General features: G+C 40.9%; 2 protein-coding genes across 3 annotated transcripts; both read right to left on the reverse strand.

Annotated features, from left to right (window-relative positions):
* Window positions 1-5,603: 5,603 nt before the first annotated feature.
* On the reverse strand, window positions 5,604-16,859 carry si:dkey-1j5.4 (leucine-rich repeat-containing protein 15). Its single transcript, XM_055506400.1, has 7 exons — window positions 12,448-16,859; window positions 11,344-11,538; window positions 11,020-11,204; window positions 10,675-10,931; window positions 9,889-10,009; window positions 9,576-9,711; window positions 5,604-6,030 (listed from the first exon to the last, which is right to left on the reverse strand). Exons 2-7 carry the CDS (start codon window positions 11,531-11,533, stop codon window positions 5,849-5,851), a joined length of 1,071 nt encoding a protein of 356 aa, XP_055362375.1. The 5' UTR covers window positions 11,534-11,538; window positions 12,448-16,859; the 3' UTR covers window positions 5,604-5,848.
* An 88-nt stretch (window positions 16,860-16,947) lies between these two features.
* On the reverse strand, window positions 16,948-65,150 carry cnih3 (cornichon family AMPA receptor auxiliary protein 3). 2 transcript variants are annotated; one of them, XM_055506401.1, is made up of 6 exons: window positions 64,304-65,150; window positions 50,713-50,781; window positions 45,625-45,672; window positions 27,076-27,188; window positions 23,934-24,077; window positions 16,948-18,508 (listed from the first exon to the last, which is right to left on the reverse strand). In XM_055506401.1, exons 1-6 carry the CDS (start codon window positions 64,436-64,438, stop codon window positions 18,481-18,483), a joined length of 537 nt encoding a protein of 178 aa, XP_055362376.1. In that variant the 5' UTR covers window positions 64,439-65,150; the 3' UTR covers window positions 16,948-18,480. The 2 variants fall into 2 exon arrangements, with proteins under 2 accessions (XP_055362376.1, XP_028996919.1); XM_029141086.3 differs by having other exon boundaries at window positions 23,934-24,080; window positions 64,304-65,120.
* Between the last annotated feature and the right edge of the window lie 37,771 nt (window positions 65,151-102,921).

Consider the following 102,921-nt stretch of genomic DNA (forward strand, 5'->3'; position numbering starts at 1 on the left):
AGCTTGGAAAGTGGATGAGACCACCCGCGGAGGGTGAGAATAGAGTGTGTATATATACACACTGTACTGTATCTATATGTGATATATGATAATCTAGTGTATTTGCTTTACTTCTTTTTGTGCAAAGCTAAGTTGAGATGTTCCATTGGTCTGCTTTTACACATTTTCACTCTTGTAGATCAGTTACAGCTGGGTTCCACTGTCCCTGCTGGTTTCCCAACGCCTACCGATTACCGTGACCAGGTGTGTTCAGTCAATGACAAGCTGGAAAAAACAACTGACACACCTGATCAAGGTAATCAGCAGAGAGAGCTGGAAAACCAGCAAGGACAGCAGCCCTTGATGGAATTAGTTTGAGACCCCTGAGTTACAGTTTCTAACAAAACCCTTGAATTGAATTGAATTGAATTGAAAATGAATCGTGCAAGTCCAAGAAAAGAGACACAGTGTTAGACTTTATGTAGCATCTGTAATGCAATGTAGAGTACTGATGCAGTCAATGATAGACTGGTAAATATATTGTATGTATATAATAAAATAAAATGGACTTGTGTCAGCTTGAACCTAATTTCACTGTATTTTACAGTTCATGCTTTCAATAATAGTATTGAATATAGTATTATCATTAACTTTCTTCAAATTTAATAATTTCCTAGAGTCTGATGAATGAAAAAACCCATTGCTTTTTAATTGAGCAACATCACCACACGATAAGCAGTGCATTATTACAATATTTATCACATTGCATACTCAGATAAGAAAAGCACTTGGTCGATGGAAAGTAGATTGATGATACACAGGTTTTCAGGCTTATGTAGCAATTTAAGTTGAAGTCATGCTTCACTGTGGGTTTAAATTGCATCTCTTTAACAAGTGCCTGGCCAGAGAGGGGAATGGACTGTATTAGACCTCTGTTATGCCGCCATCAGCAGTGAATATTGTGCTAGCCCTTGCACAGGGAAAAGTCTGACCACATCATGGTGCATATGATTCATGCATATAAGCATATTTTAAAACTGCTGCTGTCCTGGTTCTTCCTGTAGGACATCAAAGTAATGGACCAGTGAGCCTTTAGAGGGACATCAGGGGCCTCTAAAGTAGTATTTACGCACAAAATCCTGGTGTAAGTACGAATCTACACCAGTGTTCAGATGTATTAATAACTCAAAAAGTAGAAATTAGTGTAAGTGTACGATAGCTTGCATCGAGAGCTGGTTTATCTGATATGACCGCCCCCATTGACTGGAATAAAGTGACATATGTCGACAGAAAATATTTGTATTTCATTAATGTACAACTAATCTGTGACATTTAAATGCAGATACAGTCAGCAACGCTATGGCGAGGTGCCTGGTTTAAGCATGCATTCATTTAACCAACAGCATGGTTGGGATCAGATTTGAAGCTGGTACCAGATTGGTGGTTTCTTGGTCAGTAAATAATTTAACGGTCTTAATATTAATTCTTGTTGCGCATAGAACCTGTGCACCCCCAAAGTACATCCTGTCTTTAGCATCAATACTGATCGCTGGTTTGATGTAAAAAACATACCCAAACCCAACACAAACCTATTAATTGCTGAACACAGTGTCAGTGTCTTGGTTTCACTTTGGTGATAAATGGATGCCTGTCGCTTCACCTTTATGTCAGACCACTTTTATTTCTATTATTTTCGCTACTGCGCGGAACCTGTAGCATTGAAACCTAGACACACGATCCGACACAGTCTAGGGTTAAATCTAGACACAAATTAAAACCGGAGGTGCAAACAGAAAGACAAGAAGTGACGATGCGAATCATAACACATAGTTTGGGTTAGGTTTTGCTTTATTTGGATTTAAGAATTTGATGATTTTGAGTTTTGGGTAATTCCCATTGTTATTTCACATTTAATACTTAGTAGGTCCACAGTACCAGAGTATTAGTAGAGGAACATCTCCGACAGCCTGGTGGGATTTTTTTTAAATTACTGGACCTTCGCTTACTCTTCCCAAATACACACCTTTTTGAAACAATGCAGACATCCTACAAAACAGTCAATACACTTTCCAATACATTTGGTGGATAACACATCTGAAACATGTTTTCTCAAGAGTAAATGTCACTGTTGAAGAATTAGCGTCTTGATATGAAATTACTAGTGCCAATTTATATCAGCAAGTAAAGTCAATATTTTAGTTGCTACTTTAGTACTCCGATACAGATGTAGCCACCACTAGCAATAGAAAGCTTTATTGAAATCTCACTGAAAAGGGTAGTATTAAAAGTCTTTGTTTTAATTTATATTTTATATATTTTAATATTCAAAAATTATAAAACCTCCAAAATTCTAAATGGGAAGCTGATTTGGACATCACCACCAATCATGTTTTGTGGAATAAATATATGTTCTTATTTATTCCGAATGACAAAAAATACAAATTTACAATTTAACCACTCGTTCACCAATTGTCAATTGGGGTTGACCATAAACAGATTGAGTAGTACAGTACAGTATTTAAGAATGAAGGGACACATAGATTGCTCCATAATTTCTATGCAGAGAAATTTATTGTTATCATTTATTCTTCATCATTGCATAAAGTCAGGAGGGCAGTTGAAGATGACATAAAACAATCATTCTCAAGTCATTCTCAACTGCCCTGGCAACTTTCCGTGGGCTCCCAGACTACAACTATTGCTTCCAGGTCTTCTCGGTACCTGCCTCAGCAACTGTCTGGTTGAGAGGGGGGCGGAGCCAGCCTGCCGAGGTGCTATTGCTCTCATCACCATTGTTTGTCCCCCGCATACACGTACAGCACTAATATTCAGTGGCCAAAGGTCCTGCTCTGAATTATTTCGAACACAGATCTATAGTATGAGCCAGAATACAGTGAAGGCAAGTAACGCCGAGGTGGACGTAGCTGTCACAGCTGAAATGCGCCCACAATGAGCTGACAGCGAGGCAGCCAACATCGGGGAGATCCCACAGTAAGGCAGACGACAGCAGATTCTACTTCTGATGACAAATCATTAGTTTTGGGCTACATGTGGACAGAAGAGCACTGGAAACTAGCTTCAGAATACTGAGAAGAAAACACAACCAGGAAAGAACACAGTAGACAGTACACAGTAGATGGACATGCATTCTGGCCATGTTCACTTGTGCATTAATTTTGGCAAGTAGTATGCCAACGCCTGTAAACCTGGGTAAGGTGTAAGGTAAGGTAAGGAATGGAAGGCCTCCCTGCCGGTGTGTGGGGGCGGAGCCAGGGTGAAAACCTGGATGGGGGTTGTTCACCCGCTTCGGATGTTATCAGCCATAATGAATGGGCTGATCAGAACTAATAAGCGCATTCGTACGGGCCAGTAGGTGCCTGCTCTGCCTCCTCGCAAACAGCCAGCTAGCTAAGTTACTACGTTCAGCGGCTTTGGACGTTATTGTGGTTAGGGTTAGGGCTGAATAATGGGTGGGGGGTTCAGGTTAGTCAGTTAGCTAACACAATACCGCTAGCTATTTGCTAAGTTATGCTCGCTAATAAATCAAAATCAAAAACTTCGATCCTCCCATCTGAACAACAACCGCTCAACAGCGCCCCTACTGACTCTGCTGGTTAAATCATCCGAGCCGTGATCAACCTTACGGATCAATGATGGCGACCTACTGCACCTATTCACCGCTGCCAGCAGGTAGATGGGCACCTACCGGCTCTTATGTATGGGCTGATAACCACTGATAATGACCATTGAATGGTGTGATAACGTCCGAAGCCGCTGGATTGTTCCTCTGGGAGTGCTTGCCCGTGCTTGGAGGGGCCCCTGCCTGGGTGATGTGTTGCCTGCCCTAGCGGTCCGGCGTCCTCTAGTCGCTGCTCAGGCCTGAAGCGGATGGTAGGAGCTACTCGGCTTGCGGCCTTCATTGGGCCCTGGGTTGGGTTTGGGCCTCCCTGCACAGCAGCACAGTATGTGTATTGGTTTGAGTGATGCTTGAGTGAGAGAATGTGTAAGTGTGACAGGAGGAAGGGTGGTTCTGGCTGTCATGCCAGTAGTACCGTGGCCCCTAGGTCTGGCTTGCCTGTTCCTGGGGGGGGGTGGCGAGGGGTTAGTGGGATAGGTAGCAGAGCTAGTCGGGAACCTTTATCTGTGGACCTCGGTGTCTCGGTAGCAGTGGATAGGGCCCTCTTTTTAATGGCTCTGTCTGCTGGACCCCTCCAGGAACTGGTAGGGCCAGGGGGTGGACTCTTTCACTGGGGCCTGTAAGTGAAGTCAGCTATGGCCTCACCCACTGGCCCTGGTGGAGAGGATCACCTCTCAATTTTAACTGCACAATAGAAATCTGGGGTCGTAGAACACTGTCCAGGAGGCACATTGTCAGCCAGCGGTCTTGCTCCTGGAAATCTCCCCCACTTTTAATGCACTCTAGATCCACACACTCACAGTCAAGCTGGGCCACATGGCCCTGGGGTGCCTCTCCTGCTGTTCCCTGCTTCTCCCTGATTAGAGAGGTGGGGGGGCACAGCTTAGGAGGTTCTGCAGGTCCCACCTGAGGCCCCCCGGGCAGCGGGCTAGAGTCTACCCAGGAATGAACATAAGTGAATGGTGTGGGTGTGAACATGTATGTGAGAGTACATGGGTTCACGTATGGTTGAGTAGTTGTATGTCAAAGTGTATATGGTAGTGTGTGTTCATGTACAGTATGTGTGTGTGTCGTCTGTTCTGTCTCTGTGGCTGCCGCGGCTCTGGCTGGGAGGTTCTGTGTGGGTGACTCAGGCCGCGACTCCTGCCCTCCTCAAACTGAAGGTATGTAGGTCCCTGGCTAGTTTTTTTCTTACCACTCGCTTGACTGGGTGTAGCGGCCGGGTTCCTCTCATCACCCTGGCCTTCACAAGTGGCATTGTTCATGCACCAATATCTGTCACACCCTTTTCATGATCAATGTTATTTTACAGCTTTACTAAGCTTGTAGTGGGACTCACAACACCAGAACAGGCTTCCTAAATTTAGCTGTAAGGACTGCTGTCGTTTATTATTATCACTATTAATAATGTTTGATTATGATAGTTGCGATATATTCTATGTTGCAGCTATTATTAAGTAATTATGTGTAACAACATGCCTATTATTATTTAAAATAAACAATTATTAATATTAACATTAATTTAACAGTTAACAACAGTTACAGTAACAGCCTAATACATGCTGCTTGTTGAACTGCCGGGCAGGATAAAAAAAGGATACTACTCACCTGTTTAATTCATGTTTGAATCTTCGAACCAATAGTTTATTCACTTTTGTCGACTGAGGTGATAACTGAGGTTTAACCCACAGATCATAGGGCCGTGGATTGCTTCCTGTTCTGCCATTGGTCTGTGATTGTGTGAGTGCTCGCATGCATGCGTAGTTGTGTTAAGGTAAGGTAGAAAAGCACTTTACTTGTATAAGTGCTTCAGTGTTATTCCTTGTCCTGAAACATCATCAAGTGCCTCCATTAGCAGCAGCTGCTTCCTGCAGCCATTACCACTGTTTTAATTATCACAAAGAAATGTATTGCCATTGAAATGTATTGTCGTTATGACAACACATACAATTTGATTTGTGCAGACACACTCTTACTACTTTTAAAGTTGTGCTTTGTAGTTTTTTATTGTGTTCATGGTAACATCAATATGCTGCTAGTATATAGTAGAGTATATTATCCTTTGCGGAAATCTATTGATTACATTGCAGTAGTAATGAAATGCTATTCAAGTAACTTTCGAATAAAAGCACTAATCTCTCTCAAACTCCCCCAAAGGAAAATAAAACATAGAAATATAGATCTCCATGTTCCTGAGCCAATGCCTTTGGACTTGGCTCTATATTTCTGGTGTTAGGCAGGGCAGGGCATTTTGGAGGCTTGGAGACTGCTGAGAATCTTGTTCCAGACTTCTGGAGGACCTGCACACCTCAGGGGTGAAAGAGACACCTTAGTGTGCCCCATCCAGCGAACAAAGGAGTCGATGTTACAGTCACACTGCCATGGGTTGTCATGGAAATACAGTCTCTTCAGTTCTGGGAGGGAGATCAGAAATGACACATTACATTACACATTAACCATACTGATCTAACCAAGGCTACAGACTAAATAATAAACTATATATACCAAAATAAAAATTTAATGTATAAAAACATGTTATACTATATATAATTTTATAAAATATAAAAACATTTCTAATCTCAATACGTTATACTTTACAAGTCTTTGGGGTTTCACACTGTCACATAATGTCACGGTCTGGACTTTTGTGTGCCATTCTTGATCTTCCATGAAACCATTGCCTGCCTGACGCCGTGTTCTAGCTGCTGTTGAGGAATTGTTCATCATTAAAATTGTCCCTCAATCTAGTACTGTGTCCAGCTGTGCTTGTGGGTCCTACATCACTTGCGCTCCCCAACCAATCTGGCCAAACCATGACCCAGCCAGCGCCCCGTTTTGTTTTTTTCAGGCTAGTGCTGTTCGAGCCTAGCTTGTCCCCCCACCCCCGGATTATTTTGTGCTTCAGACGTTTTTTCCATGGATTTCATTTGGCCCGACTTACCTGCGGAGCTCCACTTCTTAATATTGGAATATTGGTGGTTGGACTACCCCGGTGTGGGAAAACTGTTTGACTGGGCGTGCTCGAGGCTCGAGGAATTGGAGCCTCGAGTGTGCACCTACGCGAGAGCTCCTTGCTTACCTTCAGCTCCGGTCTCTCCACCAACGTCCCGCTGATCGGCTCTGGCTTCACCGCCCTAAAGGTCAGTTTACGCCTCGGGTTTCTGAGTGTGGTTCTATTCATGCTTATGCTCTTGTTTTGTCACGGTTCCATGTTAGAGGCACAGCTCCGGCGTCTCACCGGCCTCTGGGCCTCGCTCTGGCTCCACCTGCTGGAGAGGTGTCGCCATGGGACTCTGCCATTCCCCTGCTCAGCGGTGGGGTGTTCATGGACTTTGTTCCCCCGTGTGTCCTGACTCAACCTACATGCTGACTGAGGTGATGCTGACTCGACCTCCATGCTGGCGTCCGGCAGGAGCTCTGGTTTCAGAACAACAGCCAAGCACAACGTTTCAAGCCGGCTAAAGCTCACGTCGCCACCTCGCCGGCTCAAGCTCACGTCGCTACCTCACCGATCCCCGTCACAACCCCTGCCTTTTCCCGAAGTAGGCTCCCAGCGGTCAACGCCCCAGGCCTCATCAGAGAGGCACCAGAAAGCCCACCAAGCACTCTGAGCCTGCGCCCAGTCCTGCCGACCCGACGGAATCAGTGAGACAGTGGGACTCTCCCGTTATTCCCTGAGCTGAATGGTGTTGGACCTCTCCTCAAGGCCGTCGTGGTGATGGGCCTAGGAGTTCTGGCCATTGGTTTTAAGCCTGCATCAACCCTAATATCTCAGCTTGTACCAGTCCCTGTGTCGCAGCCCGCATCAGCCACAGTTCCCTTGCCGGCCCTGATGTCTACTGTTCCTGTAGACAGGCCACATCCAACTCCAGCACAGCAGTCATCGTGTCCCGCTCAAGCTCCAGCCACGCCACAGTCAACGCACATCATTGCACGCCATTCTAGTCCCTGTCGGCCTTGAAGAGGAAGCCGTTTTAGGTCATGTTGGCCCGGAGGAGGCCATTCTTGTCCCTCTTGTCCCTGTCAGCCCTGAAGAGGAAGCCGTTTTTTTCCCCCCTTGTCCCTGTCGGCCCTGAAGAGTGAGCCATTCTAGATCCTGTTGGCCCGGAGGAGGCCAGTCTTGTCCATCTTCTCCCTATCAGCCCTCAAGAGGAGGCCGTTCTAGTCCCTGTCAGCCCTTATGAGGTGGCTGTTCTAGTCCCTGTCGGCCCTGAAGAGGAGGCTGTTCTCGCTCTTGTTGGCCTGGAGGAGGCCATTCCTGTCCCTTTTGGCCCGGAGGAGGCCTTTCTGTCTCGTGTTGGCTCTGAAGAGTGGCCATTCCTGTCCCTGTTGGTCCAGAGGAGGCCAATCTGTCCCATGTTGGTTCTGAAGAAGCGGCCATTCTGTCACCTATTGGTTCTGAAGAAGCGTCCATTTTATTCCCTGTCGGCCCGGAAGCGGAGGACCCTTGCAGACCTCGTCGGCCCCGAAGTGGAAGCCGCTCCAGCCCCTTTCGACCTGGGAAAAGAGGCCGCTTCTGCCTCAGTTCCTGCTGGCCATGAAGAAGCCGTCCCAGTCCCCTTTCCTGGTGGTTCAGGCTGGTTCACCCCTGGTGGTCCCAGGGAGGCCACGCCAGCCTCCGTCTCCAGGGGTCCAAAGATGATCGCACCAGCCGGGGTCCCTGTGCCCTCTGCTTCTCTGTGTGCAGGCGCAGCTTCCAGAGTTCCTGGTGGTCTGGCACCAAACACATCTGCTTTGGTTCCTGGTGGTCTGGCACAGACCACATCTGCATCAGTTCCTGATGGCCTGGCACAGACCACGTCTGCCTCAGTTACTGGTGCTCTGGCACCGACCACTTCTGCCTCGGTCTCGGGTGGTCTGGCACCGACCACGTCAAGCTCCCAGTGGTCCGGCGTCGACCGTGACTGCCTCAGTTCCTGGTGGTTCGGCGTGGACTCCGTCTGCCTCTGTTCCTGGTGGTTTTCGCACTGACCATGTCTGTCCCGGCTTCAGATAAGCTAGCGACATCCACATCTGCTCTGGCTCCATGTCGGGATTTTTCTCTGGTGCTGGCTCTAGCGTCTCGTTGTCTCTGGTGTCTCGTCTGGTTCCAGTTCCTAGCCTCGGTTGTTAATGCCATGCCTTGGCATCGGTTGTTCGTGTGAATGCCTTGGCCTCGGTGGTTCATGCCATGCCTTGGCCTTGGTGGTTCATGTGAATACCTTGGCCTCGACTGTTTGTGCGAATGCCTTGGCCTCATTGGTTTTGTGCCATGCCTTAGCCTCGTTGGTTTGTGCCATGCCCTGGCCTCAATTGTTCATGCCATGCCCTGGCCTTTGGCTTTTCGTGCCATGCCTTAGCTTCTGTTTAGCTGTATTAGTTTGACTCTGTGTTACTCTGACTCAGTCCAAACCTTCCACCATAGAGCCATTTGGCAGATTGTAACATTTGTCTTGCAATGCTGTGCAGTTTTACATAGATTGTTGACAAAATATTCTATGAATTCTGACCCTGATATGACCTATGTATTATTTTAAGACAGATTTTGTTGATGTTTTATTAAATACTCACTTACTGTACTGTATATAAACATGTTTTTTCAGGTTTTGTTTGATTTTCCTGGAATAATAATTTTCTGTTCGTGTGAAATCAAGTTGTTGCCCACATTTAAATAATTAAAAGATAGTTGAATGGTTAAAATTTTTCTTTTTTCTTTTGATGCTGACGGTGTATTGTGATAATATATTTTTAGAACTACATAAATTTTTTTTCATGTTAATTTTACTACTTTTCTCATCTACTGTAAAAGGTCCTTTCATAGTTTGCGGTTGTCTTTTCTCTACTGACACACGTATTATGCTGGCATTAGTAAACCATGTCTAATAATGTGGAGTCATCTCCACATTAACAAATATGAGTCACTCCTTTGTTCCTGTGAAAATGGGACAGTGAAAAGACAGCCTGGGAGTGTTGATCTTACCAGGCATATGGGCAAACACGTTTCCATCTACTGTCTTGAAGCGATTTCCGCTGAGAGCTAGTTGAGAAAGCTTGGGCATGTCCCTGAATACATCAGGCGGCAGGTGCTCCAGTTTATTGTTCCTCAGGTAGAATTCCTGTTGGAATGTCCACCATATTGTGTTATTTAGGGTGCCCATGCATACTGACAATGTTTCTGCCATTGGTTTCTCTCAGCAAACGGATAGGAACAAATTAAAGCTAACATTATTTATATGACTTTCTCATGTGTTTGTGTGTAGCCCCAGTGTAAAGAGGGCAATGCAAACTATTACCTGCAAATTGCCAAGACCTTCCAGAGTTGACCGACTTAGGTTGGAAAGGAAATTGTTGTCCAAAACTAGCATTTCCAGAGATTGCAGTGGCCTGAATGCTCCAGCAGGAATGATCTTCAGCCTGGATTTGGGATTACAGTACAATAAACAATTGCTTCATTAATTACATTATAGTAATATTACTTATAGTGTGTAATTTTTAGTCTTAGCATTAAGGTTGAATATCAAAATCAGTATTCATGCCACTGGCCAAAATATGCAACAGAAAGAAAGAGTAAGACCATGACTTCACTTCATCTGAGTGTTGAAACACAACAATAAGAAGAGCCTTGGTCAACAGAATGCTGTTTGAAGAGTGGGTGTACTGTGCTACAAATCCTGTTCATTGCAAAGCTGTTAATGCTAATTACAAAATATGGCCATGGCATCACATGAAACCTTAATAAGATTCCAAAAACTATACTTTTGCGTAACCTCATATAATTACTTAGTTAATTAAATTGGTGGCATTTTAAACCAATATTTGATTAAATGTAGACCTTCATATTTAGGATAAGAGTATAATGCTTTGCTCTTATGCACAACTCGCAAAATTGATTATTTTGAATTAGACACCAAGGTTAGTGCAACACTTTTGGGACATTGGACCTCAGTATTTTCACTCACAGGGTGAGTATTGAGTACAAAACAGAATTACACAGTGCATTTCAGAAAACATGATTGCTAACACATAGATTGGTGAACAGGTGGCTCAGAAGTATTACATTATTACTATATTATTGTGACCTGTTATTGTCCAAGTTGAGGAACATGAGCTGTCTAAGTCCAGTAAAGGCCTTGGGACTGATGTTGTGTAAACGATTCAGGGATAAATCCAGAACTCTGAGGATGATAAGAGACTTGAAGACATTAGGCTGGAGTGTCGTTAGCCGGTTCTGCGGAAGATCCAGATCTGACAAGTTCTTCATGCCAAGAAATGTTTCAGGTCTGAGGTTTCTAATCTGGTTCTGTCCCAGCATAAGGAAGCGAAGATTCAGGAGGTGCTAAACAAAAGACAGAAGAATACCCATTGTTGTGTTCAGATTTTTCCAATAAAATTTTTGGACATATAATCTTTTCCAAACTCATTACCTGGAATCCTCTTGGGGGGAGGTTTGTTATGTGATTGTCATTAAGATTTAAAAGCATCAGCTGCTTTGCACCGAAAAAGGCTCGGGAGTGGATAACCTTAATGGCATTTCGTTCCAGATTGATACTCTCAATCCGTGGAACAGGTTTCAGAGCACCAGCCTTGAGGTTTACAATGCCATTCTCACCTGTGCAACACAACTGTGAAAGTTAGTTATTGAAGTACAGTAATTACATCCCAAAATGATATATGTTTGCACATGACATATATACTGTATTATGTCTAGAATGCTGAACACATTGAGATAGTTTGATCAACTAACATACCGAGGTGGAGGACCCAGGCATCTTTGGGCAGATTGGATGGAAAATTATCAAGGCCTCGCTTATGACAGTTGACCTCTGACTTTTCTGGACTTGACTTCCTAGTGCATTTACACATGTCAGGACAGCCCTGCACATCCTGCACCACCAACAGCACCACAGCCACCACAATCAACCACACTGAAAACTGCATATGCCCTGCAAAATAATGAATTTAGAGATGTCAGGACATAAAAATAGAGGATTTGTCGTGCGAAGACATTAGACTTCATATAAGATCCTGAAAGTTCAATCTATTTACTGTAGTTTAACGTAGTTTACATCAAGACAAAGAATAAAAATGAGAAACTTTTCCAAATATCCTGGTTGAACTTTTCCTTCACTTGCACAAAAGCAGACTTTTGTGGGGTCCTGGCTAAACTCACGTATTTGTAGCAATATTTATGTATTTTTACAATATGCAATAACCCAACCCATTACTCCATACACCCTCTGCCGATCTGTATACTGTTGTATTGTGCCAACTTGACTTTTAATTCTCTCTCCTGTATTTTTATTTTTCTTCTCTATCCTGCCATTTTTCCACTGTGGGACTACTAAAGCTTTTCTTATTCTTGCACAGAGCGCAATAATGCGCTCTGTGAATAACTTGAACAGCAGTAAACGGCAGTAAATATGTAATATACATACTGTAGGTCATACACATTTGTAGATGATTCCTCTAAAGCACAGTTATATAAAGAGTAGCTATCTAAATGATGATTATTATAAAGCAAAAATTTTATTATTTTTTAAGATAGAAATATTTATTAGGTGTAATACCAATTATAATAATTTCAGCTCTTTCTTTACCAACCATAATACAGTAAATAAAAATAATTTGTCATCATTCCAATTCCATTTTTATGACCATGTTCTGAGTCAGTCTTTTGAAACCTTACCTGTACATGAGATGCACCACAAGAGTCATCAACAGGAACATTATTACCTTTTACCAGTACGTTTGTTTGATTTCTCCCACTTGACTTAAAAGCTAATCCAAATGAGATAAATTGAAAAGTCAGGTTTATATAAAAGTAAATTCTGTCAGACTGTGGTGCAACTTACCTGAATAAGCTAAATAAGCTGTCACACGGCACGCAGGTCTCCAGATGCCTGTCCGCTTTATTTTCCCCTCTCAAACAGACTAAGTTCAATTTTCCCTTCAGAAGCATTCGTTACACAGTTATGTAAGTATGCACTGCCAGTCAGAGGGAATTAGCTCAGCTGTCTGTGATCTTGCCTCCACTGAGCTTTAAAAAGTCATTTTGTAGATACACAAATAATACTTCTAATTCCTTTTAAATGTCAGAAGAGAGACTAGAGCTTTCAGTACTAACTGAGAAGTATCCAGCATATGAGGCGCCCTCTCATACCTGACATGAAAGCAGCTATGTAACACTTACTGGTGCAGCCTCAGATTCACTCTCAGCAGACAGTGAAAACTGTGTGTGAAACTCCTGGAGCTGTGAGTTCTGCGGTATCACAGAGCTCAGAGAAATGTGGCATTCAGAGACTATGGCACTGCTGCTGGCATACATGAACAATATGGAAAATATTTTTAGTTGCTACAGTATTTTTAAAATTTATTTTAATTGTGTCTTACCATGTAGCTTAACATGCAACATTAATAGTTTTTCATAGAGTATGTGTTTCGTCTTGGTGTAATTAGGACGTACTATGCCATAAGTCTTCATAGTTTGGTTGTTTTATTTTTTTTCACATGTCTAGACAAGTTTTGTGGTGGGTCCTGTCATTGGAGGGAGTGTTTGCTCCTGTCATTGCAGTGCACCTGCTTTGGCCTTTGGTGTTCTCTCCAAGGCTACAAATAACGAGGTTATTTGTTACTTCTGGAATGAATGACCTCTGACCTCCTGGCCTTGCCTTTTGTTGTTTTTTTTTTTACCTTTTCCTTGGCTACTACTTTTTAATTTCTTCATATCTGTTCTGTCTCATTAGCAATCTATCATGTACATTAGTTTCCCATTACTATACACATCAGCCAGTCTGCCGGATGGTGTATTGTCACTTTCCAGCCTTCTGTCACCTGCCCAGTGTATTAACCCTTGGACCTCGGGCCTCCATTCTTCTCTGTCTACCTGGCTCATTGTGCTGCTGTATTTGATAACCTGCTGTAGAACATTCATGACCAATCTGATTAATCATAGCTGGATTGTGGTAGCCTCTGTTCTCGCCAGGTGTATGAAACTATATTTTACTTAACATAGGAGTCAGCTCCCCAGGACCTTGTGCCTCTCCTCACCTCTTTCCATCACCGGTGCAATTCAGCACACTTCTTACCTCTACAGTACTGCTGCTGTACGCAACCACATAATCCACTGACAATCGCTTACAGTCTGTTTAGTCTGTAAATGGCCTCTTTTAGTTAGTTCTACATCTAGTACTTTGCTCCCTGTAATATATATATAAAATATAAATATAAAATATTGTATACAATTATAATTGTATATGAATATAAACATAATTACAACTATAGGTAGTAGTTAGCATTTGTAAAATGTGTCTATTCAATTCAGGTAGTTTAGTTTATATTTACAGGCATCTTATTTAAGGGCCCAAACATTATATTTTGCTAAGGGTTTGTTAGGCCATGAATAGGTGCTAAATTTAACTTTAGTTATGTTGTATGTTGCATGTCAGTAGTGGTAAAATTATTTATATTTATTTGGTTTAAAAGCTTGTTTAGCCTGAAATACCAACCCACATCTATTTTCTTATTTGTAAGCCTATCTGCAATGCATAAATTGGGGCTAAATTTGAAGTGAAGGCTTTGCTCTTCCCAAGCAAAAACACAAAATGACAGTTATTAAAAGCTTTAGTAATATCTATACCAATCCTATTTCTGTAGCCAACTGAGAGTTTATAGGAAAGTCATTAGTAATGTGATTGAACACAAGAGCATGAAATTATTCTCATCAGCCCTATACAGTCACGTTTGTCTAAATCCCTATAAAAGAGGTACTGTATATCCAGGGGGGTAAGATTATCCTTAAGGAGTTTTAAATGGCTGTGTGGATGTGGGCCATTTAGCTACAAAATCAAAGACCAATGGGGTCACATCCATGACTACTTCAGTGGTGCTGCTCTGATAAAGCTTCTGGTTTAAGTAAATATTATGCATAAGTGCTGCCTTTGCTGTTTTTTTTGTTGATGTTAATGAGTGACAGCGGTGGAAAAACAATGCACAGCATCTGTGTTGCAAAAGAAAATAGGCTTAAGTATAAAGTAAATCTTCAAAGCAATCTTACATTAATACTCTGATTAACATTAATTAACTCTTTACTCTTTTGCAGCATGCAGACTTGCAGTGAACAGTGTTCAGGATTTAATTACAAATTGCAAGCATTGGTTTTCTGATCGTTATCTACAGTACAAAGCTTAACATTTACTGTAGTGCAGTCTGTCTTCCTCTACAAATTCTTACAGTATGTTTTGGTTGTAACTGACCTCATCTAGTCATAATTATAAAATATTTATGTAATGTGAAGTTGACTGAACTGGAATATCTGCTCCACGTCATTCTGCTATCAGGTAGTCAGGTCTCTTTAGCTGGTGTGGAGCCACCTACTGTAGCTTGCTTAGGTAGCCATCCCTAATGTTATCCTTACAGTATTTCTGCTAAGTGAATTAAACAAACAAAAATTAAATTGCATGTATGCCTGGAGTAATAGTCTCCTCACTTTTAGTCCACTATATCAGCTTAAACAAGTTTGTCCAATAAACTGCATTGTAGCTGTTTGATACAGTATCAGACACCAAGAAGAAATAAACAAAACAAACTATCATTGAAAACGTTTAGTAAGTAAACACATTATTTGCATTTGTTTTTGGTTGGCCGACCTCTGCTGTCAAGATCCAGCTTTTTGTCTTGAAACAACCTTCCTTCCAGTCACTGAGCATAAAAAAGCATAGCTGTTGATAGATAACAGATCTCGAGGTTTCCATCTCATAAGTGCGTATCCAATTACAGGACGAGTACATGCCATGTTCAGGGTAAGGCCTTCTCAAGTTCTATAGGGTGAAAGTAAAACTTTGTATCACACAAACCACAAATATGAACATAAAGAAAAAAACATACTGTATTAGAAAGAGCTTAAGTGTGTAACTATAGAAGGACATTGTCTAGAATTGTAGTAGTTTCTTCCTCTTTCTGCTGGGCCTTCACATACTGTAAAGTAACTGGCAATATGCATTAGAGCCAGATTAAAATGAGCTCTCTTGCTGCGATAAGTTGAAGAAACTGAGTTCCACAGACAAACCTCTGCTCTATACAGTTGAGCACAGTGTTTAAGAATCACAGGACAAGAGCTCACTGTCATTTCAGAGCTCTAAGAAGGGAATAAGATTCCAGCGAGGATTTGGGGAAAGAGAAGAGGAGGAGGTGGAAGATGAGGTACAGGAAGGAGGTTAATCCAAATACATCATTACCAGTTTGTGCATTTACACACACATGATGTGCCAAGAGGTTGGCTAAATGTGCTTATTTTGATTTTTATTTATTTAATTTTCTAATTATTGATGATCAAATGCAATCTAATCATCTAAATCCTAGATACACAATGTGGTTAAACCAACTGCTGATGAATGTTTATAATCTCCTGGCATTATGTAAATTACTCTTTAAACCCTGTATGGATTTGGTAAAAATAGTTTTGGACTAGTTTTGAACATTTCAAAATTCTGATTCTGTGTTTCTGTTGTCAATCTGATGTCAAAAGTTAAAGATATACCAAACTTAAATACTGCTACAAAAGATAAAAAAGCCTAAAAATGTAGAAGCTGATAACAGAGGAATTATGTCTACGGCATAATAAAGAAGTGCAGATCAGAAGAGAAGGTCATAGACTATACTTTGGACAGTTTCAGATGAGTTTACATTTTAAGATTATAATCATATTCCAGTCACATCCCACAGTGAGATTAGCTCCGTAGCACATCTGATCAGCTTGCTGTTAGAAAGAGATCTTGATGCTGTTTCCAAAATAGTATGGCATATAATGAGAGTCAGAGAGGGGGATAAAAAGAATATGTACAATAATAAATAAATCAGGTAAAGTAATGTAAGTGTTTAAAACAACAAATGCAAAAGTAGAACAGTGAACACATATATGTTTGGCAAAGTAACAAAGATAACAAAAAGACACACGATATCTAAAGTAGAAACAGAGCTCAGTGGAAATGCAACAAAGGAGCACATGGAAACTCTAAACATGACTGTCTGAAAATGGTATTAATTGATGATTCACTAACCATGGAATTTTAAACACAATAATCTGAGGGAAGAACTGAGGTGAGTAAAAGACAAGACAATTAGCAAATTTTAGGAGCAACACCAGAAAAAGGAAATCATATGACTTCTCTTCTCAAATATTGGATTCTAAAAGCAGGAGCTGTAACAACGTAGCACTGTCTCTGGTAAGTTGGACATGTGATCTGATGAAGTGGTTGTGATAGTTTTTTATATATTGAGCAGGAAAGGTTTGAACGATTGAACCAAGAACAGAAACTATAAAACATGAAGAGCACGATAAGATGGGACGTCGAGTGTTTCATTTTAAAATATTTTATTTATTATTTTCAGTATTTTTACTTGGTTAGATACATACACAGTAAAGATAGAAAAGGAACCATTGAAAGAAGAGAAAACAACAAGAACTGGGCATTCCTACAGTATCAGCTCTTGGAGTTTTGCCTTACAAAGTGAGCTCATTGAGTGAGGCTAAAGGTGGAGCTCTAGAAATGGCCAGTGCTACACATGGATTATGCAGGTGTTGTCTCCTGCAATGTAGAAATATCTTGATCAAGACTCTAATCACCCACCCAGTTGCAGGGATGATGAACTCTGATCTGCATATGGAGGAATCACCTTTCTTGTTGAAACTCTTAATGGAGTCATTACACAGTTAGACAGATTCTTACATATCTCCTTCATCTGCTACAGTTGCTTTTAGTTCAATTAGGGACAGAGATGTGTTAATACTACCCACCTTTTCTATCTTTTGCTTTATTCACTAGTCATTATGTGCTATTGTGGTTTGGCTACAACAAAAAGTAATATTTATTGAAAAGAGCATAGTGCCTTAGAAGTATCTCACAAATATACATAAACAAATAAACTGAAATACATAAAGACAACATTTGGTCCATAGTGTAAATACAGTTATAAAAGATTCACATTGTCCGCATCTTCAAACAAGGAGGGACGATTCTTTACTTGTTGGAAGACCTTCACCTGTCTGGCTAGACTATCTTAATGTATCCCTAAAATTTAGTTAAATATTGCAAATATTGTGCAAGTTCAAAGACACCATTTGTGCAAAGAATGTGTGCTCTTCTACTACAAAAACTTAAACAGGTTTTGTCTTTTTGTCTTTTTTCTAACATTACAGTCTTATAAAAATGTTTCCCACAATAGAACAACACTAGGACAACACTAAGAAGGCATTTGCTGTATAGAATACCTTTGCTGTAGATCAATAAGAAATGCATTTTGATATTGAATACACCAAAATGCACACATCACCAAACCATTAACATAATCTTAGAGAGAAAGAGAAGTCCACAGGCCATGGATTAAGTGTGCCGTCCGAAGGGGATGTAAGGAGGATTCTCTGCTCCGACGCTACCCCCACAGCCCCTTTCTCCTTTTTGTACAGTGTCATCCATTCATCCATCCATCCATCCACTCGTTCATTAATCCCTGGTTTGTGATTCACCTGTGACGCTACCGTTGACAAGATGTAGACAAGGAATGACTGCGGGTTGGTGAGCTGTTCTGTGTTGGACAGTGCTTCACCATGCTGTGCCTGAGACGAACTGTGCAAACACTACTATGTGCTTTGTCCTCTGAGCTACCAGCACTGTACAGTCACTACAGTTGGGCGCCAGAGGAAGCCATGTCTGCATGTGTGTGCGGTACAAACGTTGGCCAGGCAGTGATTAACTGGGGTCTCGCTTCGACCAGGCAAACTGTAAACAGCAGATTCAGCCTTTACTTCTCATATAAAGTTAAGTCTTCTTCATATTGTGAAGCAGAACATGCATCCAGAGTTCTATTTCTCTGCATTTGATAATCAATTCTTATGAGGTAACCAAGGAGTAGATCATACTGAAACACAAGAAGAAGAAACAGGAAAAAGAAAGTCAGTCACAGAAGACGTTACATATCTAAACTGACACCTAATGGTCAAACATTTAATTCATCTGTAGTGTGTTTCCGGCAGATTTATCTGAGCAGTGCTGTCTACACTGTGCACATGTATAGTAGCCTTGAGTCTCTTTGTTTGGTTACTCTGTGGTTCCTCTGAAGTAAGGGGACATACTGTACCTGGGCTTCTGACAGCAAACCTTTATGTGATGTCCTCCTTCAGCTTCTCTGTCATCACCTTTCAGTCTTTAGCTGTAGTGACAGGTTTTGTTTTTTCCTGAAGGTCAAACGTTTTTCCCAAAGAAGGGCGTTACTGTATCTACAATAAGCTTTCACGCACTGCTCCCTGTTCAACTGGAAGAGCCATCTGAATCATTATCCGTGTCAGTACCACCTAAATCTCTGGGTGTCTTTTTGTGCAGACCACACATTTGTACTGTGTAACTAACATATGTGTGGCAAATGTGGCATGTATTTGCAAATGGAGTACACCAAGTTAATTGTTTTCGTGTAAAGTGGCACTTAGGATTGAGCTGTACAATATATTGGCCAACTGAACTGTTTAATTAATGTTACTCGACCACTAGACTGCTGGCATTTGCTATTTTCCTCTATAACCTTAAACGAAATTGTCAAAGGTCAGAAGGTGGCAAAACCTCTTCTTGTACAAATGAAGCTGTGGAAACAGCAATGGGGACACTACTTTGTTTCTGATGATGACAGTCTCAAATGCTGGCAACACAATGAGAACTGATGGCATGTAAGAACAAATAAATTAATCTATATAATCTGTATGAACATGTATAAAACACATATCACACATATGTTGCATTTTGTACTTGCTTCAGGTAAAACACTGACCACTATGATCAAGAAAACCTTTTCATGGACAACAAAAATCACAGCCTAAGGATCCGACACCGATCTTAGCGAGCTGTGACTTGATAAGTACAGGTCAGCACCTCATTGAGAGCATGTAATGACCCTTAACATTTGTACTAATCCCAGGGGCTGTAGAGAGCTTTTACTTACCGTCTTAGTTTAATCTAATGCTGTTGAAGTAAGTTCAATGCATTGACCCATAGTCACAGAGAGAAACTAGTGAGGACATGATGGAGGGAAGCCAATGTTGTCTTCAGGGATGCTTTGACACCTCTGTCTTCATCATCACTACATGACTTGTGGCTGTTCGAGTTATGGGTCCATCAACTAAGCATAAAAATATGACTCTTCATTTGACATACAGTAGTGCAGCAAAGAGACACACCAGACTTGTGTATTATCTGGACTAAATAAAAATGACAATTTGATATAACTGCCAAATGTTTACAGCTACTGTATTATATAGTCTCCTCCAAATGTTTTGGAACAGCAAAAACAAATCATTTCTTTTTTAGTAAAATGTAAATATTTCTATTGGGAATATGAGACAAAATGTCCTTCCTTCATTTGATGCTGTAGCAACAGCATAAACATAATAGCCTTAGCATCATGTTAATTGAGAATTAGCAATTAGCAATTCCGATGAACCATTTAACCAAAACATTTTATTGGACCATGTTGAATCTAACGACTTTGATGACTTTTTCATGTTCCTAATTATAAATATTTCTATTGATATGGTGGTTAGGTTTTAATTATATAATTATTATGTATTTAATGTAACATATACAGTATGTTCATATATACATATATCTCATCTCACCCATCATACATCTCTCTCACCCTCTCCCTTTGCTTTGTTTTCAACTGCCCCCCATTCCAACTACGCCTGTTTGATCCTGAGGCTGAGATTACTGGTATATTCACAGTAGACCACATTAAAAATAAGGCAGATCATCAATCTAGAGGAGTATGTTACATGTCACTCACACATGACCCAGGGTGACTGCTTACCACTGACTGTGACTGGTGGGCAACTGCTCTACTGCACCAGTTTTCAAGTACCAGTTATGTAATGTGGTTTGAAAAAATAATAGAATGTACAGTTGTAATATATATATATGATATCTGGTATCAGCATTTAAAATAATCCAAAAGGTACAACCAGAAGGATGGCATCATTATTTGAACAAGGTAATATTAGAGGCAGAAGCTTGCATTCATTTGCATATTGAATCCTACACTGCATCCCTTTGACGAAGCAATAGCGTCAGGAGAAAAGAGAAAGCAGAAGTTGAAGTGTACAGTAGCGGTCAAGTTTCACATTCTGAGGGTAACATCCTCACTTAATGTAATGAAACAGTGCAGACCTTTTCAACTTTAAAATGACACCAAGCACATTATTTCAGGGGAAATAATTACTGATTTGTTTATAGTAATTTCAGAAGCAAACAGAAGTGTAGAGATTTTAACACTCTTATTCTTCCCTTTGCTGATGGACAAAAAAAGAGTTTTGGAGTAATTCCAAGGCAACATCTGCACCAAGTATGGTCTAGCGAGAAACCAGAATGGATTTAAAATCCCTAAAATGTGTCTGAGGTCATGCACAACTGTATTATGTGCATACATGGACATTTGTGCGCATGACTGTGCCCCTAGGATGTTTTGTGACCTTGTGAAGGGTCTTTAGATCACAATGGTGAGTGGTGCTGGTGTAATGGTTCATATGTTGAAAATGCATACAGAAAAACACAATACCCAAAGAAAGTTTTATAAGTATCACTGGTGTACATTGTGAAGGTTAATGCCGAGGTCTACAGTCCAAGTGCACAAATATATTCCTGTGTTATAATATTTGCTATCTTTGTCTTCTGAAAATTGCATTTCCAATTGAATTAAGTACAACACATAAACAAATAAAATCAAATAATTACTGTGCCCCTCCACTGCATTCACTGGACACGCCAGTTGATGTGAAGTTTGTAACTGGTCTCAACAATTTTGATTATTTAAAATTTTAATTTTAGAAAGCATTGATATCCTCCACTTCATAAACTGAATGCGAACAGCCTTGCACCATGTGGATCACACTGCTGTGTTGTTGTTTTTGTTGTTATTAGCGGTAACATCAAAGCCGTTTGCCTTCAAATTACTGTATAAGAGAACAATCTCAACAGGTTGTTCCCTGTCAGCATCAAATAAATTAGTTTAATGCATCATTCAGATTTACAGCTGACAGCATTCTAGCTGTACAGATTTAATGTTGTTTTAAAAGTTGCTGGACATTTTGGAACTCTGTCATTGTGGTGCATAAAGCGTTACATAATATGAATCACGATAAATGAATGACCCCGCACATATCCCATTTATGTTTTCACTGCATGATTTGACTGATTGGATTCTCAGAAGATATAAAACAGCTGATCAGGAGGAGTTACAGCTCCATAGCAGTAGCTGCGATCCCAGCAGGACTCCTGAGGATCATCACAGCCTCTATTGAGGAGGGGGAGGTTCAGAATAAATGAATAAATACTGTTTGATGAGTGTGTGACGCATGGGCCCATCTAATATTGACATGGTGAAATGCAGCATGGTGAAATGCTGCAAAGCACAATTTTTTTACCACTTTACAAAACGTTCTCTAACACAAGTGTGTGTAAGAAAAGGTTGGGAGGAAAAGGTTGACGACAATGAAAACACTTACACTGTGCTGCCAGTTTCACCCAGAGACGCGTTTGCCAACTTAAGAACATTTGGATGCACAGTACTGTATGTCATCAATCTTCATACTGCACATACAGTAGCTACATACTGCGTTTCATTACTTATGCTATATGACGTCTTTCATTGAGCCACTACAATATAATTTTTGTAGTGAACAGACTAATTATTAGCTACCACACAACGTAGGTTATTTTAATAATTATAGTCTTCCAATCTAATTGATGTCAAAAACTATACATATTTTGTCCATCGAAATATTTACTATTCCATATCCAGTTCTCCTCATTTATTTTTTGTCTTACATCCAAATTAAGTAGACCAAACAAAATATATGCAGACTATTTAATGCACAGCACTGAGCCCAACCATTTCCTTAGAGCTAACTTTCTTTTAAAACTGATTGTTTAAAATAAATATTGCATCACATATTCATTCAACATATTCATTGTTTGATTAGGTGTGTTACAAAATATGTAACCATGTTTGACACTTTGTAGTAAAGTAATGCACTTTTTCAGAAGACAAAGATAAAGAAGGAATAAAACATTACAATCAGAGCTCATGATGTTGCTTTTCTACCTGTGCGATATTGCTGTGATAAACATACTATGTAAACAGCAGCAATTCACAGGGACCCTATAGTATGTGTTTTATGTTTATTCACAGCATTATTACACACATTTAAGAACAACTCCATGTTAAAGTTGCAATCCTTTTTGGGTTATCAAAAGCCTTGACCTAATGTTAGGGCCCAAATTACAGTTTGGGTTTCTACATGGCAAAATAATAAATGAAGACAAATTGTATGTAGAGCTATCATGAATTTCTGTGGTGGCCATATGCTCGACCATTGAGGTGCTTCGGACGTTATCACGCCATTCAATGCTCATTATCAGTGGTTATCAGCCCATACGTACTGTATGAGCCGGTAGGTGCCCATCTACCTGCTGGCAGCGGAATAGGTGCAGTAGGTCGCCGTCATTGATCGGTAAGGTTGATCACGGCTCGGATGATTTAACCAGCAGAGTCAGTAGGGGCGCGGTTGAGCGGTTGTTGTTCAGACGGGAGGATCGGTTTTGGATTTTGATTTATTAGCGAGCATAACTTAGCAAGTAGCTAGCGGTATTGTGTTAGCTAACTGTAATCTGAACCCCCCACCCGTTATCCAGCCCTAACCCTAACCACAATAACCTCTAAAGCTGCTTAACTTAGCAACTTAGCTAGCTGTTAGCTGTAGCGAGTAGGCAGAGCAGGCACTTACTGGCCCATACGAATGTGCTGATAAGTTCTAATCAGCCCATTCGTTATGGCTGATAACATCCGAAGTGGGTGGACCATTAGGGTCTAATTGCTATAAATACTCAAAGCGTTAACATTGAATGAAATGTAAAAAAATATAAGGATTGTACCTTTAAGTGTTTCCATTGATAAGACCTATTAGAGGGATATTTCCAGGTTCCACACACTGCCGCACCCACATGATACATGGAACAAGAATCCAAAATAATTAATAACAGCAATATTACGCATCGACATGTTTGAATTAGCTAAAACATTCTCAGATTACACATAAAATGAATGAATGTTTTCATTACACTTATTACAAGCTTAAAGACACCTTTATAAGCACCTCTATAAACATAAACACGGAATTTGATTTATCAAAGCATTGACTTGTATCATATTCTTGATAGTTTTAATCTACATTTTGTATTCACTTCAATGTGAGCTCTTCACACAAAATCAGATTATCTTCCCACACTATCTAATGTGTACTTACCAGTAAAGATAGTAGAAGAAGGAGAGGACAAAGAAGGACAGCTTACACCAGGCCTCTTTCAGGCAGAACTTTAGTGTGTCGCCGTTCATCACGGAAGCAGGGTCGTAGAGTTGCTCCTTAGTGTCTGTTGGGGAATGGAAGTACCTACCACAAAAAGCAAAGACCACACAGCGGGTAGTTGACCTGTTCCAGACACCAGGGAGAGGGTGGAGGAAGGAAGGATGAAGGCAATGGAGAGGATGGGGAAGGAGATGGCGTGGAAAGAGATGATGTGATTATGTTTTGTGGGGAGGCGGTATTATGCAGCAGGGGACCTGGGTGAAATAGCAGCTGATAATGTTGATATTTGAGTATTTGATAACCCCTATTCAATAGCAGGGCAAGTTTAAGATTTGTGTTAGGTTGTGTAGTGTTTTAAAATTTTGCTTTTTTAAAACAGTAGTTATATTAAAACACAACTTAAGAGTAAGTCAAATAGTATGTGGTAAACCATTGCTGCAAACTCAGTGTGACAACCACTTGAAGATCATAGTATAACTATAACTGATCACAAATTAGCAAATTAGTTGAGTTAGTGCGCACTGTAGCTATCTAACTAGCTAACTAACATTACTACTATCAGATCAACAATAATGCTTTCATGTAAGATTTGTACGTTTTATTAAATCTCTCTCTGTAAACTACTGTTTGTGTACAGTAATAAAATCTACAATGGGAGGGTTGTCAGTATATGTATTATTATTTCATTATTGACATATTTCACCAAGGTGTGTTTCTAAATCCACTCAGTTCTTATTAATACATTGTGGGAAAACTAAAGTCATACAGATTAAATTTTTTTTCATCAGAGTTTTGTCAGTGCATGCTTTTAATGGGTTGCATGTTCAAACTGTGTATTTAGTAACGTACATTGGCTGTTCTTGTCAGAAATGAACTAAAATATAAATCCAGCTTTAAATCTTGATTTAAACCAAATGCATGCATGTCCAGAATGTTAGGATGGGGACTATATATTCCATTTATCTCCAAAAATTGCATATGGACAGATGACTAGTGATAGGGTAAAGGTGGTTCACAAATGGTTAGCTCCATTAGTTTGCTTAACAGTTATAATAAATAGTAAATGAAATTATTTGTGCAGACTAGACAAGGTAAGAGGAAAACCACCAGGTGTGCGTGTCAGCAACGCTTGGCCGGATCTTCCTGAGTATGTAGAACAAAACACAGACACATCCACACACATGAAAATGATTTAGATACTGTAGCGACCAAAGCATTTGAAAAACACAGCCACACCGCACAGTCAGCCCTTTTACACGTTCACAAACATGTTACAAGGGCTTAGTCTGGCAAACATATTTCACTAAACAAGGAAATATCAGGCATGAATGTCTTCTACACTAATATTGTTGAACTGTACAACAACAGCATTATCGTGATAACTGTTGCGTCTCACACAATGTGCCCTTCTCCCCCACATGTCTTACAAAACTCATTTTACAGCTGACGGTATTCTAGCTGTGCACTGTGTTTCTAAGAGAAACATATTTGTGTTGTCTGTGCGGTTTTACATTCTATTTACATCTAGTCTAAAGTGGACAGTATTCCACCTGACGAGGTGCAATGAAAAAGACAAACCTTTCAAAGGAAGCGAAACATTATTTCCTAAACAACATTAAACGTAACTTTTCAGTTCTCTGAGTAAAATGTCATTTGCTGCACTCATACCCACCTACACACCGAGTCATATACAGCATGTTGCAGTGGGTCACTTTGAATCACCTTGCCAATATCTCTCATCTGTTTTTCACTTGGAAAGAAAAGTGTGTCTCCACAGCCAGCCTGCCTCCTGCTACTCCACCCTCCTTCATCCTGTTTTGTTCTTCTTCTCTTCCTATCTCTCATCTGTGCAGAAAGCAGTAGCCAGTAGGCATTTGGCTCAGTCTCAAATTAATGAGACGCAGACATGTTTTTCTGTCTTACTTGGTCGACACACTGCAACCAGCTGAACACATAACCAGTGTCTATGTCCAAGTCTCAACCGGGGAAAGGAGTTGGTGACTATAAGAACAGACAAATAGATGCAGAACAATCCTAATGCCACACATTTTGAAAATGCATTAGATCGATGGTGATGTTGGTGCGTCACGAAGTGTAGTTTAAAAAGCACAAAACTTTAAATAGTAACAAAGGGGACTCGTCGTCTCTGCAGTTTCTAATGTTCCGAAGTAACATTTACACAAATTCAAATTCAGGCCTTCTAGGCACCAGCGAACCCATTGCACCACCATGCCCCCCTCTAAATGTGGGAATGAAGAAAGTAAGGCTGTGTCTAACGTAACCCGTTAACTTAAATGTTGGGAGACTGTTGTCCAGCTATATTAAACATGTAAGTGGGACACACTAAGATGGCTATTTTCAACCTGGGCCTGTTGTTTCTATTTGAGTTTGAGTCAGACACACACCAGCCTTCCTGTGTGTGTGGCATTTCCTAAAATATGTTATACATAGCATAATGACTCCATTCAATGAGAGGGTATTGCCTACAATGTTTACCCTAAACCAGTAATGTACCTGATTCTGCCAACCCGCACACAAACCACACACACTCAAAACACAACTTATGCAATGCATTGGATTACCCTCAATGAAAAACTATCATGACCCAAAAAAAATCTTTCTCCTCTTCTACTGAACTAATGACTGGATAACTTCCACCCACTCCTCTCTGCATACAGACTGTTGTCACCCAGCCACCAGACAAATCAAACAATTGTTTGCCTATCTACAGCAACATCAAGCCAAGTCTACCAAGCTGTAGAGCCTGAAGCTCTCCTCTTGTCAAGTTACTATTCATGGTGCCTAGTTACCATGCACAGTTACCACAATCATGTCAATTACCCAATACCTATGGATAACCCAAACCCATTAGACCTTGGTTGTTCAGTGTAGAAGTTGGTGCAGGCACCATTCATCTTCCCATGCTTTGGCCAGAGCCTGAACCCTTGTCCTCGCTGTAGGAGCTACAGGCCCAGTGGGGCTTCATTCCCTTTTGCCTTCTTCCAGAAGCTCCCGAGTTTGAGTGTCTCTCACACACAGCGACTGGCAAATGCACAGTTTATGCATTGGATTGTATAGTTACCTCCATGTGTTGTAGAAGAGCAGGGGGATGTTGAGGCCCACAGTCAGCCACTCCTGGGCACAAAGGAACATGATACAGAAGAGCCCATGAATGGAGTACTCTGGTAGCACCAACTGCAGGGCACACAAGCAGGCAGAAGACATGGATTAGGACTGAAGGAATAGAAGGCAGGTTAGACTGTAAGTCGTCTACTCTGCAGTAAAAGACGAAGAGAATCGCAAGCTCCAAAAGGTCTTTTTCTCGAAGACCCAAGTCTCAACTTTGCTGATCTGGCGTCAACACAGTGTTTTTTTGTTTGTTTGTTGTGCAATTTTTTTATGCCTAAACAGCTAAAGTTCATGTTGGGACATGTTAAATTTGCTACAACTCTCAACACTGATTGACACTAGAAGATACTCCAAGGGCCAACAAACACACAAACATCAGGACAATGTGAAAAAAAAAATACTTCTATAAAAACACATAAAAATGGGTTCATTTCATAAGCAAGTTTTTAGGAAACCGTCTCTGGCAACGTCTTCTCACCACACTGCATGTCTTTAACCTGAATGGAGTCACTTTCTTTCCCTGCAGAGAGGACGTTGCCACGTGGTAGCCTCGAGGAGCAGGAAAACTTAGTTGACCCAAATGGATTTTGCTGAGAGTCTTTTATACCTTCATACTTTCATACTACATCAACTGGAGACAGTTTGATATTTGTATTTACTCTACCTAACAGAAGCAGAACTATTTTACATTGTCTACTACCTAGACAATGTAAAATACTAAATGGTAAGACACATGCTTCATTGATCTCCTTGGAAAAATTTAACATCCATTTAACCCATCCCCTGGGGGAGCAGAGGGCTACCACACATACAGTAGAAGCACCCGGGAGCTAGTATGAAGTTTCTTGCACAAGGACACACCTGGTGCCAAAGGCGGGATTAAAATGGGGCCTGGGGCCCACGCTTTCAAGGACGATGAGTTCCCTATTGAGCTACCAGGCCACAATGAATGAATATGATGAATACTTTATTATGATTGATCATAATAAACTAATCTCCACAATTTCGACTAATTCTTTTCAGTTAACTTTTTTGCTACTGTAACTCCTCATCATTATAGGCGTACAACCCTTTTTTAAAAAGTGCATAAAAACACATGCATGCACTAAAGTACATACGCGTGGAATATTTGGATTTTTTGCAGTGTAACTGATGAACCTGTGTAAAAGTGCTCACAATTTGCAATTCACACATTTTCTTATCTTTGCTAAAGGAACTAAACAGGAACATAAACTGTTTAAAAAATGTAGATATCCTGTCCAGAAACTGTTGATATATTAGTAATTATGTTCAGTACAATAGTCAACTTAGCTGTGAATTCTATTTTTCCAAGGTTGTATTGTAATCTCTCAGCTTTTAAAATGAAGCAAATATGAAGGTGACAGTGATGATGGCATTAAAACTTTAACAAATGCAACAAGTTTCTGTACAACAATATCTTTCTTATCTTCCTGTTGTTTAAGATTGAATAAACATAAAATGTTCTAAAGTGAGGGGTTTCTACAGTACAGTGTTCCTAAGTGTACTCCGCAGGTCATGTGTTGTATTATTAGTGTTGCAAAACATTTTGGCATCTTATTTTTACACATTCACTTATTTATTAGTAGTTTGTTTGCATTTTATTTCAGCACACCCGACAAATATCAATTGAGTATTCACTTTTATAATACCTCTGCTTTTCTTGCTCCTGTTGCTAAATGCTTCACCAGATGGTTGCTAATTTTGTTTCCCTGCTGTCTTTTGCTCAAAGTTTCTTATGAATCTTGCAAGCAAAAGCAAAGTTGATGACAGCTGTGAGCGTGATCCACAGTATAGCTGCAGGCCACAAAACGGAAACGGATTTGTCACAAAAGCTTCACTAAACTGTAGTGAAATTAAGACTGAACTGACAATTCAGCTCTGCGCACCTTACATAATTCACACTTAGTTTTTATGTGCAGTTTAAAATTACAGCAACACATAAGTAAAATACTGTACAAGTTTCCAATCATGTCATTTCATATAATGCATAATACTGTTTCATTATTTTACTATACTCACCCATGTACTGCTTAATAAAATGGGCAGTTAGCAAGAAATGTATGATATTTTCAATATTTTGTGACAGAGTCTTTGCATTTTGCATGAGTGTTTGCCTTTGATGTGTGTGTGTGTGTGTGTGTGTGTGTGTGTGTGTGTGTGTGTGTGTGTGTGTGTGTGTGTGTGTGTGTGCGTGTGCATTAGACCTCACCATAATACTACTCTACTCAAATCTTTATAGGGACAAAAAATGCTGTCCAAGTTGAAAGAAATGGAGACAAAAAATCTAGATAAAAGATTTCATATTTCAGTCAGTTGAATGTCTCAGTTTTTCTTCTAATGTGAGACAGCTTCTCCTAGTCATCATATAAAATGCTTACAGTATATTTTGTAAGACACTGCATTTCAGAAAATGTGCCATATAATACTATTTATTTACTATTATACAGAAAGGATGGGCTGGAATATTGGCAGGGTTGCTTTTCCAGGAGTATAGAAATAATATACTTCTCTTGATTGACTGATGGTCTGTGGTTGCTTTTGTTGTGGACTGTTATTATATTTGATAATAATAATCAGTAATAACAATAATAATGTTATTGATGTTAATAATAGTAATACATGTACGAGTATATACACAGACCGATACATATATAATTACACAGTTACTTACTTACATACGATACAATACGATACAAAACTTACATATAATAAGTTGTCAAAATCTCCATAACAGCACATAGAACTAATAGTAATAATAAAAAGGGCAAGTAGGTATTTCAAACTTAGATGTACAATAAGTACTATTGGTTCTAATGTAATATATCTCATTATCAAGTTAGTAAAACAACTGCCACCGCTGCGGCATTAGGGGTAGTCAGAGTAGACACCATTGAGGCATGTGCCCAGAGCTGAGGATGGACCACCCAGGAAAGATAAGACAACATAAACTGTGCCACAATGTATAATTTAGAGTATAAATGTGTTAAATTTAATAGATTTATAGAATGCGTATGTTGAGATATACCAAAAATCAACCTCTGTATGTATATTGTATTACATTGAAGCACATTGTAGTTGGGCTTACAGTAAGACTGGATATATATTCCAATTAAACTACCAGGGGAGTGTGTGCGACAAATGAAAGCTGCTTGGGTCAAATTCAGACTGCATGACTAAAACTGCTTAGCATGCAAACTTCATTGAACACCTGAGTAACAAAAATGTCTTAGTCCACTAAAATCTGTAGCAGCTTTTTAACCACTTCAGTTAATGCTATTCAGCAAGAAAGCCACTTTGCTGCTCATATATATTTAACAGGATACAAGGCGATGCATTATGGTTCCACTTTTGGCTGCATGGCCTTGCATGTTACTGGTGAGCTGCCATAACAAGAAAGTCTTAGGAATACATTATTCAGATGTCCACATCTCCCCTAATAACAGAAAAAAACCCACTTCATCGAAAAGCTGTTCATTAAGAAATCAGGAATCTGCTGCAAAGACAAAACCTAAATATATTTATTACACTTTCACACTGGGCATAGGCCACATACACACTGCATTCACGCACATTCAACCAAGGTGAACAAAGGTTCATTGAATCGGTACTCGGGCCTATACTGTACCCTGAGGATATAAAGCTTATAGTATACTGTAGGCTTTACATCCTCTTTTTTTTCCAACTGTGTAATGCATTCTGGTTGAGCACACTAAGATACTGCAGCGACACAGAACTACAAAGCACATAAAACCTTTGTGATGAGTCTACTTTCTCAAGCAAGAAAACTTGAGAACATAGTTAGTTTTACTCAACTGTTCTGCTTCGTAAGTAACAAATGTTGCAAGAAGAAGAAAAACAAACTGTTTTGTACTATGAATTGTGCATAGACAACAATAAAAAAAACCTCATGAAAATATATTTGTAGTTTTAAGGAAGTAGTTGAACATTAGGACAGTCCTGTTGACATAATTTAATGCTGTTTTCAGTTTTAATAAATAATTGTGCATATTGTCAGTGTCCTCCCACTGTGGTATCACACAGTTGGCGCTGTCACATGTTTTTCCTACAGTTACTCTAATATAGTGTTGTTCAAACATTGTTTCACTGTGAACATACAACATGTAGGTTTGACTGTAACATCCCTTAACATCCCACACAGCAGGAGACTGCCCGCGTCTTCAACGTTAAAATATGGTTGAAATAATGTCGGTTATTGTTGTAACACTGATGTAACGTAGAAACATTTGATGCTAATGGCTGTGAAAAGGCTTAAAAAATACTTATAAATTAATGTTGATATATGGTTGAAATAATGTCAGGGCTTTTTGTGAAGGTGAAACAACAATTAATGCTTAATAATAATAACCAAGTTGCCTCATCAACGTTGATTCACCTTTCAAAATCAAAACATAATCCAATGGTCATTCAATTAAAATCATGACGTGATTCAACTGTGGTTTAATGATGAAATGCCTGCTGGGTGTTATGGCAAACAAAGTTGACCAAGGCTGAACCCAAGCACGGACATTTGTTGAGACAACAACAAGTTGTCTTGACAACAGTATTGAACAAATGTATTGATTAATCGTGAATAAGGGTGAAAATTGAGAAGCTTTACAGTAGACACAAAATAACTGAACTAAAGGTCATGGACCAGGTCAAGAAAATACTAAAATTTTAAAACGATCAACACAAAACCACCGTGAAACACATGAAACAATAAATTACACTAAACAGAAAATAACCTCACAAACTAAGGAACAAAAAAAATCACTGCTGATCAGGAAAACGGACAGGGTGTCAGGTTCTGGCTCTGTTATCAGGTTTATTTTGAAGGCACCTTGTTTTTCTGTCATATCATCATGTTTTGGGTTCCAGTTTCCACTTCCTGTCTTTATTTTGGTAGTCTCCCGGTTTCTGTTTTCGGTTCCAGCTTTACTTCCGGTCCCCATTAGTCACACCTGCTCCGTATCAAGTAATCACTTCTTGTATTTAACCACCACCTGTTTCCTCAGTTCCCCACCAGATCGTCGTATGTATGCCAGACTACCCTTTCCAGCGTTTAGTTATCCTGTTCATGTGTTTTGATCCTGCTCCGTTTTCTGACTCCTGATTCTCGCCTGCTCCCTGATCGGTACTTTTGCTTGGACAGCTCTGGAAATACGAACCTGACCGCCCAACTACGAGACGCCCTGCTTCCTCACGGTACTGTAAAACTGCTATCTTCGGTTACTGAATCTCTGCCTGCCCCTGGATCCGAACCCGCCTGCCCCACCGATACCGAAGCCCCTTGATTGACTGTGCATGACCTGGACTGTCTGTGATTCTGAATAAACCGTTTAACCCTACGTTCTGCCTGTGGTCTCCGTGCTGTGCATGTGGGTCCTTTCATCTGCCGTTCCGTGACAGAACGATCTGGCCAGACTTGGACCCAGCCAGCACTCAGCCGTCGCCCAGGTCAGTGACTGTTTTGTTCCTTGGTTTTTTTTTGGCGGCGAGTCTCCTTCACCTGCGAGGAAGTATGGAGTTCACCTGCGCCGAGCTACCCAGCGACCTACGCGTTTATTTTCAAATCCTCGCGGAGGATTACCGACGGGCGATTAACCCGGAGAACCAGTGCAGCGCCGTGGAGGTGGCGATATTGACGCTGGAGGACGATGACAGCGCGTTAGAGCGCCCCGGTGTTCGTCGCCTCTATGAGCGGCTGTGCGCGAGGTTCGATGAGCTAAGCGACGCGCTCCGCACCACGCCAGCGCCGGTCGCACCGCCGATGGTTTCGGTTTCCTCCCCCCAGCCCCGTCGGACCGTCACGATTGCACCAGCCTGCCCAGCCCCACGTTTGCTCCGCTGGGAGGATTTCCTGCACTCGTGCGGTCCCCTGTCTCCGTGGTCTCCAGCTCAGCCGTGTTCCGTTCAGTCTCCAGTCCAGCCGCGAGCTGTTCAGTCTCCAGTCCAGCCGCGAGCTGTTCAGTCTCCAGTCCAGCCGAGCCCTGTTCAGTCTCCAGTCCAGCCGCGAGCTGTTCAGTCTCCAGTCCAGCCGAGCCCTGTTCAGTCTCCAGTCCAGCCGAGCCCTGTTCAGTCTCCAGTCCAGCCGAGCCCTGTTCAGTCTCCAGTCCAGCCGAGCCCTGTTCAGTCTCCAGTCCAGTCGAGCCCAGTCCAGTCGAGCCCAGTCCAGGTTCCCGTCCAGTCGAGCCCAGTCCAGTCGGGCCCAGTCCAGGTTCCAGCCCAGTCGAGCCCAGTCCAGGTTCCAGCCCAGTCGAGCCCAGTCCAGTCGAGCCCAGTCCAGGTTCCCGTCCAGTCGAGCCCAGTCCAGGTTCCCGTCCAGTCGAGCCCAGTCCAGTCGAGCCCAGTCCAGGTTCCAGCCCAGTCGAGCCCAGTCCAGTCGAGCCCAGTCCAGGTTCCAGCCCAGTCGAGCCCAGTCCAGGTTCCAGCCCAGTTCAGGTTCCAGTCCAGTCGAGCCCAGTCCAGGTTCCAGTCCAGTCGAGCCCAGTCCAGTCGAGCCCAGTCCAGGTTCCCGTCCAGTCGAGCCCAGTCCAGTCGAGCCCAGTCCAGGTTCCAGCCCAGTCGAGCCCAGTCCAGGTTCCAGCCCAGTCGAGCCCAGTCCAGTCGAGCCCAGTCGAGCCCAGTCGAGCCCAGTGCAGTCGAGCCCAGTGCAGTCGAGCCCAGTGCAGTCGAGCCCAGTGCAGTCGAGCCCAGTGCAGTCGAGCCCAGTTCAGTCGAGCTCTGTCCCAGTTCAGTCGAGCTCTGTCCCAGTTCAGTCCAGTCACGCGCAGGTCTTATCCCAGCCAGAGGACTCCACCTGTCGAACGGGTGCTGTGCACACCCGATCAGGCCCGACGTCTCCTCCGTCGAGCTCGGCAGCTGTAAGCAGTCATGCCGGCTCCGGAGGGGACGCCGTCCCAGTTCCTGTCGGCCATGTTGCGGCCGTTCCTGTCGGCCATGTTGCGGCCGTTCCTGTCGGCCATGTTGCGGCCGTTCCAGTCCCCGTTCCTGTCCCTGTCGGCCATGTTGAGGCCGTTCCAGATCCAGTTCCTGTCCCTGTCGGCCATGTTGAGGCCGTTCCAGATCCAGTTCCTGTCCCTGTCGGCCATGTTGAGGCCGTTCCAGTTCCTGTTCTTGTCGGCCAAGTAGAGGTCGTTCCTGTCCCGGTCGGCCAAGTAGATGCCGTTCCTGTCCCTGTCGGCCAAGTAGATGCCGTTCCTGTCCCTGTCAGTCTCGGGGTGGCAGTCCCGGCGGACCTCCAGGAGGAGGTCGCGCCAGCTGCAGTCCCCGCGCACCTCCAGGAGGAGGTCGCGCCAGCTGCAGTCCCCGCGCACCTCCAGGAGGAGGTCGCGCCAGCTGCAGTCCCCGCGCACCTCCAGGAGGGTCGCGCCAGCTGCAGTCCCCGCGCACCTCCAGGAGGAGGTCGCGCCAGCTGCAGTCCCCGCGCACCTCCAGGAGGAGGTCGCGCCAGCTGCAGTCCCCGCACCTCCAGGAGGAGGTCGCGCCAGCTGCAGTCCCCGCGCACCTCCAGGAGGAGGTCGCGCCAGCTGCAGTCCCCGCGCACCTCCAGGAGGAGGTCGCGCCAGCTGCAGTCCCCGCGCACCTCCAGGAGGGGGTCGCGCCAGCTGCAGTCCCCGCGCACCTCCAGGAGGGGGTCGCGCCAGCTGCAGTCCCCGCGCACCTCCAGGAGGGGGTCGCGCCCGCCGCAGTCCCCCGCCCTCACCTCCATCGCGCCCCGCCCTCCCCGACCTCCAGGATCGCGCCCGCCGCAGTCCCGCGGACCTCCAGGAGGGGGTCGCGCCCGCCGCAGTCCCGGCGGACCTCCAGGAGGGGGTCGCGCCAGCCGCAGTCCCGGCGGACCTCCAGGAGGGGGTCGCGCCAGCCGCAGTCCCCGCTGCACCTGCATCTGTTCCTGGCGGCCCGGCTCCGGCCGCACCTGCATCGGTTCCTGGCGGCCCGGCTCCGGCCGCACCTGCATCGGTTCCTGGCGGCCCGGCTCCGGCCGCACCTGCATCGGTTCCTGGCGGCCCGGCCAGACTGCCACGTCTGTTCTCCTCTTCGGCAGCTGGACTGGTGGCCTCGCCCTCGGCGCTTCCTGCCGTTTGGGTGGCGCTGCCTCCTGCGGCGCCGTCCGCCTCGGCTCCGCCGTCGTCATGGCCGCTCGCCTGGGGAACGCCCCCTCCTGCCACGACAATGGCGAGGCCTCTGCCGCCGTCGCCCACCACGATCCTGGGACTCCCCTGCTGCCACCCTCCAAAAGAGGGGGGGGTTTTCTGGGCCCCATGGGACCGTTGGGGATGAACTCTGAGCTTCCTGCTTCCGGTTTTATGAACTCCTGATTTGACCCTCCTCCAGTCCTCCCTCCGCCCACCCTGCTTGTCTGCCTTGAGGGGGGGGGATTCGGTCCCTCCTCCTGTGACCACCCTCCGCCCGCCCTGGTTTGGAGGGGGGGGGGCTTCCGTGGGCGCCGTGGAAGACGCCCTAGAGGGAGGGGTACTGTCAGGTTCTGGCTCTGTTATCAGGTTTATTTTGAAGGCACCTTGTTTTTCTGTCATATCATCATGTTTTGGGTTCCAGTTTCCACTTCCTGTCTTTATTTTGGTAGTCTCCCGGTTTCTGTTTTCGGTTCCAGCTTTACTTCCGGTCCCCATTAGTCACACCTGCTCCGTATCAAGTAATCACTTCTTGTATTTAACCACCACCTGTTTCCTCAGTTCCCCGCCAGATCGTCGTATGTATGCCAGACTACCCTTTCCAGCGTTTAGTTATCCTGTTCATGTGTTTTGATCCTGCTCCGTTTTCTGACTCCTGATTCTCGCCTGCTCCCTGATCGGTACTTTTGCTTGGACAGCTCTGGAAATACGAACCTGACCGCCCGACTACGAGACGCCCTGCTTCCTCACGGTACTGTAAAACTGCTATCTTCGGTTACTGAATCTCTGCCTGCCCCTGGATCCGAACCCGCCTGCCCCACCGATACCGAAGCCCCTTGATTGACTGTGCATGACCTGGACTGTCTGTGATTCTGAATAAACCGTTTAACCCTACGTTCTGCCTGTGGTCTCCGTGCTGTGCATGTGGGTCCTTTCATCTGCCGTTCTGTGACACAGGGGCTAGAAAACAAAACACTAAACAATAAAAAAATAAAAACTGAGAAAACAAACTTATTAGGGAACTAACTAACTAGAAAAAGGGTTATTAATTGAACTGACAAGGTTTCACAAAACAAGTGGAGTTAGAGAGAGAGCCTCCATGGTCAGAGACAACAAGGACAGGCACTATGTAATATTAAACATGACACAGAGGTTCACTGAACAGTTTTACTGCTGTCTGTCGGGATATGGATTAACCTACATTGTCTGTGTCTACTGGTTCATCTACACAATGACTCATGTGATGCTACAGTAGCAATGTCAGCATCAGCCCCGTTTTCTTTATTAGACCTCGAAACTGTCAATCAGCAGCAAGCAGCTGTTAAAGAAACGGCCGACACATCAACATTTTCAGATATGTCTGTAACAAATAAGACGTTCTTTTTGAGGAGACTAACTCTAACTGACTAAAAGCATGGAATCTGTCCTGAGGAAAACGTGGTCAGGGACAGAAGAGCTGCCTGTGAGACGCAGGTGATATATTCTCTCCATACTCCCAGTGGACAGAACCACATAACTAAGACAAAAAAACCCTAAAAGGCAGGTAAAAAAATTAAGCCTACAAAATGCACAGACAACCTCTGGTACTGTATAGTATGTTGAACATCATGCTCTAGCCAGCATTGCTGTCTAATTGTGTCCATTACGACAGAAGTCCATTAATACTCATATTCACACAGCATCTTTGTAGAAAATCCTATCTTAGGAAATCATGGGACAGCAGGCAGGAGGCCCAGTCTTTGTGGCAATGCAGAAATTCAAGTCATTCACATGTGACACTTAAAGCATATGCAGAATATAGATCAACCACCACTATGGTTCATATGGTTCAAGCCCAAAGCAGGCGAAAGCCACAGAGGCACAGACGCTTTCAGCCTGCATCTATTTTATTCTGGATGAAACATGAACGTTCATACACACTGTTGCAGCGTTTCCTCCCTTGTTCACGATAAAAGAGACCCAGTTGTGAATTGCTATTTCAAGTCCCAACAGAACAGTCAACTGTAATTAAGCTTGGCAAAAAATAAGCGTACATATTTAACGACGGTTAAATGATTCATATTCCACTGAGAACCTGTGGCGCAGGTACCCACAGTTTGTTGTTCAAACAGAATTTAGGAACAAAGCTGAAAAAGGAAGACTTGAGAAAATAAAATAATAGAGGCTTTTTAAAAGAATACAAATTCTGAACTGTGACCGAATGGTCCATTAATACAATAGACAATTCTACACAACACAACAACTGTACAACAGTTTATACCCCTTAAGAAAGTCATGTCTGATCAGCCTTTTCCATTTGTAATGCAGCTTTCTATTGTCTGCCTTTTACTACAGCAATTGTTAAGTCTTTCACCTTTCATAACTGATTGTTCAGCCTTGTTTTGGTACCACTCATAGGTAATAACAACACAAGCCTAAATTAGTTCTACAAATATTACATCCAGCTAATTAAATGATCCGTCTGGGCCCATGTGGGTTGGGAGTTGTCAGGAAAATCAATTTGGTTAGGTTTAAAAAACTGTAGTTTTGTGCTTTATTTTGCTTTAATGCAAGAACAGAGCAATTGTAACCCCATGTATCGAATGAACAATGAAAGCAACATTCTTTAATTATACAAAGAATATTGACACTTAGTGATGTATTTCTTTCTCAGGGGCCGCTTTCATCGATTGCTGTGCTGGTAAAAGGTCCCTTTCCTTTGAGCTGAAACATCAAAGGCTTCTCTTATTTAGCGTAAATAAAGCAATCCGCTGATGTCCTTTCACCCTGAAGGCAGCAATGAGAAGCATGAAATTGAAAGAGTCTTGTTTTTGCAACTCAATTGATTATTATTTTAATGGTTTGGTGTGAACAGCTGCCAAGGGATTTGGTGTATCGGTAACACTCAGCATATGCAGTTTGACCTTCATCTGGGGTAACATGATGTCTACAGGGGGACGCTGCATATGGATTGACATTATACTTCCTAGTACAGCAGCCATTTTGTTAGAGCAAGAACAGTTAATCAGTTTATAATAAGCAACTACTAAGATACATACTTCAACACAAACACAGCATTTCATCTTGGTGAAAGATTGTGGCAGGTCATAGTCTCACTGAGGGGCAAAGGAATTTTAAGACTGTAAGTCTCTATTAAATCACAATCATGTGTTGCATCTGTGTGTATGAGGTCTTTTTGTGTAGGTACAAGAGCAAGTCATTGTGTTAAAAAATGAAGTCAATGGATCTTGCTACACAACCATAAGACAACATTAACTGTAATATATAGTAAATGCACTACATACATACAGTATACATGTAGCCTTGATGTTGCAGCTCAGTGGAAAGTGATCTTTCAGCAGATCTGCTACAAAATACTTTACTACAATACTAATACTTTAACTACATAAATGGTATACTGTAAAACTTCATCCTACTTTTTTACAGTAAATTTTTCCCTGCTTGTAGTTAAAAAGGCTTTTCAGTTTGACATATGAAGGAGCTCAGCAGGAACAGGTTGTTCCTTGCATTACCAGGCTTCTTTTAAATAAACAAAGCCCAATAATAAAAGTTCTTGGTGGTTCCTGATTGCAAGGCTCTCGCTCTCTGCAATAACTTGCTACCACACAGTCTAACTCTGTTATTGTCTTTATAAAAGTGACAATGATTATAGGGCCATTCTGCTGAAGACAGTCGCTAAAGGTTCAATTGGGATGTACAGTACTATGCAAATGACAGTAATTAGGAAGGGGCCAGAGCAGCATTGTTCCTCAGAGCCTAGATATACCAGTGAATGAAGAACAGCAGTAGCATGCCTCTATAATGGAACAGCTTTTTATTATGTCATTCTAACCGAATAGTGAACAAATAGACAACACTACAGCCACATATCATTCATATTCACACAGTCATACCACAATGTGGTAATGTTGTGATACAGTCAGCACTGATACACCCCATATGCAAGATTCTGTGACACACTGTGTATTCTTACACCTGTCATGGCCAGCGTTACAGTACGAGTTCAGCATCCTGACCGCTGGTAAACAGAACATGAAAACCAAAATGAATCACTGTGCTTACAGTACATTTCACTCTAATACAGATATCAGCTGTGTATGCAGGAAGTTGTGTAGGTCAGCATTCAGTCAGCCTGCCCATTTACACACATACAGTCGACCAATAAATGCATTGCCTCTATTGTTTCCAGACCAAACACAGCCACAGCTGTGTCCCTGGGGTCAGCAGCAGCAGCAGCAGCGGCAAGGAGACAGGGCACAGCTGTTGCTGCTGTGCGTGTGCATTGCCAGGTCGGCTGAGGGTAGGTGACGTTTTTATTTTTTAGCCTGAATTTGAAAGCAGCAAATAGAATTAGTTTATTTACACAAGTAGATGTTACTCACTCTGCTCGTCCCAGTCATGGTTTAGTTTTCTTTATTTGTTTTGATTGTGAGCCTTGTAGTTTTTACGTTTTGTAAGTCAGGAAACTACAATATCTGCATATTAATGCATTTATATTATATAATGTTTATAATACACCTCATATCGTCAGGTTAAATGTGTCTTTACTAAAAGGGATTTAGTTTGGCTTTGGCTTAATGACGTTCTGGGCATGCACCACTTTTTTGGCTGACACAGCCCCTTCAGGACCTGCTCTGCTTCCACTTTCTGCTGATGCTCAGATTCTAGTTCCAGTCCTGCTAAAGCCAAGTCATTCTAGTTCCAGGGTCTCTTCATGCTACAGTAAGTCACATATGGTTCTAGCCTCACCGTTTTGCATTTTTGACTGTTGATTTTTCTCTCATGCCCCGCATGCATCAATGTTACACCAGGAGCAAACACAAACTCGAGAACCGCTCACTGCAAGCAGGAGAACTGGGCTGCTTAGACCAACAAACAAAACTATAGAGAGTATTATTTTTATAATTATTTAATAAGGAACAAGTAGAGAAACACAATACAAAATCAAAATCACTGCTTAGCTGTCACAGATCCTACATCTCAGTCTAGTTTCCTGTTTTACAGTCTACTTCCTGTTTAGTTCCTGCCTGTGTTGTTCTAGCATTACCTTCAGTCATGTGACCGGTTCGGCTGTTTCCACTTAATCATTTAGTCTTGTATTTAAGCCTCAGTTCATGTGATGTTCTTTGCCAGATTGTTTGTCCATGCACGCCATTGTTCAGTCCTCCACCAATTTGAGTAAGTCTATGGTTCTGACTCGTGCCCCCTTCTCTGACGGTGTTTTTGATTGTCCCTGCCTGTACCTTTGAGGGATCTCACGGTTACGAGTTTGACCACTGCCTGATCGTGACCTCCTTTTGCCTGAGCTTTGTCTGTAACTTTACCTGCACCAGCTGTGTACTGACCTTTGCCTGCCTGACTACGATTCTCATTAAACCTTCTAAACCCCAAGCCTTGTTCGTGCTGTGCTTGTGGGCCCGTCACCTTGCTGCCTGTGACACCAGCAGGTATACAAATGAACATAAAGGCTAAAACTAAAAATCGCTGCAACGCAGGAGTAAATCTATTTAATAAATAATCAAATGCTAAACACACATCGGATAACAACCGCGGAACAAACGCACACGGACAAATGAACCCTGAGACAGAAAAATGGGAATTATGATGAACAGCATATGGTGCAAATAATAAACCAAACACAAACTGAACACAATCTGGTGCTTAAATACTAAACACAGGTGAAGCTAATGATATTACAGCGAGACAGGACTGAAAACAAAAGCGCCTCCAGCAGGCCGGAGGGCTGAATATTAACAATCAACACGTCTCTTCCTTTCTAATCATCAATTTTCATCATCACAAGTTCATGCTCCTGCAGTCCATCATCCTACACACACTCAGCCAGCTGATGCAACACAACTTAGTTAAAGTTTATTATTACAGGAAATTCCCCTATTAGTTCATTCTGCAACTCCTGAGTTGTCATGATGAGCAACGTCCTGTTTTAACACTAACTTCACTCATTGACTCAAGTTGACGCAAGACTTTAGATTTAGCATATACACACGCACACGCACACACATTCTCTGCCATGCACAGATTGCCAAATCATCTGCTCTCAAACCTGACATCCAGCCATCTTTTCACGTGTTGACTGCCAATAATATACAGTACTGTCTGTCTCTCTTCATGTGGGATCATGTAAATTTATGAAGCCATGTTTCAATTATTGACATGCCAAGTTTTGCTCAAGCATGGAGCTTGGTTCCACATAATTACTCATTAAAAATAAGATGTGATAGATACATATTAACACACAATAAATGTTATATACATTCCAGAACATTTATTTTAAAAACCAACAAGGGTAAAACAATATTTGAACATTTACAACAATTTCTTATAAATACATATATGGTATACTGTTAAGATCCCCAAAATAGAGGAAAGTGTTTACTGTACTTGTGTGTTTGGAACCCATCAAAGTGTGCAGGACACCAGAATAACTAAATCCTATTTCTCAGTGTTTAGGGTTTAAACTAGGACCAGTCACAAAGGTGTGCAGCAAAAGTTCTAAGCTACCTTTCAGGTGACAGGACTTAACAAAGTTAAATATTCCCACAGTGAAAGCAACAGAGACAACAACCTGCAGGGTCTCGGGAGAGATAGAGTGATGAGCCAGAAAGAGACAAGAGCAGAGCCTGAGAAACAGGTCAGGGTTGTTTGTCCCCCTCATTTGTTTGAATTTAATTCAGGTTCAGAGACACTCTGCGACTTTTGTGTAGCCAACACTGTCGTGTCTGTACAGACTGTGGACCCTACTTCTGCTTCTCAAGCAGCAGTGGGTGGAGTGAGTGGTTGTCTGTGTTTGTATGTGGCCCTGTGATGGATTGGTGACCTGTCCAGAGTCCACCTCACCGCTTGTCCAATGGACTGAGCTATCAGCTGGGATGGGCCCTAGCATGGACGCGACCCTAATCAGGACTGATCGGCTGAGATAAATTGGATGCATGAACAATAGCTGCAAACGTGACTTGGGTCACTGTGTTTAAATGGAGTTTTTTTTCTATTTTAACTGGTGTCTGTCATAGTTGCCGTAACAGGAAATTTGATCTGGAGGGATGTGAAAAGAGTACTGATGTACTGTTCTAGATTTGTATGAGAGATTGCTCTTTTAGATTTAAAATTCTGGATGGCAGCCACTGGAAACAACAACAACAACAACAACAACAAAAGAAAACATGGCTTCCTACAAATAAACAGTCGTGTGCTTATTCCCCATCAGCCACTGTGAAATTGGCAGAACTACAGGAGATGGAGACGGAATGAAAAAAAGAAACAGACGGCTGCCAATCTAGTATGTCCCCTCAAGCTATTGCCATGCATGAATTTGCAGCTGTCCAAAATACATGATAACACAACATGCTCCACCGAGACTAAAAGTGTCCTATGTCCTCTATTAGCCTTGCAGGGAAAATATCCTACAGGTACTGTATGCCACCATGGAAAAATGCAGGTAGGTTTCAATTCAGAACGTGTAAAGTGTCTTGCTCAAGGACACTTGCACTTTAATACTTAGTATGGTACTGTATCTGTATCAGTTGAGCTTGGTAATGGTCACTTGCATATTGCAACCTGATGGATGTGCAAGTGACTTATCTACTCACTAGCCTTTCAATGCTACATATTAGCATATTTAAGGTACTGTTATAAAACACATTGAACCCATGGTTTTGATTTGTAATGTGTCTGGGGTCTAATTCCAAAGATTGATTTTAATATGTATCCTCTTGATAAACAAGTTGTTAAAAATCATCGTTGTGTTTGGAGTCCTTCTATAGTACAACTACAGTATATGTGATTTTAGTCTTATACTTGTGTTTTGTGTGTGACTGTGAACTAATCACAGTGATTTGTTTGAAATGGTCTTCTCATACAGACAGACTTCAAACTTTCTGCTTGTGTGGCTGTATACCGTGTACTCTGAGATTGACCTGTCAGTCATTGAGGAGAGTGAATGGGGTGAATTTTATAATTGAGTACTGAAATATGTGGTCAGGGCAACGAGTAAGAAATGGTTCTCCTTCTGCTTCCCTCCAAATCTAAGAGAAAATAATATTATGACCATTGGAAGACTTATCAATATACTGTAGATAATTTACCCAAAGCTACAGTAACCAAAAATATATATCATAACTGAATAGAAGATTATTAGTGTCATGTCTTAAGGCCTGTACAGTTTTAATGTACATTTCCTGAAGTGTTTCCTGAAGTGATTCAAGGTAACATATTATGTTACTACAGATTTTATTATTATTATTAATTACACCCAACAATGCCTGCAGTTGCTCATCCCAAGGACAGTGCATTTAAGCATTTAATGTTTGTGTATATGTACCGTAGTTGTGTGTACATATACTGTTTGTGTAAATGTATACTACTCTATGTTGCTTTGTACATTTATATGTATTTGTTTCTGCATAAGCAATACAGGGACAACGTCCTCCCCAGGGGCCAGTGCAGAGCCCAGGGGCTCAGGTTGACACTGATAACCAAGATCAGCTGTTCATCCAGTGAACCTCCAGCATAAACAGCGGCAGAGGCACACACACACACACACACACACACACACACACACACACACACACACACACACACACACACACACACACACACACACACACACACATGCATGCATAAAACATGTGGACACAGTGTGAGTTTCAGAGAGGTGGAGGATGAAACAGATGTCACACTGGAGCTAGGAGGAGAATTCCTCTCATCCTCACATGGAGACCTCAAGGCAAATACACACATGCACACATGCACGCACACACGTACACACACACACTGAAGCAGACAGTATGGCTCTACAAAACATAGCACAATCTAGCTCAATCTCCATCTCGTGCAATGGCAGGCAAAGAAGTGACAAATTAAAATGGCAAAGGAAGCATAAGGAATTATAAACTTAAAAAACAGCAGGAACAAAAGGCTTAGAATATCATCTCAGAGCTGTGAAAAAGAAGTGCAATAGAAGCCACAACGTCTACTCGATTGACATACTGTTTAACATCTGTATGAATATATTTAAATGGCTTTACAAGAAATTCACGCCTCTGCTCACCAATTATATTGGAGAGACAAGAGAAACCAGAAAGGCCAGACTAAACTTGGTCAGAAAACGGCAACATGTCAGAACTGCAACTTAATTTTAGAAAACAAGGGTAGATTTTGTGTTGTGAATCATTGGCAAGAAATGAAGCTGGCTGCTGCAACTGTTGTCCATTTGATAAAAACATGGAGAGAAAAATCTTTGATGAAATTGTGGCTTACTGCAGTGCATCCTAAGATGAAGCAATACAGTACCTTAAACAGTGATGATGATGATGATGATGATGAAACCAAAGGCATTGATTCACTTAATGAGTTTGGTGTTTTATTTTGTCTGACATGGTTGTCCTTCATAGACACAGTCTATCCTGATCTAATTCTGACCATTACCTTACTGCAGTTACCTCTGATCCTGACTTGAATTTTACTTGGCATCTATATACCGTAGGAGAGGGCTGTAGTCACCTGCTTGACTGAACGGCAGGGCAAACCAGGCATAGTTGTGTCAACATGGCAGGAAGAGCTCAGGTTAAGTCTGCATCTGTGCTGAAATCAAGTGGACCTGGCAGCTTCCTGAAACTCGAGGGAAGCGTTCAAAAGCTTGACTAACATGAAATACAGATAATACTCAGACAATGAGTAAAGCTGCTGAACCTAAACTGGATAAAAATGGAAATTACCCATCAAATTAAAATGGACAAGCAGAAGTAGAGCTATCACTGCAGAAAGAGAAATGTATCAAGACCCAACGCAAGCATGTCATTTTCAAACATCATAGAGGCTCATTTTTCAGTTCAGTTATTAACCTTAATGCTGACAGAAGTTGTAGGATACAATATGTCGTGATGCGCATAGATCTACAATCTCTGTTTACATTTAACCAAATGGTAAAAACAGATTTGGCGTTGCATCAGAGTGCATTTAATGTTCAAACACACTGGCAAACAAATGGGATAAAGTCATCCAAGATCAACAGAGAAGCTTTCCATCAACTCAAAATACGACTGAAGGTAAAAAACAATAACAAAAAAGTGGCAGCTACAGGCAGCAGCAGTGATGATGCACCTGCCCACATTATAGCTAGGATACTGTAGCCTCCAGCATCACAGCAATCCTTACCCCAAGGTCAAAGGAGCTGAGTTATTGTACCATTAACCCTGAGTTGAGAGTTCTGTGCAAATAAATGGCATCCTTCACTGTCTTCAGTGTGTGAATATCAATAAAACACCACTGTGTTCTTTTAATATGACTGTACAGTATATCAATTCATTTATTTTTTAATTAATACTTGCCTTTCTCAGCAGGTTGCAGATCCTCTCAATGTTTCTCAGTCTCTCCCTCTGTAAAAAATGACAAGAAATGTTATTTGGCTGTGTAAGGTAGCGTGTTATGATAGAAATAGTTTGTGTTGGTCCTTGTTGCAAGAGAAGTGCACAACATTGCAAAATTACCAGCGTGTATTTTCTAAACATAGAATTCATGATTAAATGGGAATTAAATTGGGAAGTTTTGGAGTTATGTCTTTTATTTATTTTCCTTCTGAATAGTAATGATACATTTATTCAGGACAAGTCAAAATTCCTTTTCCATGCCCTTTTTGGGGCGATTAAGAATTACATTTTTCCTACTACATTTTTTTTTGTTTTTTGTCACATTTATACAAGTTACTACATTATCACCAAATGTTTCAAGCTATAAAATGCTTAAATCAGCAATTGCCACAATGCTGACACAAAAACCTGTGATTATGCCAAGCCTTCTTGATCTTCATCAAATATTAACTATACAGATGCATTTATTACTGAGGTGGCACTGCTGCCTGCTTCATGGAGGCAGTACTCTATGGCTGCTAATAGGTATACAGTAGTATACAGTAGCTGTAATCAGTACACAGTTTATGCTGTAGCAGCCAGAATGCATTGGCCCTTGTGGAGCAGGAAGCAGTGCCAATTCACAGAGGACAATGAAGAACACTGGCTGTTTAGAAATCACATACTGTATTGATCTAAAGCGAATATTATATGACCCCTTGTTTAAATACTTTCAGCAGAGTGGATGGATATATGTTTTATTACATTAAGAGCGTATACAGTATACTGTATTCGTTTTTCTAATTTTAATTCATTGGAGAATGTCATAGATTTAATGTGCAAGACCTACAATGTATCAATATTTGGTTTAAAGAGTCTTTTAGGGTGTGCAGTTTATGACCTGATGCAGTGTACAGTGAGTCAATGCAGGGGGATAAGGAAACTGATGTGGTTATGAGTGTGTATGAGGTAATCATGGGTTCTTTGTGTTAACGAAGGTGGGGCAGAGCGGGCAGGGAATTCAGCCTCCTCATGTCCAGCCTTGGTGCAAATTGTGAAACAAATAGTTTTAAACCTATCAGGGAAAGAGACAGAATCAAGTGGACAAATAAGAAATGAATATTGGACTGAAGTGACAAATGCTAAATTTAGCATTACAACCACTGTTGCTCTGCTGGCCATATACAGTAAAAGAGGAACTGCACAGTGTTCTAAAAATGCTGTAGGATGTGTTTGAAGGTCAGATTCCAAAACATTCACTGCCAACACTGTGGCCTGTATTTCACTTTCTGAAATATGCAGCAGTGAGGATGTTAACATACGTTTAATTTGTATTTTAAGAGATACAGAATGTAGCATGAAATGGCTTTTAACTAACACTAGGGCTACTGTTCATATTAAAACTACTGTAGATGTTTCTTGGCCTATACAGTATATGGTATTTTTATCCTTTACCGTAGCCATTTCAGGCCAACACTGTTTAACCTGCAAGTGTGGCATGATGATCAAAAGGAAAGCAGAGATATAATGGAGGGGTAGGACCTCCAAAACCTCCAAATCAAACAATGTCCACATGGTCTGTGTTTTTCCAGCAAATACTCTGTAACGGCCAGATGACTGGTGTCAAATTACTTGTTAAAAGGACTGCTTCATACTGTATAAAAATGACAGAACAATTAACTGCTAATGATGATATATATAGACAAGGGTATTTGTCCTGTAAATGTTCCTCTGGTGAGTATTGAGTCTTAACCTGTCATGACTTCTTTGTTTGGTTTATATCACTGTCAAGCTATTTTTAGCACCTTAACATTTCAAATTGTATTTTTTTTAAATGATATGTTTTCTTTCACTTTAAAAAGGCATGACCCCAATTTGGCTCCTCAGTCATGTAACTTGCAATGCAGTTTCTTGTAATTAAGGCTAACTCTGCTCACATCATCGGCAAAGCTGCTAAGGCTTTTGAGTGTGAATACCCATGTACCAATAAGGTAAAAAGCATTACAGTATAATGATGCGGCCAAATTTTAATTTACTCTTTGTTTAAATCTCCAGTACATGATTTTTACGTTACTTAGAAACCCATGGACAGATATACTGTCTGTATATACATACTGTAACATCTTGTTGCAGATCAATTAGAACATGATACATTGTCAAATATATCCATCCTAAATTGCTTTAATATGTTGCTTTTGAGTTTTGTGTATTGAACTTGCTGTAAGCTTAGCAATAAAAATATAACAAGTCATAGTGTTATTAAAAGCCTGGCTTGAAGCATCTATAGAAATGGCTTTGTAAAATATCTAGAATTCAATTAAAATTTCACTGAAATTTTAAAATTTTCACACAATGTTAACTACTGTTAATTTAGCAAACAATGTTTAACAATGATATGCAGGAAGGCTGGTACAGACAGTATTAGGATTATTTTACTTGCCATGCTTCTTTCACTTTCTGGATTGGATCGCATTGTTGATCATTGACGCAAAGTTGTTGGTAAACAAATGTTTTTAGGTGATTTCATTTATGGCAAACTCAAAATTATCGATTAGTCAAAATCTACCTGTATTATTACATTCAAATTTTTGTTTTGATGCCTGTAAATAGTGATTTGTCACAATTTAACAAATGTATTAAATAAAATGGATAATATAAAAAAAAAATTGTCATTCCATGACTGAGAGCATACATGGTATGGAGACTATGAAAGAAAACAAAACTGAGCATTTCATACCTCTGTATCAGTGGATTTTTTGATACGTGCACTGCTTAAGGATATGCAAATATGACAATATAAGTGACACTGTGTGGTGAAATCTAGTCTAGATTAAGTAATTTCAGGGTTTTTTTCAAAGGAGATTTCATGCTGAAGACTTCGAGTAATCATTTTACACATGAACAAATCAGTCTTTTAAAAATTATACAGACCAAAAGTGCTTAAGTCAAAGTCACCTCCAAATTAACAGTGTGTGCTGTACTGTAGATCCATGCATTATTAAGAACCAGCTGTGTTGGTAAAAGCACTACCACTGTACTCTGGGGAAAAGAAATAGGAGTCCTGGAATTTATGAACCATAGACTTTTCATAGTGTATTTTGTTTTTTTGTTTTTTTGCAGGCATTGCCCTGCAATAGTTTAGAGATATGGAGCTGTCTTTTTTTAGGATATTCAAAATCATACTGAACTTTATATTATATTATACAGCAGAATGTCTTATTATTTTTGTATTCTAGCCAAACACTTGTTTTGACCATGCATTTCTTCTTTATTCTCCTGATCTACAACCTCTTGTTCATGACGATTAGTACTTTAATTGGTTAGTCAGTCATCAACAACTAATTGAATCACTGTTTGTATCATGTTTTCTACACAGCCACTGTTGAAACTGTTGTTTTGGAATGTTAGGATGTTGGACGACACTAGTAAATGCTGCAACCATGATGAAAACACTGTCATATTAGTGGTGTTAGTTAATAACCTTTTTCTGCCTGCACTTGTTTTTAAGTTTCTCTTGTTGCTGTAGTTTACCAGGCATTTGTCAATTTCACGCCTTACTGTCATGTACGCCTTGCCATGTGCATCTCAGGATATTTTTGTCGTGTGCCATGTTCATGTGCCAACACTTTTAGACACAGTAAACATACCGGTCTTTCCTCGTCTCCCACCGTAGTCGCAGTGAAGCCTGGCGCTACATACGCTTGGTCATATTTCCTCGTCTTAACTTTCGAGACTTACTGTATGTTTGTCTCATTATCTACGTCTGTCTCATTCAGTGCTAAAAACTACCTGCATCAAGCATGTTCCCCAGGGTCACACGTTCCCCCTGGCATTGTCCCACTATTTGAAAAACACTGTGTTAGGTCATGTCTGTCACTAACTCATGTTGTGACCATCAACATTGTCAGTCACGTGTTTAGACCTTAACCCTAACAGTTATTTTGCACCGCGAACCAGTCACAGAATATTTTCATGGAGCGGTCCTTAGGGTGTGGTGGAAATATATTGTACAACAAAATAAAATGATAAGACCAACATAATAACTAACATTTTAAATGTAATAACACACATGAATCCACTGTGGATGCAACTTTATTAGTAGTGTCCTCGTAACATCGTGTAACAGGTAAAATGCTTGGTCTCCAAGTGGCAAACCAGCTTTGAAGGCTTCATTGCCTCATTAGAGCCGGTTGCTGTATATTTTGCAGAGTGGGCTTGGTGCGTGGGAACAACCTGTCACAACAAGTCCATGTTTCAAGTACTGTCTGCATTGTCTGTGCTAGAGCAGCCAGTTTTAGAAGGTACAGTAGCGGTTGTTGGTAAGACGTGACCGAGGCTATGTCAAGCGTCTTGGCATGCATAAAGTGTGAGTCGTAGGTAAATTTAATGGAGAAATGTCATGTAATTTTTCAAAATAAAACATTGTTCAGAATCAGAACTGACCCACTAACCATTACCGGTCCATGTTTAGGAGGTTGGGGACCACTGGTTCAGAGTACAATAGCATTGTGTTTTGTCAGGTCAGTTGTTAGACCATGCCTGCTCTTGAACCATAGTTCCCTACAGTAGCTGTTGTTTCCTCCATAGCTGCTGTCCCCCTGATTTATTTATTTATTTATTTTTAAGTTGAGTGAATAATTTCTGTCCTCCAGGTTGTGTTTACTTCTTTGGTTTTGTTTGGCTGAATTATTGGATTTATTTTGTTGTGTATTTAAAATTTAACAGATTCATTTATCCAGAACTTTTTCTAAAAAGTTTTTGTCTGCTCTGACTCGGTTAAAAGAAACATTCAGGAAACACGCCATTTTGGATTGTGACATTGCAAGTTTGTAACAGTTACCTGTAGTACCCCACTTAAATAGTGCCCTTTGGAAATTGCTTTATGGTGTCTTACAGACATTCAAGGCACCTTTCCATATAAACAAAAATCTGCTTGTGAGGAATTAGAAGAAAAAGGCAAAAAAAAACTGCTAGCGACTTGATTTAAAATTAATGGAGCAGTAGTGGCATTATGTGAACACACAGTATATCACAGTATGGTAGGAAATAGGAAAGTAAAGGAAAGCCTACCGCATGGAGTGGATTTCCCTGATCAATCGGCACCTTGAAGTCAGCCTGGAGCTCATCAAATGCTGTTATCTGAGTGAGAGAGAGACAGAGGAGGTATGTCTTTTTACCAGAGAGACAAAATAAACTCTTGCCTCATGTACTGTAGCTTTAACATTCTTAGCTTGTAGTGTAACAAGCAAGAGAAGCAGCGACGAATCCACCCGTCCTAGAGGCATTGCTGGTGGTGACTGGTGCTGTACAGCACATAATGGCGTTTATTGACTGGGTTTGCCCAGAGGTTAGGCATTACATTACACAAACTTTGTAAGACTGTTAAAAGGAAAACACTGGACAAGCAGCTGATACATCAGATCACTCACCGAACAGAAACTGTTAACCTGCTTGTCTCTGGTGACCATGAAGAGAGTCTGGTATTTAATGTGTAGAGTTGTCCTGATCTACCAGTTTTATTAAGATTGCCCCAATTGCAGCTGCATGGTCCACATCTGAGTTGGACAGAGACGAGGGTGATCAAGTGGAGCCCATACTACTTGCAAAACTGCCTGCTAGTGGCAGGGGGTGGCCAGGTCAACATGAAGGAGACGTGCATTGAAGTTGGAGGCCGAACCCAACACGTACCACAACCTTTGCTAGGTCTTCAATAAAGCCAAAGCGACCTCGCTGACTCCACACCATTCATATGACTGCTCCATCGACCTCCTTGCTGGTTCGGCGCCACTCTGAATTAGCCTCTGAGATCTTGCCGCATGCGGAGGTAGGGGTCCTACGCTGGGATTTGGAGGATCGTATAAGGGCTTTTTGTCATTCTCAGCCTGTGCCTATGGGGGTTCTGAATCATTGTATGTTTGTGCCAGTATGTCTCCGCTGACAGGTGCTCAAGTGGGGACACGATTCTCAGCTGGCCTGTCATCCTGGAGTTTCTCTGACTCTTGCTCTCATTTCTCAGCGGTACTGGTGGCTGACTATGCACGGTGACGTGAAGAGATACGGGGGGCCCTGCAGGATCTGTGCTTGCAGCAAGACTCCGCACCGGCCACCAGCCGGCCTGTTGCGCTCCTTACCAGTGCCTTCAGGGCCCTGGTCACACATTGCACCAGACTTACTCACTTACAGGACCATCGGTGTATGGTGGCATGTCAGTAATTTTAACGATAGTCTCTTCCGCTAAAGAGACAGGGCAGTTACAGTACTTGTAGAGCATGTTTTTAAGTTGCACGGGTTCCCCAAAGATATACTATCAGACCGGGGCCCTCAGTTTGTTTCGTGTGGTCAGAATTTTGTGCTTGTTTGGGAGTTCTGTCGTTCTCTCCTCAGGGTTCCACCCACAGACGAATGGCCAAACAGAACAAATGAAACAGGAGGTCGAGTCCATGTTGCGTTGTATGACCTCAGTGGATTTGTCTACTTAGGCCTAGCAACTGCCCTGGGTAGAATACGCCCATGACTCTCTGCCGTCCTTTGCCTTGGGGTGTTCTCCATTCGAAGCAGCCTACGGTTATCAGCCACCATTGTTTCAGGAGCAACGGGAGAGGGCATCGGCGTCATCAGTTTCCGTGACAGCTTGGGACCTGTCATCCATCCACCACTAAACTTGAACTCATTGCTTTTCCACGAGTTGCATGTGATAACTGTGTTGTTTGGGTTGCTGGAGCTACTGGGGTTTAATCCCCGCCCCCTGGGTGGGGCTAGGGGTGGAGTTTTATGTTCACCGGTGCAGTACCAGCATCGGGGGCGAGGAATGAATTAATTAACCCAGTAGTACTTAGACCACACTGAAGGCATGCTCCAATTGCTGGTGTGTTGCCGTACACATACACCTTCACATGTGTGAAGTCTCAGTTCACCAGCGATCCTCTAGAAGCCAGTAAGTCATTTAGCCTGAGAAATTTGCTGCCATGCTCTTTAGTTATTTTGTTTAGTGCGCAGCATTTTTTGTTCTAATGTCGTTCCTTTTTAACTGTATCCTGCCTCTGCCTTCATCCTGGACTCTTATTGAATGCAATCTAGTTGTCTCTCTCGTCACTCTGCGCCTGGGTACCAGTTTAAAAATACAGAGTTTGTAACAATAGTTGCATTGGCGTGTCAAAGATTTTTTGTACATTGATGAAATAAAAATGTTTCCTGGCGACTCATGTTCCATCCTGTGACTGTGCTTTTATAGCGACGTGTCCAGTTGATGGGTTCGATTACATCAGGTAAACCAGCTCTCACTGCAAACTGCGCTTTAACGTTGCCCCAATCAACCATTGTTCGAGAACATGATATTCCCTGCTGACATACAGATGACTGCGTCTCACACAGCTGGCATGGCTCGGCACAGAGTTGACTATCTGACCGGTATGCAGCTCTCTCTGGCCGCCCCCATGGCTGGAACCATGGACCTATGGTCAGCAGCTGGATGTGCGCTGGCTGCGAAGCTTCTCGCCTGGGTACCAGTTTAAAAAGAGAGAGTTATATGCCCAAGAACGGGCGCCTTTAACAGATCCTCTAACTTGGATAGACTTGTTGTTATAAAATATATGTATGCACCAGTTTGTGCATGTTATTTATATTGTCTCATCTAATTATAGATGCGTGGCTGTATATTGTTTATCGTTCTTCTTCTGTGACTAATGATCGTTTTCACGTGAGTTTCACCTCTTTGTGTCGCTAATGGACCAATAGCTGTGCAAAAGTTCTTACGACAGCCAAGAAGCTACCGCAGATCTACGCACATTTCTACTTCACGTAGTTTTTGATGCATTACCTTAGGCGTGGATTCGTCATTACGCCAGGCTTTTGTGCATACATGATACAGTACAACAGGCCGCAGGGGACCCTGGATACGCGCACAGTTGATTGGGGGAAGTTATTGGTATCACAAATTTGTGATTATTTTATTGAAAACATCTAAGAAGGCGGGAAGTATTAGACAACTTAAATACTTCTTGACGTAGGTTGACAAATCACACCTCTATTAATGCCATCATTCTACTTTGACTTCCTCAATTGCAAGTTTTTTTTCAATATAACTTAACAATATATTGTGTAATATAATAATTATTATTATAAATCTTTAGGATCATCAACATTATTTGTGTGGACTAGTCAACTTGCTACACTGACTAAACGACTAGGCCCAGAAGACAGGATGAATGAGTAAGTTAGCAACCTGACCACATCAGTATGACGTCCTCTCTGAGTTACACTTATTCACACACATCCACCTAGGGATGTGAGTCTGTCTGTGGGGGGATGTGAGTGGGGCTTACTTACAGTAATCCCACCCACTGTCGCTCCTGTCAGTCATTTTTAAGCACATTAACACACACATACTGTAGCAGACAACACCTGGAGGAGCTGCTTAAGAGACACACAGGTTGAGGCTGGTGTGTGTGTGTGTGTGTGTGTGTGTGTGTGTGTGTGTGTGTGTGTGTGTGTGTGTGTGTGTGTGTGTGTAGTGCTCTTGGGGTGGATTTCTGAGTGGGCAAGCAAAAAGCACTCTCTGTCTTCAGTCCTCCCAGACTTATCTTCACAATTGGTGTCCTTCAGTTTTTGATCACTGGGGATATTACACTCAATTCTCTGTAGCTACAGTCAGACACAATGACAATTCATTTACTGTACAGCTTATGCCGTTCCCAGTTATAGCTTGCCACTACTGTCATATTCTTCTATTCTATCACTTTACTGTAAGAGACTCAGTAAAAATGATGGTATTATATTGGTCCTTCGTAATTTCCTTATTACTTTTAGGCCAACTGCATTTTTCATGTCTCATGTCCTAATATCGATGTTTAGTTGTTTATTTTGTTGGAATATATTCATGTGAAAATATATTCTGCTCTATAATATAATCTACAGTCAGTCAGTCTGATTGCCTCAGTGTATGGTGCGTATGTGTATGGACACTGCAGGGATGCTTTCTGCACAGCTGAGCGGTGACCAGGACTAAATTCACTACTCTAGGAAGGGAGCCCTCATACATAGCTGACACAGCATCAAGCATCAAACACTGAGCCTGGCTGTGTTTTCATACCACCACAGCTGTCTAAACTGGGGCTCAGTTTGCAAAGTTAACAAAGCCATATTTTAACGTGAAATGTGTATATACGTTGTGGTAAAACTGATAGAGACCTCTTTTTTCTTCTTTTTTGACAGCGGGGCTCTGTTATACTGAAACTACAGTATAAGCATGGTTGCTATCATCATCAACTGCTCTGCTTCTAACCAGACACAACAGTTTTCAGTTCATCTGTAAATGAGTAACCTGCATTTGTAAACCACAGTAGACTACTGTGTGAACGCCAAATCATTGACGCTAGTCACAAGGTCCTCAACTTCATCTCATCACATACTGCAATGCTGTCGGCTTACAGCTGTTCTGTGCAGGAAGTAGGAAGATATGCAAATTATGTGAGACGAATGACATAACAGGACGGGAGGGGTGAGAAGCGAGGGCATTGCTAAAATCCTCAGACTGTTTTGCTTTAATTAAAATCATAATCACTTATTGCCCCTTAATCCTACAATTACTGTAAGTCTGACTGATTGCAGGTGTTGTTGTCACACTTTTTGTGGCAATGCCACTGCATTTACTGTACTGTACAACAATAACATTAGTGCATAGCTTCCCTAACACATTATTGTATCTTCATCTAAAAAGGGAACAAAACCATGAAACCAAAATTCATATTATGACATATTCATGGGGAGGATTACTGCAGAGATCTACTGGGAACTACTATGGATTCCGCTTCTGTAAATCTGCTCCTATTTTGATGCAGAGCTTCACTTTAGCAGACTGCTTTGAAGTCAAGGTTAGCTGGCAAAGGCAGGCAAGAAAACTGGCCCCCTCTGCTTCTGGCACATAACTCTGCATAAACTGTGTATCAAGCAGATTGTGTCTGCTAGTGCACTGACACCTTGCTGTGTGTGTGTGTGTGTGTGTGTGTGTGTGTGTGTGTGTGTGTGTGTGTGTGTGTGTGTGTGTGTGTGTGTGTGTGTGTGCGTGAGGGTGGGGGTGAGCGTAGAGTGAGGGAAAGGGAGCAAAAAATGCCACTTTCGACAGCAATGCTACCTTATTGCTTGTCCCCGGATCAAGGTGCCTTTGCTTATTGACTATAGTCTTTACACAGAGACCACACATGGATGATGCTGGTAGCTCTGATTCAGCCTTATGGCATCCAATGTTTAACACATCAAAGACTTAAGGCTGTGTTGAACCAGTTCATTGTTCATCATGTTGACAGACATGTGCTCACACTGCACCAGTGGCTCAGGCGCTGCCTTGTCTAACGATAGGTGCGCTCCAAGCCCTCGGATCCAAGCTTCATCAAACCATTGTAACTCCCCAATAAACATGATGCACTGGAGCCGCTGCTGATTTTTGTTCAAACCACACTCAAAGTTCAGCACACATCACAGATCAACTGCCAAGTCTATGCAGCAAATTTTGGCAAACAAACAGTTGCCATTGTTTAATTCATACTGTCAAAAGAAGGATGGTTGAGAAAAGCCTTCCACCTGGTACTGTATGTGGGCATTGTTAAACAGTATGAGAATGGTGGGATCCTATAACAGCATCCCTTGGGCTTGTTCCTGTTCTGCCCTGATGAAGACGCTTGTGTTTGGTTTGTGTCAGTGCACCTCCATCATACATCATTCTCTGTTCCTGTTTCCTGTCTGATTTAATCATTGACAATCACTTACACCTGCACTTCATGCTACGCGAGTATTTAGGAACTCATTATTTACTCACTTTTTGTTGGTTCTGGTTTCCCTTATGGGTTTGCTTCCTTGTTACATGTAGTAGATTAAGTTTGTTCTGGTCGTTTCTTTGTCCGACCCTTTTGTTTGCATTCTGCTTAATAGTAATACTCTACCTAGTATTCGGTGTCATTCAGTTGTTCCTGAATTTTAGTTTTGTACATTTATTTTAAGCCTGGGTCTGTGTGAAAAGAGCAATCCGCTTCATTTTCACTGCGGATTCAGTCTTAGTCTTAATATAATAATGTTAATTAATTAATATTGATTAGGTCATTGCTGGGGGGTTGAGTTGTACTGTTCATGAATTATTCTCTGTTTTGCTTTTGTTCACCTCTCCCACTCTTACCTCGGCAGGTTGGTGCATGCCACCCAGGCGTACTAACAATTATTGGATTATTTTTCTCTCACTCCCAGCTTTTGTCAAACTGATTTTGACAAGTTTGTTTATTAACCACAGTCTGAGTAATAGGGTCCTGCCATTTGTTAAGCAGTTTGTCTAAGCAGCCAGTTCTCTATTAGTTACTTAGTTATAATAGTTAGACAGACAATCAAATCCATTACTCTATATGATCTGAATTGTAAAGTATGATGTTATTGTTACAATAGTTTACATCATTGAGAAAAATCAGGCAGTGACGGCAGAGCTATTTATGTTGACATGCCCTCAGCCTCCAACCATATTCACCATATTCATAACCATACAATCAGTGTAACGAGGTGGTGTAAAGGCACTGAAGGTGGCTTGAACTTGTATGGCTAAAAAAATGGCAGTGGCCTATTTTGTTGCGCTTATTGACTGGAAAGAAATTTGTGTTAAATGACAGACTCTTAGTTACAGTAGTGTAGGCTGTGACTAATCAAAAGTACAAAATACACTTTTTTTTGCATGTAGCATCCTGGCATTCTGCTATTATCTTAAAACAACAGTAATTAAAGGAGCCACCACCCTAACATGAAACACTACAAGGTCCATTTTAATTATTCAGTGTTTTGTCTCAATTATTCATTTGGATTTTAAACTTATATGAATGTGGGTAGTTCCTTTTTTTTGCACAACTGTTCCTTACAAGCCTCTGACTCTAAATTTTAAAACCCATTTAAGATGGTGCCAAATCTCATCCGGAGAAATGAGAACTTTAACAGTGCTGCACCACAGTGAATCTATTTCTACGCAATCAACAGGAATATTACAAATTTTAAAGTAGAATCTTTGCAGGAGTCTGGTGAGAAAGCCTGCTCTGATTTTTATTACTTGTGATTAAATTATTAACAGCCAGTTTTAATAATCAAATGTTGAGCGTGTGAAGAGGCAATCAGCACTATTGGCAATGCACAGGACCATTTTGGATGCCTTACAGAGATGTCCATATGCAAAGATTGTCACCAAGGGAGGGATCGCCTGCTTTGCATACTAAGGTTGTGTCTGAAAGCAGTGAAAGGAAGGATGGCTCAGACGGTTAGCTTCTATTTTAAACCTGCATTTGTCCCTGCCTGTTAACATCTGTTTTCCTGTTGTTTCTCGTCTACGACATTATACTTAATCAAATAACCTCTGTCCCACAGGTTTCCCAGGGGTCAACGGCTGAGAGGGGGTTTGTGTTTTAATCACTAACATGCTCCCATCCCCATCGGCTTATATCTGTGCTGAACACCTTGGCAGTGGGAGACAGTGGGAGAAGGCAGTTTCCCTTATGATAATTAGTGCTGCTACCACGGTTAACCCCTTTCTTTACTGTGGCAGGATCAAATGAAGCAGCTCCCGCTGTCTTTTTAAAGAAAATACCCATATCATGTTACAAATGCATGAATCAGCTGTCAGTACATATACAGTATGCAACTACACAAGCAACCTCCCTGGTTATTACATTTACCAGATGACTGTAATCATTTTGTCTGACTGGCCAGAGAAATTATGCTGCAGTGACATTACTGCAGGATACTATTTGCATTTGTTCTAAAAAAAATCAGTGCCAGAAGGCAGATTACTATGGAAACGTTCCTTCCAGTGGCATGTCTTTCTCTAACCTGACAAAAAATAGGACTGGCAGGCAAGCTGTATTGTGAAGGTCCATTTAGTCCAAGTACTACCTAGATTTTGGCTAGTTGGCTTTTTATATTTTTTTGTTTCTGCATCAATAAAGCATATGTTTAAAATAAGCCTTTTCTGAACGTTGGCCTTCATGGAGAATTGGCATTCTGAAGTAAACTGACTACTATACTTTTGTAGGACTGGCAAAACTATATTAATGCAACGCAATGCATTATGTGGCATTAATATAGTTCTGCCAGTCAGTTTGTCAACTGACTTTTCTAGCTGTTGACTGAGTGAATAAACCAGGCAAGGGCAGAGCAAGAGACATAAGTCAAAAGCCAAAATTAGTAACAGTAATTTTCATCTGGCCATTTAAGATAAGCCAATCTTGCACCACCACCAACATTGTTACTTTATTAACTAAATCGTTATTGATTATATTTTAACAAACCTCTCTTTATTTAAATAAGGTTCTTTATAAAAATTTAAATTAATAAATTTAAATAAAATAAATTTTTTAATGTTTAATAATTAACTAATAATGATTGTGTCCTGGAATGGGTGCAAAGATACAGCTAGAGATGATGATGGATGAGATCAAGACCATCTGCTGGGTGTGTGAGTTAAACACAATGACCATGAGAGTGTACAGCTGGTCCCCTGCCAGATGTAAAGAAGCCTAAAGGATACTACACATGCTTTTTTCATGCTAAATAATGCCAAAGAATTGGACCTTGATGCCTCAATAAGGTGTCTGTAACTTTTCATCTTAATCATAGAAATGTACCAGAATGCTGAAAATATAGATTTTACATGTGCTGACACCTTAAAGTCTTTGAGCAGAAGCTGCAGGCTGAAGAGCTCTTCTTCTCAGGTTCTGGTTGAGAGGCAGCAGATTGTAAGTGTAGCATCTCAAATCCTCTAAAAATCATAAATTCAAGTCACCAAATCAATAAGGAAAGCTGCTCGCTTTCCTGACAGGAACCCAAATCGCCTGAGAGTGAAGCTGATGAGGCGAACTGGTGTATTGATAAGGGATGGCCTTCCCCAGGGTTTCTGACTCATTGTCCTTAGCTCATGTTTCAGGCTTCTGGGTTTAAATGTGGGCCACAGCTTTGTCATCAGCACATGGATGACACAGCTGCTAATTAGCACATGATGGATCCAGTGATCTGTGAAGTATTGCAAATCGCTGTGCTTAAATTTGCATGCAAAAAGGTATATGACTTTTATATGGATTAAATTAGCGCACATTATTGTATTTCCGCTCAGATGCATTGTTTAGTATGTAAGCTGTAAAATCCTTTCTGTAACAGGCACTTCAGCCAGAGGATAGAAAAGAATGAATGACAGATTTATAAATAAGAAAAGTAAACCAGATGCACGATTTCAAATCAAGCGTTTTTAGTAAGGACTCAGTAAAGAACTATCTAGACCAAGAATAGGGGATAAAAACTCTCCATTTAATCCTTCAAGTGTAATGGAACAACGGAAACAATGGAGTCACAATGATGAATGAGGAGTCAGCAGGGGTAATGAACATGTGGATCAATGCTTAACCACCCTAGCTGTATCCTGATAGCCTCCATCATTAGCCTCCGCTGCCTGGTGCCAGAAAGCCCTATGCATTGTTTGTGGGGAAATACATCTGTCTAATGTCTTACCAGGGCACCTTAAGCTCAAGCTGCACGAGGAGCACAATGAAGAATCAGTGTGGCCCTGTGTTCTGGATGCATAACGAAGCCCAGAAGGCCTGAATCCTGAATCATTATTCTGTCGTGTATAGATTTTCATTATATATCATACTGCATAACAACAGAGCTTATGTTTTGTACAGCACCAAGGAAGTTTGGTGCTGTGCACATTTTTACCAAGCAATAATTTGACCTATTACATTATATGTGGTAGACACTGAGATTTTATCTTAAGAAAAATTCCCGCGATTACTTTAACTATTTCTGTATTTCCTAGTTTGTGTTTTATGCTGTGACACTCAAAAAAAGCATGCACTGCAGGAAAACTTCAACCTTTATGCACAAACTCCTTTTTCATTTCTGCTTGCCTTTAATCTCTGCTTATCTGCATTGCTTTCAGCCCACAGCTTTGCATTTGCTGTATGCTTCATTTTTGTGTCTGATCATCACTTAGCATTCTGCTACTGTCATCTATATGGAGCAATCTGCTAGAGTTTAAACTCCCTGTCAGTGAGTTTCTCTTTCCTCTCCTCCCCTATTCTTTCAGTCATATCATCACTCCTGAATCTTCTGTCATCCTTTCATCAGATACAGCATCAGTCATCCTTCACCTATCTATGATTTGCCCTCTCCTTTTTTAGGCTTGACCACTCTGTCCCTACAATTTCATTACAGTCAACAACCTATTTTGCTCTATCATCAGAAGATAGAGAGAGAAAGTGATAGTGTGTTACGATTGTTCTGTGTGAATGATTAGAATGGTCATAAGAGTTAAACACGGTGCATAATTAATGAGAGCTTATGATAGCTCCAGATCTCACCCAGTGGTGGCTGGGTTTGGTTCCTGCACCCCTGCTTAGTTTCATTAGGTCAACAAAACACAACTTTTGAAAAAGTGGATTAAGGAATTAGTCCTCAGTCTCAATCAATCAGTCAACTAACATATTCAGTAACTAAGACTGACTTTTTGCATAATCCCAGTCTCATGTCCCTTCTCCATACTACAAATGAATGTATGTATACTGTATATATGTATATAGGGTCTGCCTTTGAACCTATTCTGGTCCTTTTGGGGTTTGAAGGACTGACTATACCAGACAAATACCAATAAAATAACCCGTGTTAGCTGCTAACGTTAGCATGTGAGGCATTTGTGGCTCTACCGCTATGATACTTTATGCAACACAAATAAATCACAGCTCAAACAAAAGCTGAGATTCTAAAAAATCTAAGGATATGCGCCAAGACATACTGTACTAGCCATCACATCTATTGAATTATGAGCCAAAGAATGACTTACACTAAGCTAATCGCTGGCTAAAGTTGACTCTATTTTGTGGCTCCTTCCGCACAGAATATTGTATGCTTTCATAGCTAGAGTATCTACGCTTTCTATGTCTTAAATACTGAGGCTGCCACAATGTAAATCCCAACGGGGAAAGTAAATTATGTCAATTTGACATCCTGCCCTCTGCCATGCGGCTAAGACAGCCTCATCATATCTGCCCCACAGGTCTTTCCCATCTATCAGATGTGCACCAAAAGAGTGTCTGGCTCACTCCCAGCCTTAATGACACCGAGAGCACATTAGGAGCAACGGTTACATAGGAGGAGGATCACTCAAGCAGAGTGGGGCCATCGAGGCGTAGAGCCACAGAGTTTGAGGGAGGTCGCAGTTCACAGCATATGTTCATTAAAAAGGCTTTGCGGTGGCTTAGACAATGATTCCCATGAGGGCTGCCATGCTGTGTTTTTTGTGCTCAAAAATTGATTTTGTCGATTGCTCCATCTGGTTGGAAATTAACTGCTCAAGTGTTATTATATCCTGCAGTGTGACATGCCACACTGCGGCGACATGCTTATAAACATTATTGTTCCTGTTGGAATAATGTGTCTTTATGTGTGGCCACATAGTTTGTCTCTGTCTTAATATTTACCCCCTGTCACTAGTGACTAGTTTTATTAAACATAACTACTGTACTTATAATAAAAAAGACCTCACAGAAAACCAGCCATGACTCATGGACATTCAGGGTTTTTTTTAGTGGAACATTAACATCATCCATATCTGTGCCATGGTGTCTACATAGGCAAGTGGTAAAACAGCCTCCTCACAGCAACAAGGGCCCGTGTGCAGCCTCCTGGCAAGCCCAGGTGCCTTTCTGTGTGCAGTCTGCATGTTCTGCACTAGTCTACATGGGTTCTCTCTGGGCGCTCCAGATTCCTCACTGTTCAGAGACATGCAGTCAGGTGAACTGGTGATTCTGAGTTGTGAGTGAGGGTCGATAGTTGTCTGTCTCCATGTACTGTATGGCCCTTTGACCGGCTCCAAACCCAAGCATAAGCAGCATGCATAATAACATACTGCAATAGATGCCACTCCGTGCCATTGGCTCCTGTCCAGAAAAATAATTATGGCATGACCACAGGTCCATCCTATTTTTGTACAGTGTGTGTGTAAATGATAGTAATGGAGTTCGGTTCAGTGAGAGTTCTTGCTTAATCAGAAATAAAAACAAAAACACAAATGACTTATTGCTTTCATTGACAACATATGGTTTGATTGGCTGTGGCCAGTTGATGTTCAGTAAAGTGTGGAGTCAGGCACTGTGTCATTCTGTGACTTAGGTGCATACATACTGTATGTGCTGACAGGCCTGGTAATGCATTTGAGTCAGAGCCCCATATTACAAACCTTACTTCCTTTTTATGTGATGAACAGTTTCAGAGTCTCCGTCCTTTCATTTCATTTACACTGGCTTAATTTATTTATAGCTTGACAATTAAGAAAACTGAGTCACTCTTGTTGCCTGGGTGAACTGACTCAGCACTCTTTCTCTTATTAGCAGGGCACTGCTGCTGCTGCTGCTGCTGCTGCCATGCTCAATGTGAGTAACCTTTTGATCATGTGGCAACAATGACAGAAGGATTTGTCACTGTTGACCAGTTCTTTGAAACACAGACCAAATGAAGACTAAGTAAACAGTGAGAGGAGGCACCTGCCAATGGGACTGATGTTAGAGAAACAGTGTCAAACACCATTTCCCAGAATTTGGGTGTTAATGTTCACTTCTGTTTTTCCTGCTCTCGTCCATAGCTTTATGTATTCCTGTCTCACAGCCTGTCCTTAATTATGTTTCTTCACAGTACGGAGCCACAGACTATTATTGCAGCACGCCTGTAAGTCACCGTGAAAGGGGAATCAGTGGAGGAGGCATCTCCACTCATTTCTGCCATCTTAAGCAGAATGGAAAATCCCTGCTGGGATGTGGATTATTGTTGAAGCTACAGAATGATGTGTTCTAATGTGATCCTTCCCCCAATGCTGTGTTTACATCAAACTGAGGGAACCGATTTCTTTCCTGTATTATGAATTAGAACATATGTGTTTTCTTCTAGCCGTGAAGCATGCTTTGCATTTATTTTTGCTCTGTGAGCAGACGCATGGGTCACTGTCTGACAGATAGGCACATTGTCTATTGTCGTTAATTGCCAGAAGATCAGTCAGTGCATCAGGTCTGATTTTGTTTTCATGCGAGCCATACCCAGGGATATATGCTGGAAGCCCTGACCCAAATCTGTCTTTACATAAGGCTCTGCATGATGGAGATGTTGCTTTGGGAGCAAATTATTAGATTATTTAAATGTCACAGTCATATTGGCACATTGGATAACCAAGGCTTGGTTGGAAGCAGGGGGAGCAGAGAGCAAAAATAACACAAAGGCTTCCTAATTGATCTAGAAGGCAGGCTGTATAATTGATCTCTGCATATCAAATTAGGTCAGCACCAACGTCTAACGTACACCAAATCAGAACGCAGGCGACTGCGCTGCATGCATGTATGATTGATGAAGATACAGGTGTGCGCCGGTGAAGGAAACCGACGATTCGACAGTGGAAAACTGTAAAAGCCACGTTCGAAATGCACGAGTGCTCGGTGCTGCCGGCGTGATATTTGTGCCGTTACGCAGTGGAGGGTGGGGAGGGGGCATTTCCACAGTCTTAATCAAGTCAAACATCGCACCTGCGCGTCTGAAATGCACAAATATGCATCCGCGATTATTAGTTATCAAACATACTAGGTGAAAAAACACACTAGATGCGTAAGGTACTTACGTGCCATATTGCAAAGAAGATCAGGGACACGCAGAGGACCAGAGAGAGCATGTAGCAGAAGGCAGCAAAAGTGAACATAGTTAAAAGGGGAAACGTAGATAATCCCCAAAAAAGCTCGAGCCCACTGACAAACATCTAAAGGAAAAAAAACGGAAGAAAGTTCTCACGAAGCCAAGAGAAGCTGAGGCGGTACCGGCACCATGACTTTGCCCTTCACAGTATTTGTCACAAATTGTTGCATGGAAAAAAAACAAACAAAGGATATAAAAATGATCAGTCTTGCATCCAGCCAGCGGCGGCAATGCACCTGAAGCCAAAAGCTGGTCTCAAATCAGTGCGCGTGACATGGTCAGCGATAAGTGTACACACAGTGTTGGGAAAATGCTGATGGAATCACAGCAAAGCAACGGGAATTTCCCAGGAATTTGACGTGAGGAGGTTCTGCGCAAAACCATTCCGGACAGGGGAATTAGGTAATCCATTCATGCAGCCGCAGAAGGAGCCCTGCTGTGTTTGCTGCACCGCGACGACGCCGAGGGAGCAGCTCCTCGCGAGCACGGCGTTAATAAACGGCTGTTTGGTTTCCCAGTCAAACCTGTGAGCGGCTGAGCGGCGCAGGAAGACACGCGGACAGGTGGATTTCAAAGAGCAGCGCCCAGTGTGTCTCCGCGCGCGAGCGCGAGGAGAGCGCGCCCGTGCGTGTGGATGTGCAGCCTCGTGCTACTGTGTGTGATCGTTTTGGTGCAAAGCGTTGTGGTGTCATCTTCAACTTTATCTTAGACCTGTGTTCAGTAAAATGACGGTTTCTCAAAGACGGAAGGCGATCCCGTGTTTCAACTGAAGGCAATTTTCACCTGATTAAAAATAATGTACACACACGCGCACACACACACACACACAAACAAACAGAATGAATTATTTAGCTTTAGAGGCGAACATCTTTTATTGCTACAGGACGTGATTATTGAGGGAAAATCCCCTATACAGTGCACACTGCACGCTACGGCGCTGTCTGTTAAAAACGTACAACTGGCGCCACTCTCTGACGATTATATAAATTGCCTGTGAAATCAGAAATTCACCTACAGCTTAATTCTGTGTTCAGATACCTGGAAATACATTCAAATTAAATATCTGTCAACCTTTTGCAAATACTATAAGATCTGGTGGAGATGGAAGAGAATCTGAAAGGTGCTGGAATCCCTCAAAGTAATACATACAGCACAAATGGAAATGTTTGAACACTATGTAGAAAACGCCAGATTGTTTTTAACTGTAGCTGGCATTTTTGATCCCCTTTATTTGCTTGTCTGTAGTGTAATGACAGGTACATTTCAGGAGGAGCGCTAGATTTGTGGATGATAATTGTTATGATGACAAGAAAACTGCACATAAAATCGTGTGAAATACTATTTTAAGGATCACGACGAGTAATTCTCAATGAAAAATGTATTTTTGAGTTCAGGGAGTTTTTTTAATTGATTGAACAGCTTTACTGTACACTGTACAGTTGTTTATGTCAAGCATGAAATGAGTTCTGGCAATCCTCACCCAGGTTTGGACTTCTCAAAGTTGATGTTAGGCCTGACCTGAGTAAAGGGTCAGCACATTTATACTGTACAGTATGTGTAGAACCATTCATACATAAAGCAAATCAAACTGCTTTACAAGGCCATAAAATTACAATAATATAAAATAAAAATGAAAAAGCAAAAGCCATTAAAATGAACTAAAATGAGAATCAAGACATGTTAACGCAGCAGCAAAGTACAGTATTTCATATTTTAATTGGCTGACATTTTGAGCAGACCTCAGGTTGGTTATTCTGGAGGTTTATTCCACAAGTGACGAGCATAATATAGCTGAAGGTCGCTTGACTTTGCTTTTGGTATTGAACACACTGAAGCGCCATCCCAGTTGACCTTAGTGGTCGCAATACTTCACAGGAAACTAATACATTTTAATGCTTCACCTTTGATCAGAACAACAGTGGTAGTTATTTTGAACAAATACAACAATGATTGTTAAGAGTAACATCAGCCACTACAGTACGATATAAACACCTTAAGGTCCAGTGTTTCCTATCAAAAGGTGATTTTCACTTCCCATCATTGAGGTTATAAGAATATTACAGGTAACGGTTTCCAATCTTAGTTTTAGCACTTGTCACATGAACTATACAATAACTGGGAAGTTTTAATTGTAAGTAACACATAAGACTGTGTTACTTACTGTACTGTAGTTCAGTGTATTGTAACAGAAAACTTTGTTGGTGAGTATACCGTAATTGTACTGCATCAAAGATTCATAATTGTTCCTGCAACACAAAAGGAACCCCTGTTTGATTTTTATACCTACACCACTTGTACAACATGTACAACCGCTAATGAAGACCATCAAAGTGTGGCCAGCGGGGAGAGAGTCTGTACTTCAGGACAAGTTTCAACACAGTCTGGAGTACTATACTATATACAGTATTTGCTTTCCAAGTTACAGGTGGCTCTCATAGTGACATTAACATATGCAGTATACCTCCTCCTCTGTGCTGGACTGCATCAATCTCCAATACTGACAACACAGAAACAGATCGCCACCTGATTCAGAAGCCTTGAGTATAGCCAGGAGAAGAGCTAAGCAAAGTTACTGTACAAGCTGAAGGTAGAGGAACACTTACTGTACCTAATTCACATGTCTGATACACGTGACAGGGTATCGAGGTTATTACTAATTACAGGCCCATCAAGCTCATCTCAACAGGCACAGATGTCTCCTACTGTGCCTCAATGAGCTACTGTACAGTGAATTGCTTTTATGCTTACTTTGAGCAGGACAACAAGGAGACAGCAACACGACCACTCCCTCTGCAGACCACCAGGCCCTCTGGTCACCAGGCTGCTGGTCCTAATGGCATCCCTGGACATGTGCTCAGGCATGTGCTGGCCAACAGGCTGAGGTTTTCACAGACGTTTTCAACCTGTCTTTTGTGCCAGCTTGCTTGCAATCCACCTGCATTACAATATACCACTGCCAAATCACTCTTACTCCTCTATCAATTACTCTTGATACCATGATACTGTGTACTGTATATACAGCATACAAGTACACACACACACACACACACACACACACACACACACACACACACACACACACACACACACACACACACACACACATTACACAACTATACTGTAAATGTGTACATGTGTACATTTTATCCAACATTTCCCCTTGTAACCATGTTGAGCATTCAATGAAATCAAATTGTGGAGTCCATAGATGATGAGATGATAAGGACTTTCATTAAAAGATGTGAAAATCATTTGGGCCTCCGGCACAGTTTTTGCATCTTATTAGGCACTTGGTTTCGCACAATCATCAATGTGTTATTACACACTTATAAATGCGGTATAAGACGCTTATGATGAGCTGAAGAACTTACAGTATATTGATCTCTCCTGTCCTGCTACTCTCGTTGCCTCAGCTACTATTGGTGTGGTCAGGTGTGTTCAGTCAATGAACAGCTGGAAAACCTAACTGACACACTTGATCAAGGTAATTGGCAGAGACAGTTGGAAAAGCAGCAAGGAATGTGGATCTTTGGGATTTGAGATTGACACCAGTGTCCCAGAGTTTTTCTCATTATGTAGAATGAGAGGTAGAACCTTTAGCTACCAAGCTCCTCTCCTGAGGAATCAGCTGTCAGCCTCCCGGGTCCCTGAACAAAATAACCACCATTACCACACATACACACAGCCACACCAGTGTCCTTATACCGGTGACTCACCTTTTACCAGCTGATAAACTGGACACACAAGCCTTATATATATCTGTACAAAATTTGACATGCCTATATTTCATATTTAACTATATGCCATTATAATCCATATGGGTTATATTATGTGTATAGATGATGTGTATATAGTATGTATGTGTATATTTGTACAAATGAAGTGGTATTGTCAATAAAGCTGACTTTAACTTCTTAACCATCTCTCAGTAACAGTAAGCTGCAATAGGCCTTTAAACTGCAGGGGGACTTACTTTCTACTCTGACCCCTCCCTGCTGAACCCCACTCCCCACTCTGCTCCCCGACTTTCCCTCCTGCAAACACTGAACTGTATCCATTACCACAGTGAACCAGTTCACTCATTAATGTACTAATTGATGAGTATTAGGACATAAGCCATTACAGAATGTAGTTTTCGGTTGTGACACACTTATTGTCCAGAATACCATTTGCACAAACTCACTTGTAAAATGTTTGTAGCTGTTATTCTGTTATACATCATGCACAAATACAATACAATTTGCACATATGGACTAAATTTGCACATAGACTTGTAAGTAATATTTATAGTTTCTGCTAAGACCTTGCAACTGACTTTATTGCTGTGCTAATTTTCCAGTCTATCAAACAATGCTACAAAAATCATTGCGTAAGCTTTTGGGTAGCAGTTGAAGAGGGACTGATCTACAGAAAACAAAGTGTGGGCATAATTCCTGCCTCTATTGATAACCTCTATGAAACACTATTTCCTTGACTTCCTAAATATTTGGTTATAGTTGCTATAGTGAACACTTTCTTTGTATAAATCCAAATGAACCTTAAGTTTGGTTTTGTCACCACCTGTGTACTGATTGTCTGCATATTCTTTTTTGAGTCAGTATTTTGACCTTTTCCGCCCTGACAAAGCCTTGGTCTTAATAAGGGAAATGGAATCAATAAGAGTTGATGCATTAGAAATAAAATTTGTTTTGTTTACAAGGTCATCAAAAGAGTTTGATAGCAGGCTTGCAATGGTTTAGGGCCTGAGTGAACAATGCACAATAATTGGAACGACCTCAAACTCTGTTGAGATCAACCTTTAAACCTTTAAAATGTCTTCTTCACCTCCATCATAGAGGTTTTCAATGTGAGCATTAGATTCACCAAATAAATGAATGCAATCAAAATGCACACAATAGACAATAATTCCATAGAATATTTTCTTGCATTTAAGGCTACAGCACCATTAAATTAAATGGCAACTCACTTCACTCATTAAATATTTGGTGTTGTTGACTCAGTAAGAATTATTGTTAGGCAATATTATCAGGTCCTAATAATGTTTTGATCAAAAACATAAAATCAAGTTTGTAGTATAATAAAATGAGCGATTGAGAGTGATTTGCCTTTAAAAGATATAACACTTTTAAAAAGTCAAAATGTATTAAAAACACTGTTTCCCTATGAGAAGGAATTAAAAAAAAATTGATGTGGTCACGTCATGTCCACAAAATTGACCACTCTTCTTCCTTTAGTCGCTCATACGGCTCTGGCCTATCCTTTGAAAACCCAGGAGTAATATTTACCTTGAAACATGGACAAGGTGCACAGTATTCTTTTCAACAAACTGTGCTTCTAATCTGAGACAGAAGAGGATTCTGGTGAAGGGTGGGGGTGGTGCCGCTATACATGGGGTGGGGGTGGTGCCTGCTGTACAGAGGGTGGGGGTGGTGAATAATACAGTATAGCCGAGGCAGAATCGAATGGAAGACAAGAAGGAAAATTAGGAGACCCTTGCCTGTCATCGCTGTTTTCACCGTGTCTCTGTCTGATCCTTGCCTGTACCTTAGCTGGAGCGTTTTTGCCTACTTGTGTACCTACCTCTGCCTGTCTGACCAAGAGCTACAATAAACCCCTCTGAAACCTCACGTCGTGTCGGCGCTGTGCGTTTGGGTCCTCCACCGTGTGTTCCTGACAGGAACAACTACATCTCTAACGAGGAAGAAACCTCCAGCAGAACCAGGCTGGATGTGGGCGGCCATCTGCCTCGACAGGTTTGGCTGAGGCAATAGAGAGAAAAGCACAGCAACAACAACAAGCAACAACAGAGGACAGACAGGATAGTTGGACCAGAGACTGGACACAGGCAGGACGGTTGGATCCATGGCTGCCCATGACAGACACCAAAGCTCTGAGTCCGATGATACCTGTATGTGAGGACAGAATAGGAGAAAGGGGGGGGGGGGGGGGGGGGGGGGCAACTACTGAAGAGAAAGAGACAAGGTTAGTTAAGCATGGAATAATGATAAGGGTTATTGGATAGAAGATTCAGAAGGAAATAATAGAGCTCAGTGTATAAATTAAGTCCCCCAGCAGTCTATGTCTGTTTCAGCTTAACTAAGAGATTGTTCTTGTGACTAACAATTATTGCCAGTGACCTGAACCATCTCTAACTATAAGCTTAATCAAAAAGGAATGTTTTAAGCCTGATCTTAAAGGTGGAGATTGTGTCGGCTTCTCGAACCTGAACAGGGAGCTGGTTCCACAGGAGAGTAGCTTGGTAGCTAAAAGCTTTGCTTTCCATTCTACATTTAAAGACTCTAGGAACCACAAGTAGCCCAGCGCAGGAGAAATGTGAGTGGAATCTGAAGCTAATGTTATGTCATCCAACTATCTGACTTAATAGTGTCTCTCAGTGATTTTTAGGGCCAATAATAAGAACCTCGGTTTTATCTGAATTTAGTTGAAGGAAGTTTTGGGACATCCATGATTTGATGTTTTTTAAACAACTTTGAATTTTGACTAGTGGATCTGTTTCATTTGGCTTCAAGGACAGATATAGCGGAGTATCGTAAATTATTAAAATTCCTCCTAATAATATCACAGACATATATAGACTGAACACTATTGGACCAAGCACAGAACCCTGCGGTACTCCATACCTAATCCTTGTGCATATAAAGGATTTATTGTTGTCACAAACTCCGGAAAATAGGACCCAAATGGACAGCGTGAGCTTGAGTAAAAACTGACGATTTAATGGTTCGAAGTCAGGGCGGCGAAGGTCATACACAGTACAGGCAAGGCAGGATTCGACAAGGCAAAATGAGATCAAGGACAGGCAATGGCCAAAACACGGCAAGATACTATCAGAGGCTGGACAAAAGGTAAGCGGGGTCACAAGGTTGGGTCATACACGATCTCTAGACAAAAGGTAATGCTGGAATGCTGGCTATGAAAATGCAGACAATCACCACTACACGTTCTGGAATAATATATGTTCTAATTTATTTATAATGACAAAAAATACAAATTTACAACTAATACAATATAAAATTCTTCATAGAACTCACTATACAGGACAAAGGATGTTCCAAATGTGTCTCACAAACTCAAATCTTTGCCCTCACTGTACAGATAACACAGCAGATAGATTCCTACATGCATTCTGGTCATGTTCACCTGTCCAAACTGTCCAATCCCAGCGGCCCCTGCACTTTGTCTTCTAGGAGATCTAAGTGGTCTGATCTAGAGACAAACTCATCACACACACTTCTTTTTGCCCTCTGTGTCGCAAAGAAAATCATTCTTATGAACTGGAAAACTAAAAAAAAATTAAGCACTACTCAGTACCTGAACAGCCTGTTAGATTATACCCACTTAGACACATTTCTAGGTACGGATGCGTGGAGCTCAGGTGCTGCGTCATCTCTGGCACAGTGGTGGGGGGGGTGACTGGTGGCTGGGGGTGCCTGCCTACCTAAGGAACTGGGACAACGGGACTGGTGGATTCTGGGCTGGCCGCATGGGCCCCCTGCGGCAGGGGTGTGGTGGCTGCTGAGACCGGCGGTCCTGTGCCGGAGTATGGCCCTTCTGAGGGTTGGCGTGTGCCTGTCTCCGTGGAGCAGAGGCGGGCCTCCCTGCCGGTGTGCAGACCTGGGGGTATCAATTTCAATCCCATATGTCAGGACGAAATTGAGTGGGTTTATTTACCTGCTGAGTAAAACCAATAGTGTCTATTAATGAGTTAAAAGCAGTGCTGAGACAGTTACTGTCAACATCTACATGAATGTTAAAGTCTCCCACAACAATGATTTTTTCTGTGCTAAGAACTAAGTCAGATAAGAATTCAGAGAATTCAGTTAAGAACTCTGAATATGGAGCAGGAGGACGATAAACAATACAAGACACAACTGGCTTCTGGGTTTTAGAGTCTGGGTAAAAGAATCAGTGAGGCTCTCAGACGAGTTATAACTATGTTTACAGTACGTTTAGGAGTAATTAATAAGCCTGAGTTTTCAAAGAAAAAGAACAGAATTTTACAGTTAGTTATACTGAAGCAAAAACCTGAGATAATTTTCTGATAAATCCTTGCCTGGACTTTTCCCTAATAAGCAAATATCTCCCTGGTGACTGGTATGGTGAAACCTGAAACAAAAAGTATGTATGTATTATATATGAAAAAAATCTAATCAAATGGCATTAAAAAAAACAATATATTGGACCTTTTCTTATACATTTATGATATTTCATTTAAAAAAAGAAAGGGATGATGGATTTGGATTTTTGCTTATTGGGTTTTGAGGTTTTGGTGACTGTGCTGTATTTGTTGTTGCTGGAAATTGTTTATATGGCTGCAAAGACAAGAGTCTAACCTTTACAATGATGTGTACCATGCTTGGCTGAGGTATTAGGGCTGGACTGTACACATTTCACAAGTCCTTGGGCAGGGGGGTGGTCACGGCGCCGGGACGGTTGGAAGTCATGTGGTTTCAGTATAATTCTCCTGCTTAGCAGCGATTTTGGGTTCTGGCCTGGACTTTGTTATCTGAGCCTTTGTCCTGCTTCACAATGATTTTCAGTTTTATGCTTGTATGTCACCTGTGGTTTATTGTATCCTGTGTTAAATTTAATAAATTATTTAAAGGAATACTTTACCTGGACTACTTCCAGTTTAGGACCTGTTGTATGCAGTCAAATTAGGGTCAGATTAGATTTGTGCACATCCACGCGTGGAGGCAAATTAAGGTCACATTATTTTACTCGTAAATTTAGCCATGATTTGTGCGATGAATTTTAACGCCCCAAGTGTAAGCATGGTATAGACCCACTAAGTCCCAATAAAAGCACAAATCTGGTTACACGTGCTCAGATTGATTTACGCATGCACAGTTTGGTTTATGCACACAGATCAGTTCACGCACGTACAGATCGGTTTACACACGTACTGATTGGTTTATGCGAGCACAGATCGGTTTACGCACACAGAGATCGGTTTACGCACATACAGATTCGGTTTACACATGCACAGATTGGTTTAGGCACGCTCATATTGGTTTACACATGCACACACAGATCTGGCTATGCACGTACAGTATGCATCCGGTCAGGCACGCACAGATCGGTTTACGCACACACAAATTTAATCTAACTCTAATTTGACTCAACAGTGTTTGTCTAGTCATGTGACAGCCCCACCTAGCCATTACTCATCATTTCTTGTACTTAAACACCACTTCTTGCCATAGCCTGTTGCCAGATTATTAAGCCTCTTACCTACTCACCAGCGTTCGTGTCTAGTCTTGTCCGTGTACTGTAACTTGTTCTTGACTCTGCCTTGCCTTGCCTTGCCTTTTTGGACTCTGTTTGTTGTGCAATCGACCTTCGCCTGTACCTGTCTACGGATTGCTTCACCCCTGCTGGTACTGTCAACGCTGCCAGCTTGTGTACCGACTACTGCCTGTTTGACCATCCCGTTCTTATTAAAACCTCATGAACTGTCATCTGCCTCGCGCTGTGCTTTTGGGTCCTACATCTTGCCTGTTCTATGCAGTGGCCCTGAAGTGCAAATTATAAACGAAAAGACGAAACACAATGACAATAAGACAAAACACATTAACAACATTAACAAAAAAACACAACGACATTAACAGGAAACACAACGACTTTAACAAAAATCACGACATTAACAAAAAACACAGCAACATTAACAAAAAACACATTAGCAGGAAACACAACAACATTAACAGGAAACACAACGACATTGATAGAAAACACAACGACATTAACAGTGTTCCAAAAAGCAGGTTATGTGACATACCCAGGTAAGTTTGAGGGTATGTTAGGGATTAACCTCAGAAAGTTACCTCCAAAAACGGAGGTAACTTTCAGGGTATGTTTGTAACCATATCAATTTAGTCTCTGAACATAACCTGCTCCGGAGCAGGTTATGTTTTGGGGTAAGTTCGTTCCGAAGGGTTAGTGAGTATGGCATGCTCGTTTGACGACGAGCCTGTGGACGTGGAGGCGCAGCTTATACAAGGATTCTTCCATCGTGAGAGGGTCATAAGGCCACGTATCAATGTTTTGTCATATCCTGATGATTATTTAAAGGAGCGTTATCGTTTTTCTAAAGAATTGTTAATTTATTTAACGAACCTTTTGAAACCTTTCATTTCGACCATAACAAACCGCGGGTCTGCACTTTACACAGAAAGCAAGCACTCTTAAGACACATGATTTGTCAGAATCACTTTTTATAAAAATGCTTCTGCATCAACAGTCCTCTTTATTTCTTCATGTCCTAAAACAGAAAATGGACAATTATTTACATTGCTTCACGCACCCACACTTCAAATTTTAACATTAATGCTCAGATAAAGTCCAAACCTTATAGCGATGCTCCAGGATTTCGATTTCAAGTGTAGCCCTTTTAATGGCCAGTCTCTTCTCCTCTATTTTTAACTGTATGAGGTCTATCTCCAAGACATTCTTTTTAACTTGTTGTCGAAGACCTTATACAGCTCCTTTGCTGGCAACTAGGAAGGCATTAAAAGGGAATATTTAGGTTAATAAAATCATATGTTAAACATTATGTGATGCAAATATAACTGCAGACACATTCTTACACTGCTTAGATTTTGTGAGGAGGTAGATGGACCCTCATTTGCATTTAAATCTCCAGGAATGTTCTGTGAAATGACAATTTGTTACTCTGTAATGTTAAAAGGGATCATGTGTTATGTTATAGTATGTATCAGACCTCTGTGGATCTAGGACCAATTCTGTTACAGCAGAAGTAGTCTCTTCATCTTCATACAACATTGTAGAAGCTTATGCAGCAAATGCAGTTAAATTAAACATGCCTACATACTACTGTTAAGCAGATTAAAAAATCCTAGTGACAGAGATTACAGAAAGAATACATAAAACACGTTTATTACATAGATTCTGTAAATGTGTAATCAAATCTGACCTTTTTGTGGGATGTTTTTGTGTTTCATTTTGACTTGGGACAGAGTTCTCCTTGATCCAGAAGGATTACAATTTATTAAACAAGAATATTACTATTATCCAATATTATTCTAATCTTGTGAAATTTAGAGTAAAAACAATGTGGAAGTTATGTTTAATTTGCCATTACAATAAAAGGAGGAGAGGGCAACATTGTTTTTAAATTAAATGAACTCACGCATTTACTTTGTCGGTTATTTTTTGCCAAGCTAATTCCCGTTCCTTTGCTGATGCAGCTTTATTACTTTTTTTGTTAATTGTTGGCTTGAATTCCTCGTACGCCAGCAATAGGACCTACAACTCCGCCTCTGTAAAATATGCTGCCCGTTTTGTGTCGCTTTTTTCCATGGTGACTCGTGAATTCGGCGATCCATTGACAATGTCTTTATATATACGCCGTGCACGTGCGTTAACTCTGGGTTACCGACAGGAGGTAGATTAACCTAACTCCTATCAGGTGTTTTAGAACCGACATACTCAGGGTAAGCAGGTTCTGGGTTAATCAACCCAGAGTTCAGGGTTTTTTCATCTGTTAGAAAATGTTTGGGTGTTATCTTTGTATGTCTGTACATTCAATATTGTATGTGTAAATATTGGTTTATGTTTATGCATAGTGGTGCAATTGTTTATGCCTTAAGACACCTTGTGTCTGTGAATAACTTGGAGGGAGCTACAACATGTGTCTGCATACTCATGTTTAGACGCACACACAGCTAACGTTACGGGTGAAGGTTACTTCTTTGTACCTGTGGCAAGTTAGGTAACTTAACCAGAACTGTTTGTCAACTGGCTTTCTAGTTGATGCCTGTTCTGGTGCCAATAAAAGTAAAAACATGGAGAGAACTAGTAGGGCGTCTGCTTCACAGAAGTTAAGCACTGTTAACTTGTTAATTAAGTCATTAAAGGTGGATTAATCATACAGTTGCTAACAGCGTCATGCCAGCGTCATGAGGATGTCATTCCTGACCATCCAACAAACAGGTGTTTTTTCATCTACACACAGGAAAGTAAGTGGATATAATTTTTTGTTTTACACAAAAACCCAAATAATTTTCAATTAGCAGCAGTTTCTAACAACTGCCTGCTTTGACTCAAAATAAAAAGCTGCTAAACGTCTTAAAAACTATGACTTTATTCAAAGACAGTATGAAAGAGAGGTTCGTCTTAGTGCAATGCATTCTGGGTGTTGTAGAATTTGGCCATTTTCAGCCACAACACATAATACTGCCATTTTTTCCTGCTTTACCTGGATACAAATCATCTATAGTAAACATTTTTGTATATTTATTATTTAAAAAAATATCAAATTTTGATAACACAACTTGCTTTTCAGTGGTGAAGTATGCCTTTAAGTTCAGACTGCCTGTGTTGGTTCCTCCCCTCCCTTCCTGCTTGTTTTTCTGGCCCGACCTCTCAGTAGGGCTGGCCAGCACCAGTCGAGTTTGTTATTCCCTGTGTGGGAATGTGGTTGTAGCTCTAAGTTGAGCCAGCCTATAGAATTGTTATCTTGGGCTTAAGCAACCTCCCTGGCATGCGCAGCCAGGCTCAGGCGTGTATAGGCTGTAGCATGCACCCTGTGTGAGTGTGCTTGTGACAGTTGGATGACTGAAGTCTCATTTCGGGAATTAGAATACCACTTCACAAACCACTTGTATGTAGTATAGGTTCTTCAGTTTTTCTGCTACAATACCCAGGATTCTGTCAGTCTGAAACCATACTGTAGCACAGCATGTTTTGTTTTTACCATACAGTACAGATATCTAACGTCTTTAGTGGCAGACTTCCCCAGAAACAGTGTCTGAGATCCACTTTCCTTCTGTCCTTTCTGTCTTCTGATTTGCTGTCCAGTTAAAGCCATTACATTGCTTACCAGTTTTCTCTGTGAATGTGAGGGATTATCCAAGTCATCAAATGAAGATCTAGTGTCCTGCAGTAGTGGAGCAAACCAGAGCTCTGGAGCTTGTTTTACTTTTAACTGTTTTCCAACTGTGCTTTTTTCAGCTCAGAATGACTGTAAATTGTTCATTAGGTAATAATGATAAAGTGGTGGTGTAGTGTTATTATTCCCAAATAGTTCATTTACCTCCATGTTCACCTCTAACTTGTGCACTTTATTGTCCAGCATAGGATTTTTTTTGTAGGAGTTTGCTTTAATAAGTCCTTGGAGAAGGGAGGCTTCTTGTAGAGGTTAAGCCTACAGTAATAGAGGATAAAAGCAGATAGAAAGAAACAAGCAACTTTTACAGCAACCCTCTAATGGTAAAATGTGCTAATTTTTGAGCACCTTTGGTTTATGTTTTTATTTCACAGCTTCAACAGTACTATGTCACAGTTTTCTTTTATTTTGGCATACCATTTTAGAAATCTAGACCAAAAACACAAAAGTAACAAAATCCAAGGGAGAAAGTTCTATTCTTATTTGTATTGGTTTAATTTATAGTTTTCAGAATGAAAACTAAAAACATGGGTGATGTGAATCCAAAAATGTAAATCTAGATTTTGAAAAATAATGTGGAGAAGGATAAACAATCTAGTTGATTTAAACTATTAAAAACACAACTGATGGGACAAATGGGACACACCTTCAGAGGTGAATGAAATGACAGAGGTAAGATCCTGTGGGACTTCCAGATACAGACTGCAAATTTATAATGGCCAACCAACCCGACATAATAAGACAAACAAGAGAAGGCTGTAGTGATCGATGCAGCAATCCCAGGTGATAGCAACATCCAGAAGAAGGAGCATGAGAAAACTGTGCCAAAGTTGAAAGAAGAGATAGAGAAGATGTGGAGAGTGCACTTGCTGCGAGTACAGTATATAGTGTCAGCTATGAAAGTAGTGCTAACATACTGCAAAGGAAGCTCTGTGAATAAAGAGGAAATTGGGTGTCTAAATTTGAGGGAATTTTATATACACATTTCTTTGTGTATTGGAACAAAATGCAAAACCAGGCAGTTTCACATTGTAAATATTATTTTTTCAATGTGATGCATTAATGAACTGTATGAACATGCACATGCGTAATGTGGTGACAAAGTGCTTTTATTGCTATTATCTTTTTACTACCAATACTGTATGTGTCAAGTTTCTAAAATGTATCTCTCTGCCCTGTAGTACCAGTGATGAATAATATTGCAGGTTATGCCCACACCTCCGTGTTTGTTATGATCAGCCATTGGAGTTACTATTTCCTATTTTACGACACTCTTGAAGCAGCATTGCCAGAAATTGGTAATTTCATTTTTTTGATTTATTTTTTTTTTAATAACAATTACTTAAATTATATTTTTTCAAGCTAAACAGATATACATCTTTTTCTAAAAAATACTCATCAGCAGAGGGAAGCAGGGGGTGTCTTCATCTTGGGTTTATAGTAAATGAAATACTAAATTTACTTTCAACTGAAACAAAGACATAGAACACTATGCAGCATTGCTCTCTTTTTTCTTTTAACCCAGGTAGGAAGCATTTGCCGTTGTCTCAGGTATAGGACTGGTTTGAAGGAATGTACTGTAGCAGTTACGTATGAATCTCCCCCAAATTATTGACTGGGCTTCACCTCACAATCCTCTCAGTTCAGCCCTTAGAAGGAGAAAATGGTAGTGAGTGAGAGTTACCTAGGGGTGGATTTTCTGTTTATTGCATTGCAACGTTATTTTACCTGTTTTGGTTGTTGGGGAGGTTTATATTTTGTTGGTTGTGCCAAGAGTATTTTGTTGTTTGTTACGAGAGACACCTCACCTCATCCAGGTCTGTTTTTCGTGTTGGTGAACTGCTGTGTTTATTATCCACAAGGGATACCTTATGTTGGATTATTTAGCTTGTGCGAGAGCTGAGGAGTTCTCCGGAGACATGGGCATGCATGCGCGTTGCCAGCTCTCTCTGTCTCCTAGAAGTCATCGAACGCCTTCTCTACTTTTTACTCTACTCAAATTCATCATCCAATATTTCTTAACGGAGAGGGTTATCTGCAAAGAATTGTGTCTGCTGCATAAACCTGACCATTACAGGGTGACACCGTCTTAGTTTCAGTCTGTGATCTGTATGCTAGCCTGAATGCAAGCTACAATAGTACTACATGTCCCAGTATCCATCTTTCCTGTATATGACACACAGTGGCTGTGTTGAGATTTTCAACTTTGCGTTTTGTCAAAAGGTTTGAAATAAAACTACAGTACAACTAAATTGGGTCTAGTTGTCCATCTATATTGGTCCATACACTAATACCTTTACTGTACTGTATAGTAGTAAAGAAATTATGACTTTATATATAGAAAAGTGGCAGCATTACTGTATATTGTATAGCTTTGTTACGCCCCTTATCCCTTGTTAAAGTAAAACAAGCAAAATTTGGATTGCAATAGATCAGGCTTTGTATCTAAAACTTAAATAGGGTTAGACATTTATGTTTAGAAAATTCTGTTTACATTTAAGCAAATTGGTTCAGGGAAAAACATAACTTTAATGATTCATTCAGGTTAGATTTCCTGGAAGCTGAGCTATGCCATGACACCATTTTCTTAGGATTGTATCCTTGGGAAGGCTACATCCTGTCTTAGTGGTTTTCCCACATACATAAACCTCTGTATATGTTGTATTGTATACAACAACTGTATAAGCCACTGGCGAGTGACATAAGATGTTGCAGCTTCTTTCCTAGAGCTGTCTCCTTACTGAACTCTGCCCCCGCTGACTCCTTTACCCCACTCATACACCCCTACATTATCCCCACAAACATTGCACAGTTAAATATTGCACATCATTGCACGGCTCTGTGCATACTCAACTGTAAACACGCATACCCGTTGTACATTTACAATACATATGGTTAGACACTTCAGAATCAGAAACGTTTTTATTCGTCAGGAACTGCATCCGGTCTGACTCCGTCTCTGTCTTCTTACCAATGTAAATAGGTGAATTTTTGACTATAGTAAATAGCGGCTGTATATATATATATATATATACACACTCTATTCTCACCCTCCGCGGGTGGTCTCATCCACTTTCCAAGCTCGGGTCCTCTACCAGAGGCCAGGGAGCTTGAGGGTTCTGCGCAGTATCCTTGCTGTTCCTAGGACTGCACTTTTCTGGACTGAGATTTCGGATGTTTTTCCAGGGATCTGTCGTAGCCACTCCTCCAGTTTGGGGGTCACAGCCCCTAGTGCTCCGATCACCACAGGCACCATTGTGGCCTTCACCTTCCAAGCCTTCTCCAGTTCTTCTCTGAGCCCTTGGTATTTCTCTAGTTTCTCATGTTCCTTTTTCCTGATGTTGCCATCGCTTGGTATTGCCACATCCACCACTACGGCTTTCCTCTGCTCTTTATCCACCACCACAATGTCTGGTTGGTTCGCCATTACCATTCTGTCAGTCTGGATCTGGAAGTCCCACAGGATCTTGGCTCGCTCATTCTCTACCACCTTGGGAGGTGTTTCCCACTTTGACCTTGGGGTTTCCAGTCCATACTCCGCGCAGATGTTCCTGTATACTATGCCAGCCACTTGGTTATGGCGTTCCATGTATGCTTTGCCTGCCAGCATCTTACACCCTGCAGTTATGTGCTGGACCGTCTCTGGGGCCTCTTTGCACAGTCTACACCTTGGGTCTTGTCTGGTGTGGTAGATCTGGGCCTCTATGGCTCTGGTGCTCAGGGCCTGCTCCTGTGCAGCCAGGATGAGTGCCTCTGTGCTGTCCTTCAGCCCAGCCCTTTCAAGCCATTGGTAGGATTTGTTGAGATCAGCCACTTCAGTTATGTTCCGGTGGTACATCCCGTGCAAGGGCTTGTCCTCCCATGATGGTCCCTCTTCCAGCATCTCATCCTCTGTTCTCCACTGCCTGAGACATTCACTCAGCACGTCATCTGTTGGGGCCTTATCCTTGATGTACTTATGGATCTTGGATCTATATATATATATATATATATATATATATATATATATATATATATATATACAAACACACACACACACACACACACAGAAATACAGAATATGAAAAAATGCAGTTGGTTTTTTTTTTTTGCTGTGTATGTTGTGGTGTGAAAGCAAAAAATAACCATAAATAATATTGTATCCAATTTACCAATCAAATTTAAAAAGCATTTAAAGTATTTTCATGTCATTTTTCATTCTTACCACTAGATGACAGCCTTGAATTTTATTCCTATCATGCTTTACCATTTTGTCCTTTCAGCATGCCTGTTGTGATGAAGACGTCTATATATTATGAACTGCCACAGGTTATTATAGATGCAAATACTGATATTAATCACAGTTTTACTTTTAATACCCTTCAGGCATTTAAGAGAAAAGCCCACTCAGGATGCCTTGCTTCTGTACTGTGTGTTTAAGATGAATCACCAATCAATACATTCCAGTCTGAAGCAGCAAATCTCAACCCTTATTGGCTTTAACTGCCTGAATGAAATTGATGCAGGCAGCTAGAACTATAAGCCTTGAAATCAGCACAAATCTTCACTTTTACTTTTTGTCTCCTCATCTTACATTTTAATCATTTTTATCTTTTTTTCAAAGAGTGTAGTTCTCGGGAACTTTATTATTTCTTAGACCAACTCGTGTAATTTTCTGGCTTTTGTAGTTGCGAATAAATGCCTTGCCCTGGTATTGTAGTGTGTGTGGCAGTGTGGTAATAATGTGCACCATGTTGTAATTGTTCATCGTAGTCTGACAGCAGCAGGAAGAAAAGACCTGTGGAATCTCTCCTTCCCACAGCCACGGTGGATCAGTGGGTGAGACTCGTGGTCCAGCATAGATTTGAATTTTGGCCCTTCAGTCTCCCACCTCTCTCACTGACTCCAGAGTGCAGCCCAGGACAGAGCTGGACTTCTTATTGACCTTGTCCAGCTTCTTTCTCTCCCTTTCTGTGATGCTGCTGCTCCAGCAGACCACACCGTACAGGATGGCTGATGACACCACAGAGTCATAGAAGGTCTTCAGGAGTGGCCCCTTCACTCCCGAGGAAAAGTTATCATCTGATTAACTGATTACCAAAATAATTGCAGCCCTAGCATGTACTCTTGCATTGCTATTTACCCACATACTATACAGTATAAGGAACTCAATTAGGACCTTTATCAGTCATCTGCTGAATAATTGGTTAAGCACAATATGTACTGTACTGTCTGTCTAAATGCCTCTTTTTTTGTACCATCAAGCCTCAAGACCTGTCTTCCTTGGGCACAACCTCTTGCATCAGCATATTTAAAGACTAGAGTGAAAACTTTTCAGTTTTCAGTTTCATTTAAGGTGATAAAACATGTTGCTTTAGTCTTTTCTAATTGTTCTACATGTATATGGAATTTGTAATATTACATGTTTTATTTATGACACTTATGTTTATTAGTTTATTATTTCTTTTCCCTGTTTATGCCTGTATTGTTCATCATTGCCATAAGATGCTCTTCTGCCATGAAATAAGAAGCCTCCTTTTGTGATTTAAATCAACATAAAACCGAAGCAAAGTCAGCATCCTTTACATCACCATCAGGCAAAGCCACCCCAGTCAGCAGTGCTTCCAGAAAAGCAATGCTGCAGGGATCACTTCAGCGTAGTTCACCTTGATGCAAGCATGCAGTTAATCAATAGACAACATTAAAGTAGTAACAGTAAGCTTTGGCAAACTGCCCCTTTAAATGTACACTTGGGAATTAGGATAATCTATTTAAGAGCTGCTGCCAGTAGTGCTACCTTAGTGCTCTGGTCATAAAAAAGTTTTTTTTGTCTTTTCTTTTTTTAACTGTTCATTCTGTTCATCCTCCCTTATTAGCTTACTAGCTGTCTTCTTCAGACACATTTACTGTGGTTGCTATCTTTTCAGCAGGTGTGTGCTGCCAGTGCCAATGTTTGACTTTGACTCACCATTCTAATTAGTCTCTAATTAGTTCTTTTGCAAAGTGCCATCAGGGGTGTTTTCTCCTGTTTCTAAGACTGCACCAACAAAAGGACATTAGTCACTCAGGAAGCATTTTGCTAACGAAGACAAATTAGTCAAGCAACAAAACGACATACACAAAGACACATGTTTACTTTGTACTGTTTGTCGTGAAAATTAAAAATCTAATCTCTTGACAATATGATACAGTCCACTTTGGAGATGTGACTACTGTATATTCTAATGAAACTTTGTTGCCATACCAAAACATTTATCATCCGAAGCAGATGCCCAAGTCACCTCAACTGACCCAACTCCTCTTGATGTAGAGGAGCAGCTACTCTACTCTGAGCTTCTATCTGGTGACAGAGCTCTCTAGGGGGTGTGCCCAGCCACACTGCGGAGGAAACAGCTCAAGCCCATGACCATAGGTGAGGGTACAAACGTAGATTGACTGGTAAATTGAGAGCTTTGCCTTTCGGCTCAGCTCCTTCTTTACCACGACAGATCTGTACAACAACCGCATTACTGCAGCCGCCGCACCGATCCGTCTGTCAATCTCACACTCCTTCCTTCCCTCACTTGTGAACAAAACCCCAAGATACTTGAACTCCTCCACTTGGGGCTGTTACGCCCGGGCGGTCGGGCTTCTAAGACTGGTACCCAAAAGCAGGACAAGAGGCTGTGCATAGTTAAGCGGATTTAATGGACACACCCAGGAAGACAGACAAAAACCCGCAGCAACGCTGGCAGGGATAACGTAGGACACAACGGCTGCTCTTTAGGCAGAACAGATGTAAATGAAACGCTACTCAAACAGGGGAGCTGGTATAACAATAACGACGTTCAACGGCAGAACAGAATGTAAACAAAAATGCTGCTTAAACGGCAGGACAGGTATAACAATAACGATTAACATACGTGCCACAGCAAAACTACACGCAACGCGTGGAGCATGGCAGAGTACTTACGGAGAACTACTTGCAAGACACGGTCAGGTTAGAATACGGCTAGGACAAACTGAGGATCTCTTCAGCTTACGCTAACACACCAGCGACTAGGCTAATGTCAAGTTGCTCCTTAAATACAAAACCCCTTAATGCAGTCCACCTGTTAAAACTGAAAAACGGAGCTTGCCAAAAGGGACATGCAGCAGCAACGCCTCGTAGCGTAGCAACACGCCACCGTTCTCACAAGGGGCAAGAACTGTTTTCCAACCTAGAAAGAGCAAACCATCTTTTTCCGGTCAAGAACCAGGGCCTCAGACCTGGAGGAACTAATTCTTATCAGCCTGCTCAGTGCACGCTGGAGGTACTAGCCCGATGAAGCCAACGGGACAACATCATCTGCAAAAAGCAGAAACGCAATCCTGTGGTCCCTAAACCAGAGCTCCTACGGCCCCTGGCTGCTTCATAAAAATAATGAACAGAACTAGTGACAAAGGGGAGCCCTGCTGAAGTCCAACATGCACCGTAAAGGTCTGACTTAGTGTCGGCAATGCAAACCAAGCTCCTGCTCCGGTTGTACAGTGACTGGACAGCCCTTAGTAAAAGGGACTCAGACTCCACACTCTCAGAGCACCCACCCTGGTCAAGTGGTCAAAGAAAAAAAGTGGTCAAATGCCTTCTCCAAGTCTACAAAACACAGACTGGTTGGGCAAACTTCCACAAACCCTCAAGCACCCTGTTACGAGTATAGAGCTGGTCCAGCGTTCCACGACCAGGCCAAAAAAAACACATTGTTTCTCCTGTATCCAAGGTTTGACTATCGGCCAAATTCTCCTCTCCAGTACCCTGGCATAGACTTTCCTGGGTTGGCCAAGATATGTGATCCCCCTATAGTTGGAAAACACTCTCCTGTTTCCCTTTTTATGAAGCAATGAACAACCACCTCGATTGTCAAGTTCAGAGGAATTGTCCGTAGCGTCCACACGATGTTGCAGAGACGTGTCACCCAAGACAGCCTTACAATATCCCAATATCTAGAGACTTTAAGTATTTAGGGTGGATCTCATCCACCCCCACTGTCTTGCCACGAGGAGCTTGTGAACTATCTCTGTGACCTCAGCCTGAGTGATGGGTAAGTTCACTTGTCCCTTGCCTCTGCTTCCTCAGCAGAAGGTGTATAGGAGGAATTGAAGAGATCCTCAAAGTACTTCTTCCACTGTCCGATAAGATCCCCAGACAAGGTCAACAGCTTCCCTCCACTGAAAACAGAGTTGGTGAAGGACTTCTTCCCCCTCCTGAGGCGTTGAATGGTTTGCCAGAATCTCTTTGAGGCTGAACGATAGTCCTCCTCAATGGCCTCCATGAACTCATCCGAGGCAAGTTTTTGCCTCCGCAACGGCATAGGCTGCAGCACGTTTGGCCTGTCAGTACCCATCAGCTGCCTCAGGAGTCCCACAGGTCAACCAGACATGGTAGGACTCCTTCTTCAGCTTGATGGCATCCCTTACCTCTGGCGTACATCACCAGGTTCGCGGATTACCACCACAATGACAGGCACCAGAGACTTTGCGTCCACAGCTCCAAACGGCCGCGTTGACAATGGAGACGGAGAACATGATCCACTCAGACTCTATGTCTCTAACCTCCCTCGGAATCTGGTCGAAGCTTTCCTGGAGGTGTGAGTTAAAGGTCTGTCTGAGAGAGGGTTCAGCCAGACGTTCCCAAAAGACGCTCACGATACGTTTGGGCTTGCCAAGTCGTTCATCCACTGGGGAAAACTCCATCACATAAGCTGGGGAGCTATGAGCAAGCCCACACCAGCCCTGCCTCTCTCACTGCGGGCAACTCCAGAGTAGACGAGGGTCCAGCCCCACTCAAGAACTTTGTTATTGTAATAACCCTTCGTTATTGTCAAATTACGTATGCTTTTTGGAAACCAACGCACTAGAAATAAATCATTTAAGAAAGAAAAATAACCGTTCATCATCTTGCAATTGTGGTTGTGTCCCTTCATTAAAAAAACGGCTATAATGTTATCCTACCCTAAGTAGAAGGTAAAGTAGGGTATCGAAGTATTAGTTGTTTTAGTTAGTTGTCTTTTTTTGTCTTGTTGCAATTCATATCAGTTAAAGTTGGTAAACCAACAATTTTTTTAAGCCGTGTTGTAGCATTGTAATAACCAGATTGCCTTTTACCTTTATCAACTTCATTATCTACTGTAGCATTTCATTGTTAGGGAAAAATTGCCATAGGCAAAAAAAAGTACTGTAATATATAAATATGTGTTCATCAAAAGGCAGTGGCTGTTTTTTTCCTCTAACCAGGTAACAAACAATTGCTTAAGGATATGACACAGTGACAGTGTTCGATTTACTTTAAGACGTCTTTTACTTTTCTTACAAAGGCTTTCATAAGAATATGCAGTGGTTGTAGTGTGTGACTCCCTTTGTTTTCTGGGACATTATTAACATTTACACAGTGGCATGATTATATTGGGATTATGTAGATTATATGCAGGTAGACACGTATACACCAAACATTTATTCATGCATAAAGAAAAAGATACAAATATTTGATTGGAATAGAACTAGATACAGAACCACTTTATAATATTGTGTGAAGTATATTGCGCTTGCTAAACAAAAGCAGTAGCCAACATTTTACAATATTCTTTTAAAAAAAATTATTTCGATTTCTAATAATATAATATAGCACCAGCATCATCTTACTACACCTCTGTTGTTTAGTGGAGTATAGAAGCCTGCGGACAGCTTGTGTCCGAATCCATAGTGCATGTGCCGCAAGTCAGATTTACCTGGAACAGTTTGATGTGGAAGACTGTTATACTGTAATACTTTGATACTGTATACTGTTATATTATAGAAGTCTTAAAGGGAAAACCCTCATTGATGAGTGTTTTGATGCCCTACATGGTGCCAAGTACTTCACTCCTATTGATCTTGTTAGTGGGTATAATCAACTGCCTGTACACGGTGATAACAGATACAAGACAGCTTTTATAACTGAATGGGTTGTATGTATACCCTGTTGGGTTGTATGTATACAGTACGTGCCCTTTGCGGTCTGCAATGGTCTGCTGTAGCTACTTTCCAGCGCGGTTAGAAAAGTTAATGCAGGCCACTATGAATGACCCTATATTCGAAGTCATACTAGTTTATCTGGATAATATTCTAGTGTATTTCCAGACCTTTGGGGAGAATTTAACCAGCAAACAAGCAAACAAACCTGGACGAGAACTGAACACAACCAAGTGAACACAGGTGAATCCATATAACATTCACAACGAAACAACAACGACTAAACTCACACTCGGAACCTAAATACTAAATACAGAGGTGGAAATAATGGCACTAATTACAAGACAGGAAACTACATCACCCACAGGACAAAAACTCAAAGCACCCCCAGCAGGCCGAATGAATGAATTGCAAAGTATTAGCTCTGACTGGGTGGCAGCAACTAATTCAATATTACTACTTCATTTTGTGGGCAATCTTGGCTTAAGCCCTGCTGATTCATCTTAGATGAAGTTGGGGATTCTACTGCTGACGGGGGAATGTGTGTGTTATGGATCATTAGTTCAAGCAAGTACTGTAGCAGTCGAAACTAGCTTCAGAAGACCAAGGACAAACCCAAAAAAAACGGCGGGACAGAACAGTAGAATGAGCACTTAGTGGGTAATACAGTATATTCAACTGTTTTTAGCTTGTCTGTGTATTAGCTTGGCTGGCAGCAACCCTAATATTAATAAAACAATTAATTTCATCCTTTTGTAGGTGATATTGTCCGGTCGTGTATTGTCTCAAAGACTCTGTGAAGGGACAACCATCTTTTTTTTCCAGCCACTAACAGCAGATGAAGAAAAGAAGAGGGTTTTGGCTAAATGAAGAATCTGTGGCTTTCTAACAACTGTCTGCTTTGATTCAAAATAAAAAGCAGCTGAATGACTTGGAAACAATGTCTTTATTCAAACACGCAATTAAAATATAACCTTTTGTAAAAATGTAAAGCAATGTCTGAACGTTTATCTGTTAGATTCAGTTGTGCTTCTTTCAGCGCAGAGACATGACGCATCTCTGCTGGTCGCCAGCTCTCAGCTCTCTGCTGTAGGTGCCAGTTCCTCGCGAGCAGCTTCGCTACGACATAACTTGTCGGCGCTGAACTCTGGCTCATACAACTAACCATGAATATCAGACTGTACATGCTGAAGAACTTGCTGTCTTCTAAATGATTTGCATCAGCGCGGCACGTGTGATTTCCTGTCTGATTGTGATTACTTACACCTGTTTTGTGGGAATTTAAGTTCGTCCTCCTCTTGTGTTCTCTCTCTTGGTTCATTGCGTGTTCTCCATGCCATTGTGTTCCTGTGTGTCACCACCGTCTCGTGTCATGTTCAAGTTTGTCTGTGTACTGTCATGTCCTGTGTTACATGTTTGGATTAGAGTCTTATGTTATGTTATAGTAGTTTTATGTAAGTTTTTGTATTGCGTGGTGTTTATGTTGTTCTGTTTATTAAAGCACATTATATTTGCTTCACATCTGTCAGTCTTGAGCCATCATTTGGGTTCGTTCCTCTCTAATCAAGTTTGTAGGCGACAGCATCCTGTTTCCCTGCTCATGGTGCGTTTCCAAGTTCGGTTTGCCTCCAGTTTGTAACAAATATTGTCGTAAGAATATATTAAACTAGCAACGGAAATTACCAGCTTTATATTTTTAAATTAAAGTTTATTTTCTTAATTTCAATTTTCGGTTTTGTTGTTGGAACCAAACTAGAACTTAAAGAGAAATGATGTTACTCACCTGAGATGATGAAGTGGCCAATGGAAATCTATTTACACGCTGATTGGCTTTTTATGTAGAAGACATGTTTGGTACATCATCAGTGAGTTCACAACCTAATCTTTGAATTTTCAGTTTCAACAATTGAATCAGAAGTCTGATCTGAAATGATGAAAGAAGCCTTGACAAAACATTGTAAAACATACCCTGAAACTCTGAAAGGACAAATATGCATGTTCACAAAAGTATGACGACATGTATTTTGTAACAATGAAAATAATGGATTTTTTATACATTCACATCCTATTTTCAAATCTTTTCATTGCATTTTTAAACACGCTTATGGTAACGGTTTTGGCTGTTGAATTAAGATTAATACAGCAGATTTTAAACACCTCACACACTTTTATATCCTACTACAGTACAAACAAACCTGTCCCGATTTCCTTAGATTAGGTGGTAGAATAATAAAGCCACAGAACATCATTTTAAGAGACTCAAATCATTGACTTAAGCCACCCATACCTGTCATCCCACTCACTCAGGAAAGGTTCTGGATGAAGCCCATTACTTTACATAGCGGGAGCTTTCTGCTCAGTGTGAGCTCTCAGCTTTGGTTTTATATTTTCATTTAATTGCTGACTGTAGTTTTATGGGACATCTACAGTACTTATCAGACATGACCACAGCCTCTTAAGGAAATTAAACTCTGGGATTGCAGTATTTGACTAATTGCTGTCAATGGAACAGGGCCACATATGGACCCAGACAATCACTCTTGGAGTTACGATGACAATTTAGACTCCCTAATCAACCTAATTGCATCTTGAGAAAACCCATGTAGACACTGGGAGAACATGTAAACTCTATGCAAAAAGACACCCTTTCCTAAAAATAAAATCCACGACACCTCTTATCACCTCATCAGGTTGGTTTGAGTTTTTTTGTCCTAGTGCGTTGCCCATTACGTTATGCTATTCATGTGTTTCTGTTAACCTTTTATACAGGTTTGATTATTCATGTCTGTGTTTCTTTGACAAATTAACTGGTTAGTTTACATTATTGGCCATGTTGGCAATTTTTTTGTGTTTTATTAAATTATTTATATCATATGCTCTGCCTTTTGGGGGTGTGTTGGGTCCTGTGCTCTTGTCTGTCGGCCATAGAGAAGTAGCCTTAGTTAAGGTTTACATATTTTCCCTGTGTGGGATTTGTGTGATTTAATTTGTGTAGCCATCCTTTCCTAGTCAGTGTAGTGTGAGCTGTTAGTGTAGCAATTAGTCACATACTGTTCATTACAATACAGCTTTAAGCCCAGTCCAATCCTGCATGATAAACTGCTGACATAAAGATAAAGGAAATCAATTGATCCACAGAGCCTTTGCTGACCTGTCTTGATTACATCAAACCATGAATGGTTATAAACCTTCTTAATCTTAATTATAAGAAGAAACCTCTTGGGACAATTACTGCAATGCATTTTTCATGAGAATCACCAAGTCTCCATCTCCCAGCTGGTCCAGAATGTTGCTGCATGACATTGATTTACAGTACTTGGTACAGTGAACCATTTTATCACTGAATAGTTTTAATTATACAGTAAGTTGAGAATAGAAATTGTCTGTAAATTCTTGTTTGTCTCCCTCACTGCCACTAAATACATACAGAATACATTAGTGCTCATTTAGCAGGACTGCTAAACTATTTATCGGCGCGCATGTTCTGATGTTGATCTGTTGCTCATCTAGCTAAGCAACAGTCAGCAAGTTGTGAAAAATATTTCAGGCTGAGACTTCATAATTTCCCAAAGAAATTCACTTGCACATCCATACTGTCCACCGAAAACACATTTCAGGTGACTTTTTCCATTATATTATAATTTTTATCATGTATATTACTGTATATATAGGTCAATACAACTTTTGCTATTATGGTCTGTTGACAAACAAATCTGATTCATTCACTTAATTTTCTAAATTGGAAAATGATGAGAGGAGATGATTGGAAAAGCAACAAATAAAGGACATCCATGCTTTATGCTGTAAATTATTATACATGCAGTTTTTATAAACTGGTCCTTCCACTGATTAAAAACCTTTTTTTCTTGATAAAGCTTACAGTTAAAGATGGTTCACTGCTATTGAAGTAGATGCATGGGGACTTTACATACTCAGCTTTGCCTTTGCGAGGTAATCAAAACATCCAACAGGCGTGACAAGTGCAGATCATGTGTAACCACACCAGCCCAGGACCTCCACATCCAGCATCTTCAACTTGTCTGAGACCTGTCATCTGGACACCTGCTGCATTTGCATAAGAATTTTGCCACAAACTGTCAAAAAACCATCTCAGGCAAGCTCATAATCCTCATCGGGGTCTCGAACTGATTACAATTAATAATAACTACAGTAACCTAAGTGGCAAATGCTCACATTTGACAGTGTCTGGTACTTTGGAATTCTCTGATGAATGCTAAATATACTGTAGCAGGCTGTTGATACACAAGTACATATCCCTCTTTTTACATTTTCATGACAATAACTGTCAAATAGACAAAACATTTGAATCAGAGCTACCAGCTGATCTTTGTAGAGCCTTAGTATTATCTCACAAAGAGAAATCATTCCAGTATATAGATGTACGTATCTATACTAAAGTATTTGCAACACACACTACATTGTCAGCCCTTGTTGGATGAAGCAGTTCATATAAGATCTGAGTATTCTACCCAGACAAATAAATACCATATACTGTGGATTACTGTATGATGGCAGTGGTCTCAGAGGAAGCTTGTAACCTCCTTGGCACCCCACACAAAATGGAATTTTCCTTCTAGTTCTCACTCTTCTCTGTCATCTACTGTATATATTTGGCAGTGCTTATTCATTCTGATGATGCTGCTAAATGCTATGGTTCCTACACTGATACTGTAGTAAAGGGCTTGGTACAATAGCTGATCTTATTATGTTTGAACAGCATGGAATGTTCATTGCTAATCTGGGAATAACAATTAGATGTTATGTTAATGTTATAGTAGACAATAGTGGGCCCCATAGTGTTGCAGATGGTGGAAAATATCTTGTAAAATATATTATCCACTAATATATATATATATATATATATATATATAGATCTTTGCACAGCAGAATGTGTTGACTATTCAAACAAAAGGTTTGTAAATTCAAAGGCTTTCTGTCAAAGGAGATGGGGTGAATGTGCTTCTTCGCCTCAGAGCTAGTAAATAAATGATTTTTCCCTTGTTTGTAATGTTTTTTCTTCCTCTTTTTAGATGGATGAAGAATTTATGAAAATCACAACAGTACCAATGCAAGCTAGATTCCTGGTTCCACTGGGCAAATACCAACCAAGCTTATGAACATGGAAAAACAGAAAAGGGACTATAAGAGAGACATCTTAAGGATTCTCAATTAGATAGGTAAAAATAGTTTTATTTTAGAAATATATTGTCTGTAGACACATAAAACATTTTACAGGGTCTAAAGGGAATGTTGAGTGAGCAGCATACAGTAGTAAAGTTAACAAGTATTTTTTGGTATTTTTTTTTAATCACATGTCTGGTGATGGTGTTTTTATTATCATGCTGAATCCGCCCTTATGTCCAGACAGTCTTCTGATAGGTGCTTATTATGTATTACTACAGTACATCGTCTACATGGGCAAACATGTTTACACATACAGTACAAAAGGAGATTGTCCAATTGCTATCATAGCACCACAGCTGTGAAATGCACTTTCTATATGGAAGTGAATGTTTATAAAAATCAGAATCAGCTTTAATGGCCAAGTTTGCACAGGACAACCAAGGAATTGTTATGGTTCGGCCCTAATACCCCAGGGGGCACTCATATCCGGTTGTTTGTTCACCTGTGGTTTTTTTCAGTGCCTTATTTAAGCCTTTTGTTGTGTCCAGTCATTGGTCGGTACTTTGAGACATTTGCAGTGAATAATAAACAATAAAAAAACTGTGGCTCGCTATGCGACATTCAAATGTGGTTTGAGAGTGGTTATCGCACACATATTGTTAAATCGAGTCATTATTGTGTGTCCGGTAGAGTTCAACTCAGACACGGCAACGGGTAAGAAGCTAGCTCTGTGTCTGCTGGTTCTGGTGGCTATGGCTCTGTGACACCTGCCAGAGGGGAGGAGTTTAAACAGGCTGCAAAAAATAAATTCAAAACACCAAAAAAGTAGAGGGTCCTGAAGAGCGGAGCGCTGCGGCTGCCATCTGCGGCGCCATCTTGATCTAAGCACAGTTAATGTTTTGTTTTATATATTATGCTAGTTTTATTGCTATTGTTTCTACAGCACTAAGGTATTACACAACATTTATTATTTGTATGTACAGTATTTATTTTATTTTACCTTCTTGATATTGTCATTTAATTGCTACCACAAATTAGTATATTAAATTTGAAAAAAGTCTTGAATGTTAGCTTCCTACTGTATGTTTATGTACAGAGATTCATTTTTATCCCTTTTTAAAAAATGTATGGCATAGTAAAATACAAAAAAAGTACAAAAAGGGGTCTGAATACTGCTGTAAAACTACAGTACAGTACTGTGTATTGCAGTTAACAATCCAAAGACTTAGAGGTGAAATGACTGCTGAGCTTTTAATTACTGTAAATCAGACATTTTTAAAACATTTTTAAAATAGTTTTCTTTTCCACATCTTACCTGTGCTTTTTTTGCTGAGAGCAGTATCTGTGGAATCCATATCCAGCATCTCTCTCTGAAGCATGCCCTCACGCTCTCTTCTCCTCTCTGTACTGCTGATACAGCATGACCAGAATTATGCATTTAACCTCATCCAAGATGGCTGCCTCCAGCTGCCAGCTCACTCTCTCGCTTCTCTTGTCTCTCCCACTCCCTATGCCATGTGTGCAGGCATGAAAGGAGAGAGTGAGCAGAACTTTAAAAAATACATGACCCTGGAGAAGGAACCAAACTCCAGTCAGCATTTCTAGGCTGCAAACATCAGACAACTTGGAAAGAGATCTTCTCTTATTCATGCTATTTAAAGCAGCATTCCCCTCTGTCAATTTTGAATTGCTTGTTTTAAGGCAGAAGCATAGCTTTCACATTGGGTGCTTAACAATAAAACAGGACCAGATTATCTTTGTGATGCATGATTTCATCATTGTGATAAAGCCTCTTTTGCAATGCAAAAATTAAGCATGTTGCTACGTCATATGAACGTGGACTGTCTAAATCTGAATTGTTTGCACAGTTGTATGAAACTAACTACATAATGAAACTAACTGTCTGAACTTATAGGATCGCTCAAGCTGCAGAACTTATTGTAAAAAAAGTAGTTGCCTGTTCTTTGACAGATAAACTGTGGCGTTTTCAGGGCAGCATCTCAGTTTTCTTCTGAATAATACTGTTACTTGTATACTTGTACAACATTTTTCTACCTTATTGGTACTCAAAGCTCTTTTAGAGCTTATTCAGCCATTTGCCATGCAGCTTGGTTTGACTCACTAGGGCCAACTTGGGGTTCAGTGTTCTTCCCAAGGACACCTCGATGCATGACTTGAAAGAAACCACAAGACAAATCTCAATGAGCTTGCCTCAAATCTTTTTTCCCCTTTAATGATTCCAACAGTTGCCTACATTCACAAAAAAAACAAAAAAACCCTCTCAGGCTAATCAACACCGTGCATTCTATCTTAATTGTCTGTTAGACTTTAGATTTTAGACTTTGCATTATTATTACCTAAAACCCATCCAATAAAAACATACTATAAAACATGGTATGCACATACTGTATATTGTCATTTCTTGAAAATGGCTTAAAAATTTTTTTTAGAATTAACACTTTATCATGGCAACACTGACAGACATTACGATTGAGAACCATAAGTTTATATGAGTTTAATGTGCTCCTTGATATTTCCTGTTTGTAAATATTGCACACTCTTTTTATGTACTCTGTCTTATTGAGGTGTTTTTCCTTTTTTTTCTTCTTTTTCCAAGATGTTCCAACTTGCCCAAAATCCACAAAATGAAAAGAGTGGAAAGGGGGAGAGGATACTGTACTATTGTGAAGGCACTGGAGTCTTAAGGTCTCTTAAGTCACTGCCGCATCGGCTTTAGTCTCACTCTTCCCTGCATCCATTACCATGCACATATTTAGCTCTTAGGCAATCCTATACAGTAGCTAATTTGGTTATTCAATTAATATAACCAAATAATTCAATTAAATTAAATCTTATTTATATAGTGCCAAATCACAACATTAAAGATTGGTTGATTTAATTTAATATGAATGAGCTGAGTAAAGGTACTGTAGGATTTTTCTGAGTAATCTGGTTAGGATTGGGTCTAAAAGATACAGTGCTACATAAGTGGATGACTTGGAAGAGTTACGGTACTGTAATTGTTGAAGTTAACTCTATGAGAAACTGGGGAGAAACTGTCTAAGACAGAAGACTTTGTAAATTTAAAGGATCTAGAAAGTGATTTCAGTCATTTGGAGGAAGATGTTGATGAATGTCTTCCCTAATAGTGATAATTTTATTAAAGTAGTTCATAAAGTCATTGCTGCCGAGATTTAAGGGGATAGTAGACTCAACCCAGCTATGACTCTTAGTCAGCCTGTCTACAGTGCTGAAAAGAAACCTGGGGTTGTTCTTGTTTTCCTCAGTTAGGGAGGAATAATATGTTTTTCTAGCAACACAAAGTGCTTTTTTATATATTATTAGACTGCTATGCAGTTTACATTTATTTTGTTGGAACACCACTGCCTTTCTACTTGTCTGGTTCTGTGCTTTAGCCTGCAGATCTCTGAGTTATACCATGGAGCTAACCTCCTGATCCACTGCCTTCTTCTTCAGAGGAGCCTCTGTGTCTAACATTGTACGTAGAGAAGCTGCAGAATCATCTACAAGACAATCGACCTGTTCAAAAGGATTAAGGTGACTGTTCTCCTCTGTGTAGCTACACGATGATGAGTCAAAGAATGATGATATCGTCTGCTAAAATCTGGCAACAACATTGCCATATAAACCCTATCCACCTTCGGCATCTGGAATCCATGGGACATTTTGCCAGGTCGACACACAGGATGGCAGTCAGCAGAGGTACAAGTGAGGAGCAGGCTAAGGACTGGCAGGTTAAAAACAGATCTATCAGATAAGGTGATGGTATAGAAAGGGACGTTCACAGAAGCTCAGCAACGTCCTACGGGATCTGGATTCTTGACAATGCTGGAAGCTGGTGATGAACACGCTACGATCTGGTAAAGAACTAAGGTAAGGACTGGTGGCTAAATACACTGAGCAGATGAGAAACAGGTGGTGGATCATGTGAATGGGAGTAGAGTTAGTTTCAAACATAGTGGAACAGAAGACTGGATATGGAAACAAACTAAAGCAGGAAATGGACGGAAGGAAACTTAAGACAAAAGAGCTCATAATTATCCTTCCTTCACCACAGCAACCCATGGTCAAAAACAGCCAATCAGTTAAAACAGTGGAGAATTTCAGATTTCAGTAACAGTAGATCACACCATCATGTTCAATCAGTACAATGTTGCTTTCCGTCTGCTACTGTTGCTCTATCAGAGTCTTATTCAGTCAACTATAATGTATTGCTCAAGGTTGCTTTTTTAACATACTCTCTTCTAAAAATCAGAAGTTACAAAGGTCCCCCAGAATTGCTGCAAAAATAATCGGGCGTCCCACACGCACCTTAGATGAACTGAATAATAATGCAATTAAACGCATCACAATATTAATAGAACAGGAGCCCACACACCCACTTAACAAACATCTAGCTCTACTGCCCTCAGGCTGCAGATACGAGGCTCTGAGGTGCACGACAGCCTGCAATAGATGAAACATCAGTCTTCACCTCACTAAACCAAAGACCCAGATAAATTATGCAATTTTTCAATTCTAACCTCAGCCCTAAAATCACATCTTAAACCTCCTTTTGATGTGACACACACACACACACACACACACACACACACACACACACACACACACACACACACACACACACACACACACACACACACACACACACACACACACAATCTCTGCTTAGTTAGTGTACAACATCTCTCTGTGCTGCTCTCAGTGCCTCTTCCACAGAAGTACCTCTTAAAATTACTTCAGTTTCTTGTCCTCGAACAGACGCAGGTTTTGATTTTCCTCTCATCAGAAGTGTTAAGGGAAAAGCTTAAAGTTAAGACACTTGAAGTCTTCACAGACACAGTGAATCTTCGCCATCTTTTGGCATCTATAGTGGGGGCTTGTGTTCATCTGATGACGTTATTATTGATGCTACTGAAACTATAGTCAACTACTGCTTTTTACTGTGTAATTAACTCTCTGCTTTTAACTACTTTTACTGTAACCAACTGTAATGATGTTCCACTCAGTCCATTTTTCAGTCTCACATCAGCAAAAAAGCTGTTTAGTGACCGGCTTGATCTGCAGTTGATGCTCCTGACCCTCTTGCTTGATGGCAGAAGGTAAAACAGTCCATGAGAGGGATGGTGAGGGTCCTTAATGATGCAAACTGCTTTGCATATCTTATTTAGGTATGGGACAGGGACAACACGATTTTGCTAGTAGTTCTGACAATGCTATCTGATCTAGCTGTACAGTTGTATGTGAGTGGGCTGAACAGCAGAAGGCTGAGGACACATCACTGGGGTGAACCTGTGGGTGCAGCAGCAGTAGCAGGTAGCAGGTAGCAGGTGTCAGTGTCCACACCTGGCCACATTTGCTGTAGGATGATTGTATTAAAAGCTGAGTTGAAGTCCGTGAAGCGGACTCTGGCATCATTGTTCACCCTCTCCAGTTGTGACAGCATGAAATGGAGTGTGGTGGAAATTCAACTTGATTCAATACAGTTTTATTTATACAGTGCCCAAACACAACATAGTTATCTCAAGGCACATTACAAGGTAAAGTTTAAGCAACACAAGATTGGTTAAGTTACACCGTATGGTTATGAAAGTAGGACATAATTCAATAATGTAAGTTATATCTTTCTGTACAGTTTATGTTTATTGGTAAAACTAACACATTAGCAATTGTTTGATTGGAATGGACAAACTGGTAATACCCATAAAGGAAATGGTTTTACCAGGAATGAAGTGAACCCTGATTAAACATGGGAATGCTTTGTGCATGTGAATCATTAGGATTAGAGATTGCATTAGTTAAGCTAAATTATTTTATAGCTGTTTATTGTATACTGCACATGTACCATGGTGGCAGAAATAAGATTTCATGATGTTTGCTGAGTCTGCCTCCTTATTCTTTACCCACTTAGGCTCAGCTACATCACAGTCCTACCGCATGTAACACTGAAAGACTGGAGACCCCACGTCTTGCCCAAGTGACAGCTGGCATAGACTTCAGCATCCAGCACCACCCAAAAATAAGTTAATCAGAGAATCTGTTATTCTGATGTGAACTGAATGCACAGATGGGCTGATTAAAGGGTTAATTGCTGTGTTGTTCCATTTTTAAACAGCCCTTGAGGTAGGAACTCATGATGCCAGTTTCATAACAACAGGCAACAACAGATTATTATATAATTGTTCTTTTGTTTGACATCAGAAAAAATCTAAACTAAATATTTGTTTTAATCGCATGTATTGTTCTGGAATGATGATAAAACTAAACATTGTGTTACATGAAGAAAAGTCCTTAACATACATCAAAAAAAAGGAAATAGAGCCCTAAAGGCACTTACTGATGACTGAATAATATAAGTGCTGGACACAATCATTATTAAATATTGTATAATATTTTTTATATATATTTCCAACCTATAAACAGGATTTGGACTCAATTGTAAGTCATTATATGCTGTCAATCCACCCCAACTATTTTAAGCTGTCTGGCGAATAAGCACTTTATTCATTTAAACAATAAATTGCAACACAAAATACTCTTGATGTGATTACATTTCCTGCAAAACCTAATTATGTTTTGAATTAAGTGGCGTTTAAAGCCACGTTAAGGGGACAAAGTCCATTTCGTAACCAGCATACTGTAGCAGTGAGCCTTCAATCATATGATTGAACAGGACTCCCAACTTAGCAACATCCTATCAAACCTTAAGATCTTGGGTATAGGTTTTGTAATATGAATAATACATAACTATGGCAGGATAATAAGAATTGTGATAAAGGTTACTTTCTTTGTTAATAATATTATAACAGAGAAGTATTTATGCACAAAGGCTCAGGGAGATCTAAAGACTAGATGAAGAGAGACATGGAAGCCAAGGATACGGCCAAAAAGCCAAGCCTATGGGAAAATGCAATACACTGGAGTAATTAAATTTTGTCCTTGACTTGCTATGCTCTACAATAATAAGAGGAGGACAGATGGTAGGGCTTTATCTGAATAAAAGCTGAGACTTACTCCTCTGACTTTCCAACAGAGAAGGAACATTGTCCAGGAAGAGAACAGAACCACAGCTAATACTGCTTTGATATTGATACAGGATTTATTTTTAATTTAATTTTCACTACTCACTTTCGAAGTTTATCAGAGCTTCTAGTTTATGTTGGTTTAAAATCAGACAAAAGTACTATACTCTGTAAAAATATGCACATATTCATATAAACAAAATTAAATATAAAAAGTAGTAATACATATTAATTTAATATAATAAAATACAATTTGTAATTCATTGGTCCTTGCATTTAATTTTAATCACTTCATTGACTTTCGCCTTCTTTCAGGTAAAATAAAGGTAAACTATACAGTAAGTATTAGACTATAAGTAATCTAAAGATTAGAGAATTCAGCAAACAGGAGAGGGGTTTCATATAATAAATGGACTATCAAAGTGCCCTTTTAAGGACAACTTTTGTTGTTGTATGAATCACACTCTCCGGGCTTCATCTGAAGGTCACATACTGTAATTGGCTCTTGGATCAAATGTGATGTCCGTACAAGTCAGAGCCTTCTGATTCAATGCCAAGTTAATACACAGCAGCAAACATGAAACATTATTGCGCCCTTGACAGTCCCTGTGGTCACTATAAAGTCGCTGAGCATATTAAAACTGTCACGCAGGACCAACAGACATCTGCTCTGGCACAGAGGAATAAAAGCTTTAGAATCCTTTGGGTGATGCTCAAATGCAAAGATACACTTGAGGAACTTGTGTTGAAGACCACACAGATGGCAGAATTAAACTTTCAACTCCCCAATTAAAGCATAAGCTGGTGTTTGTCTAAATATTTTTGAATAATTTTTATAATTAGTATTTTAGCAAATAAAAAATTCATTTTGACTTTAATTTTGGCATCAAGATAGTGTTAAAGTACACTCAGAAGTATTGTATACTGTACATGAAAAATAGGATTTTAAATTATTGTGTTTTTTGAAATAAACATACAGTAATGCAAATATGCTCAAACATATACTAAAAATCAAATAAAAATGTAAAAATCAAATAACCTTTACCTAAACCTATGCAGCAGGTTGGTCAGTAGGGTTATGCCATTAAATTACGTAACTCAAGAATAAAGGATTACATTAAATAATGCAATTTTGCACATAAACTTGTGTATTATTCAAATACCTGAAGTTTCATCCTCATACAGTACAAGTGTTTCATCAGTTTATGGTTATGAGAAAATATCTACATAAAAAGAGACACTTTTTTTTCTTTACTACCCTTGGGGAAACTGGGCTTGTTTGCCTCCCAGACTGAAGCCATACCCACTGAGTCACCTAAACACTACTGACAGAAGTGTTGAAGGAGTTGGTACCTTATTGCAAAAGCAAAAGCAGTACTAACCGTATAACTTTGCACATTATATTTATACTTATATTTAACGTTTTAAAATTATTAATTCAGTGAGTATAACTAGTCTGGGAAGCAGGAGGTTGCTGGTTCGAGCCCAGTTGACCCCACTAGGTCCTTGGTAAGACACTTCACACTAGCTCCTGTGTAGTAATATGTGGCTGCTTGCTAACCCCAGTGAGGGAACAGGTCAAATGCAGAAAACATGATTTGGCTCTGGCAATCAATGAAGTATGCTTTCTCCTATTTTATGTTATGATTTCACATGACCATAAACTGATAAAACAGTTAACTGAAAAACAGTTATAGTTAACATAGTTCCTCATTACCTGTACATCAGGTATAATAGCAAAAACATATGGTTTATGTGTAAAATTGCATTAACTTAATGTAATCCTTTATTCTTACGCTATGTAATTTACTTGGTGTTATGTCATAACATTACATAGGAAATTTACATTGTAACAAGTCCAAGTTTTAGGCATAAGTATTCTTTTGAGTGTAGGTGTGGAATAGCCAGGGTAAGCTCAATTTTAAATCCAGGTAAAAGAGTTTTGTATATACTTCCAGCAAATTTGAGTTTGTGCTGAAGTGTCCTTGGGCAAGTTACTGAACCACAAGGTGCCCCAGTACTTGCGTGACAGTGGCATCAAAAAGTGCTATCCAAGTGCACAATTTACAATTTACCATGGCATCATTTTTTTTATTTTATTGTGTGAGAAACGGGAAACCCTAAGACAAACCTTTCCTTCCAAGGTGTACTATACTGTAATACATCTGTAGGTTCTGTTTATAACTCTACCCACTTTACTTTCTTCCAAATCCATCTCACAAATATGAATGACAGGATTTAATCACATCTGAAAGCAGGCAAAGCCATGGAATGAGTTGTTTAAATCTAATCATATTAGCAATAATTGCTAAAAGATTGCGCTTAAAATACATTTTTTTTTGTTTTAGGCCTTCTACAGTATCTGCATGCTTTATAAGACATCAGTACAGTCCTCAAAATATCATCATCTATAATTAGGGACAGCCAAAATAAATAAAAGAGATTGTTTGATAATGACAGCAATGTCAGCACAAGAGCATGGCCTACTTTTGTTTGGTTGTACAAACGATCCTCATGAAGTCACTTGGGAGAATAAAAGCAAACAGAAGAGACAGTGAAACAACAGAGAATAAGACAACACTTCAACATAATCTCACCAAAGTGCGATGGCAACTTAAATAGCTGGAGCTAAAATGCCACACATCAAAGCTTAGAAACAACTTTGAGTATTATATTATTATATTCTAATATAATACCATATTATATAATATAATTATAATATTATTATTATATTATTGTTTTTTTTATTTGTCCTTCTCTATTAGACAGTGTAGATACAGTAATATAGTAGTAGTAATACAGTAGATACGGGGGGTGGGGATGACAGCTTATGAGGTTTTAATAAGAACAGTATGGTCAGACAGGTTGTGGTCGGTACACAAGCTGGCAGCGATGACAGTACAGGCAAAAATAAGGCAGTGGTCAGGTACGAGCAGAGATCGAGGCAAGGCAGAGTCAAAAAACAAGAACAAGACTCAGTTGACAGACAAGACTAGATACAAATCCTGTCAAGTAGGCACAATCTGTCATTGAGTGTAGGATGACATGAGACTTATATACTAAGACTGATTACAAAGTGGATGCAGCTGGAGAGGTCACATGACCATGATAAGCAGAACTAGACATACAGGAAATGGACCGGAAGTGCCAGAATAAAACAGAAGGTAAAACTGTGACATGACTACTTGTCACTTGTCTGTGACACTGACAAATACCATAATATGACTAAAATAACATGAAATAAAAATACATTCCAAGGGGAGTCGAGGGGAGGCTGAACAGGTCTGTGCTTCATCCAGCAAGAGGCGCCGCTGCCGTCTTTTGATGCAGGGTATCGCCACAGATGGTTTTCCATTTTCTAAAAAAAAAACTACTGGATGGCACTAATTTAAGCGATTCAAGTGCTTGAAAAGTAAATTTGAACGTTGAGTGAAGTATTCTTATGTATCCCAATAAAGAGCAAACCTCTAAAACTGAATAAGGCAA

This window comes from Betta splendens, chromosome 24 (assembly GCF_900634795.4).
Source record: "Betta splendens chromosome 24, fBetSpl5.4, whole genome shotgun sequence".
Taxonomy (NCBI): Eukaryota; Metazoa; Chordata; class Actinopteri; order Anabantiformes; family Osphronemidae; genus Betta; species Betta splendens.

Coding starts and splice junctions, on each gene's coding strand:
- si:dkey-1j5.4 (XM_055506400.1), bottom strand. CDS start 11,533: ATGCAGTTTTCAGTGTGGTTGATTGTGGTGGCTGTGGTGCTGTTGGTG. Junction 11,205..11,343: donor TGCCTGGGTCCTCCACCTCG/GTATGTTAGTTG, acceptor TGTGTTGCACAG/GTGAGAATGGCATTGTAAAC. Junction 9,712..9,888: donor AAGGTCTTGGCAATTTGCAG/GTAATAGTTTGC, acceptor ACATTCCAACAG/GAATTCTACCTGAGGAACAA.
- cnih3 (XM_029141086.3), bottom strand. CDS start 64,438: ATGTTTGTCAGTGGGCTCGAGCTTTTTTGGGGATTATCTACGTTTCCC. Junction 50,782..64,303: donor TCTTCTTTGCAATATGGCAC/GTAAGTACCTTA, acceptor TCTCTCACTCAG/ATAACAGCATTTGATGAGCT. Junction 18,509..23,933: donor TTCTTCTACTATCTTTACTG/GTAAGTACACAT, acceptor CTTGTGTTTCAG/TATGATCTACTCCTTGGTTA.